We start from the raw sequence: 140223 nt of genomic DNA on the forward strand, positions 1-140223 counted from the left end.
TTGACAGTGGGAACAAGCTGGGTCGAGGCGAGTCCGGTACGCTGTACACCGGGGACCTTGTCTTCGACGACGGCATCAACCAAGAAGTGGCGATAAAAATGTTTCACAACATCATCGACTGCAAGCAAGTTCGTGAGGACCTTAGACAGAAGAAGTACTCCCTTCGGCACAGGAACCTCGTCGCCCTCTTCGGTACCAATCAGCAGTTTACTATAAACAATGGATTGGTTTTTTTTTTCAATTCAGTACACAGGAAATGTTTAGCTCCCAGTCAGCCTGCCTTAAGCAAGCAAAAGACCGTACCAGAAATTGCTTAGTTTTCATACTAAATAAATCACACTTGCAGGATACTGTTTGCACGAGGGGCGGCTGTACCTCGTCTACGACCGGATGCACTGTTACAGCCTCGACTACAAGCTCTTTGATAAGGAGGGCGCCGCCGCTAAGCCCGTGCTGACCTTGGCCCAGTGCTACAGCATCATCGAGGACGTGGCACGGGGCCTCTACCAATTACACAAGTGCCAGGTCTTCCATGGCGCCGTCAAAGCCTCCAACATTATGCTGGAGCCATGTTCAAGCGGCTTCCGAGCCCGCCTCGGTGACTTCAGGTACTCCAAGTTGCTGATCCAGCATGCGAGTGACTTGAAGACGACGTTGGGGTCACTGATGATGCTGCGCCAAGACCCACATGCTCCACAACAAACCCTCCCCAGCCTTGAAACGGACATGCTCCATTTCGGTGGAGTGATTCTGGAGATCGTGTGTGGTCGGCGCCTGTCTGACCGCGACCGTCTCCCGGCGGGATACAGCTCGCTAGTCGAGTGGGTCAGGGCGCTGGTCTACGGAGGACGAAGACTCCACGTGGCGGTCAATGAGGGTTTGAAGAAGGCCGGTGACTTCAACTATGTGCTAGCCGATGGGCTCCTGCGTCTCGGCCTTCACTGCAGTCACTCGGATCCCAACCAGCGGTCAACCATTGGGAACGTCCTTGTGAAGTTGGCTGAGTTGCCAACGGAAGACACGGTTGAACCGATAATAGTGCGCCAGATAAGGAGGAATGTGTCAGGCACCAAAAGGCTTTTCTCAGCCAGCATGTAGCAGCTTATTATTTTTTTTAGAACCTTCAGCAATGATGTAATAACATATAGCTAGATTGTGTGTATCAGCTTTAACAAAAGGCAGGAGCTCATGCAGTTCAATTAGGCGGCCAAGAAGCACCACACCGTCAACCCGCTGGTAAGGGCTCCATTTGTTATTCGTTTGTGCCAGAATGAGGCGAAATGAGGGATTGTGTACTTTGCTGCTGTTGAGAGATGTCTGTTCGTGAAATAATGATAATTGTCCGAGCCTATATAATTATACCTTCTTCATAGTAAAGGTGTCAAGAATTTCTGTTGCCTTCAACATCCTTTGATCCTATTGCTGGATTATTTTGTGCTTTTATCTTGGCTGCATTATGTTGTGCTTCCCTCAAGCCTTAAACTCTTCTGAATGGTGTGTTTCAGAGACTCATCGTACTTATTTCAATCCTATGTTCAGTGTCCCATACATGCAGTACTCTTTTGTTTATTTTCATCGCCTAATTTGGGTTAGGTTCAGTACTTAAGCAAGTTAGATAGGTTTTGCTGGTTACACACTACAGCAGTAGATGATTGGTGAATGGTGATATGTTTCCATGATTGGATTATGAAGCTGATTTTTTTTTTTTTTGAAGAGCAGCTGAAAAGGAGCACCACACTATACAGGCTTGTTTGGATAGGGACGCGTGGATCCAAATCATAACTAATCTAAGAATATCCGGAGTAATCCAAGCACTTGGAACCTGATACTGAGTATTGTTGGGGAAGTTTCCCCCCATTCTCCGTGAGATTACTGTGACACAATATTTCGGTGTTCTCATTATTCTGAATTGCAACTACTCTGAGCACAAAGTATTTGCATGCACTGTGCAGGTGAATGGGGCCTTCAAATACAAGCAAGGTAGGTTCCCAAAGATGACACCATCCTCCAAACCCAAATTACTGCATATGGATTCTATTTGCTTTCAGGTCACATCTGATTTTTTTTCTTGAACACGTAAGAGAGCTGTGTATCATTGTATTGTATTAAGAGAAGAACATAATTCCACAGATATTACAAAGGCCCAAACGCAGAGCAGTGCTCGCACCGGACATCATCAGGTGAGGATCACACTGATGAGAGAATACAACGGCCAAGTGAACAGAGAGCATTAGTCTAAGATCACATCTGATCAGAATAACACTTCCATCATCTGCAGGTAGAGAACAAACATAGACCACAAGCCTTTGCAAAAGCAGAGGCTGATGTTGCTTTTTGAGCTTTTAACCATCTGGCAAAAGGGGAATTATAACTTCGATATCGCTTTCCTTTGATTGCTTGATAGATGACCTTGATGCAATGCAAAGGAAAATAATGGACACGTCGTTGGTCGGAATGAGTAGTTATCCTGTTTTAAAGGTAGATCCAGACTTCCAGTTGGGATGGTTTCCTTCAATGACCGTCTCAAGAGTAAACACACATGGTTAGGAGAAAAAAAGAGGTGGGCGGTGTGTGTGTGTGTGTGGGGGGGGGGGGGGGGGGGGGGGGGGTTGTTACCAGGAGGAGGTGGGTATCACTTTAATAAAAAGAAAAGGGACATGCAGATATTATTCGAAGAGAACTTGAACCTGGATCACACACCTTCCACCAAACTGAGCCATCTGCTCTTAGGTCAACCCAAATCTCTAAAACATGGCTTGATCCAAATCCAAAACCAATCCATAAAACCAGGCTGAGATCCTTTTTTCGCTGTTCAAATCCAACAGTGCCCATGCTTGTTCATGGACAATGACAGATGCCAAGCATGAAAACTACATCTACATTATGACACCATACATTGTTGAAACTCAGTGATCTGATTTGGACAACACTGCTTCTTTCAGCTTCAAGTCTATGTCTATACACGCTTGTGGGAAACACACTGGAGCAGCTGGATTGCTGGAAAACTACCTGCAAACTCCGAACCTTTCTGTGCACATGTTTTGACTAATGCCTGTTTCTTGATTCAGACACAAAGCTCTAAAAAAACATCGGAACAGCCCCCGCGTCGCCCCCGCTTGGGCGACACGGGCGGCGACCACGCCGCCTGCCTCTGCCGGCCCCTCCCTCTCCTCCCCTCCCCTGCCATCGCCGGAGGGGGCTGCCGGAAGCCCGCGCGGGCCCCTAGGATGGCGGCGGCAGGGCATCTTTCTCACCTTGGCTGCACGCGCCAGTACCGGGTGTGGGACCAGTGCGAAGCAGCTCCGCTGGCTGTGGTGACAACGGTGGCAAGGGGCGGCGGATCCGGCACCCTAGTGGCCGGATCCGGCTATCCCGATGCCTAATCTGCGCGGAGAAGGGGGTTGCGGGTCTGCGAAGGTCTTGGGCGAGAGGCACGGCATGCGGTGGCTAGAGGCCGCGCGTTGCGGTGGCTGGCGCGAGGCGGATGAAGCCCCGTGCGGCAGCGGCCGGCGCGGGGCGGGGAGGGCCCGGTGGCCGCGTGCAGGCACATCGCGGCAGTTAAGGACGTCGCACGCGGTGAGCCACGGCCAGCGAGGAGGCGGACCGATGGCCTTGGCGGCGCAGGCGGCTACCACGTGGACGCAATGGCGCATTTGGCCAGGGGTCCACGACGCGGGCTGCGATGCCCCGAGGCGAAGCCCGAGTGACATGCGTGAAGGTGTGGCGGCGCGGTGTTGTGTTGCCCCGAGGAGATGCCCGGCAACGAGCGCGATGGTGAGGCGGTGCGGCAGTGGCCGCGTGCGAGGAGCGGAGGTCGAGTGGTGGCATATCTGGGCGGCGAGCGCCACGGAGGTGGAGGTACGACAGCGTGGCGCGTGGAGACGTGGTGGCACCGCCGCCCCGGATGGACTGTCGTGGCTGTGGTCCGGGAGTACCGAGCCGTGAGCGTGCAGCGAGGGGTTGGGACACTCTGAGCGAAAGTCCTCGTCGACGTTCTTGCTGGTGGACATGACGGCAGCGCCCTAGGGTATCGTTTTTCCCCCATTGGGGCCGTCATGTTGGAGTTACAACCCTGCTGCACAGGGTTCTCTAGGTGAAAACCCTATCCAGATCCTAGACGAGCGACGGTGGCGCCATTGGCATCGAGCTCTCCTTGGAGGCGTCGTCTCTAGAGACCCAACTCGGTTTGTGGTATTGATGATTCATTGGTCATGGGAGGCTGCAGCCGGTGACGGCGATTCCGCCGCGTGGCATGCTGGACAGGTGTTGCCGAGCCCACATGGAGGCGATCGCAGTTATGGTGGCGTCCAGGGGTTGTCGCATGGTTATTGGATTTGGCTTCTTGCAACGGACCGCGGCGGCTGGCGTTGCTTGGCAACGATCAGTGCGGCGTAGGACTGCGTCGGAGGACTGCACTTGCGGCAACGGCATCGTGGGACGACTAGGCTTGCAGCGGACCGCGGTGGGTTGCTCAGCTTGGTTGGGCTATCCGGTACGGTACATGTCGGAAGACAGCGCAAGCGACTTCTCTGGCTTGCTGACACGACGGCGGAGGCTATGTGCGCGGGGGAAACAACAAGGTGAAGTCAACTTGCGGCGGCGATTTGGCTGATCGATGAAGATCTTGGGGAGTGAGGCAACATTGCTCATCAAGAGCGAGGTGGAGTCCAACGGCGGATGTGGCGAGGCCCCCGCGCGTTGTGTTATCGTGGTGGCGACTGCGAGGCAGCCTGCGAGAGGTCCGGATTCGGTGGTATCACTCTGTCACGTGGAGTGTGGTGTTGCAGCGGTACTACAGAGGAGGGTCCCGCATGGCGGTGGCCTTCTCAGTGCGTGCAGTCTGCTTCTTTCGGTTCCCTGTCAACGTAGGGTCACGCCGGGAGGTTTTGGCAACTACATGAGCGTGAATGTTGGTGGGTGCCACGGTAAGGCTTCGGTTCTGCTGCCGTTGTCGGGCAGAGTAAAATCCACTTGAGATATGTTGAGTTCGGCGCGTGTTGATGTCCTAATCCAACCATACGATGTGTTGTTAAGTTGGGTTGAGTGCGATAGCATAGTGCGACATGTGTTAATGACCCAATTCAACCTACTGATTCGTCCAATTTCATGTTCTTTTTAATATAATTGGCAGCTCTCCTGCATGGTTCGTTTCGAAAGATATGTACTGTAACTGACCAGCTCTTAAAATGTGATGAGTTATGAAGTTTCAGAGGTTTGGAAGTGCAGCTGGCTACATGGTGACAGAGGCTGCAAGTCTTCCATCTGATTGGCCAGCTGAAATGAACTTGGCATGGCAACATTTTCGACCTGAACAATTCAGAGATGGGGATGGTACAAAGGAGGTGTCTCCCAACTGGTTGATTCATCGGCTGAAAAGAACCTGGCATGCAGGTTTTCTCGCTGAAATCAATGGGCGAAAGTAAAAGAGGAATCCAAGAAAATTTGGATGGCTCATGAAGATGGTGGAGCAGTTTGCCTCCGTCTTGTCTGACAATTGAACCCTTCTAGTAGTATTACAGGTTTCCAAACAATCATCGCAGTCAACTTTTCTACTCAAACTTTGTCCACTGATTTTTCACGAATATCATATGCTTTGCTTCACCAATGTTTCGAGATCATTGAGCTGGCGAACAAAGAGAAGGTAAGAAGGACATTCTTAGTCAGAATATACATAGTCAAGAGTTTAAACAGTACAGGGTCAAGAAAGACAGTTATTTGGAATTTTGGACACAGAGTTTGTAGATTCTTGAGATGAGGACAGGATGAAATATTTACCGCACACATAAGTTTACCCTTCCAGATAAAAAAAAATGTCATGCACTGCACCTTGTCAGAACCGTAAATTCCATCAGAGCAAGCTCTTATCGAATAGCCAAGTCACATCCTCTGCAGACCAATATAAAAAACCACATGTACATTGATTAGTTTATTCACGAATTTTAAAATTAGTTTTTTATTTGCATGGGACTCATCATGTTCTTTTAGTCCATCCTCATCCAAAGCTCCCCGAATAAGCTTCTGATGCCCTACTCACCAACCCCGCCCTTTTGTGCCGCGTGCCTCGCTCTCCCGTGCAGGCCCCGGAAATCAATCGACGCTCCTGCACACGACAAGCTGAGCCTCTCTCTTGGTTTCTCTTTTCAACACGTCGGATTTCTCTGACGTGGCTCGGCGAATCCACAAGCTAACGTGTATTATTGTACCTGCTCCCAGGCAACAGAAGTTAATGCTCCTTAACGATAGGTTCAGGCGTGCCGGAGCAGGTTGCGCTCAGGGATGTGATCCTGAATTCCTGATCATCATGCACTGCACGAATGGCCGTCCTGTTCCTGTGCCGTCTCATCGTCCTGCTGGGTAAGTGCTGTAGCATGCACGGTAGCTTCAGCAACCTTGGCAATGGACATCAATGAGCGCCCAATAGTTTGGTCAGAACTCAGAAGAGCCCTGAATTTTTGTCTGCTTCTTGGCGAAAACGCTGGTGAGGGTACGGTTTTTATATCAGGGTTTGCAATACGTCTATTACGATGAGAAATTTTAGTATAGCAGTTAATAAGACCTAAAAAGAGTGAAAATAATTGTTCCAAACAATTCCAGACCCACATGAATCCAAACCGAAAGGACCCGAGTTGAGAAAAGCATTCCACGCAAAGACAAAACAAATGTCAAAAAGGAGCCACTTGATACTTACGTCCTTTCTTTCTTTCTGTTCCTTTTGGTTTATCCTAGAAATTAGCTTGGTGTGGATTATATTAGAATAATTAGCAAATCTCATATTCATGCACAAATCATACATGCATCTTTCAACATAAAGAAAATAATTTTGTAAAGATAATATTGTCTTATAGTAGCCCAAACTAAAATAGCATATAAGTGTAAAAAATAATATCAATAAGCAGTGGTGGATTCTGGCGTGCAGCCTAGGGGGCTCATCCATCCTATCCTTCCTTTTCTTCCTCCCCTGCCTACTCTTTGATCTGCTCTGGCTCTAACACAACATTACATCACGATTACGCATATAGGTTACAACTTGTATGGAACTATAAGAGTGGCAAAAATAAATTTGCTGATGCAGACCCTTATGATCTTGCAAGACTGCCCAACAGTTGATTGGGGTCACATTAGCAACTAAATATAGGAAAGTTGGTTATCTCAGAGAGAGAGGAATCCACATCTGCGTTGTGTCATCTAGTTCGCCATCTCCAACCTCCATTCTCCACCTTCCAACCAACCCACATTTTAAATGGAAAACAAAGCATCAATTCATTGACTAATTGCATGTGTACAGTTCATGCTATTTTTCTCAGAAAATCCTTTTTTTCTGAAATATTTCTTCAATACCAAAGGATAATTTAATTAATTCTTTTGAAACTGTTTTATCCGACCCATGCTTGCTTATTATCTTTTATTATTTCTAAGAGGTTTTTGAGTTAAAATGGTAGGTTAAATAACTCAAAAGCGCAGAAGGCCATGTGGCAAATTTGTGCACCTTTTGACCCACAATTGCAATGCATTTCTGCGGGACATAGCTTAGGTAGATGGACCTGAATGTCATCACTATGAAACCCATATATTCTAATTCAAATCATTGTGAACCTAACCATTTATTAAAATAGATTTAGATGCTTGAGATCATTTAGAAACAACTATATCAAAGAGCAGATGCAATGCAAACCAGTTTGGTATTGCGTCACTAGAAGGATTTAAGATCAATAATATCATTGCTTCAACACACGATCAGCATACAATAATTGGAGGCTAAAACATACTCACTCCCTCCAGAAATGATAGGCGTATTTGAACTAGGAAAAAGTCTTTCAAAGTAGATTTTGACTTCTAATTTCTCTTATAATATAATGTCAATCGCTAAAAACTCAATGTCATCTCAAAATAAATTTAAGTACAAATATATAGATGCAAAATTTATATACTAAATATGATTATAATTTAACTAATTGTTGGTCAAAGTTTGTAAAGTTTGACTTTTGATTGATCAAAATACACCTATCATTTCTGGACAGAGGGAGTACAATACGATAAAAGCCGATGTACAAACAAACCAAACTGACACTGCCAATTTTATAAAACAATTAAATTCATTGATGATGTATTCCTTTCTGCGTTCTAAATAAAAGAGTTAAAAATGAATTTATCCTCGAGAAAAATATCAGGGAGTAAGAGACTTTCACAAAAAGAAAATACACTACTACCCTTAACAAAAACTAAAGTTAAAACATTTTGCCATGCCTTCCCAAACAGCCCGATTGATATTAAACACATACTAGCATTATTTCCTATAAGATCGCACCTACATACTGCTTTTAATATGAAACGATACATTGAACCGGAAAATCCAGGTCACCGTATGAGTCAGCACTGTGCACCATGACCAGGACCAAACAGAAGCCAAGACACGAGGCGGCCATACCGAGCCACCGCCCCAGTTGTTTTACAAGAACGAAGACCCATCAGTGGCCAGGTCACACTCATCTGGAGCACATTAAACATCACCCCTGCAGAGATCGACGCATCATGCTAAACCACCTCGGAAAGATTAACATCACAGCACCCATCAAATCCAATGCCGACCTGAGATTAGCACCCCGCATTAGAATTGACCCAACAGACATCCACAATGTCAAACACAAACAGTACTAGCCATTGTTGCAGCTGCAACAGAAAACAGTTGCTGTCAGCACCAATCAGGCAACCATCGCAGCAGAAAATGGCCACAATCCATGAAATGTATGTACAAGGTGATAACTGATAGCATGTAATGAATGAGTTCTGAAGTGATGTTGCATTGTAATCTATGGTACAACAACAATGAAGCATTTTACATAACCATGGTTGAGTAGTGAGTACAAGTGTACAACACAACAGTAGTGCATTTTACATCAGTCATGAATACTTAGTGGTACAACAGTAAATTGTTTTACACCAATCACGAGCCATCAACAGGCCTTGGAAGCATTGATGCAAGCATTAGCCCTCTCTCCCCTTGTACTCCTTCACAAGAAGCAAAGGATGGGAGCTAGTTAATGCTAGCACTACCACACATAAATAATTCACAATCCTCTGAAGAGAATAAGTAACCTTTGGAATGATCAGCAGAAGAGGGATTTGGAAGGAAGATACAAGGAGAGATGGGGAAGAAATACAAGGGGATAATTCTTGCCTAGACAAGCCGGCAATTCGATACAAATTGACTAGGCTCCAATTCCTGAATTTCTTTCACTTGTAGAGAAGAATACTAAATGGTGGTGGAAATCTCAATACCTACACTAACCAACTTCAAAAGAATGTATCACCAGCAATCACTAGCAAGGTATGAGGCTAGTTGATTTCAGTAAGTAGCAGCAACTGGTCAATCACAGCAAAAAAGAATATGGTACCTTTCTTGTTTGATCTGTGTTTGTGTTTGTTCTAGACTACCATCTCATCCAGCTGGAGCTGCTCAAGCCAGCTGCCGATGACACCAGCAGTGTTGTCCTCGCCGCCACCGATACCTTCATGACTTGCTGCCTGACTCAAAGTGCCAATGGACTCCATTGCAGTTGTCCCATTGATGAATGGTTTCTCCGGCGTTGGCTCCTTCACCAGGGTATTGACCCATGAGAGGTCCGGCTCATCACCGTTGGCTCCGCTCCTGAGCTCAAACGACGAGGACCGCTTGAGGCGGCCGAGTTCCTCATCGTCAGCACCCCAATCTGGGGTGCCGGAGGGAATTCCCCATTTGGACCAGCTCGAGGTAACCGGTGAGCCAACAAGGACGGAAGCACCCGAGCCAAGGTCTCTTGAGCTCATGCTTCTCAGCGTCTGCTGCTGCATCTTCTCCCGCTGAGCAAGGGCCGCGAGAAGCCGGGAGCTCATTGGAGACACTGGCTCTGGGATAACCGCAGCCGCCGTTGCCCGGGGTGACAGCAAGCTCTGCTGCTGCTGGAACTGGTTCAGCATGGCGGCCTTGCGCGTCGGCGAGAAAGCAGCGCCGCCCTGGTCGGCGAACCGCGGCGAGTGAGACGCCGCGGCGACCGCCATCTCAGCGGAGAACAGATCATCGAGATTTGACGGCACGAGCGTCTTTCCCCTCGCCGAACGCACCGAGGCTGGCGACCCGACGAGCCCGTCGTAGTCCGCCGAGGCGAGCAGCTCGTCCGCCGCCATGCTGCGCGCGCTCAGCGACGTGCGCAGCCGGCTCAGGTGAAGGTTCCCTGCGCTCCCGGGCAGGCACAACGCCGGCACGTTCGGTTGCGGCCACGCGCCCGCCACGCCGCCGCCGCCGCCGGACGGCGACAGCGGCGGCGTGAACGATGCCCCCGGCGACGGCAGCCCCATCCCCATCGCCGCCGCCATCTCCATCGCGCTGCGCGAACCGGCCGACGACACGTACAGTGGCCGGAGCTCCTCCGGCGTGTGCGCAAAGAAGCAGACACGGCGCGCGCAGCCGACGCCGTCCTTGCACAGCCGCGTCCGGTACTGCGCGGGGTGGAGCCAGCTCTCGAACACCCCGTGCGCGTACTCGCACATGTCCCCCCTCCGGCAGCCGGCGCCCTTCTTGAACTCCGGGCACGGCACGCAGCTGTAGTGGTACTTGCGCGGATCCCGCCGCCGCGCGTTCTCGCCGGGGTGGACGAAGGGGCACTCGGTCCAGTCGTGGGAGTAGGCGCGCGAGCACGCGCGCACCTTGAAGGAGTACATGCGGAAGTCGTCGGAGGCGTAGGCGCCGTTCTTGATGTCTGGGAGGGAGGGGTCTGGCGGCCACTCCTTGCGGGCGCCGAGGAGGGAGAGGAGGTGATTCTTGAGCGGGAGTGAGCTGGGTGGGAGGGTGACGAGGTCGGACGGCCGCCGGTGGAGGTGGTCGAGGAGGGTGGGATCCGCACCGGCGGAGAGGAGGCGGGAGACAGCCGCGGGCGCGGAGGAGGCCCCGCCGGCGGCGGCGAGGTGGAGCGCGGTGGAGAGGGACGCCGGGGAGGCGCGGTTGGGGTCGACGAGGTGGGGCGGCGAGAGAAGGACGTCGACGCAGCCCACGGAGCCGTATGCCGCGGCGACCATGAGCGGGGTCATGGGCTCCGCGCCGCGCGCTGGGGAGTACCACGGCGCGGGCTCGTCGGCGAGGGACGGGTGCGCGGCGAGGAGGTCCCCGAGAGCCTCCGCGTCGTCTTCGGCCGCGAGCTCCAGGAGCCGTGCTGAGATGGCGGCTGCCGCCTCGGAAGCGTCCGCCATGGCCGGCGGCGAGCGATCGGAGAAGGTGTTCGACGAAATGGCGGAGAGGGAAAGGGCAGCAGAGGGAAAGGGAAAGGAAGTTGCTTTTGGGTTTTTGGACAAAACTAGGTTTTTGCTTGGGTTGGGTTTTTGGCAGCTTGGTCTATTGCTATGCTTTATGGGCAGAATAGGGTTTTCATCTCTTTGCTCCTTGGTCAATTGTGAATTTTGGATGCGGTGCTCACACAATGTGTGGTATTGGACAATCAGGTAGGGAAAGGGCTCAACATTTTTTTTATAGGTGACTAAGAAAAAGGATGCAGAGTAGACGAGCTCTTTATCCTAATTGGCGGATTAAAAAAAATAAGAGTGACTTGAAAATGAAATGATCTTCTTATTTCCTTCCCTTGTCTTTCTCACTTGGGCATTGAAATCGTCTTGATGCAAACTTCTACAAAGGCCACCAAAAGCTTTCCACATAAAAATAGTTTTTTTAATAATGAATAGCTAGTTTGTTACTAAGGAAACAAAGTTAATTAGGCATTTTGTTATAAATTTATTTGAAGCTGGTGAGAAGGTTGAATATTAGCTTCATTCTTAAAAAAACACATGCTATTTTTTAATCACTTGTTTTCTTTTCCTCTAGCTCGACAATGCTTTTCGTCACATGTGACTCTTTTTTTATATGCCATCCGCCTTCACAGCTCGCTTCTCCATCCACCCGCTTCCTTCTTTATCTCTCGGCAGCTCCATGTTGCCGGATATGTCGCCGCGCCCCTAGAGTGCTACACTCATTCGACCCTTTTTGTCTCTCCCCACTGATCGAATGTTCTACGGCTCCTTGCAGCACCCTTGCCACCTTGCCACACGAACCCGTATCTGGCACTATCACCATGCTAGCATATTTACACTTATCATGACCTCCTTTAAACCTAGGAAACGAATATATACGGATGGAGCCAATACGCTCTGCACTAGCAGGAGTTGCTCTCTGACCATTGATAAAACACAAAAAAATGAGTCACCTATAATATGCAAGGTGTAAGAAAAAAATCAAAATTCTTTTAAGTGTGTGCTTTGAGATTTTTTTAGCCACTCTTCTTGTATAGCCATCCTGATTTGGTGACCATCGATAGCTAATAAAGAAAAATCCCCGATCTCAATTTTGTCTGTATGTGCAATGGAATTTATTAGTCTGAATGGGTTTACAGTGTGTGATTCCTGTGAAATTGGGTTTTGATTTTGTATAATTTTGCTATTAGTAGTAGTCTAGTAATTTCTTATGAGATGGCACATGAGTCGTCGATGGTGTAGTATTTTCAACCGAGATGATCTAGTTGATGGCTGCTCGAAAGCAACTAGCATTAATATTCAAAAAGAACAAGAAGCGGGTAAGAGCAAGAACGTAAAAAAGTGTCACCGAGTTACTTGATAGTGTCAAAGAGCTAATTAACCACATCTTATTCTCTTGCTTAGTGGTAAGCTTTAAAGTGTCATTAAAATATCTAGGCTCTATGCCTACAAAACCATCTACATAGATCAATGTTTGAAGAAATGTATGCGTTTCAATAAGCGAATGAGGTTGCACTGCTGTAGATAATAAGGCGGCTGTTCTTTCCGCGGCATGACAAAGTAATACCATGTTAAATATAGTAATAATTTCAACATATTTTTATATTATCATGTATCCATAAGCTTCAAGCGTAAATTTATAGTTGATTTGTCTCAATTTCATATATATATCAACTGACAAGAAAAAAGCGTCGAAGTCATTAGGATAGGTGACCTAACTCCTAAATATTGTTTGTTGTCTCTACAAAACCTTATGGTTGTGCCTTACATTTGCCGATCCACGGTTATGGAACCATCACCACCTCCATCTGTATCTAATTTAAGCAGATTTTTCACTAGAGTGGAAAAAGATGACGAAACAATTTGGAGACTAGGGAGAGTCGGTTTCGTTGCAAGACCGCGAGTTTTCGTCGAGTTGTTAGGTCGAGAAGGATTTTGATCCGGAGCAAATTGAAGGACATTTTTAGAGGCAATATTGCCGCTTGTTGTTGCTCCTGCTCTCCACTTTAATTTCACGAATTATTTGGTTTCACTATTTTTCAACTGAGTCTCGGCGGAAGAACCAACTTAGCTGTTGAGACAAACTTTCGATATATAAATGATATATTCAAATAGTTAGTGTGGCAATTTTACACTTTATATGTCTCTATCGGTAATGGCACGCACGTACGAGTCTAAGGACATCCTTCCAGCATTACGTGCACACTCTGATAAAAAGGTTACCCCCTCGCGATCAAACTCTCCCCCGCTGGCCAATCTTGGTTTTTCAGTTTTTTCTCCATTACAGAACTACAGAACCATGCGACGGGACCCACAGCACAGGGGTAAACTCGGAACTGATCCATCCACCCCGCGCCGCGCGTGCGGGTTGGTCCTCCTCCTCCCCCTCTCGCTCCGGCGGTCTCGGTCGCCGCGCCCGCGCAGGCCGTCCAGTCAGTCCGCCAGGCGCCGGGGCCCGCCGTTCAGCCCTTTCCACGTGAAATCCGACCCGCATGACCCACCGCCACGTGGGGTTGGACCTCCAGTAGGCCTGCTTGTCAGTGGGTGTTCGTCTGGTGCGGGTAGGCTATGCGACGGTAGCGGAGATGATTCTCCCCTCGATGCGGCTCGTGCCTGCGGCGTGCTCGAGCGCGGACCCGAGGCGGTGGGGATCAAATCGGGCTCCCGACGCGCCGCGCGGGTTCCGTCCCCGGGCCCGGGCCCGGGCCCCGAGGCTTGTCTGCCTGGGTGCTCTGCCGTGTGGGCCAGGAACGTGAGCAGTTCGACGGGACTCGAGCTCCGCTCGGCACGTGGAACAAACTCTTTTTCCCGAGAGCTCTGTAATCTAATCTCGATTAACAACAAGAATGAACATGATCTTAGAAAAATACTACGGGTCAGTTTGCTAGTCTCATCTTGCCTAGCAAAATTAGCCTTGCCATGAAGGAGAGCTGAACCGGCTTGCTGCAGCAAGCAAGCAAAAGAAAAAAGCTTGCTATCACGGGCACGCTGAGCTGACCCTATTTCCTTCGTTCCAAATTACAAGACATTTGACTTTTTTAAAAAAAATTATAGATTTATCTATGCACTAAGATATGTATTATACCTACATAAATAGTAAAAATTATAATTTTATAGAAATTCAAATGAACTACAATTTAAAATAGAGGAAGTAGTCGGCTAGGAGCTTGTTTCTTTTGTATCCAACTTTTTGCTAGAAAAAGAACAAAATTTGTCAAAAAGTCCAAACATCTTGGTCCAATCTCTAGAGAACGAGATGACTCTTGCTATGTTCAGATATGTGTGTCGGAAATAGCATTGGATTCATGTTGCTGTACCTGCAGTGCCGTGCATGCCGGAATTTTGGCAGCAGATGCCATGCCAACAGACCAACCGTTGGCGGGAACGGACGAACGGTGAGGACCGAGGACGGGCTACAGCCTACAAGCCTACGAGGAGCTTTGCTGCTCGACTCATTTTACATGCATATTAAAACCAAATTTAATACGGCATATCCTTTTTCGCCCTACCTTTCCTTGCTGTCACTTTGCATGCCAAATTACTTAAGCCGAAAATTTAGTTTTTGGACTGGTGAAAAAAAAATCGCGTACGCCTCACGAACAGGATGATCACAAAGCACATGTTAGATGCTCGTTTATTTGATTTTTGGTGTGCACGTACGTGTAGCGTCGCCCACCGGGGCTTCCCGAACATTCTCCACGCTGGGTGCGCCTTTCATCATGTGGGCCCGGCCGCTTACCAAACCGGAAAGAATTGCTTCGCTCACATGACTGCCGACACTTTGACAAAATCTTTTGCCAAACTAGTCGTTCTTTCCCGACCAATGCTAGTATCTGTAAAAAGGTACATTCGATTGCTTCAAGAAATGTGTGTACGTGTATTTATGGCCGTACTATTTGGTAAAAAGAAAAATCATCCGAGCCTTGTCTCGTAGGAAATGTTTTGCTTTTTCTTTTTAACACATGACGTTTAAGATAAACTGATTAATTCAAAAGAGAGTATACTCGTGATAATTTTTAAATAAAATCGCTCTGATCTGTTTTTTTATTAGCTTTTGCAAGTTTCATTGTCCATCCGGGAGGGAGGAAGGAAAAAGAAAAATCACTGGGCCTGAAATCAGAGTCTGGAGGTGGTGAAAGAAAAAAAAAGATGGAAACCGATGCTTTCATGAGATGACTCACAGCTGAGGCCCGGTCTGCACAGAGCTAGACACGCGTCGGCATCATGCAGAGTACACTCAAATGACCAACCGTGGAAATAGAAAAAGGAGGCTGAAGAGCCGAACAATGACTATCATAGCATCACCTTTCTGCGACTTTTTTTCGTTACAAGATTTTTGATATACGTTTCGCCAAAGATTTTGTCCCGGCCCGGCGGGCGATTCACCGCCCTTTTCATCTGAGAGGGGGAAATTGGGCGTCTCTTTCGGTCGGTCTTTTCACTCTTTCCATGTCATCACATTCACCCCCACTCGTAAAAAGGTACCTGAGATAACGAACTTGAGAGATGCTTTCTTGCCATGAGCTTTGCGTCGATCGCCATCTTTGCGAGCACGAGCTCACTTACTCTCTTGAGATGCCAAAATGAGTTGTTTACACTTTATAAGATATTACATTGAAGTGAGGAATACCAATTACCAACTTACCAACTTGCTCTTTGGTAGGGGTGTCATATGACTCAATCTTTTTTTTTAAAAAAAAAAGAGACAAAGAGGATAAGTTTCCTTTTCCTTTTCCTTTTTCCATTTTATCTTTAGTTCCATGAAGAACCATTCGCAATAATGAACAAAAGATAGCTGGAATATTTGGATTAAGAAACATAGGCTGCCGTTTTCGGTTGAGGAGAGGCAAAGACATAGAGTGCTTTGGCCTTTGTTGGGGGTTACGATGCCTCCCATGACGGAAGTGCCTGTCATTTTCTTGGGCGCTTCCTACACTGCTTTGCATGACGACCGTACGTCGTTAACTGAATCGCGCCATCTGTCCAAAGGTGATAAGTCGTCCTGCCATTTCACACTTTTCAGAGGGTCGAAACAAAATGCCCAGTGACCATTTCGTGGCCACCAAACAGTGTACTGCGTTCCTTGACAACGCAGGTAATGTTCAGTTCAGAGCGTACTTTCAGACAACAAAAAACAGTGTCATGTCAAGCAGCTTCCTAGGATTTTGGGGGTCGTCAATAGGAAGCGCACTAGCGAGCTATGAACAGAACCAATGTAACATCAGAATCTTAAGAAAGAAACAGCCTGATGTTCATCACCAGGTGAACCGTATGTGACAATCACAACGAGCATCATCTCGCAACAATCCTCATGATCCTCGCAACAAAGCCAATCGTAAGCGCCATAGCATATGTTGTTGCAGTACCCAGTATGCACCAAGATTGAGCGAGCAGTCCAAGGCTACCAGATGCACCAATGTAGCATAGACAGAGCGCATCGCAACAGAATCCGAACATGAAAAGGGAACCGGCGCAAGAAAGGCCATCATCATAGGCAGATATCGAGAGAATAATCTCTCCCAGATCCAACGAGGCTTTCAGCAAAACTCGATATAATCAACTTTGCCAGTAGAACTGCACCCAGGCATCGCAATTAGCCGCAGGAAGGTTCGAAACAGATGTACCGGTACCAACTAAAAGAATGTGTTGCAATCATGTCGACGACAAATCTTGTGGACAGCGAATTCGGGAACAGTTTTCCTTCTCCCCATCTACCAAAACAACAGAAAACGAACGAACCTCGAAGTTTTACAGCGCCACTCACCACAGACCGATCATCTTCCACCAGAAGCCTCCCACTCCCAGCCAGATGATGATGTTCACAACGGAGATAACAAACCCGTAGCCCCACCACTGAGCCAACGGAACGTACCCGGCGCCGTAGAATACAGGAGCAGAACCAATCCCGTAGTGGGTGATGCCGCCCATGAGGTTCGAGAGGAATGAGAGAACCATGGCGGCAAAGAGTGAGGGGGTGCCCAGGGCCTTCGCCACTGACAGGAATGCAGCAAACATTGCTCCAATGTGTGCAGCACCACTGGCGAAGAAATAGTGGGAGTAGAAGTACAGCAGCACCAAGACGCTGAACGAAAGTTGCCAGGACAAACCAAGGCCTCCAACAAACTGCGAGAAACAGAAAGACATGGTCAATATAGGAGAAATTAGTAAACAGGAAAAACGCATTCCTTTCCATGACGTTGATGTCAGAACTGGGTTAACCAAAGAATAAACACATTGGAATATCAGGCCCATAAATGCCATTGAACTTCTAGGGAAAAAAAGCTGGGCATTGAACTGCATGCCTAGATTATTTTTATTATTGTCATGCTGATGGATATATGAGCCTGCCATTCATACTCAAATGTTAGAAAGAATCAAGATAATTATTTCTACTTCTGGTCTAACAAACGAAAAAAATCTTTATATCTTAACTACCTACCATCTAGCTATCCTTCATTGTGGACAGTGCTCCATTTCAAGGGTGAGCAGATAAATGGCACAATAAATAGCTCCTAGATCAGGGTCAAGATATGCATGGTTAATGTCATTATGTATCAGAATTGAATACAATGTGCAACTTGGTGGAACCTGCAAACATGACAAACAATGCCAGCAAATGCAATGTTTGGTGGCATCAAAGTTCAGCACCATGCCATATTGAAATGGAGAATATCCACCATGCTCAATATCAATTACAGTTGGACAACACTGTAGTAATTTGTATGCTGTTCGAACTTCTGAATTGTGGTGTGAGGAGAAAGTTACGGGAGGAAGAGTCAGTGTACCTTCACAACAGTCTCACTGAACCAAGCAATCAGCCCATATTTGTTGAGGTAGCCAGCCATTGCGATAAGTGCGGCAAACCATGTAAGGGTATCCCATGCCACAGACTCCGCCAAACACTCTTTCCATGTGACAACACCTGTGATTAGGAGCACACCTAGGCCAAGAATTGCTGCAGACACTGCATCCACACTTATCATTCCCCCAAAGATCCAAAGACCGACCTGGTGACATGCAGAGCACAATGATCAGCGAAGAATAGTCCAGTTTCTATTCAAGTCGGATGTAGACAGCGCAATGACAAAAATGTTACCAACATTAGGTTCAACAACAACAACAAAACCTGTTAGTTTCATGCAAAACAACAACATAAGCTAGTAACCAAAATCAGGCTAAGCTAAGAAATGTTCAGTGAAGAAATGTGCACATCCACACCCAGGTTAAGGTTGAACTCTATGTTTTTTGTGGAATCACTGAGAAATACCACCAGACAGCACTTTCTGGAAATGTAAGAAAACTTCACAGAGAAATAAAATAAGGCTATTGCATGGGGATTATTCAGTAACACCTACTAATCTACTATCACTAATAATGAATATTTCCGAGCTCCAAGACAGAATCACAGGCCAGAGATCAATTCCATCAACTCATACTTAGTATCAATCACTTAAGAAAAACATGAATACAGGAAGCAAACACTGCACGCATGTTCCCCATTGCCAAACAGCTCTACTCAAGTTCTGAATCTTAACACACTACACACAACAAATGGAGTATGCAAGACAGCAGATGATTGTAACTATCAGGATTCAGAAGCATAAAAAACAACAATAGCACTAGACAAACTCAGGCCATGATTAAAATAACATCGACAAGCAAAATGAAAAAGGGGTAAACAGTGCATTATACCGTGAGCAGCAGCGTGCCTGCCATGATCTTCTCCTCCTTGCTCATGGGCCCCATCTTGGCGAGGCGCTCCTTGGCCAGGCGCGGTGCATCCGGGCTGGACTTCACCTCCGGTGGGTAGATCACGTACAGAATGAGCGGCACGAGCACGAGCGACAGCATCCCAGGCACAATGGCGGCCTTGGCCCACAGCGTCCACCCGATCCCCTCCCCGATTGTGGCCGCCGTCAGGTTGGCCGACAGCGGGTTGGCCGCCATCGCGGTGAGGAACATGGCGGAGGAGACGACGGATGTCTGGAAGCAGGTGAGCATGAGCCATGCCCCCAGGCGGCGCTCGGTGCCGTCGCCGGCGCGCGAGCCGCAGGCCTCGCAGAGCGCCTTGACAAGCGGGAGGAAGATGCCGCCGGCGCGGGCGGAGACGGAGGGGATGGCGGGGGCGAGGAGCGCCTCCGCGAACACGAGCGAGTAGCCTAGGCCGAGGGAGGAGCTCCCGAACGCGGCGACGAAGGCGTAGGCGACGCGGGAGCCGAGCCCGGTCTTGATGAACCCGCGCGCGAAGAAGAAGGCGAGCGCGATGAGCCAGGGGATGGGGTCGCCGAAGGCGGAGAAGGCCGCGGCGAAGGTGAGGGTGCGGGTGAGCACGGCGGCGCCGAGGCCGAGCAGGGCGACGGCACCGAGGGGCAGCGGCTGGGTGATGATGCCGACGATGGTGGAGAGGAAGATGGCGAGGAGCTGCCACGCGTTGCGGGGCACACCGGAGGGGGCCGGGACGAGCCAGATGAGGACCCCCGTCGCGACGGTGGCGAGGAGCGGCGTGATGGCCGCGCCCTGCAGCGCGGGCTTCGGCGGCGGGGCGGCGGGGGCCGCCCTCGCGGAGGCGGAGGCGGAGACCGGGGGGAGGACGCCGCTGCGGGAGGTGGAGGCGGCGGCGGCGGTGGGGGGTGGGGTGAAGAGGGGCTTGGAGGGGGGGAGGGAGTGGGAGAGGGAGATGGGCTTGGAGGAGCGGCGGCGGAGGGAGAAGGAGAGGGAGGGGAGGCGGGAGCGGGGAACGGCGCTGGAGCCGAGGTGGTGGCAGGTGAGCGGCGAGGCCGCGGTGGAGGACGCCATGGCGGCGGCGGCGGCGGGGGAAGTGGTGGTGGAAATGGAGGTGGTGGGGTGAGGGGTGGGGTTTAAGTGGATGGACGGCGAGGATGCCGTTGCGCGACGGGAGCATCGGGGGTATCGTATCGGATCCGAGTGGAGGGGACCCTGCCTGCGCTGCGCGTGGACTCGGTGTTGGTGCACCGGCCAACACAGAGGCACTAGCAGGGGTGCTGTGCTGACAAGTCCGAGGACACTTTTGCTTGCACAGCAGGGGTGCTCAGGCATGGTGTTAATCAGTTGTTGTAAAAACAAAACCCGTTGCACTTTGCATTGGTCACTTGCTTCTAAATTCTAAGGACTTGTTTAGTTCACCCCCAACTCCTAACTTTGGCACTATGCAAAAAGAAAATTTCTCATCACATCAAATTTGCAGTACATGTATGGAATACTAAATGTAGACGAAATTAAAAACTAATTGCACAGTTTTGTTGTACTTTGCGAGACGAATCTTTTGAGTCTAATTAGTCAATGTTTGGACAATAATTCACAAATGCAAATGAAACGCTACAGTGTGCTACAGTGCTGTAACAGTAATTTGGCATCTCCAAACTTTGGCAAGTAAACAAGGCCTAACAATGAAGAAGTATTTTTATTTGCTTTCGATTTTTTTTAACGCAAATGTAAGAACTCTGACGGCTGATGAAGTTATTGTAATCCTATTGTTCTTTGCATCAGGTTAGGCTTTCGCATGCAAAGTTTGTAACTAGTGACGACTGATGAAGCGAATTAAGAGAAGTAAACATCGGTTGTGTTACAATATTAAGCAAAGTCCCACTTGATTAGTCTTAAAGCCGATTAGGACAAAAAAGGAACAACCTGTGCTTGCAATATAGTAGAAGTTGTATTAACCTGGCACAAAGGTCTCTAGGAATCCAACATGTTCTGCCAAATGAGATGCTTAAATTACTTGGTTACTTCTTCCCATTTTGGAATTGGCACAGGTAGCTCATTTTTTAAACCTTTCGCGATTTTAGCATGGCAGACAGATGTTAGCATGCCAGGTAGAGTTGAAAACAACCTTAAATGGAAGACGTCTTTTTCTGCACATTCTTTTTTAGTGCTACCTCCACATAGAAAGAATAATATGATTTTGTCTGGTTTTTCGACTCACACAATGTTGGAAGACTCCAGGGTACACCTATCACTCTCACGTCCATATGCTATTCTGTTCCTTATTAGAATCATAACATGCTCTCTTCTCCCCTTATTAGAGGAAAAAAATGCACTGTTCTCCCTTATTAGAGGAAAAAAGTGCATTGTTACGATGGATCGCTGCGTAAAAAATTGAAGAAAAATAGCAGCACCTAGGGATTCATGAAGTTATAACGGTCAAGTGGGAACACCAAAGTACCGATGCGCATCATCAGATGGTTTCAACGAGAGAATCCAACCTGGCCCAATGGGTGTGAACGAGAACAACAAACCTCAGGCGTCCAATTAGACAGGCAAAGACAGAAGGAAGAAAAAGAAAAGAGAAAACAGCAAGCCAATATTTTTTCTTTTTGAAATAAGGAAACAGCAAAGCCAATGGACCGTGTCCACCCAGGAGCTCAAGAAGGAGCAAGAAGCGCCCCCACACGGCCTTGGCAGGATCCGCCGCCGCGCGCGTCCCTTCCTTTGTGGACCTCGTGACCGCGATCTCGCCGTCGGGGAGCGAGCGGAGCGGATTGGCCGCGCCGCGCCCTGGCCTCCCGTTCCTTGCCTGGTCCGGTGCTCTTCGCCTCGCATCCGAGTCGGCCGTCCGGGAAGAGTCCGCCGGAGCTGATGGCATGGAATTGACCACCGCCGCTCGCCGCCGCCACAGAAAAACAACGCCAGGACAAGATGCGCTCGTGTGGCCTCGTGGATCTGGATCTCTCGGCGTTGGAAAAGCCAGGTACAATGTCACACGAGATTCCGCATCATGGTCAACTGATGGAGGTAGAAATTGCAAGGCAAAAGTTACTCCTCGACGCCGCCGTATTCTTCTTCACAAAACAAGCGTACACTATCTAGCTTCACTTTTAAACAATGGGAACACGGCGAAAAAGGATCTTTTTCCTTGGTAACATGCCACACGCAAAACTGGCCTGTCGCCTGACGGGCATGTTTGACATCGACATGCTCTCTTTCCAGGTCCAAGAAGGATGCTGGCGCCAGCACGAATGAGAAGGCCGTTGTTACTGAGCATAACAGAGCTTTGATGTCCAATTGTCCATCATCCACCAAAGTGCAGGGGCCTGGAAATGCCAATTTTCCTAGCACCTGCAAGAAATGCGGGGTATGACTATGCAACAAGTGCAGAGTATGACTAAGCAAGAATACATAATATATTATTTTTGTACAAGTAGGGTATGACTAAGCATGAAACACATAGTATGACTATGCAACAAATGCAGGGTATTTTTTGCTTTTGTCCTTCAAAATGCTGTCTTCCTCTGCCATTTCTCCATTATTTCAAAACATGCCATTTAATGATGAAAAACTGAAGAATACCACCACTAGTAGAGAATTGGGCTTTAGTCCCGGTTTGTAGGGTGCAAATATCCCGAAAATCCATCCGGGATAAACCAACCGGGACAAAAGGTGGGGTCTTTTATCCCGGGTCATTCAACCGGGACAAAAGATCCCCTTTTATCCCGGTTGGTAATACCAACCGGAATAAAACGGGTCACCACGGCCGGCGCTGCAAAAAAAAAAATCCTGAGCTCCCAGGAGTCACAAGTCACGCGATTTTTCACGCGAAATATGCACGTGCGCGCTGCGTGGGATTCGAACCCACAACCTCCAGCCTCGCGCGTAGCTTCCTTGCCATCCCACCTACACACCACATCTAACTGTGTAGGAGATGCTATCCTTTTGTATTAACTCGTGGGGGACCCTTTTATCCCAGTTTGTCACACCAACCGGGATAAAAGACCCCCTTTTATCCCGGTTGGTATTACAAACCGGGATAAAAGGGTTCGAGGGATTTAGTCCTGTTCCAGTGACCTCGTTGGGGACCCTTTTATCCCGGTTTGAAACATCAACCGGGATAAATGACCCCCTTTTATCCCGGTTGGTATTACAAACCGGGTCATTTATCCCGGTTGGTGTTTCAAACCGGGATAAAAGGCTCTCGACCCTTTTATCCCGGTTGGTGTTACCAACAGGGATAAAAGGGGTTTCAAACCGGGATAAAATGCCTCTCAGGATCTTTTTTTCACACTAACCTTTGCAACCGGGATAAAAGGTCCCGGTTGGTGAGCCCCCCACCAGTGACAGAGCTTTAGTCCCGGTTGGTAAACCTTTTATCCTGGGCCAACTTTAAACCGGGACAAAAGGGGGCGCATCGAAAGCCAATTCTCTACTAGTGCACCTCAAGTCGAACAGAAATTTCCATCTATTTCAAGATTATTACTTGAAACATGCATGCTGTAGAATGTCGAAAGAAATGTGCATATTAAACACGCAAAGCATGCACAACAGGCACATACAAGAGCTGAGAAATAAATTAAGGGTACAACCATGTAAACACGGAAGAAGCTTTGTACAACGGACATACGTCAGTCCCAGGTAAAATAAGAAGAGATCTTGCTAGTCCATCAATACATAGCTAATCATACCTGCACAAATGCCAATGAACGTTAAACCTCTGAAGATGAGATCTCCATGCGTGTTTTCTAACTAGTAATTCATCACTCGTCAGCCAGGTGTGGCTAATGATAACCACGTTTCCTCTAATTCTTACATGGTAATCAGAGCATCCTCTTTCATAAACATCCAAAATCTTCACCACATTGTCCATGGCGTCAACTTCATCTGCGCCGGCTCAGCTAGGGGTTGTTTCTGAGAAACTAACTCAAGACAACTACCCTGCAATTCGAGGTACTCAACTCATGGTAATCCTAGATGGATCTATCCCTGAGCCGCCCAAAACCTTGGAGGTGGCCAAGGCGGACAAGACGAAGGAGATTGTCCACAATCTCGATTATGACTCGTGGATTGCAAAAGATCAACAAGTTCTAAGCTATCTGCTGAACTCTCTTACAAAGGAGGCGCTAGCACCGGTGCAACGGTGACTACCTCGGCAGCATGGGAGGCACTTGAAGCTATGTTCTCGACGCACAACAAGGCAAGGATTTCAAATCTACGCATGCTGCTTGCTACAACCAAGAAGGACAACATGACCTTGTCGCAATACTACACCAAGATGTGCACCTTCAAGGATGAGCTGGCTGCGGTTGGTAAGGTGATAGATGACGATGAGATGGCTCACTTTATTTTAAATGGTTTTGACTTTGATTACAACCGTTTGTATCATCTATGCTTGGTCGTGTTGGATCTGTCTCTTTGAGTGAGTTATACTCTCAGTTACTAGCCTATGATATGCTCCTAGAGATGTACCATGAAGGAGGACAGTTCCAGTCATCTGCTAATATGGCTGGAAGAGGGCACGGTCATGGTCGTGGCAATAGTCGTGGTCGAGGCAGAAGTGATGGTGGCCATGGTGGTGGTGGCCAGATCCGTGGCAATTCTGGTCCAAGTAACACATCCAAGCAAGGGGGTCGTAACACCAAGACCATATGTCAGATTTGCAAGAAGGTAGGACATGAAGCATCAAGATGTTGGTATAGATATGATGAGGATGAAGAGTAGAAGCACAATTACAAGACAGCAGGGGTAGCTACCACTGGTTATGGCTACGACACAAATTGGTACGTAGACAGTGGAGCTTCTGATCATGTCACTGGTGCACTTGAGAAGATGACGGTCCATGACAAGTACAATGGACGAGATCAAATCCATGCTACAAACAGCTCAGGTATGAGAATTAGTAATATTGGTCATACAACTTTATATACCCCTAGCAAAAATTTACATTTTAGAAACATTCTTCATGTTCCTAGCACTAGCAAAAATCTCGTCTCTGTTCACAAACTTGCCAAAGACAATGATGCCTTTCTAGAATTTCATCCAAATTTCTTTTTTAATCAAGGATCAGGGAACGAAGAGAATTCTGCATCAAGGTAGATGCCGGGGCGGCCTATATTCCTTAGAGCCACGGTTATTCATTGAAGGTCCCAACGAGCAAGCTTTTGGAGTTAGTAAGCCGTCAATATCTAGATGGCATAGTAGGCTTGGTCATCCAACTTTCACTATTATAGAGAGAATTCTTAGTTTGAATAATCTTCCTTACGATAGCAATAAAAATTCAGTCTATCTGTAATTCCTATCAAATAGCCAAGAGCCACAGTACCTCTGAATTTCCTCTTGAGTTAATTTTTTTAGATGTCCAGGGACCAGCGCCAATGTCAGCAGGACGGCATACATATTATGTTAGCTTCATCGATGATTTTAGTAAATATACCTGGATATACAATCTGATGTTTTTCAAGTCTTTCGGGACTTCCAACAACTTGTTGAGAGAAAATTTAGTAGAAAAATTAAAGCAATGCAATCAGATTGGGGTGAAGAATATGAAAATTTGAATTCTTTTTTCCAATGCATTGGTATTGCTCACCAAGTCTCCTAGCTCCATGCTCATAAATAGAACGGTGTTGGTGAAAGGAAGCATCGTCACATCATTGAAGTTGGACTTGCCCTTCTTGTTAATGCATCTATGCTCTTGAAATATTGGGATTATGCTTTCTTAATAGCTACTTATCTTATAAATCTCCTGCCAAGCAAAGTTATCAAGTTCAAAACCCCTCATGAGTGTCTTCTTCAGGAGAAGCCCGTTTACATGTGCCTAAGAACCTTTGGCTGCGCATGCTAGCCCAATCTACGACCATACAATACCCACAAAATAGCCTTCCGCTCCACATGGTGTGACTTTCTAGGGTATAGCTTCATGCACAAGGGGTTTAAGTGCCTCGACATATCTACTGGTCGTATCTACATATCTAGGGATGTGGTCTTTGATGAAGATGTCTTTCCTTTCGCCCAGCTTCATCCAAATGCCAGAGCTCAGCTTTGCAAAGAGATTGTGCTCCTTCCAAGCTATCTTCTCAATCTAAGCGGTATAGGTCTAATGCTACTAATGCCTCTGGTGATATATCTATTCATGCGTAGGACATGGATGAAGAAAATTTGGTGCAAAACAGTGTAGAATCGGTTCATCTTGACCCACCAGCAGTTCCAGGTGCTGAATTCGATGAAGATCCGACGACGCCAGGCGTATCCGGCCCAAACCCTCGCGCTGATCTTCCTGCGACCTCGGGAGCTGCTGGGACCAGCGATGGCTTGACGCGGGGGGGGGGGAGCAATAGACTTTCCCGCCCCTGCGCACTCCAGTTCGACACGGACTCCGCCCGCGCCCAGCTCGTCGAGTCCCGCTGCGCCACATGACCCTGCAGTCCCCGTGTCTTCCTCGTGGCCAGCCAAAGCTGAGGGTACAGGTAGATCTTCCGTGACTCCAGCTGGATCAGATGCAATTCAAGATAAGGCCTCTCCTCCACAACGGTGTACACAATCGCAACATAGTATTGTCAAGCCTAAGAAATTCACTGATGGAACCATTCGATGGTTGAATTTTTGTGCTACTAGTGAACCAGAAAATTTGCATGAGGCTCTAGCATATCCCAAGTGGAAAAAGGCGATGCATGAGGAATACACGACATTGATGAGAAATCAAACCTGACATCTTGTTGAAGCAAAGCAAGGAAGCAACCTAAATGGGTTTACAAGATTAAAAGGAAGACAGATGGGACAATTGATAGATATAAAGCATGCCTGGTAGCAAAAGGTTTCAAACAACGTTATGGTATTGATTATAAAGATACATTTAGCTAGCTCGGTTGTCAAGATTGCTACAGTGTGGCTAGTCTTGTCCATTGCTATTTCTAGATATTGGTGTTTGAGACAATTGGATGTTCAGAATGTGTTCTTACATGGCATTCTGGAAGAGGAGGTTTACATGAAGCAGCCTTCAGGCTTTGAGAGTGCTCATGGTCCGCACATGGTGTGTAGACTTGATAAAGCTATATATGGCCTGAAATAAGCTCCAAGGGTCTGGTATGCAAGATTAAGTTCTAAACTTATTAATCTTGGTTCTAGAGCATCAAAATCAAATACTTCTCTGTTTATCTATCAAAAATCAGAAGTTGTTATTTATATGCTTATATATGTGGATGACATTATTGTTACTAGCTCATCTAGTGAAGCTGTGACGGCTTTGCTACTTGATATGAATAAAGATTTTGCTTTGAAAGATCTTGGTGACTTGCATTACTTCTTGGGAATAGAAGTTAAACGAGATAGTCAAGGCTTGTGGCTGTCTCAAGGAAAGTATGCTCAAGAAATCTAGACATGAGTTGGCATGACAAATTATAAGGTATCTCCTACACCGTTATCCACATCAGAAAAACTTTCAAGTCATGAAGGAAAGCTACTAAGTTTTGAAGATGGTACATGGTATAGAAGTATAGTTGGGGCATTGCAGTATCTCAAGCTTACTAGGCCTGACTTAGCCTTCCCCGTGAATAAGGTGTGTTAGTTCTTGCATGCGCCAACTAGTGATCACTGGACAGTTGTCAAGAGAATTCTCAGATATGTTCGATATACCATGGACGTTGGTTCTAGCTCAATGGTGTTAAGTGACTTTTCTGATGCAGATTGGGCCGGTAGCGTTGATGATAGAAGATCTATTGGTGACTTTGCAATATTTTTAGGACCGAATCTTGTATCTTGGAGTGTTAGGAAGTAAGCTACAGTTTCAAGGTCAAGTATGGAGGTGAAATACAAATCTATGGCAAATCTTACAGCTGAAGTAATTTGGCTGGAGTCCTTGCTAGACTAACTTGGAATCAAATTGAGACAACCACCTATTCTATGGGGACAATTTGGGAGCTACCTACTTGTCTACAAATCCAGTGTTCCATGCTAGAGCAAAGCATATATAAATCGATTTTCATTTTGTGAGAGAATGAGTAATGAAGAAACAACTGCAATTCAGGTTTATTTCTACCAAAGATGAGGTTGCCGATGGTTTTACCAAAGCATTGCCATTTTGAAAATTTGAAGAGTTTAAAAGCAATCTAAATCTTAAGTGTAAGAGGAGTTTAGATTGAGGGAGGATGTTAGAATATTTAGGTCTCATTCTTCTGTAATTGGTTCAAACTCTGCTTGTCATCATTAGGCGGTTCGGTTGCTTAGAGATAGATAGAGTTAGCTTTTGTAAAACGTCCGAATCGCATACGATGACAGCGTCATGTGTATCTCTAGGCTATTGCCTCGTATATAAATATGCTCTCGTGGTAGCTTAAGAAAAGCAACCACATTTCCTCTTATTCTTACCTAGAGAAAATCTAATACTCTCATTATTCGTGTCAAAACATCAATTAGATTACTTTTTATTACTAGTAGTTACTAAGTTCTTCGTGAACCAAACAGCTGTTGGCCGTCGAGCTCGATGCCGAACTCAAAGCAGAGCACCTCGAACTCTACGCTGCATCAGCGGGGAGTTGAGGTACGGGGGAGAGCAGGGGAAGCGTCGCTAACGGAAGGTCTGGCGGCGGCGGAGAAGAGCCGGTCGCTGATCGTCGGCGGTGGAGAAGAGCCGGTCGCTGACCGTCGGCATTGCGGTGTGCGCGGTGGAGACGGGCGGGCGGCTAGGCGGCGGGGCTCCGTGTTGGCTGCCGCTGTGGCGGCGGAGGAAGGAAAACGATGTAAAATAGGGGAGCGTGAGCGACAGGCAAACGGGTTGGGCTGTGCTGGTCTCTGGGGGTTTTGGGCCGGAGTTTGCAAAACTCATCCAACCATCCCAAAGAAAAAGGCCCCAGCGTCTACTTGGGCCTAAAGTTTCCCTTTTCCTTCCTACAAAAAGGAGAAGGCTTTCTTTTTCTTTATTTTGAAAGCAACATGCTCCTCGTCCTCGAGTTGAGCTGCTACATGCAGCAGAGCATGCCGCATATTTCTTGTCTCCGGCACTAATGTTTGCCTGTTTGGTATGCGGCGTAATTATAAAACTAGGCCTTATGCTAGCATGCCATCCATTGCTCCATACTGAAACATGAAGCAGTATAGGAAAGTATGGAAGCATCTAGATCCCAATTTGAGGTTTGGGAATTAATGATTACACTTTTGACTAATAATTTCATTGAAAATATGAGCATAGTTCAGTCTGATGAATTGGGCTTCAATGCGGTGGCGGACCCAGGCATCGGATGGAGCCTGGGCAAAGCTCAAGCAGAGGTGCTCTCTCTTCCCAGATTTTGACGACGAGAGGGATGGTTTGAATGGGCTGAAGAATATGGTCTCCTTTGTGAATTCTTGAGAGCCCGGGCATGTGCCCAGGTGACCGGCCCTAGGTCCGCCCCTGCTTCAATGGATGCTACGATAATAGCTTGAATGAATTTACAGCGAAAAACTTAAGGCAAAGGTATATGGTAGGACTTTTCTATTTTACCAGTCAAGAGGCGCATATAGGATGATAAATTGACCGTATCAATTGGCTAGATACCCATCCTATCAAGAGGGGTCAATATTGATTAGCTTGACGGTTCTATAGTGCCACTTTGTTCAAATAATTGCATTGCATGTATATGGGTTAGTCTCGTTTGAAAAGGTGGAAAGAGCGACACAAACTGTATTTTGAAAATGGCTAATGAGCAGCATATTGTGGACAGTCCACCATTGTATGGGCGGACAGTTCTTTAACTTTGCAAATTTTAACTATGCAAATTTTGAGTAATGTGTTCAGCGGATAGTCTAGCCAAAAAGGACGGATAGTCCGCCAGCTATTTTTCTGTTTCAGAAAGAACCATCCGTGTTGAGCGAAAATGTGAAGTGTGGATGGTTCGGACCCCATAAACGGTCTGCCGACTTATGCTAAAATTTACGTAGAACCTTCCCCAGTTCTGTGTGTGGGCGAGAAATGACCATCAGACGGTTCTATTATAAGCTGGAGTAAACAAGAGCCTTAAGTCAATGCATGAAACTAACTGTTTTCCATTCTTCATCGATCCAAGTTTGTGGATAAGTCAACGTTTGATCTTCTCTGTTCACGAAAATGTTGTTTTGGACATCTGCAAAAGATACTATTTTTTTAAAAAAAATGAACAAGGTATGAGAGTTGCCAATTATATTAAAAAGAAGATAAAATCTCAGATTGTGTCATCAAGATACTATATTTTAAAACGAACTAGGTAGGAGAGATACCGATTATATTAAAAAGAAGATAAAATTCCAGACTAGTTCAACGACCAAAGAGAGAAAAAACCTAAAAAACAACACTGGTCAAACATCGCATCGCACCACGTCATCATTCCACTCAACCCAAATAAAAACAAAAAACAAACAAATGATACTGGTCGGTTGGATTGGAACTTCAATACACATTAGCCTCAACTCATCTCATCAATATAAACTTCAACCGATCGAATTGGAACTTCAACATGTAATGTTTTTTGACCGAAGTCAGCGGGGAAGCCCCTACCTATTTTTTTTATAATTTCTTATTCCAGACCCGTTTAATTCTCTCCCTCGAACCCGAATCTACTAGGTACTACTCAGATGCTCTAACCAGACCCTTTCACGACTTCAACATGCAATGTTTGTGCTCCTTGCTGCTAAAGAAATGACCTCCTCGAGCCTAAACTCGATCCGGTTGCCTAAACTACCTATTTTGGTAGGTAGTCGACACCTCGCCTACGAAGCTACTAAATGGAGCCAAGACACTAATTTGACCATTATTTACAAGTATAAATGTGTGCAAAATATAGCAACTTATCATATTTTGAAATTACCTTTGAAGACACACCATTTTTAAAAGTTTAATAAAAATAGTTGAAGAGATATTGATAGCCCAATACATGTGTAGATTGCGCACAACCAGAATTTATTTACGACTATAGATAGGCAATAAATTATAATGTCTAAAGTTATCTTTTAAAGTTTAATTAAATATTCCATTTCCATAAAGTTCAATTAAAATTAAACCTGTCGACTGCAATCTAAAAAATGCATCTCACAGAAAACAAAACCTGTAAAGGCTAAAGTTCATCTCCCATCCGTGCATGTGACTCAGCAAAAAACAAGAATACTAGTTCCTTTGGAGGAACCACGTGCTTGGAAATCCCTTTGATAGCTCGAGCCCCTTTTCAATGATCTAAACAATTACCACCATGTACACATGTATAGCCATAACAAAATTACCAAACTTCCAAACCTACTTAAAACGCAAAAAGGCAGTGTCACATCCAAGGCGTAGCTACACTGACAGATACTGTTGTCAGTGGGATCACGACACGCCTTAGCCTAGAAGGTTAGCTTGACAGGTGACATTTAGCCCACTGATTGGTAGGCCCCATTTTGCTGCACGCACTGCATGTGTATTCCCACTCACACGAAACAAGTGGGCGAAATCTTGAGAAGATCACAACCAGCATGTATGGTTGATGTGTATACGACACGACCAACTCGTAAAGTTGCAAGATAGCTCTGGTACTGTACTATATCCATGAACTCGCTTTTTTCTTTTGCCATCTCAATTCCTAGAGAGAGATGGGAGTTTACATGGACGGATTATTTGCCTAGGTGTGCAGGCTTACTTTCCCTGAAAACAAGAGCCAATTGGCTCGTCTCTTGGCCATATTGATCATTTAATTTATGACTAACAGGGAGTAAGACATAAAATCTTAAAAATATCTAGCCATTCCATTTTTAAAAGTTTATTAATAAAATACTCGAAGAGACATATATTGATGGTTAAATCAAACTTGTTACCTTGGCGGCCAAACGGCCAACTTGGCAGTAAAAAAATCGTGTTTCCTTGTCTCTCTACTCTTGGCGGAGTTTGCTTGGCGGTTGTCCGCCAAGAACAATTACCTTGACGATTTTTTTATATAACTTTGCGGTTTTGGACTCCAAAATAATTTTGGATTCTGGTAGTGTGCATACAACCCAAAACCATTTTTTTAACTAGAGTGTATAATTAAACATAGAAAAATTCTTTAACAATTAAGTATAGAAAAGATGCGTGACACAGAAGACAAAAGCCTTTAAAGGCTATGGTCCTCGTTCCCTAGCTGTAGTCCTACTCCATCATGCATGTGACTCAGCGAAAAACAAGAATACTAATATTCTTTTGGAGGAACCACGTGTTTGAAATCCCTGTGCTAATAACTACTAACTAGAGCCTCCTTTCAATAATCAACATATAGTTACCGTGTACGCGTGTAGCATCATAACGAAATTACCAAACCTCTTCACAAAAACACGTGTAGTTACCATGTTACATAGCCAGGAGCCCAGGCGTTGTCAGTACTCATAGTAGTAGGGATCACGACACGCCGTAGCCTAGAAGGCTAGCTTGCTAGCCAGCTTGACAGGTGACAGATAACCCACTGACTGGTAGGACCCGCTTGGCTGCACGTACTGTGCTCCCACTCGTACATAACAAGTGGACAAAATCTTGAGAAGATCACAACCAGCATGTATGATGTATATACTACACGACCAACTTGTGTAAAGTTGCAAGCTAACCCTCGTACAGTACTATATCCACGGATCAACTTTTGTTCCCTGTTTTTTTTTTTTGCTGTCTCGGTTTCTATTTTTAGGTTTCTTTTTCTCTTTGCGATGAGAGAGAGAGAGAGAGAGAGAGAGATGAATGGGTCAGCTCCCTTGCAGAGGAAGAGGAAGCAGAGGGGGGCCAGGTAGCCAGACGTACACTCCATGCAAAGGCTTCCACGCATGCATGTTTTGCAGCTTACTACAACAGCCAGGCCAGGCACCATCGACATCGATCGATCTGTTATTGCATGCACATATTATAGCGACTATTCAGATATGCCCCTCGACATCCCTGCTTTATGTGATGATGCGATTTGGAAGCGAGAGAGAGAGAGAGAGAGAGAGAGAGAGAGAGAGAGAGAGAGAGAGAGAGAGAGAGATTATGTGAAGTCGAAGCAATTATGTGCCTTAGCGAGGCATGGTATGCTTCATTGCAAAACAACCCCACAGGGGCATAGATGTACATATCTTTGTCCCCTCAACTGATCTCGCTGCCTTCAGGTGGCCATGATAGCCTTCTGGCTCAAGGGAAGTGACAAGGGGAAAAAAAGACAACGAGAGCTGGAGTCAAAGACAAGAAGACTAGAGCTCCCCTCTCCCTGAGTGTTCTCTCTCCCTCTCTCTCTCTTTCTCTCATGAGTCATGAGCCATGAAAATGCTTGGTTCACCCGTACCACATACACGAGGGCTGCCACAATATATTTGACACACCACATATAGTAGAATGTGTTGTGAAACATTTTAATTAGTGATCAATTAGTATTAGAGATAATTGGACATGACCTTTCGTGAAAGGGCGTGGACCTTTCATGAAGAGGCCAACTTCCAAGGGACATGATACCGTTTCAGCATATCCTTTTCCCCTTATAAATATGTAACCAAACCATTTATTCAATCAATGAAGAGAATCATCAGATTTATCCTTTCAGTCTTTCTTTCTACTTTAACAGAATGTATTACAGCAGTGTCCGCGTGTAACACTCCATGAGTCATTATAGTTCTACAAATAGCATACAAAATGGCATATTCATTGTTGTATATTTAACTGTTACTCCTTGATGCGATGAACACTTATTAAGTAAAATTCATGAATACACGCATATCCTGCATACATTATTGCTGTAATATAAGTAAACTGTCTACCTAGCTAGTGAAAGAAAAGGAGAAAATGTGGTTGCCTATCTTGGCTCACCACGGTTACACGTTTATATGTGGTGAAAACACCAAAGAGATTTACATCAATACGATTGTGATCATCTAGAACTCGTATTCCTGAATTACATCCGGACTCAATCTATCTCAAAGCAAACTTAGGCTCTAAGCAATCTTGAGCCGCACCCTATATCACAAACCGAAACAGACTCAATTACAATCGTATCTTTTAACATCCTCCCTCAATCTAAACTTCTCTTCCTCTTGAGATTTAGATTGCTCTTGAACTCTTCTAGCTTACCAACTGGCAAAGCTTTAGTAAACTCATCTGCAATTTGATCATGGGTTGATATCAACCGAATTTGCAACTGTTTCTTGGTTACTCTCTCTCAAACAAAATGAAAATCAATTTCAATATGTTTAGTCCGCGCATGGAAAACTGGATTTGCTGAAAGATAAGTAGCTCCTAAATTTTCACACCACAAAAACAAGAGGCTGTGCCAACCGAACTCCCAATTCCAGCAGTAATGATTCCAACCAAATCAATTCTGCAGTAGCATTGGCCATAGCTTTATACTCTGCTTTAGTACTAGATCTTGAGACAGTAGCCTGCTTTCTAGCACTCCAAGATATAAGATTAGGACCAAGAAAAATTGCAAATCCTCCAGTAGATTTTCTGTCATCAACACTTCCAGCCCAATCAGCATCAGAGAAAGCACTCAAGGTTATAGAACTTGCCCTCTTGATATGTAACCCAACATTCAATGTAAATTGAACATACCGAAGAATTCTTTTAACTGCAGTCCAATGAACCGATGTTGGTGCATGCAAAAACTGACATACCTTGTTTACATAAAATGCTAAATCTGGCCGAGTGAGAGTCAAGTATTGCAATGCCCCAACGATACTTCTATAACGAGTGCTATCTTCTGGACCAAGCGGATCACCTTCAAAGCTTGACAATTTTTCCGAGCTAACCAATGGAGTCGGCGACCCTTTGCATGTGACCATGCCAACACGCATTAAAATCTCTTGCGCATACTTGAGAGAGTAACAATCCATCCTTGCTTCTTTGAACTTCGATACCCAAAATTAATTTAAGTCACCAAGATCCTTTAGAGCAAACTCCTTGCGAAGATCCAACAATAGAGCCAAAATTGCTTCACTAGAAAAGCTAGTAACAATGATATCATCGACATATATAAGCATATAGATGCTAACCACTGATTTTTGATAGATGAACAAAGAGGTATCTGATTTTGAAGCAACAAAGCCAAGATCAATTAACTTGGAACTCAATCTCGCATACCAAGCACGTGGAGCTTGCTTAAGGCCATATATTATTTTATCAAGTATGCACACTAGGTGTGAAGCATCTTCCTTCTCAAAACCTGGAGGCTGTTTCATATAAACCTCCTCTTCCAGAACACCATGCAAAAACGCATTCTAAATATCCAACTGTCGTAAGCACCAACCTCCAGAGATAGCTAAAGACAAAACAAGCCTCACAGTAGCAATCTTGACAACCGGACTAAATGTATCCTCATAATCAATTCCATATCTCTGTCGAAACCCTTTAGCTACCAGTCGCGCCTTGACCGATCAATGGTCCCATCAGCTTTCTTCTTGACTTTAAACACCCATTTGCAATCAATCAAGTTGCAGCCATCCTTGGGCTTAACCAAATGCCAAGTATTATTTATGAGCAACACCGTATACTCTTCTTGCATAGCCTGTTTCCATCGCAAATCACCAAGAGCTTCTTGTAAATTCTCCGGTTCACCAGTAGCACAAAAATTCCCATACCGAATGGTACCATCCGTAAACTCCTTAGGCTTGACAATACTGTGCTGGAGATGCGTACGTTGCTGAACTAGTGGTGTAGCTGAAACTGGTGCATTTGATCCATCCGACGGAGCAGAAAATCCAGCAGGCGCAACAGGTGCATCACGCACCAACGACGAAGCAGCAGGCGAGCTGTTGGGCGAGCCACGCGGTTGTAACTGAACGGCTTGTGAGCTAGGCGAGCCACGCGGTAGCCGCGGATCGCTCGCGTGCGGCGCGTCAGGTCCGGAACGCGGCAGCCGTGGATCGCTCGCGTGCAGCGCATCAGGTCCGGCCCCCCATGCATGCCTGAGGCGCGACCTGGTTCCGCAAGCGAAGCCGTACAGGGTGCGGCGCCTGGATCCTCTATGGCAAGAGCTCCTGCAGTAGCGAGACCTTGATCGCACACACCGTTTGCTCCGGTATTTTGCTCCAGATTAGTTGCTACAACTGAGTCCTGCACAATAGTACCATCTTCTCCAGGATCATTAGTAACATTAGGTGCATAACTTACATCCCCATAGCTTAACAAATGTGGAGGAAGAAGATTAACTTCTTGGCAGATTTGAGCGCCAGCATTGGGATGGAAGTGTGCAAAGGGAAAAACGCCTTCATCAAAGACGACATCTCTAGAAATATATATGCGACTAGTGGAAATATCAAGGCACTTGAAGCCTTTATGCATGGCACTATAACCAAGGAAGGCGCAGCGAATAGAGCGGAAAGCAAGCTTGCGAGAACTATATGGTCGCAAATTTGGACAACAGGCACAACCAAAGACTCGAAGAGATGAATAATCTGAAGTTTCTTGCCAGAGGCGCATAACTGGGACATCATACTTTATGACTTTGCTAGGAAGGAGATTGATGAGATAAGTGGCTGTAAGAAAGGCATGATCCCAATATTTCAAAGGCATGGATGCATTGGCGAGGAGAGCGAGGCCTACCTCTTTCTATATGGCGATGCTTCCTTTCAGCCGCACTGTTTTGTTGATATGCATGGGGACACGACAGTCAGTGAGTAATTCCTATTCGTTGAAAGAAGGAGTTTAATTTCTCATATTCTCCTCCCCAATCAGACTGATTGGATTTGATCTTGCAGCCAAATTTTCTTTCTACAAGCTGCTGAAAGTCTTGAAAGACTTGAAACACATCAGATTTTTTCTTAAGCAGATAGGTCCAAGTATATTTGCTAAAATCATCAATAAAGCTAACATAGCAGCTGTGGCGCCCAATGGATAGAGGTGACGGCCCCCACACATTCGAAAAAACAAGATCAAGTGGAGCTGTAGATGCACTATTTGATATAGGATATGGAAGCTGATGACTCTTGGCCATCTGACATGAATTACAAATAGACTCTGAATTATTGTCACTAACACAAGGAAGTTTATTTGAACTAAGAACTCTTTCTACTATAGGAAAAGCTGGATGACCAAGTCTACTATGCCATCGAGTGGTAGAAGGCTTATTGACTGCAAAAGTTTGTTTTCTGGACATCTCTTGGGATAGATGCGACCCCACAGAATAGAGACCACCTTGAGATCTACCTTAATGGATGACTCTCTTCATTTCCTGATCCTTTATACAAAAGAAATTTGGATGAAATTCTAACAAGGCATCATTGTCTCGAGCTAATTTATGAACTGAAACTAGATTTTTGCTAGCTCTAAGAACACAAAGAATACTTTTAAGAACAATGTTTTTGCTAGGGGTATGTAAAGTTGTATGACCAATGTTACTAATTTTCATACCTGTTCCATTAGCTGCATGTACTTGATCTCGTCTAGTGTACTTATCATGAATTGTCATCTTCTCAAGTGCACTAGTGACATGATCAGAAGCTCCATTATCTACATACCAATTTATGTCATAACCATAATTGGTTGTAGCCGCCCCTACCATCCTTTGATTTTTATGATCTTCGTCTTTGTCGTATCTATACCAACAACGATCCGCTTCATGTCCAACTTTCTTGCAAATCTGATAGATTATTTTGCTGTTGCGTGAGCCTTGCTTAGATGCATTGCGATTGCTAGATGTAGAACCAGCCTCGCGGTACTGTTGACTGCCTTGATACTGTTGGCCACCACCTTGACCGCGGCCAGCTCCACCACGGCCACGTCCACGGCCACCACGTCCACGGCCACCATAGCCGCGTCCTCTACCAATCATGTTGGTACATCTCCATGCGCTGATCATATGTAAGTAGCTAGGAATACAACTCACTCAAAGAGAGAAAACCAACACGCCAAGCATCAAAGATGCAAAGGGATTGTAATCAAAATCAAGACCGTTTATGATGAAGTGAACCATCTCATCATTATCTATAACTTTTCCAACCGTGGCTAACTCATCTTTGAAAGAACACATCTTGGTAAAATAAGCTGAAGTGGACATGTTACCCTTTGTTGTGGAGAGTAAGACGCATAGATTTGCTATCCGCGCCTTGGAGTGCGCCGAAAACATTCTTTCCAGTGCCTCCCAAGCTTCCACTGCTGTAGTTACCGTTGCTACTGGCGCCAAAGCATCCTTGGTGAGAGAATTTAGCAGGTAGCTCAACACGCTCAACACTTGCTGATCCCTCGCAATCCAGGAGTCGTACTCAACATTGTGGACGATCTCCTTCTTGCCGTCTTCCTTTACCACCTCCAAGGTCTTGGACGGTGCCAACGTAGATCCATCTAGAATTCCCATGAGTTGAGCTCCTCGTATAGTAGGAAGGAATTGAGCCTTCCATAAAAGGTAATTGTCTCGGGTTAATTTCTCCGAGACTACTCCTAGCACCGGCATGGTAGAAGTTGATGTCGACGCCATGGAAGAAAGTTGCTGGCGTAGGAATTTCTGTTTTTGTCGCAGAAAATTGAGCTGGTGCAGGAGCTTCTGGTGATGCACAAAAGTTTCTGTTTCTGGTGCAGGAATTGATTCTGGCGCAGGGGCTTCTGGTGGCGCAGGAGGTTGGGGTGTTGGGATGTTTAGGAAGAGGATGCTCTGATTACCATGAAAGAAAAGGAGGAAACGTGGTTGCCTATCTTGACTCGCCACGATTATACGTTTATATGTGGTGAAAACACCAAAGAGATTTACATCAATACGGTTGTGATTATCTAGGACTCGTATTCTTGAATTACATCCGGACTCAATCCATCTCTAAGCAAACTTAGGCTCTAAGCAACCTTGAGCCGCACCCTAGATGACAAACCGAAACAGACTCAATTACAACCATATATTTTAACAGCTAGTTCCCAAATAAGTTGTGATTTATGGTCGCAAATGAATTTCTCTTTACATGCTAAAAGTGGAGTTTGTTTAATTTCTCAATTTTTTTACCGAACTAATTAATCTGCTCGCAAGGCATACCTGTAAACCCAAATCCGCACGGATCGAAACGAAGCGAATAACACCTTGGCAAAACTTGGACGTCTTTCGGGGTCGGCCAAACTCCTAGAAGGGCACCGTGTGAGCCTAGCAAATTTGCTGTTTGTCGATCTCCCCAAGTCCCCCTGCAGCTTCCCATTGTCCAGTTTCTAAGCAAAGCACACACACCCCATCACCATCACCATCATATGTCATCTCTTTCCTCCCTCTCCTCCACTCCTCTCTTCCTTCTTCCATTCCCCATCCTCACTACTCCATACACACACACACTCTCTCACACACACCATCATATATATATACAACACACACTCAGGTCCATTTCCTCCTTATCTTCCACACCTACACACTGCTTGGAGATCATCATCTACCGATCGACCTCATGCACATTCCCTAGCACTACACTACTAGCTCACCGCCGCAGCTACGTGCACCGGCGGCACGCCGCACGTGCGAGATCAAGCCAAGATCAGAACCAGCTGGGTCAATAGGACGGCAATGAGGAAGCCGGAGGGCCCAGCGGCGAGCGGCGGCTGCAATGGCGGTGCGGCAGCGGCGGCGAAGCTGCGGAAGGGGCTGTGGTCGCCGGAGGAGGACGAGAAGCTGGTGGCGTACATGCTGCGGAGCGGGCAGGGGTCGTGGAGCGACGTGGCCCGGAACGCCGGCCTGCAACGCTGCGGCAAGAGCTGCCGCCTCCGGTGGATCAACTACCTCCGGCCGGACCTCAAGCGCGGCGCCTTCTCGCCGCAGGAGGAGGACCTCATCGTCAGCCTCCACGCCATCCTCGGCAACAGGTGCGGTATGGTGTGATTGCTCGTGTGTTTGTTGGTGTGCACGTCAAGGCTCCAAGTCAACTGACCATGGGTGCTGATTTGATTATGCCGTTCATTCGGGGTGCACTTTTTTCTCTTTTGCAATCTTTTTGTTTATAAAAATAATAATTTTGTTAGTTGATCTAGAGAACACTTTGCTATTTTGAATAATGAAAGACGATGTACTCATAGAAAGAGGATCATAGATATGTGCTGCTGAACAAAGTAATGCGCTATGAGTTTTTGATATGTGTGGAGTTTCTCTTTTAGTTTCTGATTTATTTACACTTCAAGTTTATGCTTACTTATGTAGGTGCATTGCGCATATGTTTAGCGTTTCGTATTCCAAGAGATATTTGAAATTCTAGGTGATTTTGTTCACATATGTTTGCAGTTTCATGTTTTGTGTATATCCCTCATTTCCAAGCTTGCATGCATATATTTACCTTTTTAGATAATTTCAATCGTGTGAGACCGAATATCTTTATTAATGTCGTATGTCACTAATGTCTCGCCAATACACGGTCCTTGGCCCCTAACTATCAACCTAACAATGAGTGAGTTATCATGGATGTATCCTTTTTTTAGGTACAAAATTGTGTTAAGCACAAATATCATCAACTGGTTTTTGTTCTAGCTATCTCATATATGTTGTACCTAGGTAGATCCAACATTTTACAGCATTAGCATGAATGTTTACATAAAACCTATTCATACATAGGCGACATATATAGCTAACATCGTGTAATAATTAATGCAGTAGTACATGTCATTTTACAATATTCCTTTTCTTTTTGCGAGGACATAATATTCCACATTTGCATGTCTCCACACTAGATTTTTCCCCTTTGATGTCATTTTGCATGAAATGAACATATTGACAAAAAATGATATATCTAACGTAGTAGAAGCTAAAAGTTTCTCAAAAAGGACACTGAAAGGGATATTGTTACCTGTTCTTGTACTGAACATGCAATTTTCTGTCGGAGCCACACTAATCTCCGTCTTAAAGGAGATTGAGACATCATTTATTTTCTTTAACCACTAGATATTTTTCTTTTAAGCTAGCCATGCATCACGCATATCAGAATTAGCTAGCTGCGTGAAGTTGACACGTACAAATATGTGTAAATGGACGCATGACTTTTTCTCTGACAGAAACTTCTCGACCGTTTGCTTACTGTGAAATCAACCCTACGTTACGACATTCCAGGTGGTCTCAGATCGCTGCCCGGCTGCCGGGGCGCACCGACAACGAGATCAAGAACTTCTGGAACTCCACCATCAAGAAGCGGCTCAAGAACAGCTCCTCGGCCTCGTCGCCGGCGGCCACCGACTGTGCGTCGCCGACGGAGCCTAGCAGCAAGGTCGCCGGCATCGACATCAGCGGCGCCACCAGCTGCCCGGACCTCGCCAGCCTGGACCATCATCATCAGGACGGCGGCCACCACCACGCGATGATGACGACGGGCTTGTGGATGGTGGACTCGTCCTCCTCCACTTCCTCATCGACCTCGCCGATGCAGAGCCGGCCGCCGCCGTCGGCCATTGCAGCGGCGGTGGCCCGGAGCTACGGCGGCCTCCTCCCCCTCCCCGACCAGCTCCGCGGCGGCACGGCGGCCGACACGTCGCCGGCAGGGTTCTTCCACGGCCACGCGGCGCCGTTCAAGCAGCAAGCAGCAGTTGCCTCATTGCATGGCGGTTACTATGGAATGAGCAGTCCTCATCACCATGGGATGATGGCAATGGAGGGAGGAGGAGGGTGCTTCATGAGAGGAGAAGGCCTCTTTGGTGTGGCCCCTCTGCTGGATGCCATGTCAGCACAAGACCAAGACCAGGCAGGCCAGGCCCTAATAGCATCAAGTGGTGGTAACAACAACCCTAAAAACAACAGCAGCAACAACACTACTGAGACTACAACAACAGTGAGTAACAATGAGAGCAACATCACAGACAACAACACCACCAACACCAAGGACAACAACATCAACGCCATGAGCCTAGTGAACAGCGGCAGCAGCAATGTGGCTGCTGTCTACTGGGAGGGGGCCCACCAGCAGTACATGAGCAGGAATGTCATGCATGGGGAGTGGGACCTGGAGGAGCTGATGAAAGATGTGTCATCCTTGCCTTTCCTTGATTTCCAAGTCGAATGATTGGGAGGGCCCATCTCCAGCTGGCTGCCAATGAAAGGAGTAGTACATATATGCATATATACATATATACACAACTATACATAAATACATACGTATACGTTAAGATTAGTATTTCCCCCCATCCTTGACATTATTGTTCCCTCCAATGTAAAAGATTTTTCTCTTCTCACCAAACCTATTTCACCTCACTTTTGGTCCTACAAATCTTGGATTATTCATCCTCCTGTATACAGGCATTTTCATGCCATGCAATGCAAATAAACAAAATCAAATCTTGAGCTACACTATGTGCATGGTAGTAGTCATCATCTCTCATCTCAACAGACATAATTTCTCAGTAATATCTCTAATGTCAGCACATAATTAAAATGCATGTATTAATAATGCATGCTTCACCTTTATCCATTTTTTTCCTTGGTGGTAAAGCTATCTCCCTTTTGGTTTTGTGTCTGCTCCTTTGCTTCCCCTTTGCTTTCCTTTCATGTACCAACTGCTTCCCTTGCACATGAAGTCACATTGATGAGCTTGTGTGAATATAGATCCTGGGGCCTGCTGGCCCGGACGGGAAAGGTGCAGTACTGTGCCTGAGACAGAACATGATTGTTCACGACCCTGCTGATGCATCCGTCGATCGTGCATGTGCTTCCATGCATGGTGTTGGAGGAACAGTCACTATCGGTACTGGGTCAAGCGTATGTTGGTTGCAGACGCAATCAGTTAAAGACGCAATCAGAGGCACAGCAGGGGTCGTTAGCAGAGAGGTGCAATTAGAGCACAGAAGAATGGAGAGGGGAGACACAGAAGGAAAGTGGATGTGTATGTGTCGCTTTGCCATGACAAATTAATAGAAACACTAAAAAAAATTTGTAGGTGCGCCTCTGGAAATAACTTTACAGGAGCGGACATCCGCTACTGCAAACAGTTATATGTAGTTGCGAAAAGTAGGAGCGGGTAACACATTCACCACCGCAAATGCTATTGTACCCGCCCTGGAAACTTTTTATATAGTAGTGAAACACCTCTCTCACACACACACTAAACCACAGAACAAACTCTATTCGTGCTGTGGTGTAGTGTTTCTCTCCTCGTCTCAACTAACCGTCATCTAGCTAGCGCGTCAGGACATGAAATGAAATGGGATCACTATCAGAGAACCCAAATAACTGACGGCTCATATCACTGTCGGCAGCAGTCGTAAATTACTAACTGCTTGGAGCACCAAAACTTGATGGTGCTGGGAGCACCAAAACACGGAAGCATGCTAATAGGCAATGCAAACGGCTCACAAGAATGATGAGCTTACAGCTGGTAAATGAGAATAGCATTTCCAAATGAACATTAGGGATATGCATGCACTATCGATAATCATGCAAGATCAGAGTTGTTGCGAGTTGCCTCAATTGAGATTGTTACAACTTTCAAAATACTAAAATCAACCAAGCCATGTTAAAAAATTCACTGTTAAAAAATTCACTGTAATGCCATGTTATACATGTGTGAATCACTACGCCAAATTTGATTTGTGCTGGCACAAGCAAATTAGCGTGCTGGAGGGCGTGATCGGCGGGAGAGCACCCACCAGCACAGATGCACCCCATCTGTGCTGGCGGTTGACTTATGTCGCCCGCTAGCACAGACCTCGCCCATTTATGGCCGCGGGCATCTTCTTCCCCAGGCAACCTTCCATTTGGAGCTTGCCCGAGAGGAGCTCGGGAAAAGCTCCAAAAACACTAAATCTAAGGGGGAAGGTTTTGCTCTTGATTTCTTTGGAGGAGGTGGCTATATAAGGTGAGTTTGTGCTATTCCAATCTTCTTTTTCAACTTCTATCCATTATTTCTAGCTTCATTAGCTTGTCATCTAGATCTAGATCTAGAACTAGGAGAGAGAGGAGGGAAGAGAGAGAAAATAACTAGAAATGGATTATTTTTGTAAATAAAATTCTATGATCATATTATAACCATTACAATGCTATGTTTGTCATTTAATGTAATATAGAATTGAGTTTGATTATGTTTTTCCTACTTATTAATTATTACATCCAAGGTTTAATTGAGTTTCATTTAGGGTAATATAGAATTATTTTTTATTAAATTTCTTCCTACTTATTAGTTACTACATCCATAATTTAATTTAGTTTATAGAATAGCTCATTAAATTAGTTAATATAACATAGAATTCTTGTCATAGGTTGTTAAAGATGGATCATAGAGTATGGATGTATGACATACGTAGACATTCACATAGAGCATGGATGTATGGCATACAGAGACATTCACATACTTTCATGTCAGACGTATCAAAGTTTGTGGAGGTTGCGAAGAAGCATGCTCGCATTTGCAAGACAAAACGAATACGTTGTCTGTGTTTTGATTGTAGCAACAATATTGTATGAGAGGATACTAATGTCATCAAGAGGCATTTGATAAAGCAAGATTTTGTAGATGGATACACAATTTGGTCCCACCATGGTGAGGCAGGAGGTACTTCCAACAATATAGACATGGACTGGTTGTGATGAAGTGGGTGGTGATGATGCAAACGACAATAATCATGTTATGATGGATGATGATTATGACCGTGGAGATCAAAATGGTGATCAAACAGATGTGTGTGTGGAACCAATGGTGGATGAGGAACGTGATATTGATATGGAGGACATGTTGCGCCACATTGAACCAGAAGTGCTGCTAGGAAGTACTAAAGGGTTAGAGAATTTCGAGACACTCAAGAAGGCAGCAAAGGACCGTATGCATGTGGGATGTGGGAACGAGTGGACAGTGTTGCGTTTCGTCCTTCATCTTCTAATCCTGAAGGCTAAATTCGGCTGATCAGACAATAGTTTCAATGATCTCCTTACTCTGCTAGGCAATTTGCTCCCGAAGCCTTACTTTGTGCCAAAAACACATATGAGGCAAAGAAGATTATCAATCCATTGAAGATGAGTGTGCAAAGAATACACGCGTGTAGGAACCACGGCATATTGTATCGTGGTGAGTACGCGGTATTGGAAAAGTGTCCAAATTGAGATGCTAGCCATTACAAAAGTAATGCTGATTTGGATCGTGTTGGTTCCTCCATTGGGAATAAGAGGAAAAAGGTTGCAAAGAAAAGTGTTGGTGCTCAAGTGGAAGACGAGTCCTGTATAGGTACTGACACGATGACTCAGCGTAGAATCCCTGCTTTGGTGATGTGGTATTTGCCGGTGGTGGACCGTTTGAAGCGTTTGTTCTCAAACCCAAAGACCGCTGAAATGATGACTTGGCATGCTGATCGCCCAATAAAGGATGATGGAAAGCTTCGACATCCTTCCAATGTTCGCTAATGGAAGACCTTCGATGCCAATCATCCAAAGTTTTCAGATGAAAAAAGGAATGTACAGTTTGCATTGAGTACAGACAGCATGAATCCGTTTGGTGAAAGAAGCAGCACGCACAACACATGGCCAGTACTGATGACCATATACAACCTTCCCCGAGAGAAAGTTCCTTTTGCTAACCATTCTCATACAAGGTCCGAAGCAGCCTGGCATCGGCATAGATGTTTTCCTTGAGCTATTAATGGAAGATATGTAGAAGCTTTGGAAACATGGGGTTTGGATATGGGATGAGTACAGACATGAGCACTTCGCACTAAGGGCCATTATCTTTGTTACCATCAAAGATTACCCCACCCTATTTGTCCTGACAAGTCAGGTAAAAGGTAAGACAGCATGTGTAGTTTTCCTGAATGGAACATTATATGTGTACCTTAAGGGATCTATGAAGACAGTGTTCACGCGGCATAGGCGCTTTTTATTGAAGACGCACAAATACCGCAGGATGAATGACTTTTTCGATGGTACCAATGAGAATGACTTTGCTCCAAAACCGGCTACTGGTAAAATAGTATTTGAAATGTGCGAGAAGGTCAAGTTCAAACTCGGTAAGAAGTCATTAGGTGGTGCTGATAATTCAAAAAGGGGAAGGAAGCAGGCTGAAACTATAGACGTCGCAGACGTGCCATTTAAGAAGATGTCTATCTTCTTTAAGTATTTGCCATACTGGTGAGAGCTGGCGGTGCGCCATGCCATTGATGGGATGCATCTTTAGAAGAATGTGTTCGATAGAACCATCGGATTCTTGGGCTTATCAGGCAAGGCAAAGGACGAACTAAAATCACGTAAGGATCTGGTTGACCTTCAAATCAGGCCAGAGCTCCACTTGCAAGAACTACCTAATGGTAAGCATTACCTTCCCCCGGCTAGCTACAATTTAATACCAGATGAGAGATTGGCTATGTGCAAGTGCTTGCGCGAGTTGAAAGTGCCGACCGGATTCTCATCAAACATCCGGTCACTAGTCTCATTGAAGGACATAATGCTTGCCGGCTATAACTCTCATGATTGTCGTATGATGATCATAGTTTTTCTCGCTATTGCGATCCGGGCTATCAAACCAGTATTCGTAAAGATGGTTATCATATGGATGTGTTACTTCTTCAACGTGATTTCGCAGAAAGAGATTGATTGTGTCGAGTTGGCTAGGCTTAAACTGTCGAACAATCATGATATTTGGCATGTAACCACTTTAGCAGTGAACCAACATGGATAAAAAATATTAACACAATTTTTAGATAGTGTAACAGTACGTCTTTCCCAAATGGATATCCAAGTCATAATCACCCTATAACTCATAAGGTGTTTCAACCTATATTGACAAGTGAACTAACTAGTCATTCTCATTTGTGTTATGTATGAAATTATATTTTTTACATTCACAAAATAATATTTATGTTCATGTGTAAAAGTTTCAAACAATTTTAAAATTATTTATCAACTATTTAAATTGGTTGAAAATTTCTTGAAACTATTGTATCAAGTATCTAAATAGCACAGAGTCTCAGCACTGGCGGGCGCCCGCTAGCGTAGAGCGTGACCATATAACCCCCAACCAGGCTCAAAATTTTCCAAGTCCTAGCGCGAAACTTGCCGTCAGGCTGCCAAAATTTCACGCCAAAACCGCCGCCCTTCTCAACGCCGCTGTCAGTCACCCGAGCACTGCCTCGCCTCCCGGAGCACCGCCGCAGTCCCCTCCCCGATGCCCCCGCCGCACTCCCAGAGTGCCACCGCTCGCAGCGCCCCCCTCCCGGAGTGCCGCCGCCTTGCCTCCCGAGCGCTGCCTCGACTCCCCTCAACGCCGCCGCCCTCCCGTAGCGCCGCCACTGCCCTTGCCCCCCTCTCCACCCGCCGGTCCTCCCCCGACCACCCCCTTCCCCGATGCCCCTCGACGCCGCCACCCTCCTGAAGCACTACCACCGGCCGCCCCCCTCTCCACCCACCGACCCTCCGCCAACCTCGGCTCCTCCCCGACCCGACGCCCAATGCCGCCGCGCCTCCCTCCTCCCCGCCGCGACGTGATGCCGCGCCGCCGCTTCTCCCCGAGCCATGCCTCCTCCCCGACCGTTGGCACGCCGCTCCTACCTAAGGCCGCCATGCCGCCGCCGGCCTCCCCAATGCCGCTGCGCCACCGCCAACCCTCCCTGAGCCCGCCAAGCCGCCGGTCCTCGCCCACGCCGAAGGACCTCGGTTGGTTTTTTTTCATGCAAATAAAATTAATTGATAAATGAGAACAATGCCGAAGAAAATGTAATAATAAATGTTGTGTTTAATTGATAAATATGTTTGAATTGACAAATATTCATTGATATGCATAAATTCATGAATAATTTTTAATTGCAAGTAATACAATTTTGCTTATTAAGAGCGATGGACAACAATGAGAACAATGTTGAATCCGCCGAGGGGGATTCTGATTTCGATGATGATTGTTGATCGTATTCTACTCCACCTGAGTACGAACCAAGCCCACCTAGGACTCGCAGGCGTCTAGATGAAGATGACCCTGAATACGATCCAACCGCGGATCATTAGGTACCTGCATGCACATTCATATACTAGCTAGTGATGCATTTGTTGTTCACATGAAAATGATAAACTCCAACTATTGTTTTCTCTATAGAACGATGACCAATCTCTGGCTCATTCGCCGCCACGACGTCGTAGAACATCTACTTTGCATGAAGGCGAGGTAGCTGCCTCTGCACCACAGCCTTCGGCTACAACTGCTTCCACTAGTAATCCAAAAAGGCAACATGGGAAAAGAAGCTGAAACTAGATCCCTGAAAAAGGTATTCTCGTAATAGAATTGCTTGGCTCCAAAGGTGAGCCCATATTACCTGAGGGGATAGCTGCTAGATTTTGGAACATATGTGGAGCTATTGTCAAGGATAAATTGCAGACCTGGATCACGACTAGTAATTGGAAGAATGTGGCTACCAGTACAAATGATGTATTGTGGACTTCATTGAAAGAAAAGTTCACTTTTCCTGAAGGTCAAGAGGAATCCGCAAGAAAATTTGCTGAGGGCCTCATTGGGAGATGTTTCAGGAATTGGTGGTCCACTCTTAATACAACATATGTATAGAAAGGCATGAATACTAGGGATGACTTTGGTAGGATTCCTCCAGGAATGTGGGAAGAGTTCATATAATAAAAAAAACATGCCAGAAGCAAAAGCCTTGAGCGAAGAAAATACCAAGAAGGCTAGGAAAGCCGTCGAGAAGCCCCATCACTTGGGTGCGGGATGGTACGCAGCCAAGTACGCTAAATGGAGGAGAGAGGAAGAAGAACGGACGATAGCTGGTTTACCGGATTTGTTTGTAGGCTTGGATGAGCGCAGCAGGAATTGGGTACTAGCTCGAATTCCGACAATCACACCCGATGGCAAGGTTAAATTCAAACACCCAACAACAGAAGAAATTTACACGAGGTTGGAATAGCTCGTCGAGCTGCAAAAGATGGGTCTTTTCAAGTCGGATAGGGAGAGAGATCAGCTAACCGCCGCAATCGGAACCGCGAAGCACTCTGGGTGTGATCGAGGGATGTCATCAACATTGCCCTGGGGTAAAGCATTCCACAATGACCAAGCATGCTACAGGAAGCGGGACCATTATAAGAAAGACCTTGAGGAGAAGATGAGAGAAATCGCGAAGCAAGAGTTCATGGAGTTCTTGGCCAACCAGCAACTATAAACAAGGGCTGACTCGATAGTATCTGATGGTCAACGACAGGCAGAACCAACCATGCAGCTTGCCCACACAGGAGTTGTTGCTCCGGGTAGTGCTAGCTCCATGGCAAACGTGAGGTATCCCATTGACGACATACAAGTGGATACACCATGCGGGTTGCTGATACCTTATGGAAGGAAACAAAATAAGTTTTGAGAGGTTGCAACCGGCATGGTAGTAATGGGTCATGTGTTCCCAAAGGAACCTCTGCCAGAATACGCCTGGGTGCAAGTTGTTACGATGTTGGATGAGTCATGCAAGATTGACATCCCTATTGATGAGGGGATTGAGGTTCTCAGTGACGCGACGAACCAATACATACTGTGGCATTGCCAAGATATCATTCTGAATAATGCATCGCCAGAAACCTCACGGCCGAGCCAAGATGTACCCCTGCTACATTCAAATGTTGACACGAAGCAGCCGATGCAATCACATGTGCAGGGAGCTACCAATGAGGGTGAGCAGCCAATGCTATCACCATTCTAGAAGGTCTCACTGAGGATGAGTGGACATCACTACTCCAAGGCGATGAACAGGTAGATGATTTACCAGTTATTGATCCAACATCACCGTCGCCGACATCTCCACCTCCCCAGAGGCCAGCGGTACCTCGTATGATTAGCATATGATCAAAAGGCTCCATCAACAGAAGTCAACAAGTTCTTAAACGTATTGAAGAAGAAGGCTTCATCTTCCAGTGAGAAATTTGTAGCTTGTGGTGCCTCTCGGCAAAACAAAAAGGATGAAAACCTCAATTTCTTTGCGTCAGATGAAGTCCCAAAGAATTATGAGCATTGCAAACCATTCTTGTATCAGTGGGATCTACTGGAGGGCCCATGGGAACTGAATAAGCTGCATGGATGGATCATGAAAGCAATGAAGCAAGGTATTTAAGCAATCACCATGCGTGTCCCAAAAAAAGTTTTCCTTGGCATTCTCGATTACGAGATTGTGATCGATTTCGAGGATTTGCACAGACTTTACCATCAACAACACCTCGACGTGAATCTCATTACCGTATGGTGCTTGTAAGTCCACATGTATGGTATGCACGAGTTTTAAATACATATGTATATATTTTATATGTCAAGTACATGAGCGACTACCTATTCTGTAGGATGCAATGGAGGGAGGAAGAATTGACGAACGAGAGGTTCAAGGTAGTGTACCTTGACCCAGTACGAATTAGCGAGCCAGAGCACAAGTTCAAAATGATGGAAACGGTCAAAGAACAAATGGAAGCAGCATAGACATAAGAGGAGAAAAAAGCTATAAAAGCAAAAGCCCATAGAGATGAAATGCATAAAGTGTCCGTATACATTGCAAGAGTAATGAGGAAAAAGGCTCACAAGGATTATATCATGGCGGCTTACAATTTTCAGTAAGCTAGCTAGTTTTAATTACTATATATATATACTTAGTGCTATTTAATGCCGTCTATAATATAAATTATTCTAATATAATATAGAGATCACTGGATTTGCATCATTATTTTACCTAAGCCTGGAGAAGCAGTGGTCCTCGACTCAGCCAGATTTAGCAGAGATAGTTACAAGGAAATCATAAGCACTATACAAAAGTAAGATATTCCTTGCCACTACTTAAATGCATGTTGAGATTCTATGCACCTAAGTTGTATTACTAACTCTTGTCTTTATATCCTCAAAGTGCGTACAACCTTTACATAATAAAAGGCGCGGAGTGCCGTGAAAATAGGAAGAAAGCTATGAAAATAATATATTATAGATTCGTAAGAACATTAAAACTTGGTTTTTTTCATATAATGTAGACTTGTCATTAATAACAACTCATCATTTTTCTATTTGATTGCAGTGCCACAAGCAATCTCCCGGCTCTGTGCTATGCAGATATTACGTGTGCGAGTTCCTCAGAAACAATGGGATGTACCGGACGAACCCCAAAGACGTAAGTCTCCTATACACTGCCATGTGCTAACTTCTTAATGGTAATACATCCTAATCTTCATTTACTGTATACCTGCAGATGCCTAGGATCGACACTCGTGATGCGGCACTCGAAGACAAAGGCATCGACAACATTTGTAGGGACATGGCGAGGTTCATCCAACGTGAGGTTTGTCATGAGGATGGAGCATTCTTTGATAAAGATGGCGTGTTGATGGTGGACGAATGCAAAGGTCTTCATAGATAGACGTAGTAGTTTTAATATTAGCGTGGCAAAGAATAGCTCTATTCCAAATGTTGAATTATGTGAATTATTTATTATTCAAGTTTCAATTATCTATTGTGTACGATGCGGTTTTCAATAATGTGAATTATTTATTATTTAAGTTTGTTGTAATTTGGTTGGAGATACATATTTAAATTTGGCAGCTAAAAACTGGCTGGAAATAGAAATAATAAATAATTCATGGGAAATAATATATTTAATGAAAAAATACATATTCCTGACGGGTGGCATAAGCCAGCACAGAAATCTCCTATGCTGGCGGGTGGCTAACGTTGCCCGCCAACACAGACCGCTCTGTGCTGGCAGGCGAGCACCCGTCAGCACAGACACTATTTGTGCTTGTTCAAGGTTGCTGGTGGGTGCTCGGCCCGCCAGCACAGACCACTTTTACATGCCAGCATAGATATTTTGTAGCCTAGTGAATGCATATCTTTTTCTCTCTTTTTTCTCATTAACGAACAGGCGGGGGATCTATTATAGCAGAGAATTAATTTACTGCCGAGAGATGAATTTCACGAGGTAAAACTCTGCATTCACAATGATAGATGATTATATCTCATCATGTATGTCCCAAGTACAACTTCTTCCAAGTAGAGGTAGCTTGCTTTGTACCACAAAGTCCCTTTTCAAAGATCCAAAGGGAAGCACGAGAACGTCGTTTGATGGAAGAGGGCCCTTGTTTGCTTCTTTCAAGGAGGTGCTAGACAGTTGAAGTATGAAAATCTTGCCCCCAAGGATTTGTCCATCCCCACTTTGGTTGTTAGAAACAAAGCAAGATCTCATAATAGAGGTTTATGAGCATTATTGTACTCCTCAGTCCTCACATCATTAACACAAGGAACACAACCACCAAGTGAAGTACAGATGTAGTAGCCAAAGGTTTGGAATATATGAGTGCATCCATGTGAGGGCATTATTGTTGCTGTATACCTGCTAGGGCGCCCGGGATCCAGGATAAGTAGAGGACACATTTGTTATCATCTCATACAAATTCATGTGAAAGATACATCATTGCGCAATAGGTGTATTTTTCTTGAAAAAAAATATCACAATAGGCGATCTCACTATACCCTTACTTAAATAACAAACCTTTTTGAAAAAAAAATATGAAGGCCTATCTAACTAACCCATGCCCGATTTGGTAGCTAACTTCTAAATTCTCCAACCTCTTTGCTTCATATTTTGTATGCCTTTTTGCTTTTAGCAAAAAGATATGCTCAAATTGAGAGCCTTCAAAGTCTAACCTAGCTCCTTTCGCTTTCTCTCGATGAATCGACGCGCTGGTGAATTAAAATTAAAAGCTAATGAGCCCCATCTATTTCTCGCATCCAATCGGTGACATGTCGTGACCTTTACAGAATCCATGATTCGTTGCATCTGTAGAAGAAGAAAGATTCCCTTTGCATGAGTTATGACCTGGCTCATTGATCTATATACTACTTCCTTCGTTTCAAATTGTAGATCGTTTTAATTTTTCTAGATTAGATATAATGTATGTCTAGCTTAAAAAGCCAAAACGACCTACAATTTGGAACGAAGGGAGTACTAATTAGTCACCACAAGTTTCTTTCAAAACCTAAAACTTTGATGGTAACCACGTACGTACATCATTTGTTCATTGAACTAAAAACCATTTATTAAACAAGATAAATATGTATTTCTTTTGGAAGCCAACACAAATTAAACAACTATGGTTCCCCTAGTGAGATCTGTCGCGTGCTCGGTACTCATTCATTAGTTGGAAAGCTTATTACTGACATCCGGGGCTTTCTTTGGTCAATTTCGTAGGTATTTTCTTTCATAAAAAAGTTGGTTACATATCGGAGAATCTCCTTTATCTTTTCTTCCAATGAAAATAATACAGTTATTACTGCCAGACACCAAAAGAGATCATCAAAGATCTTCTGTATGCCTTGATCAATTGTGTTGTTGTTGCAAAAATATGGAGTCTAATGGAATCATGTTGTTCATCTAGGATATAGAATGTAAAAGGATAGACATATTATAAATATACGTATAAATTTATATATGAGGCTCTAATAAGAAAAATAAATAGATGGACCATGTCTACCGTACCTGCAAAAAAATCTCTCAGATTCACTTCGTCTACAAGAGAGGAATTATATGGAGGAAATGGGTTGAAGAAAGTTTTTTAAAAAAAGGGGGTTAAAGTACGAAAACTTCCACTCCAAGCTAAGGTAAAAATAAGAGCATGACTGATGAGAGGCCTAGAATAAAAATTGATTTCCAAGCACCAATTGACTAGAGCACAATAAGTCTTTAATAAGCTTGTGCAATCACAGTCGAGCAAGCCTCGATTTGTCACATTTTCTTTTCAGTTACTCAACGAATTTCTTGCTATAGCTACCTAGCTTCTCCATTTCATCTACTGTAGTACCGTGGCAGCTTGTCGATGTCTGCTTGCGAGTTGTGGGACTCAAAAACAGTTGAAATGATCGATGGAGAGACAACACGAGTGCGTGTGCTATTCAAGTAGCTAGGAGTACTGTTCGAGCAACAGGTTTTGGCAATATGGTCGGCAACTCGGCATTAGACATGGAACATATGTCCGCGTTGCGCGATCAATATATTTTCTCGATTCTGCCTGATTCGTTTAAAAAAAATATTTTTCTCGAGGAATTTAGCGTTTAATGGCGTTGATTCTTTTTCTTACCATCTATAGCCGATCAGTTAGTCTAGGTGACACTTCCTATTATGAGATGCATTACGACTTATAGCACTGCGAAAGTGCTGCTATAACAAAAAAAAATTGGTGTTCACTTGTTACAATATTTGCTTGGCTCGGCAATGCTCATGCAAAAAAATTTACTACCTCTGTTTTTGTTATTTGACGCCGGCAGATGGAAACGTAGGCCATTTAACACCAGAGCAGCTGTAGCAAACGACATATAAACAAAAGTGGAGGTAGTATATACTTCCAATTAACCACTAGAATATGTGAAATCTTCATGCCTCAAACTTTTTTTTTTTTTGGCGACAGACCTCAAACTTCAGTTCAAGTTTAGACTTTAGATCGATTCCTCCTTGGCGCACGTTTATTTGCATATTTTTCGCATACCACCCTATAGAAAGACGAAAATTTGCGTGTGCCTTCGTTGCCTCAGGCAGCCACAGAGACACAGATCAGTAGATCACAGAAACAACTTTCCTGTTTAGCCCCCCACACTTTCTCGTAATCCGGGGAACAGGGTCAAGAAGACAGGAGGCGCGGCCAGTGCGGCGGCGGCGTCGGCCATGGCGATGCCCCTCGTGCTCGTCGTGCTCCCGCTCGGCCTCCTCTTCCTCCTCTCCGGCCTCATCGTCAATGCTGTCCAGGTGATTTCACGCTCCCCGGGCCCAGCCATCTCTTCTTCAGTAATTATTTTTACTGGTGATTTCGGGGGTTAGTGCGGTGATCTGAATCAGTTCGGTCGCAGAGATTTGTTTTATAATTAGTGAATTTCTACGAGATTTGGCTCCTGCAAACTCTTTCCGCTTATTTGCTGGGGGTGAGTTCCGTTTGATTTTATCGAATCGTGTTTGTTTCTTCTATTTTTTATGTTGTTGCCTTGTTTTTCCCTCAAGTCTGATCTGCTGCAATGCGCTTTCAGTTCAGCTGTTTCATCCGGAAATATGTCCTTCGTTTGGCTAAATTTGGACTTGTAATGATCTAGCTAAATGCTTTCCGATCCATTAATTGCATACTAGAATCACCATATGTTACAATACATTGCAGGCTGTCCTGTTTGTGTCTATAAGGCCCTTGTCGAAGAGCTTGTATCGGCGGATCAACAGATTCTTGGCCGAGCTGCTATGGCTTCAGTTAATCTGGCTTGTGGATTGGTGGGCTGGTGTTAAGGTAATCAGAAACATAAAGTTGAGCAATCCAAAGTCAGTTTCTTTTCTTCTGGATGGAGCTGCGATGCATCTCAATTGTCTGAAGGAGAAAAAACAGCAACTTGTTTCCTCGTGTGGGCTATATGGCCCCTCATGCTAGCTTATTGATAGCAAAAATAAGACGAATACATTGGTATATTGCCTACTAATTACTTGCATGAAGCATGGTAGTATGCCATCGAATGGTCCACTCGGGAATCTGGTATGACAATGGCACATTGAATAATTTGCAGTTCCTTTCGGATAAAAGGGAGTGTTGAGTGTTGGGGGTTTGGATGGGCTGTTTGCCATCAAGACAAGAATGGCCAACACTATACATGATTAAAGTCAACATTCTTTTTGAAAGTGGCCAAGTCTACAATTAAAGTGACTACTATCTGCTTATCCAGTTGGATTAAGTGAAATTTGGGTGCCACATGAGATTGCTCTGTCTTCTTCAGTTATATTGTTCTTCTTAAACTTTATTGAGATAGCATAGTGAGGGGGGGAGGGAGGAGGGAGGTATTTCCATCACAAACGTTATTTAGGCAACATGTAGATGTTTGACCAAAGGGTGGCATGCAATGGAGCTGTTGCTGCTAAGGGTACACAATTTTCCTCAGTATGGTCAGTTGCCCACTCACAGAAACAATTCAAATGCTTGTGTGATTTGCAATGCAAAGTGTCTCTTGTTCCCAACTTTTTTAAAAAGGAAATAAGGTCACACAGGAAAAGGTTGTATTCCCAGAGTAGTCAGGAAAAACTCCTATGTTCGGGCCTGAGACACAGTGCTTGATAGCAAAGCTTAATTTGTTTGGATTTTTCTGAAATAATTGGTTTCACATTCTTAGTTTGTTCGCTGATTTCAACAGTTTAATTCAAATTTTCCAGGTACAATTGCATGCAGATCAAGAAACTTATCAGCTAATGGGTAAGGAGTTAAGTTCCAATATTTTCACATGGGCATTGACGTTATAGCTTAGTTCACTAGTAAATTTTTTTTTAAAAGAAGATGGAATTTGATTATAGCCTTATCTGAAGAATTCTATAGGCAAAGAGCATGCCCTTATAATATCAAATCACCGGAGCGACATTGACTGGCTTATTGGATGGATTTTAGCACAGGTGATTATTATTTTTTTCTCATTAACTATTTTGCTTAGAACTAGCTGTTTTACTGCTCATACATTGTGATGAGATGAGATTGAGCATGATTCGGTGGCCAGCGTTCAGGATGCCTTGGAAGCACACTAGCTATTATGAAGAAATCGTCAAAGTTCCTTCCTGTAAGTTAGCTCATACATTTTTGCAATGGTATGCTGTCTCATGTTTTTGTTCTGTATTACTACTAGTGCCGCTCATTCCAATGTATTTCTGAAAACCTGTTTCAAGTAATGTAAGCAAGGGAAACAAACCGAATAAGATTTGGGATACATATAGACTTGTGCTAAAATTATCATGCATAGTTCTTCATGATACATGGTATTTCCCTTTGACCATCAGTTTTGTGACCTGATGGTTATGCGAAGGAATGATTTTCCATAAAAACCTATGAGATCATCCCTGGTGTCAAAGTCTCAAGAGTCCCAAGCAACAAAGTAGTAGTGAATAAGTAGATGATCATCCATATTGCTAGGGTCCTTACCAGCAAAGTATTTTAAGAATAGATATCAAAATTGAAGTCATACTAAAAATATTCTTACTGAACTTACGAACACCCCAAAACAGGCAGAGGTGACAGGCCAATTCATTTCTGAGCTAGAGCTGGCTGGTGGCCTGATAGTTGATTTGTCAGACATACAAATTGGTTTTAACTATACAGGTTTAATCATGCTTGAATGATAGCAACCTAAACTATGCATAATCTCTACTTTTTCACACATATTATCTTAGCATAAGGGGCTGCATGTACTGTGTCTCTACTCGTACTCTGATAAACTATTGCAGGTTATTGGCTGGTCCATGTGGTTTGCAGAATACCTCTTTTTGGAGAGAAGTTGGGCAAAGGATGAAAAGACACTTAAAGTAATTTCAACCTTACCTAACAATTACAATTGACACCTTACCGTTCACAGTAATTTAATGATCTTAATGCTCATGAATCCAGTGGGGTCTCAAAAGGTTGAAGGACTTCCCCAGATCATTCTGGCTTGCCCTTTTTGTTGAGGGTACACGGTTTACGCCAGCAAAACTTCTAGCAGCTCAAGAATATGCAGCCTCACAGGGTTTGCCAGCCCCTAGAAATGTGTTGATTCCACGGACAAAGGTATCCGTTTATGCTGTTTCCTGACTGAAATTTAATATGTTACCATGAATGTTTCCACTGTTATAGTGAAATGTTAAAGACTTCTCCCAAACATTGACGGATTACCTTCTCCCATTTGATACAACTTTATGTAAAACTGTTATATATTTGAGTTCCACTCTAACTTTAGTTGATTTGCTGTGCCTATCTTTTCTGCTAATTGCTTATTGAGGTCAGAACTCAGAAGGCAGACCTTCTTGCAAGGACAGTTGGTCAACGTAATATTTAGTAGTTTTTACTGTGATGTATTATACATTTTCTGCAAATTTCGGTCTCTCCCTTGTTTTTTTTTACTTTTCTTTCTGAAAGTCTTAATGTGCTGACAGCTCTTTTCTTTGTGTAAATATCAGGGATTTGTATCAGCAGTAAGTATTATGCGTGATTTTGTCCCAGCTATCTATGATACAACAGTGATAATCCCTAAAGATTCACCTGCACCAACAATGCTGCGTATTCTCAAGGGACAGTCGTCAGTAGTAAGTGTTTCAACTTTCAACTCCTGTGGACCAGAATTGCTGAGATGCCATCAATTTTTATCTTGAAATTTCAATTGGCTACCATTCTGATGTCAATTATAGTTACAGATCCAATTTTTATTGTAGGTTCATGTCCGCATAAAACGTCATGCAATGAGTGATATGCCTAAATCTGATGAAGATGTTTCAAAATGGTGTAAGGACATATTTGTGGCGAAGGTATTTGACTACTTTGTGAAATTATGAGCATAAAAGGTATCACATTGGAAAGGCTCCACAAATTGGCTGATTTGTTAATTACTATTTCCATGGCAGGATGCATTATTGGACAAGCATATAGCAACTGGTACTTTTGATGAGGAAATTAGACCGATTGGTCGTCCAATAAAATCTTTGCTGGTAAATACCTAACTAAGTGCTTAAGGCATCATGTTATGGATTAGCATTGGTCATCAGTTGTTAAGAAATCAAAATAGTGAATCAACGATGCCTTTGTAGGACGGTAGCTCCACTAGCAGTCTAGCACCTTGAAATTTCAGACTAGCATCTTCTGACAGAAAAAGTGGCAAGATGGTCATCATGATAATGACCACACATCTTTGCTCAGTGTAACTAGCACCTCATTTCATGTCAAAATATTTTGCTATTCCTACCATAACAAGCTCAATTCTCTTAATGCATGAAGCATGCTTGATAAAAGATCACAGTGCACTAAGTAGTTGGGCACATTTGGTTCTTAGCTATTTTGCTACGAGATTATCTTTAATCCATAGCTTTTTCACACTTTTCGCTTGCAGCTGCTCACTTGTATTCCTGTTGTTGGAGCAGGTGGTTCTGTCTTGGTCATGCCTCCTCCTATATGGTGCCTGTAGATTCTTACAGTGGACTCAGCTCCTGTCGACATGGAAAGGCGTTATCCTCTTTGTTGCTGGATTGACTCTGGTGACCGGCATTATGCATGTCTTTGTTTTGTTCTCCCAATCAGAACGCTCGAGCTCTGCCAGAGCAGCGAGGAATCGAGTGAAGAAAGATTGAGGGACTCCCAACTCGTTACTTGACCAATTATGTAGGCACAGGTGTGATGGAAAAAAAAAATTCTCAGTGCTTGTGCTCTATAGGAACTGAAATTTTTTGTGTGGCAAGAACTGTCATCTCCCAACCTCTTCTTGTACTTGTATGACACAATTGTAGATTTGTTTTTGGTACAGCAGAAACTAGTACATGAACTTATTGAACTTGTAGACTGAATCTGCAAAAAGTGACAAACAAAGAAAAAGGTGTTGTATTGTTTTATTTAGATTACAAAAGGCAACATTTTAAATTACATTTCCACTGTGTCTTAAGCTAAATTACCTGGTGGGTGTATGGGTGACAGCTTACAGGATTGGATGGTCAATTACAGCAGACAGATTGTTATTAGTGATGGTAAAAAATAAAAACAAGGCTGTGGGAAGATAAGTGGACAGGTGAGCAATCTCTTGCAAAGATTTGTCGCGACAGGGAGGAATCTTTCAGTCACACATGGGCTTTCAAAGCAAAACCAAGAAATTGGTGGTGAGATCGGATGACATGGCACATACTCTGGATGCAGCTATGCATGGGAGGAAGCTTCCAGCCAACGGCTCAGATGGTGTGGGAATCAAATCCAACAGTCAACGATCTCCGCGCATCTCATTTGTATATGCCACCCAGCGCGCCACCGGCAGCAGCTTTGCTTTGATTTTTTTTTAAAAGGAAAAAAGGAGGTCTCAGCGAGAGCTGCCATTGCAAGCTAGAGGGAGACGCGGCCATGGAGATCGCAGCGTTGCTCACTGTGCTTCCGATCGGCCTTCTCTTCCTCCTCTCCGGCCTCGCCATCAACGCCGTCCAGGTGACCGACGACCAGCCTTTTTGCTTCTCTGCTTATCAATTGATCTCTTGCAAGTTGCAACACATGTCTAGAACACTTTTTGGTGATGCAGGCAGTCGTGTTCCTGTCGATTCGGCCATTGTCGAGGAGCTTGCACCGGCGGATCAACAGGTCCTTGGCCGAGCTGCTGTGGCTTCAGCCAGTCTGGCTTCTGGATTGGTGGGCTGGTGTTAAGGTACTCCATATGCATAAGAATTACATTTTTAAACATTGATTCATGTTCCTTGGTTTCAACAACGCTGTTCAAATTCAGGTACAACTGCATGCAGATCCTGAAACGCATCAGCTAATGGGTAAGGAGTTTAAGTTACAATACTGGAACTCAATGTGATTGCATTGCTCACAAATAACAATTTAAGGAAGGAGAAGTTTTGACTAGATCTTTATCGGAAGAATTGTATAGGCAAGGAACATGCCCTTGTCATATCAAATCATAGGGGTGACATTGATTGGCTTATTGGATGGATTTTAGCACAGGTAATTATTAAATTTTTTATGTTAAGAGCTAGTAGATTTTACCACTAAGATATTGTTGATGAGAGAGGTGCCCATGATTTGGTGGCCAGCGATTAGGATGCCTTGGAAGCGCATTACCTACCATGAAGAAATCCTCAAAGTTCCTTCCAGTAAGTAAATTTATACATTTTAACCATGGTCTGCCATCTTATATTAGCTGCACATTACTCAAAGGGGTTTTAAAAATCTTTTCATCGGACTATCAAGATCTCTGCTATCAACAATAGTGTTAGCAAATTACTGACTATCTTACTATGTTGCATAGTGTATATGACTGTATGAAGTAGTTTGTCTTATACAATTTTTCTGATAAACTATTTCAGGTTATTGGCTGGTCCATGTGGTTTTCAGAGTACATCTTTTTGGAGGGAAGCTGGGCGGAGGATCAAAATACAATTAATGTATTTACTGTCTTATCGAAATACTAAGATGTCTCTCTGTTCGTTGTAATTTAATGATATTTGTACTCTTAAAATGCAGTGGGGTCTCCAAAGGTTGAAGAACTTCCCGAGATTATTCTGGCTTGCCCTTTGTCTGAGGGTGCAAGGATTAATCCAGCAAAACTCCTAGCAGCTCAAGAATATGCAGCCTCACAGGGCTTGCCATCCCCTAGAAATGTATTGATTCCACGTACAAAGGTATTCATTTTACCCCTTCCTAATGACATATTTCACTTTAAAAAAAACACAAAGAAACAACTATTGTCTCAAAGAAGTTAGAGTAGGCAACTGAAATGTTGACTCTCCTAAGAAACCTGGTGTTGTGTGCAATGTAAAATACCTGTCCCAAACATACACTACTTGTTTTCTCTCATGTGGTAGTTGTTTTTTATTTTTTGTTGTAAAAGTTATAACTTTCCTGTAGATTTAATTCTCCTTTTACCTTTGGTTGACCGGCCTGGCCTATCTTTTCTGCTAACTGTACAGCTGCATGTGCAGTTATTCGTAATGGTATTTTGTACTTTTACACTGTGATGCATAATACATCTTCAGCCAAATTTTTATCTTCTTGTTTTGCTTTTGTTTTCTGAAAGGTACATTGATGTGCTGGCAGCTCTTTTCATGTGTAAATATCAGGGATTTGTATTAGCAGTAAACATTGTGCGTGATTTTGTCCCAGCTATCTATGATATGACAGTGATAACCCCGAAAGATTCACCTGCACCAACATTGTTGCGTATTCTCAAAGGACAGTCATCAGTAGTAAGTATTTTTAACTTCTGCATCATGTTGAAATTTACTTAAACCATTGAGATCCGTGAGAATTTTTGTAACAAAAGTATAAACTTTATAGACCCCAATCACTGAGAAGCCATCAGTTTGTAGCTCAGACAACTTTGATAGTCGATTTTAGTTTTGGCTGCACTGTTTTTCTTGTAGATTCATGTTTCGAGATGGTGCAAAGACATCTTTATGGCTAAGGTATGAACTAATTACTTTATGAAACTATAGTCATAGAAGGTATTAAAATTGGTATACTACAAATTGCATTGGCTGATTATCAATTGATCATTAGTTCTCTTCAATGGCAGGACGCGTTATTGGACAAGCATATGGCAACCGGTACTTTTGGCGATGAAATTAGACCCCTTGGCCGTCCAATGAAATCTTTACTGGTAAATCACTGATTAACACACTATATCGTGCGTTAGCATTATTATACAGCACCCGTTAAGAAATCAAAATAGCAAAGGATAGGTTCCATTCCAATTGTAAGCGGTTTTGGCTTTACAATTTGGAATGGATGGAGTACCATGGTAGGCCCACTAGCACATTGAAATTTTCCGAATGGAGTCTTCTCCTAAAGGAAAAAAAACAAATGATCTCCAAACGATAGGATAGATTCTGCAGTAGCTTATGAGTAAGCAGAAGCTAAGAATGAACTGAGAAGCAGAAACTTCCTCCAAGTAGTTGTTCCCACAAGCTGGATTCTGCACTAGCAGAAACTATGACAGGTAGTTTTCAAAAAAAAAACGAAACTATGACAGGTTGACCATTCTCTTGCCGCTCTACTGACACTGCTTCTTTCTTTGCTGCTGGAGCAGGTGGTTCTGTCTTGGCCATGCCTCCTCCTGCATGGCGCCTACAGATTCTTCCAGTGGACTCAGCTCTTGTCGACATGGAAAGGCGCTCTCCTCCCAACCGCTGTATTAGCGCTGGTGGCTGCCACTATGCATTTCTTCATCACTGTCTCCCAGTCAGAGCGCCCCAGCTCTACCACAGCAGCGAGCCAGCGAGGAATCAGGTGAAGGACACGAGCAGAAACCCGCTTCTAGCGTAGCAGGAACGGGGAATGCATTTGTTGCATTTTTCTTTCTAGGAGCGTGAACTTGCATGCCCATCTATATTTCTGAAGTTCCGTTCAAAAAAAATTCGTTCAAATCTATATTTCTGAAGAAAAATCAGTCAGTCATCGTGTCCAAGGTTTAACTTCCGGTAAGAGAAAAAACCGGAGGTCACCGAGAAATGCGTTTATCGGATTTCTTGAAAATTTCTCTGAACAAAATTTAGAAAAATCCCCTCAGTTTGTACACAAAATAACCTAGATTATTTCCGAACAACCTAACATGAAAAATAAGACATAACAATGCATAGAAGTGGGATAAGGTTTAGGGTTACGAGGAGCCGGGAGGCAGGGTTTTTGGGCCGGGCTTCTTTGGTTTAGGGGCGAATTTAAAAGGGCTGAAAATATTGAGCAGTAAAAAAAAAGCTCAATCGAGAAACACGTTTATCGGATTTCTCCGTTTTTTTTTCGCCGAGAAATATTCCCCCGATCGTGTCTCCTTTTAGACTTTTTCCTGAGGTAGTAGCCGTTGCTTTACTAGCCGGCCTTCTATTATTTTCTTTTTGCTGTTACTGATGGTGTTTTTCACTTTTTCTTAAAGAAACATTGTTGCTTAGCTCAACACATTGTCAAATGTAGTGATGATTGGTCTGTCCTTGGAGCTACTGACCCGGTCCATAGCAGACTGACAGTGAGGGCCCGGTTTTTAGTGATGTTTGGCTGAACCTCGTCAGCAAACATTGTACCTCCGACCGATGACGTGTATCATTTGTGACATTGGCATGTTTGTCTCGGTTCATCCGATTACTATTGATGATTCTTCTTGCCTGCGTATGTGCTGACGACCTGAAGCACCCAAGACTCAACCGCCCACCGCGACCGTCCCCGCCACCGCCAGGATCGATAATCTTGATCCATCCATTTCAGAGCTCGCCTCGCCACTGCACCGGGCCAGCCGGCAGCCATGTCCACGGCGGAGGAAGCCGCCGGTGCCTTCGACCGACTGAGCGAGCTCAAGGCGTTCGACGACACCAAGGCCGGCGTCAAGGGCCTCGTCGACGCCGGCATCACCGCCGTCCCCGCCATCTTCCGCCACCACCACCAGGGCCCCCTCGTATCCTCTGTCAGCAGCAGCGGCGGCGGCGGCGGCGGCGCCATCAGCATCCCGGTCATCGACCTCTCGGCGTCTTCGTCATCGGACGCCCGCGCCCGCGCGGAGGTGGTGGCCCAGGTTAAGGCCGCGGCGGAGACGGCCGGGCTCTTCCACCTTGTCAACCACGGCGTCCCCGGCGAGCTCTTGTCTGATATGCTCGCCTCCGTGCGGCGGTTCCACGAGGCGCCACCGGAGGCGAAGCGGCCGTACTACACCCGCGACCCCGGGCGCCGCCTCCGCTTCAACTCCAACTTCGACCTCTTCAGCTCGCCGGCGGCCAACTGGCGCGACACCCTCTTCTGCGCCGCGGCGCCGGATCCCCCACCCCCGGAGGAGCTCCCGCCCGCCGTCCGCCACGTGATGCCCGAGTACGCCGCCGCCGCGCGCGGGGTGGCGGCGCGGGTGTTGGCGCTCCTGTCGGAGGCGCTGGGGCTCGCCGCCGGCCGCCTCGCCGGGATGGGGTGCGCGGAGGGGCTCAGCCTGGTGTGCAACTACTACCCGCCGTGCCCGGAGCCGGAGCTCACCCTGGGGTGCGGCGCGCACTCGGACCCCAGCTTCCTCACCGTGCTGCTGCGGGACGCGCACGACGAGGGGGGCCTGCAGGCGCGCCTCGGCTGCGGCGGCGGAAGGTGGGTGGACGTGCCCCCCGTCGCCCCCGGCGCCCTCCTGGTGAACGTCGGTGACCTCCTCCAGCTCGTCAGCAACGGGCGGTTCAGGAGCGCGGAGCACCGGGTGGTGGCCAGACGGAGCACGGACAAGGCGAGGGTGTCGGTGGCATGCTTCTTCAACGCCGACGTCGCCAGGTCCACGAGGCTCTACGGGCCCATCGCCGAGCTCACGTCAGGCGGAAACGGCGACGACGACGACGGCGCGCTGTACAGGAGCGTGACGGTGCCGGAGTTCCTGGCGCACTACGACAAGAAAGGCCTCGACGGCCGCCCGGCGCTCGACCACTTCCGGCTGCGATAGTGCAGCACGGCTACTAATGGTCCACCACTCCACCGTGTGCAGAAGCTTCAAGAGGCTTCAATGGTTGAAGCTTAATTTGACTCTTTTTCGCATGCACCGTAGATATATGTCTTTATATCTTCATAGTTTCCGCAAAAAAGTCGTACCGATTGACTGAGATAAATCACTGTCAATCAAAATATTATATATTGATTGAAAGAGAAAAGACATCGGCTTTTTTTAAGTGACATATAAAAAAAATGTCTGATCATTTAGCAGAATATATAAGAGCTATTTCACTTTCAACCATTTCATGCTTAACGTATCCCCAACAAAGATTTAGGGTTTAGCTCGAATAATGCTACGTACAAAAGACATGTTAAAATTGTTGGTTCTCCTTAATTCCCATTGTATTTCGGTACCAACGTGATGACCCAATGTTTTTTCAAACTAAAAAGAAGTAGCGTGCCTTTACTGAATTCGTCAAACAAATTCATGGGTTGCCCTTCTTATAACCTCCCAAAATAACATGATAAAATTTAGCAGGGGTGCCATGTAGGCTTGGGGCTTTATCGTGTTCCATTTGGCACACAGCAACCTCTTTTTCAGTAAACTAGTTGCCAACCCATGCAGCTGTAAGCGCTCTAGTCTTGTGGTAGAGATGAAAGATGGCCTGAAATGGCATGGTACTTCGATGGTGGTGGTAAAAGTATACACGGCTTCACCTGGTGCATGTCAACACTAGATAATTACGGGACATGCTAGCGTTGATACTTGGTAGTTGGTACAACTCGAAAGGTTCAGCGGCACAACCACAACCGATGAACACACAAAGGCTGCTCCCCTTATTCGCAAAATTGTCACAGAACAGGGTAGAATCATCAACACTAGCAACGCACTACCTTAGAAACACACATTCGCGGAAAAATAAACTGAAAAAGAGAAGGCTCAGATTGACGCATTTACAACGAACGACGCGATCCTGATCCCCGAGTAGGCGTCATTCCATAAGGCAAACTCAGTTTTCCCGGAACTTCGACAACAAAAAGTGTTGGAACTTGGAAAATCCATCCATCGCATCCTGGGGAAGAGGTAGCGTGAAGGGAGGAAGAACGGTCTGTCCACCCTTCAGATCCTTCGTGCCGGTGAGCGGTGGGAGCGCCAGCGCAGGCTGCTGCTTGTTTAGCTTCTCTATGATGTATGAGAAAGTTCCGAAGGTCAGGCAGCTCTGGATCAGAGTTTGTGGTGCACCTGGACCCCAAAAAGAGATATAATGAGATTCATTTGCCACAACATCAACAAAACAGGGCTATCATACCAAGACAATGAAAACAAGCGAGCATAACAAATTAACTCGGTAGAATGCAAATAGTTCACATATGCCATGGACAGCTACATAAGACGAGAGTAATTAGCAGCTAAACATTGGTACTCTATAGTGAGTAATTAGCAGCTAACCATTGGTACTCTATAGTGCATGGGGATAAATCGCAGTTGACTGTGGGGTCATTTGAAGGCTTCAAAATGCACAACTGTTAACTATGATAAGCATCAAAATTGCAACTCCTGATAGATACTAAGGGCATCACATAAGGCTGCATGTTTCCTCAAAACCATCAATATACAGAAACTACCATGCCATGAACTATCACAAGTTTACAAACCAGCTACACTGTGTTGCATAGCATGGGAAGGTTTCTACTATGGCACCAAAAATCAATTAGATCTGGTTGCAGGCAAAGGCACAGCCCATGAACCACACAAACTAGAAGCATCATTAAAAAAATATATATTAAACATTATGTTTTCACTTTTCATCAAAGACAAAGTCAGAGTTGCAAAGAGCAAGTACATTACAAAATACTGCAGAGAGCAGTGCCTCCTAGATAACTCAGCATAAACAATATCATAAAATCCTAGTCCTTGCCAGGATATCCAGGAAAAGCTTGTAACCATTAACCATTAATTGCCACAATTGTATATTAAAGCAGTTCAAAGCTTAATAATTGCACTAATTCCTGTAATTTTACCTGGAAAGCTCAGAGCAAGGCCAGTGCAACAGCCTGCAACTCCTGCATTGATACCTGGAAATAAAACAAAATTAATAAGTTCATGATCATCCTTTAGCATTTATTAATCCGAAGCAATAGAAAAGGAAAAAAGGCAGAACATAGACAAAAACGAACCATCATCTTTTCCACGTAGTTTTCTCAAAGAGCAGGCTACCAAACTTTGAACACCAGCAAGAACAGCAAATATCTGAGCAAGAAGACAAAAATTTCAACATGAGATGCTGGTAAACAATAGGCTAACAATGGTACCCACGTGACAATGCATAATTGCATATCCTTATACCTTAGCAGATGATGCAGCATCAGGAAATGATCCTTTAAAACCCTTCATCATAACCAAACCTTTACCTGAAGAGTTACCGGAAACAGCAAAGTGGAGCTATCAGATTTTCCATGTAGACTTAGCAGCAAAAGATCAAAAAAGAAAACAACAAAAACACAATCTGGTGCTAGACAGCCCAGCAAGCACTTTTTAGAACACTGGGTCAGTTGAAATATAAGGTCTAGTCTGGCATTCCTGTGCTGACTAATCCAGTAAGTCATAAAGGTAATCTCTACCTATTCTATATTTTTTAATGTCTCTATGAAAGAGCATAAAATATGTTGATATATCTAACAGCAGTAAAACAGATTTTTTCCTGCATAGCACCCACAGGACCTAACAGCTAAAGGCAGAGAATATATGGTTTAGACAGAGGAATACTGATCCACTACCAGTACTAAAACAAATAAAAGCAAAACCATTTTGTGGACGGAGATTTATGGTGAAAGTTTCATGCAATGTGGTGATGACCATAACATCAGTTAAAGGATTTAGATCTTTATATCTCAATCTCGTGTTTTTTTTCATTTTCAAATCAAGGTAGCACTTATTTGGCAGAGTCACTCTCTGCCTGGCAGTCCCAGGAATAATCTTTTCCTTTCACATGTGATGATTCAGATCAGGCCTCCACGGCTCAGGTTGAACCATATATGCATTTGACAGGCTAGCAGGTTACAGCCTTACAGGGAACTGTTCCACGGACTAAAGACTAGCTCCAATTACATAGTGACTGAACAAGTAACCATGGTAATTTATGGATTATTCAAGTTAATTTATAGCTTCAGTAATGCCAGTAACTTATGAATTATTCAAGTTAATTATTGCTTTAGTAATGTCAGTAGATTTTGATACAAGCATCGTCTGTGGTTTCCTATTCTGGACTTCCACTACAAAACAGCTATCTTTGGATTTCTACTTGTAAGTGGTGACTCAAGCAATACAAGCTCAAGGATGTCCAAACTGGTTTGGACAAGAGAATACTAGTCAGGGTTTTGTTAGGTTAACTGTGTGTGGTGATGCAGGATGAACTAAGAACACAAGATGTCGTATGGCTGGCATGATGGATGCTGTAAAAAGGAGACATGATTGAAATCTAATCTGCATTAATCTACTTATGAAACCTTAAATTCACTTTTAGGGCTCATCTTTATCTAATCGATCGCTATTGCAGATTCTCAATTGCATAGAACTGTAAGAAGGCCCATCTTCACATACCCAACTAATCCTCATACATGCAAGGCAGGTATAATAACAGAGCAGCAGATGTGAAACGCCTCAAACACACCTCCAGACCTTCTTCCGTTCAAAAAGAGATCCGGTATAAGACAAATATGCCAGAAGCATCCACCATACCAACTAACAATTTAACTATGCACATACATCAAAGTTGAAAACAGAGAATACAGATAGGGTGCGATTTGGGATTCTGTAAACTCTTTCAGATAACACAAATAACCATGCAATTGAACCCTTTTTTCAGGCTCAGAGTCTCAGCCCACAACAGCAGATTGATAGTCAAGTAATATCTGTCTGTGTGAAGCAAGGTAATCATCTACAGTTTGCTTTTACATTTCCTCTTAGTCTTTGTTTCATGAATACAACCAACACTAAACCTCTGCACAGTTAAATGGTCAGGACTCAGGACCTAAATGAAGTGAATAAAGCAGAGGAGAATTTTTCACCCAGCATTTCCATGTAGATCTACACATTTATTGAAACCAAGTAGTTCCATTCTCATTGTTATCACGAGTTCATGACGAGTTCAAAAGGTGCATGTAACTTAAATAGAGTCAAATCGTCTCTACAATCTCTAGAAACTCATACTGACATAACACTAAACTAACAAGAGAAAATTCCAAAAGGCGAAACTATACAATGTGAATAATTCCTCGGAGAAGGATACACAAGAGCACAACCAAATGAAACGAGTGTAAATCACACTAATACCCGCCTATCCGCAGGTGAACAATGCCCATCGCTAAACAACACTAACCACACACCAATTGGTCGGCTAGAATCGGGGAAAGAAAACATAATCCGCGCGGGGTCCAAACCCCATCGTCGCAAGTCCGTAGGTGAGGCCTCGAAATGGCGCGACGACCACACGTCGCCTCGCCGCCGCTGAGCCCTAAACCCTAACCCGAGGTTCATCCCGTTCGAACAGGGAGAGGCAGGTGAGGAGGAGCGGGGACGACGGGAGGCGTGGGCTTACCGTATCCGACGACGGCGCCGACGAGGGACCCCGCGGCGGACTCCCAGGCGAAGCGGAGGAGGCAGACCCCGGGGGCCGCGGTGGCCGCGGCGAGCGGGCTCGGGTTCCGCGACACCGCGAGGCGCGTCAGGATCGGGTTGGTGGTGGCGCCGGGCCGGCGCGCCCCCATTCGCCGCGGATGGGACTCGTCGGCGGAGTCGGAGTCGCTGGTGCCGCCGTCGGAGAAGGGGTCGTCGTCCTCCGGCCTCGGGTCGCCGCCGCCGCTCGCCATGGCCGCCGCAGTGCCGTGCTGGTGTTCGTGTTCGCGCGCGTGTACGCCTAGCGTGCGGCTCGTCACGGGGGCCGGGGGGGTGCACCGTGCACCGCAACTGAACCGCGCAGCCTGCGGTGGGTCCACACTCGAGTAGGATTGTCTGTGGCCGCCGAATCCACAGTGGGGAACTGGTTATGGCCTTATGGGGTTGTTTTGCATTTGTGAATTGTGACTTTCTTGTGTTCTATCTACTCCGGTGATCAGTTCCTTGTTGGTCAAAGACCAGAATATACCATGTATTTTATATCTAAAAAGATTATTTAAAAGGGTTTCTTCTTCTTAAATTCGTTTACTACTTAGTTCATTGAAATTACAACGTACATTTTGTTTCATTAGCATAAGTCTTGACCAAGAATTACTCTATCAATACATAATTTTTGTTTTACAAAGTTGATGTCATTAAATTCATAGTCAATACTAAAAATATTAATAGAATAATTGCTTGTCAAAGCTCCATCCAAATTAATTGAAAATGCAAGGTTTCATTAGTAAGTTAGTTGTTACTTTGGTAAATTCTCTTTCACCGTTCTTTTCTTTTCTTTTCGTAGGAATTAACTACACCTGACATTTTCTATTCCATGTCGGGCTCCGAAAAGCAATGTTATAATTCGTGACCATGACCGTTCCATGGGCATTACCAGGTCGAGTTTTCAGACCAGCCGCCCAGGCCCGACTTCCCGTTCCTTTTTCGATGAGGTCGGGCTAGCTTAATTTTTTGGGTGGGCTTTCGCTCGCTCGGGTGAGCAACTCCAAAAGATCCTTAAAGTTACCACAAAAATTTATTTAGGGGAAAAAACTTATCTCTAACAATTTCTCATTCTTCCCGTAAAAATACGTGGACACGAAAAATACCTCCGTCGTCCCGCATACATGCGGGAGATCAATCCTTCCCCAATCCCCCAAACTGCTCCCCGCTGGACCTGCCCGAGTTCCTCTCCCGGCCCTGGAGCGCGTCCGGGCGCGCGTTGGCGCCCCAGCCGCCGACGCTCATCCTTGGATAGATCCGTTCCTTCGCTGATCAGCCTCTGCTCAGAGCCTCAGGCTAGCTGTTTCTTCACCGTTCCATATCCATGGCCGCGAGAGCGCTCGCCGCCGTCGTCACCGCCCGCCGGGCGGCCGAGCAGAGTGGGCTCGTAGTCGTTCTCTCGTCGTGCAGGTAACATATAACAAGCAGACCATCTGAGCTCGTTTCGGAGTTGACGATGGGTGCATTTCGATCTGCAAGCTCTTCCCTTTCCTCGGATCTTGCGTCTTCGCAAGCTTTACGATCCTGATGTGCATCACCATTCATGTCTGCCTTGGTCTTTTGCAGGAGCGGAGGAGTTCGGGGTCTGTCGCACAGCAGCGCCCAACAGCGCCGGGAGGACCAGAGCGCCGGCGACCGTCACGACGCGGCAGCGGCGGCGGCAGTCACCGCGGCGCAGGTGGAGGCGTCGCTGAACCGCAAGAACATGGAGGTGGTGCAGGGGGACCGGTCCACGACGCTGCTCCCCGACGAGGCGGCCGACGTCTGGGTGCCCGACCAGGAGATGGGGGTCTTCGTCCCCGCCGAGGAGGCCGCAGGCAACGGCAACGGTGGCCCGCACGAGCAGCCTGCTGGGCCGTCGGTGCTGGACCAGGCGGTGTTCGTGCACGTGGACATGGAGGACGTCGAGAGGCCCCCCGTCAACATGGCCAGCGCCCACGGCGGCGCCAAGTGAACAACCCCACCATGCGCACCGCCGGCGACGACCGTGTAGGCTTACTTGTTAGTCTCATGCTCTCACCCCGGACGATAGTTGTACATCCGTTCTGAAATATTGGGGTGAAATATTGGTGGGCGAGTTATTAGCGATCTGCTCCGAGTTGATATATTTTTAGAGAATTTTTTTTGGAATTTGAAAGAGCCCCAATACATAGTTTTGGAGAAGAACTCTAATTACACCTAATAGCTAATAACTTTTTTATTCATATTTTATTTTATTCTAATTACCCTGCAGGGTTATAATCTATTGTAATAGCTGCGCTCCCGGTCAAAGAGCACGCTCTTGTACTTCGACTTTAACGTAGAGTTACGTGAAGAGCTTATGGAAGATTGAGCTCATGACTACATGGCCACTTTACTACTTATGCAATTGTATTGGTGCTTGATATAGAAAGTAGACACCATGTCTTTTGCTTATTCACGCTCGCATTTTTATGGTCTAATGTTTAAATTCAACAAGCTCGTGCGTCCACCAAACGTATAGTATTATGGTTAAGTCCTGCAAGCACGCAATGTACTTATGGTGTGTTTTGCAGGTTTCTTGTTGTGAGTAATAACCGCATTCATCCTGTCGGAGCCAGCAAGGTGGATGAATGGTGGAAGTCGCTCTAAGCTTGTGCAGATCGTGTCTTATGGGTAAGGACATCATTGTTGCACCTTATTACTTTATATCTTCCCACTGTGTTTTAACTCTCAATCTAAGAAAAGCATGATAGGATAGCCGCCTAGACCTAAATAAAATCTAAGTTTGTTAAGAACCTCACTTTAATTGATGAGAATTCTTATGTTCTAGTTCATGTATGTTGTAAAAATTTTGAAAATTTTGTAAGATGATCAAGACTTGTGAATCAAAGTTTAAAATTTGTTCTCATATGTTTCCTTGTGATGGTTGCCATAATATAAAAACGGTATGCGAGTTGTTCCTAGACGATGCTCGAGGCGCATACCGGGAACTACCGGGATTATTTTGATGAAGTCGGGTTGATCAATGGATGATAACCTGGTTTAGTTGAAATAATTTGGGTGGTTCCACAGTTTCAGTGGCCCATTAGTTTAAAACATTGCACTGGGAATATCGTATAAATAATTAACTGTGTTGTGAGTTGCATTTGTGCATTGTCCAAAAAACTACCAATGAAAATGTGTGTGCTTTAGAAATATTTATTATTGCCTGATACTACTGGCCTTATCCAACAAATGACATTGAATGGTCATAAGGTAGCCTTTGAAGCACATCTAGATATTATTATCTTGTAGACGTGTAGCCCGCTAAACTCAACTTGATGGATTAGTGATGAAATGGGTAATTCTTGTAACATGATCTTAAGGAAGCATTAAACATGAAGTAAATTTTTTTATTATATATTTTTTATTTGTTCCATGAGAAAGAAATATTTTAATGTGCTTCTTCCATTTACCTATCATATTAGATTATGGGGTGTTGGTTTGTATATTCTTTATGCTATAAAGCATAAGTTTTTGGAAAATGTTTTAGGTGTGTTTATTTTGTATGCTATAAAGCATTTTTTTCTTTTAAACACCAGCATGCACACGTGTTTAATTTTTCCAATTAATAGGTTTTTAACGCCTCCAAGTTTTTAACAAATCAGACATCTTTGCTCTAGATATAAAATTTTATTTATTTGATTTTCTATCAATATAAAAATATTTATAATATTTTAAAATTATGTGCGTGCGACTGCACCCTACTAACAACACTTAAAAACCAAAAGTAATATTCCGCAGAAAGAACCAGTACATTTTCCAAACTAGTATATACTAAATGCATTAATCCGTTCATTGAAATTTTTTAAAATAATATGTTACATTTACCCTTATTTAAACTGAAATACACTTTTCTTCATCATTTTGAAAGTAAGAAAAAGAAAAGAAAAGTGAAAAGAAAACGAAGGTGGAAGTGGAAGTGGGCGTTCCCCAGCTGTGTGAAGAAGCATAGGGCCTCGCGCTGCCATCTGCCTCCCAGACCCGGAGTGCCCCACTCGCTCGCTCGGCCCGGGCACGGGCACCACCGCACAAGGCTTTTACCAGCTCCCCACGCGTCGCCGCCGACCGCAACGCCGCCGGCGAGGCGGCTCCTCTCCCTCTCTGACGCCGCCGGATCCTCCACCCACCGCGCACCTCTCTGGTTCCCTTGGGGGGCAGAGATCCGTTCGCGCGAGGAGTGGTCCCTTCTTGGGTTGGTAAGCAACCTAAGCTCACTTTCTCGGAGGATTCCTTCCAATCAAACCCGGATTCCTCTCTCTGCCCATTCGGTGTTGGCTCGGGGTTTTCCTTCTGCGTGGTGCGCTGCTAACCCGATCCGTCCATCCATGTCTTGATTAGGGTCTCCTCCTCCAGCGCGCGAGATCGACGCTGGTTGGCACTGACTAGAGTACTTCGTGGCGCCTGATTTCGGGGGTGCGGTTTATCCTCCAGGAAATTTTTGGGGGGTTTGGTTCGGCTGAACCCCCATGGCCCAGGCGAAGTCTGCTCCCGGAAAGAAGGAGGTGGGCCGGGGACGGTCGCCGGAGCCGCTCGATTTCTTCATCTGGACTGTCGAGGTGCTCATCTGTGTTCCCCCTCCTTTGCTTTGACTACTAGGAATGCTAGTTTTCTCGCAAATTAATGGTTTTAATTTTGTGCGTTGCTGCTATGTAGGCTTTAGTTTGGGTGAATTAGCTAGGAGATTTGGGAATGTGGAATCTGTCATTCTGTATTCTCCCTCTGATGATCCTTGGCTCTAGATTTTGCTTCTGCCCTTCCCTGGAGGACTGGAATATAGAGTTATGCATATCTATATTTTACCCGTTGATTTTGAAAAGGGGATGTGATGATATTGGTTATGCACCTAGCTTTTTAAGTTATCACTCTGGTTAGGTATTTGAGAAATCTATGGCGTGAATTCTTAAGAAAAGTCTTAGCGCCTTGGTATTTGTATGCGGTTGTCTCTTCCATGTATGAACTGCTACTGAGTATTGACGTTGCAGTTACTGAATTGCTATTTTCTTGCCCTGCAGCTGTTATTTGTTACATTTGTGAATTTTGTTTGCATCTTCCATAATCCTGGGTTCTTTTGTGTCTGTGGCTTTGGATCTTCGCCATTAGAGTATCTCTGGTTTAATCTTGTAAGTCGATGGGGGTGCTTATTGTGAAATCTGTACCTAGCACCAGTTTGATGATGTTGCTACATGAAGTTCAGTTAACTGACACACCCTTGTTTCCTATGCTGATGTGCTTATCAATTTTTTTTACTAATCTGGGTTAGAATGCAATCTTGATTTTTGTCATGATGTGGTGCAAACTCTGTTTTTGCAGCTATGCATTGTTGATGTTTGTTAAAAGTTTGCCTTTCTGTTGATCATTTCTTCTGTGCCTTTAAGGCACTTAGTCTATGTCATGATCTCTTTCTGGTGTAACTTTCCTAAGAATGATCTGAACCTTGAAATTCCTTGCTTGTTTGGTTATTATTACTGAAGTATCATACGCACGAGTACAGAAAGGAAAATCTCCACATCTTTAGCTAGGTCATGTCCAAAACATAAGTGTCATTTATTTTCCTATTTAATTATCTGGTGTCCTTATCAATAAAAAAAAATCTGGTGTCCATATTTCTCTGTTTCTTTTTGGGTCTCTTTTTGGTCATTGGTATGCTTCTTGTTTTTAGTTCTGCATTTCTGGTTGCAATTTAGTTCAATCTGACAATCTCGTCCTTCAATTTTGTGCATGTTTGCTCTAGAATCATGTCTTATGTTAGGCTTTATGCGGATGCAATGATAGCGTAATGATAGAGCATCCAGCTAAGATGCCACCTGCCCGGGCTCCAATCTAGGGTGCCGCAGGTCGTGTGCCCGTCTCGCTGTGTAAATTGGTTACAGTGAAGGCAGTTCCAGCTTGTTTCCTGGCTGCTCTTGGCCAAGTTCAGTGGGCCCCTCCTGAAGAGCTATGTCAGGGGAAACATCTCTCCCCCTGATCAACTTTTCTTCTTCTTATGTTAGGCTCTATAATTTAGAACCATATTTGGGCTGGCATAGTACTTTTAGTTTTTTATTTATGACTACAACAGGTAGGGTCCAAATGCAAGAGTTCAAGGCTATCTTGTCACCTCAAGATGCTTGGCTATTCACCTAATAAGGTTATTATTTTTATTCAGGATGTTGGATTATGGCTGGAAGAAATAAATCTTGGTGGCTACAGACAAGTATTTGAAGAAAATGGTGTCAATGGAGAATATCTGGAAAGCTTGTCTATGTTTACTACTGAGCAGATTCTGCGGTTTATCAGGCGGTGCCATATGAAATGGGGAGACTTTATCACACTGTGCAAAGAGTTGAGGCGCATTAAAGGTTTGTGTAATTCTGTTTCTTTTTACTTAGCCATTCATATCAAGGAGTCTATTACAGCATGTTTCTTCTATCTTATAACAGTTACAGTGCTCCATTTATACACATATGCACTCTCAGTTCCACTTGACTTATAACAACGTGTAAATCAGCCATTAGAATGAACTTCTGGTCTGCTCTCACTGATGCTATCTTTTTGGGATTTGCCTAAGCGACCAAAAAACATAGTCTTTGAAGTAGTAAACATTCAATGCTTGATATTGGTTCTCTATGTATGTAGATTGGCTTAGCTAAGTCTGTTGCTGAAGTTTGGTGCATAAAATCGTTGCCAACTTAACGGCAGCAGTTTGAGTTAATCATGACCAAAATATGCAGCACTATCTCTGGTCTAGAATAGATATCCTAACTTGTTACCATCAAACATTCAAAACTTTGGCCATTATTATACATAAAACCACATAGACTTATCATGTGGAATGGCGAAAAGGATATTAAGATATTTGCCACTAAAAGTACTGTAGTTAGAAAAAAATTATCTAACATGCACATTTGAGGCTGTATGGCTGTACTAACACCTTAAAACAAGGAAGTCAGGCAGGGAGGAATATTGTTCAAAGGTTAGATGACTTAGATCTCAGTATCACTCACATCAAGGGATACAGTGCGCCTACCTTGTTATGGACTGATCTCTTAAGAACGTTGACTCATTAAGTCATTGATTGCGTTGATGCCCCAGCACTATGAGAATAATAAGGGTAAGCTGCAAGGAAATAGGGTGCAAGATTGAAGCTACTACGTACTTTGGGTCTTTCTGTTTTGGATATACTGTCACTGTGACTCCAATGTTGTTTAGCATAGTGACTAGTGAGATGTAAGATTATATCGTATTCTAAATATACTGCTGAATATGAGATATGTTTGCCATGAACTCTAGGCACTCTTAGTGAATTGTTTGCTGTTTTATTTATATTTTTAAGATGGCATGCGGTGTATATTATATGTAATCTCTGAAACACCGTGTAAATCAACATCCAGTCGCCTGCCTGAAGGGAGAGCAAGAAGTTCGGCGGCCATGGTGGGCGCCAGCATGTCTCTCCGTGGTGTTTGTGAGGGCGGCCAAGCAGAACAGGAAGTCTCGGGTCGTCTCCTTGAAGCTGGAACCCTGATGCTTGTAAAGCGCCTTGAGTCCCTGCCTGCACTCTTTTCCTCCAGCTCCATGGGAGGTAGCCTGCGCACACACCATCGTGCGCTAGTTATAAGTGGTCTGAGAGCTGTTTTGCTATGAGAGTAGTATGCTCCTACTATGTACAACTAGTCTCTTATCCTTTACTAGATCTGTTGTTTTACTTCATATGTAGGTTTGGAATAGTAATCTGATGTAGACAAAGAAAGAAACATATGTTGTGTAGATGGTCCTGGTAAGGTCTGCTTCTGGCAAATCGTCCTGAGTTGTTATGCATTTTCATTGCTAAGAATTGGCCTGGATCTTCACTATCTGTTCTGTTATTTCCGAGGTTTTTACTATGCTATTCAGAAAATCGTTATCATAGCCATTGTATGAGATGAGACAATTTAGTGATGGGAACAAGTTCTTGTACAGTTCTATAAGGAAATTCAGATGACAAGTGTTCCCACAAACCAATATGGAAGGCCGTTGGTTATGGATCACGTATAATTGGTGATTTGGCGCACCTTATCCGTCACGGATGATCTACGCAGCCTTGTCCATTAGATTCTACTCACTCCGTTTCAATCAATTGTACGTTGTTTTAGCTTTTCTATATTTCTATATTTGCATTATTATGTATCTAAACATAAACTATATCTAGGACTATATCTAGGTACATAGTAAAAAATATACACCTAGAAATATTAAAACGATCTACCATTTGAAACGGAGGGAGCACTTATGTTTATCCACTTCACTCGGTAACTTCGATATCCTGACACTAATCGCCACCGAAAACTAAAGCCCTACTTGTTTGCCTCCTAAATTATATAAACTAGATTATGATCAAGGGTAACAGGGTAAATAACTATCTTGGACCACTTGGGACTATAAATAATTTGAAATAAGCTACCCAAGAGTAGCTTATTTGAAAATATTTGTGGTCCCATAATGGTCCACAAGTGTTCTTTTACTATAGTACACGTGGGACCTCAGCTGACTGCAGCTGCGCTGCGACTGTGGCTGCAACAAAAAGTCAACAGCAGCTGCAGCCAGCATGCGGGTGAGAATTGCTGTGCAATTTTTTTATACCTCAAGATAAGGTTGCGTAGTTATTTTTTAGCTGGAAGTGCATGAGCTGCAAGCTACAGCCGAGCAGTTGCGCCATGCAGCTGTAGTAGCAGCAGAAGCAGAAGCGAGCGCGCTCATAACCCATAATCTAGATTATTATATAATCTATATGGATTATAATATGAAACAAACGAGGCCTAACAAAGAAATGCCAATACCAATCAGCCTTCGCCCGTACGGCGTAACACCGCTAAGCTCGATGGGATCTTTGGGGCCAAAACGCCAAAAACATCAAGCGTATATGTCTAATAAGGGGGTCAATACATTACCTAAAATCATATTAACCAAATGCATTTATATTTTTTTATTAGAGTATATGTCTAACGAGGGGCCAATAGGTTACTTTTAATCGTCTTAAGCAATGCATTTACATTCTTTTTTGTGTCAAAAGATACCAGGGAGGATCGGTTATGTATGATTTTTCATGACCTCACGGCGATAGAAAATGTTTGCACATTCATGAAGCAAGTTTAATGACATTTCCCTTTTGATTGATGATTTGTATGATTATATTGGAAGTAACACTTGGAGCTACACTAGGAAATTAGATTTGCCGGGCTCACGATCTTTTATTAAGACTGCTACTTCATGCTTTGAGAAAACAAAGCTGTACATGAAGGCGAAGATCCATGAATACGTGCCCATGTTGCGAAGGAGGAGATTCATTCGGTACCATGTCACAGGTCAGGAAGTTCGAAGTTCGAACCGCCCAGTATCCTCTGTAATGGTTTTCTTTGTTAGCGTCATTTTCTTTTATTGAAACACAGTACCCTCGTATTCACGCTCACGCACTCCCTAAACGTGAATCTGTTGCACCTTACCTATCTTTTTCCTCTGTGTTTTTTGGGGAAAAAAAAAAGTTGCAACGTGCACCTGAGCCTACGTGGCCTCTCCAGCGCCGAGAACCTTCTTCAACCTGCGTGTGAAAAAACCGACCTACCACAGTATCATAGCTCAATGACAGATGGGGTAACATGTCGCATGGACCCACATGTCATCGAAGGAAACCTCCCCCTTCTGGAGCCTTCTGAACCGGCGACCCGGAGCAGCAGCAACACTAATCCTACTGACTTGTGGGCCACATCCCGTTCCAGGCCTCCATGAGGCCCACACGTCATGAAGCTGTGCTCGCAGCATTTGCCCAACCCTCCGCCATCCAGAACCTTCCACCGTTAACCGCTAAACCCCACCAGCCAACCCCACGCATACCACCACACACTCACTGACACTCCAACCCCGCTACTGGGCCCACCACGTCAGTGACCTACCTCCTCTCTTCTTCTTGCCCTGCAAGGCGCACGCCATTTATACGCCTTCCCTCTTCTGGTCTTCAATCCCCCCCACCTCCCAAAACCCTACCCCTCCTAAACCCTCGCGGCGTCGTCTCCACCGCTCCGTCTCGGCCACCCCGCCTCGCCCGCGTACGACCTCGCGGCCTCCCTCGCCCTTGGCGCGTGCTTGGTAGGGGAAGCTGAAGATGCTCGGGGCCTCCAGGCGATCCCTCTGCGCCGCCGCCGCCGCCCGCAGCCGCGCGGCCGCCGGCGCCGCATCCGCTGTTTCCACCGACGCCGCCGCCTCGGTCCCGCCCCGCCCGGTACTTGTGGCATTCTGTTTTCCCCTGTTTGTTTGGCCCTCAAGCCATGTAGTGGCTCGCTATTAGTTGGAATAGGTCCGTACTCATTCGTTCGTCCGAATTGGCGAATCGAGCTATTTGCTTTGGATGAATCTGATGGGCATACTTGAATTGACGCTTAGGTTCAAAGGTCGATTTATTCATTATGCTATTTACCATTAGTTTGCAGTGATTGCCTTTTGCCAAATTGGTCACCTACTGTGGAAATTTTACTGTTCAATAGAGGGGAAAAGATATTCTCTAATTCTAGTGTCCAAATTGAGTCGATCCAACTACCTGTTTGGTTATATGTGTTATGTCCTGTGATCTCAGGCGAACAATGGGGCGCCAGGAGCTCCTCAGCAACAGAAGAGGTTGCTCTCGGTGCTTGCGGCACCCAAGCTTAGTGGAACCAGTAATATGGCATCCCTCAAGCTGATGGATGGTGCCCTTATCGGGAGGCGCTATGATTCGAGTGCGGCTGCAGTTGACTCCACAGACATGCCGCCGGCTGAGAAGCATGAGTACCAGGCTGAGGTACTTATGGTGGATTTGTGCAACTTCGTGCTAACTTCTGCTGATGTTTGGTTATAATTGACTCCATGGTGTTTCTGCAATGTGCTTCACAGGTAAATAGGCTCATGGATTTGATTGTTCACAGCTTGTATAGTAACAAGGAAGTCTTCCTTCGAGAATTGGTCAGGTGGGTGGGTTACATTTTTGAACATAAGTAGTTTCAGATAGCTATTTATCTTAAATGTTCCCTCAAGTATAGCCTCTTGTTCCTTGTCATGGTATTTGGTTGAAACTTGGGGTTGCGGCCTGTTGTTAATTGTTATGTAACGACTGCGTTATGGATTTCAATCCCTCTACTTAGTTTGTTGTTTCATTTTCTTTTATTTGTGCTTGCAGCAATGCTAGTGATGCACTTGATAAGTTGCGTTATCTGAGTGTCACTGATCCTGAGCTTCTGAAGGATGGTCCTGAACTTGACATTCGCATCCAAACAGACAAGGATAATGGAATAGTAACAATTACGTAAGTATTAGTTACTTGTAGCTGATCATAGAGTGGTTTCTTTGTCGGAAGTGATTTTCATTCTGTCCTGTGCTCTTTATCTTCAGTGATTCTGGGATTGGCATGACGAAGCAAGAACTTGTGGATTCGCTTGGGACTATTGCGAACAGTGGAACTGCTAAGTTCCTGAAGGCACTGAAGGTTTTATCTTGCTGAAGATGGTGTTCTTTTTGTAATTTGTCCAAGCCCAAAATTCTTCAATATTTATGGTTTACTGTCTGCTGTACAACAGGAGAGTCAAGAAGCCGGCATGGACAGCAACTTGATTGGTCAATTTGGTGTTGGATTCTATTCTGCATTTCTTGTTGCGGATAAGGTATACTGTTATCATGATTTATCTGTATAATTTGTTATTAGTCAACTTCCTCTGGTCATGTGCTCTTGCTTATTAATTTGACTTTCCTTTCCTGCTGCCCTTGTACCCTATAATTTGTAAGTTAATTGGTATTTTCTCTTCTACACAATAGGTTGTTGTGTCAACAAAGAGCCCAAAATCTGACAAGCAATATGTTTGGGAAGGAGAAGCAGATTCCAGTTCTTACACCGTTAGAGAGGAAAAGGACCCAGAGAAGCTCATTCCTAGGGGAACTCGCCTTACTCTCTACCTCAAAGTCTGTGCGCTTATCCCAATGTGATTTAACTTCTTTCTATTTTCCCTATTTTAACTGTCATGCTTTCTACTTTCAGCGTGACGATAAGGGTTTTGCTCACCCTGAAAGGATTCAAAAACTTGTAAAGAACTACTCTCAGTTTGTTTCCTTCCCCATTTACACGTGGCAAGAAAAGGGCTTCACAAAAGAGGTGAATATTCTTTTCAGTCTCTTTGCTATTTCGATCCAAGATACTACTTACATCTGACATGTACTGATCATCTAGGTTGAGGTTGACGAGGATCCAGCAGAAACCAAAAAAGAAGGCGATGCTGAAGCCCAAACAGAGGTAAGTATATAGGCAGATTGAACTCTTGATTTTGCACTGCTTTACTGCGAACAAAATTGTGTTGTGCTTTATTACTGGTTGAGAATTAATATCTCTATGTTCACAGAAAAAGAAAAAGACCAAGACAGTTTTGGAGAAGTATTGGGATTGGGAGCTTACAAATGAAACACAACCTATCTGGGTAAGACTTATTTATATTATCTTTGTTGATACAATCATGATTTTATATGTGCATATTCGAAAATGTAAATGTGTGAACCTTGTGGGTACCTTTTTGTGCTGTTGGCAGCTTCGGAACCCTAAAGAGGTTTCAACTGAGGAGTACAATGAATTTTTCAAGAAAACCTTCAATGAGTACTTGGATCCGTTGGCCTCCTCTCACTTCACTACAGAGGTGGGTTGTGTTTATATTGGTTGCTTGCCATTTCTTTGTTTTGATGAGTTAACAGTTATGACTATCATGGCTGCTTTAGATCTCATAGTATACACGGCTATATGCTGATTTGCATAATGTGTCCTATGTGCTTTGCCTTTGCTGCTAAATTGTATTGTTTGAGTTTATCTGAGTCATTTTTTTTCTTGTTGCTTCATACTCTGTTGCTTTAATCACAGTTTATTTTTGTGTGTCCAAGGCAAAAATGTCATACAATAAAATATAATCAAACACTGCAGATTTGCGTAGCATGACAAGTGTATTAGATGTATTTATTGTTGAAGATGAAATTGCCATTGTAGTTATGGCAGCTCTAATCTTCTTTTGTCAGTTTGATCTCCCTTTTAAACACCTACAACCTTGTGGACAGTTGGTTCTGTAACATTTGCATTGAATAGGTGACAATCTTCACTATCACTAGTTCATGATCTTTCAATAGCTCTAACTTGTATGATCTACTTAGGTAGCCACTATGCTAAACTCGACTTTTATGATTGCATCATCGTCACATATAAGTGGGTCCTTGATCTAATTGGTGCAGGGTGAGGTAGAATTCAGATCGATTCTTTTTGTTCCGGCTACAAAGAAGGAAGACATAACTGACAGGAAGACCAAGAATATCAGGCTTTATGTTAAGCGTGTATTCATATCAGATGACTTTGATGGAGAATTGGTATGTTCAATACCTAGCACCAATTCTTCATTGTTTGTATAAAAATTTACTACAAAGTGGATCTGATGTTGACAACTGTGTTTGGCCAGTTCCCAAGATATTTGAGCTTTGTAAAGGGTGTTGTTGACTCAAATGACCTTCCATTGAATGTTTCTCGTGAGATCCTTCAAGAAAGTCGAATTGTAAGTTGCTTGATGTGGTTTTCTTTTCATGTCTTTGTCACTTCAACACTTAATACTGATCTCACTGTCATTTTTGATAGGTGCGGATAATGAGAAAGAGGCTTGTGCGGAAGGCCTTTGATATGATACTTGGCATTTCTTGCAGTGAAAACAGAGATGTAAGTTTTCTCCTTTCCTCATGGGACATGGTGCCAAGTATCTGCCTTTTCTTTCAGCTTTCTCATCCGAATTTTTCTGTAGGATTATGAAAGGTTCTGGGAGAATTATGGCAAATTTTTAAAGCTGGGTGCCATGGAAGACAAGGAAAACCACAAGAGAATTGCTCCTTTGTTGCGATTCTTCTCTTCTCAAAGCAATGATGAATTAATTAGCTTGGATGAATATGTGGAGAACATGAAACCTGAGCAGAAGGACATTTTCTTTGTTGCTGCTGACAGTCTGAGCAGTGCCAAAAATGCTCCTTTCTTAGAGAAGCTCACTGAAAAGGAGTACGAGGTAAGAACTGATGGTATCTTACTGTTATTGCAAACAGATTATTGATTCTATAGTATTTTCTTGTTTAGGTGGTTATTTTTGGTTTTACTGTATTTTGTATGGAGCCCATCATTCATCACAGCTGCCAAATTGTTCGTTGAATAATGGTTGGAGTAGATTATGGAACCAACCCACTTATTCTGTTAATTTACACGAGTCTCTACGCCTTGTTTCGACCTGGGCAAGTGTGTGTGGAAAGAAGCCAGTAGAAAGGATGAGAACAGGTGGTGGTCATTGGTCAGCTTGGAGCAATGGAGGGGCTTTATGTGGATACATAAGTTGAAATTATTTGCCTTAGCCTTGAATTAGACTAAGAATATGAGAATGTGGCTTAAAGAGATATGGTAGTGACCAATCTAACCATTGAAATTGGGGCACATAAGGAATAAGCAGTTGCCATGCAGAGCTAAAGTGCTTTGTGGCCATTCTGGAAATGCTGCTGCTGTGGCTGCACCACGTCGCGTGGGGTAATGGGACACTATTCACTCAGCTATTAGAACAAGTGGGCTTTGTACTATTTCTGAGGCATTTTTGGGTTCTGCTTTGTCCATGTTTTATTTAGGCTGTATCATTCAAATAACCCTATAATATGAACAAAAATAACCCTATGATCATTCAGGCAAATGAGTTTGTAGAATGTGAATTACTCCAGAAATGAGATTAATTTGGATGATGTTAGTTCTAACTTCAAATGTGATGTTACTTCTTTTTTTGTAGGTTCTACTTTTGGTCGACCCTATGGATGAAGTGGCTATCCAGAATCTGGCTTCCTACAAGGATAAGAAATTTGTGGACATTAGCAAGGAAGATTTGGATTTAGGTATGCACATAGAAGTGTTGTCAATCTCCCATTACCTACTGGCTAACCTGCCTTATTGTGGCAAGATTGTTTCTTTTTGTTTCCATCCGGATTAATCACCATGTTATTGGTACATTAATAGTGATCCACGATAGGTTTAATTTTAAACTTCTGTCCTGTACACTTATCTCTTTGTAATTTAAATTATTTCTTCAGAAGTGAGACAGCTAATCGTTATTTTAGTGATTTATTTTTCTTGTTTCTGATTGTGATATGCAAATGTACCTTAGGTGATAAGAACGAAGAAAGAGAAAAGGAGATAAAGCAGGAGTTCAGCCAAACCTGTGACTGGATCAAGAAACGCTTAGGCGACAAGGTCGCACGTGTTGACATATCTAATCGTCTCAGTTCATCACCATGTGTTCTTGTTGCAGCCAAGTTTGGCTGGTCTGCCAATATGGAGAGGTTAGTGTGTATTTTTACATCTGTAATGATTCCTGACTTTATAACTATAACTGAACAAATCTAATAATTCCTCGCTGTTTGTTAACAGGTTGATGAGGGCACAGTCTATGGGTGACACATCTTCTTTGGATTTCATGCGTTCGAGGAAAGTATTCGAGATAAACCCAGAGCACGAAATAATTAAGGGCTTGAATGTAAGTTCTCAACCTGCTGTTGGCTATCTCACCTCCAAGCATTCAGGCTATAACAGGACTGCAGCTGATGAACTGCAGCAAATTTGGCAGCACTAGAAGTTACTTCATATCTTGATGATTTGATTTTGTTTTACTCAATTGTGATAAATCTGTTATTTTAGACCTGAAGTACCTATTGGGTGTTCCATTCTGATAACTTGCAAAATGCAGGTTGCATGCAGAAGCAACCCTGATGACCCTGAAGCTCTAAAGGTTCTCGATGTCCTCTTTGAAACTGCTATGATTTCTAGTGGTTTTACGGTGAGTACACTATTGTTTTCAATCTCATTAACACCATTGAAAAAAATATTATGTACTAGAATCCTTGCTTTCGTTTGGCTGTGTGAACCTCTGTTTTTTGTACCTGTAAACATGGGCATGGTGAGACCATATGTCATTTCCATTTTACAAATGAAACGAAAATCAGTGTAAGCACTATTTACAAGCATCAGACAGTACGAGGCAAACACAATGTGCTCGGCACCTGAAATTGCCATATCCCAACCTTAAAACTTGAAATACGATTGAGTTAAAGTTTCTTGTCCCAAATTCAATTGCATTGGTAATGCCACTCTGAAGTCTGAACTGTTCGTCTGTAGTCCTTCGTGTAATGTAAGGACACGAGCAACTCAGTATGATCTTCACTTTATTTTGACTACCTGGGCCAAATTTTCCTACTTATCGGTTTTGCTATTTCCTCACCTACTCTATCAGCTTTGCCTTAACTTCAGTTGCAATTCCGTATCAACTCATGCCTGTATGTATGATGTTGCAGCCTGACAATCCGGCCGAGCTCAGTGGGAAGATCTACGACATGATGAGCTCTGCCATCGCCGGCAAATGGTCCTCACAGTCACAGGCACCGTTCGCCAGTGCGTTCCCAGAGCACGATGCCCCGCACGTCGAGCCCTCGTTCTCACAGCACGCTGCTGCCCCGCATGTCGAGCCTGATACAGTTGAAGCCGAGGTGGTTGAGCCTGAGCCCGTTGAGTCTGGCCAGCAGAAATGAGAAAGAGGCGAGGAAACCCCCAGCCGTCCGCTCGCGCGGAACTTTGTAGCGTATCTAGTGTCACGAACATCGGATGTCAACGCCGAGAATTTTTGAGATTTTGTTCCAGCGGCCTGTACAACGAGCTGTGTGATGGCTAATGTAGACGTGTTGGATAGGATTTAGAAGAGACCGGAATAAGTGGTGTTTAGAGAACTTGAACATCAACTTATATTTTTATATGGATTTGGTCACTATGGAGATTGTAGTTGGACATTGGAAGCCCACAACTTGTATCTTTGATGGGTTTGGTAACTATGGAGATTGTATCCGGAAATTGGAAGCCAACTTCTTTATCATATATGCGGAATCGCCTAGGCAGGTTGTGTGTTATCTGAGATCAGGTCTGCAGGCTGCAGCACTGGATTTGGCTGGATACCCGACAGCCAAGGCAGTTTGATTGATGATTGATACAAAGCCACGAACTCACGAGGCGATTTGCAGTTTCCTCTGCGCGAGCACGAGCGCGCGTACGCCGGTCAACTCTTATCGACCGGCCAACCCCACCATGCCACCACCGTGGGGGGCGGGGCCCACACGCCAACCCGCGTCGCCCACCGGTCAAACCGGTCGCCCTCCCCACTCCGCACCGCCCGCAGCCGGTCTTCCAAATCCCCACCCACGCTGGGTGGGTTCGTCTCGGTTGGACTCCCACTCCCATTCCTCCAGTTTTTATTTTGAAAAAGAAAACAAGGCACCGCAGCTCCGCGGAGAGGAAACTTGCTGGGGACCTCGCCGCCCGCGTCGGTCAAAGGCGGCGGCGATCCTGGGACGGCCTCAGCCCGCGCCGTCGATCCGGTCCGCTCGCCTCCAGGTGAGCAGCTACCTTAATCCTCCGGTTGGGCCCCATGCCGCCGGTTCACCCGTACGTTAGCTAGGCTGTGCGCGCGCGGATGCGGAGGCCGGGCCTGGGATGCTCGATTCGGTGGCGTCGGCGGCGGGTTCCGGTCTGCGCAGACTCGCTCGGGGTCGGCTCCTCGCCCTCGGCTTCCTGTTGAGCTGCGAGGTTCGAACTTCCTTTAGGTGGAGGCCATGGGGCTGGCGCTGGGTTGGTTCGTTGGCTGTGCTTGGATGGTTAGGTCCCGATTGGCGAATTCCGGTACGGATTTCTGCTCTAGGCGCTCCTTCGCTGAGGAATCGAGCTGTAAGTATTAGGGGGAGAACAGAGTATCGAACCGACTTGTACTAGCTGTTGCGTAGGAGGAAATTCATTCGTGCACTAGCTGCTGCGCGGCTTAGATCCGGTGGTTTCCTTCTTAGTTCGGATACATGCAATTTTGTGTATTTGTCCCGTGATGGTTTAATCAGAAACTTGTTGGGTCTTATATGGTCAATTAATTATTATCCTTGTAATGAGATCGAACGTGTTGCTCATTGCAGGTTGCAGCTTAAGGTCTGGAAGATGGGGACCTCATCCGGTGCTAATTTCCACCAGCAGCCGCCACCAGCCCAGGGGATGCTGCCTCCGAGACATGGCCCGCGCCCCTCCGGGCTGCAGACCTCGCTCTCGTTGGCCTCGTCGGAGCAGGTGGGCTCGCCGGACATGCAGGAGCCTGGCTCGAACTCTGACCCGGGCCACGACTCCGCCACCGAGAGCGCCAGTTCCAGGGACACATGGCCTGCAGAGCCAAACCAGAGCAACGGCGGCACTGCTGCCACTGGTATTGTGAGTAAGGCTGTGGAGAAGGAGAAGGAGGTTGCGAACGGTGTGGCCAAGCTGCAGGTTATCCGCGGACCCTCGTGCCGCGTGGGTGGGATGCTTCTGCAGGAGGTTGCGAGGGAGAGGGTTGATTTGGTTGCTGAGAAAATGAAGGTGATGCCGGAGGAGCACTTGGAGGAGATCAAGAACGAGCTCAGGTCGATTCTGGAGGGCACTGGGGGTTCTCAACACATCGAGGAGTTCTTGTACCTGCAGAAGCTTGTCCAGGACAGGACTGATCTGACACCATCCATGCTTTCAGTGGCGCACCATGTGCAGCTGGAGATCCTTGTTGCGATCAAGACTGGGATACAGGCGTTTCTGCACCCCAGTGTTACCATCCCACAGGGTCGCCTAGTGGAGGTCTTCTTGTACAAGAGGTGCCGGAACATTGCTTGCCAGAGTGCTCTCCCTGCTGAGGACTGCAGGTGCAACGTGTGTGCTAGCAGGAACGGCTTTTGCAACCTCTGCATGTGTGTCATTTGCAACAAGTTTGATTTCGAGGTCAACACATGCCGCTGGATAGGATGTGATTTCTGCTCTCATTGGACGCATACGGATTGTGCAATTCATAATGGTCAGATTGGAATGGGGCAATCAGTGAAAAGCAGCATTGGCCATGCTGAGATGCTTTTCAGGTGCCGGGCTTGTCAGAGGACCTCAGAGCTGCTGGGCTGGGTTAAGGACGTCTTCCAACAGTGCGCTCCTGGTTGGGACAGGGATGCACTGTTACGGGAGCTTGAGTTTGTTTGTAAGATATTCCGTTTGAGTGAGGACCCAAAAGGTAGGGTGTTGTTCAGGAAATGTTTGGATCTGATTGAAAGGTTGAGGAACGCTCCTGCTGATTCCATCAATCCTAGGGTGATACTACAGGCGCTCCAAGGTCCGTCTATTTTTCCTTCACTAAAAGATATGTTTGCGTCTGACTTGTTACTTCTTACCTTCTGCTCTGTTCATGTTCATTTTCTGGATGCTCATTTCTATGTCTATGTTGTTCCATGTACTGTTCTCTCATGGCTCTGTCTGTGAAGTATTGTTGGTTCTATTACCACCACGTATTCATATGAACTCTTATGTATTTCGATTATATTGGTGGACAATAAAAATTCTTTATTTCATATAATGACATATGTCAGTCATGTAGTTTTTCCTGCTTTTGGAATGGAAATGGGGCAGAGCCGAGAGCCAGTTTGAAAAAGAAAACTATTGCTTTCCCTCATGAGAACAATTAATGTAATGTTGTTTGTTTTCTTTTTGTATTTGTTTCTTATGTGCTTTGTACATCCACTGAATTAGGGCAAACTGACGATTTGCCACTATCGGGAGTGGGTATCAAGAAATGCCACCAACTTTCTATAACTAAGGAAATATCACTCATGCCACTAATTTTTTCACCCACTTGAATTGACTTAATGACCTATTGCAACACAGAGCCTTTGTTCCTGACCCTCACTGCTCTCGCCAACACCACCCTCCAGTCCTGCAAGCCTACCACCCCCTAATCATTCCACCCTCTAGCATTTCTACCTTTATCCTAATCTCAGGCACAGCTGTCATAGGCAGCCCTGACATTCATCATGCACCAATGCCATGGTCTTTGCCGCCTTCATCTCATCATCGTTGCACTGATGAACCCTATGCTTGTCACATGCAACCATTGACCCTTGTCCATCCTAGCTGCCGAGATCCAGCCAATTGTCTCCATTGACCTGGGCAGTGGAATGGTCACGCTCATCAATTGTTTTTTTTATTTCCGTCCCCGTAATTGTAGTTCATTTTACCTGCTTAAGTTATACTGTAAAATTATTGATTCTTGGTAGTTTGGGGAGATATTCAGTGAAAATGAATTTGTACGGTTGATCTAAGACAAGGATTTGGAACATGTTATTTTTTGGTTTGACGGACAAAAAGAACTCATGTTGACGCAGTCAGAACTCTTCCAGTTTATTGTATTCAATACCTTCATCTTATGGGTAGGCCACTAGATTCTATAAAAAAAAATTTACTGTGAAGGTTTTAAAAAAAACGATCAATTGTATCCAACATTCTTGCAATTATTCTTCTTAACTATAAGCATTTCTTGCTAGATTTTGTTCACAAGACTTGGGAGTTCCTTTGGTTGACATGCTATGTTACCAGACTCACTTCCACCACAGTTGTGAATACCACCTGGCTTTCTAAATTCCCTTGTTTTGCACCCTTGGTTTTGGTAACTCACTAAGAACTGATGGATTGATGCAATTTCTTCGCATTCATATATATTTTACGCAGAGCTTGAGATGGATTCCCCAAAGATCTCTGAAAATGAGGATTCAGGACGCCTGATCACTCCCCAGGAGGCCTGCAACCGCATAGCAGAGGTAGTTCAAGAGGCCGTGAGGAAGATGGAGCTCGTCGCGGAAGAAAAGATGCGACTCTACAAGAAGGCCCGCCTGGCGGTGGAGGCCTGTGACCGTGAGCTGGAAGAGAAGGTCCGGGAGGCGCAGGAGCTGAAGGCAGAGCGGCTTCGCAAGAAGCAGCAGGTGGAGGAGCTGGAGAGCATCGTGCGGCTGAAGCAGGCGGAGGCGGAGATGTTCCAGCTGAAGGCGAGCGAGGCCCGGCAGGAGGCGGAGCGGCTGCAGAGCATCGCGCTGGCCAAGTCGAAGACGGCGGAGCAGGACTACGCGAGCATGTACCTGAAGCGGCGCCTGGAGGAGGCGGAGGCGGAGAAGCAGTTCCTGTTCGAGAAGATCAAGCTGCAGGAGAACCAGAAGCCACCCCCGCCGCACCAGGCGAGCAGCAGCGGCGCCGGAGGGGACCCCGCGCAGGCGATGATGCTGTCCAAGATCCAGGACCTGCTCAAGAACGTCCGCAGCATGCCGGCCAAGTCGGAGGGGCACTGAGCGCCGGAAACAAGAGATCGGTAACCGTATGTGTGATGCTGTGCTGATGCATGCTGATTCCTTTTCATCAGTGTAAAGTGTTAGCAGAGGAGTTTGCTGTGGGGGGAGTTGTCGTGATGCCATTAGGTGTGTTGGTTGGTGCTTATGATGTGCCGTTGTAGTTTACATATATTAACTCGGTCGTTGTTCGAAAAACTGTTAAAATTAAGTGGGGCAGGTACGAAACTGATGGAGCAAACGCTGATGGTTCTCTCTATATATACTGTCCCTGACCAAACATGTGTATACTTTGTGAGTAAATATAATCTTGCTTGCTGCTAATAGGTTGAGTGGAAGAATGTAACCACTGGTGAGTGGTGACAGAGTCGCACAGGGCAAACGCAAACGTAGTAGTATACTGGAGGCCTAGTGGTGTGGTTTAATTACGAGCTTTTTTATGTTCGAAAAGGATTAGATTAAAAATATTTGACGGTAATTTCATCTGTGATATGGATAAGTATACATGAGTAGTGTAAAGGTATTATGATAAAAAAATACAAATGGCATCATTATAATAGTTTTCTGACACTAGCGTAAAATTTAAAAGACTATGCCATTTGAAATATCATATTTTATAATGTAATAATTACTAAATTATCTATAATAATAAATAGTTAGATCTTATATAATAAATAGTTAGATCTTATATAATTGTGTACCATAAAATCTCGTTACCGTGTCGGCAGGTGTGAACGTCGCCTGATTGCCACGAAACTACTACACGGCTGCATGATTGGGAGAACATACGGTACAGGCTACAGGGTGCGCAGGTCTGAGTGAAGGTGGTCTTTGGCATGGTTGGGCCGGTGCAGGGGCACTACGTACGTACCGGTGTTGTACTACAGATTTGTATGGCTCGTGCCGCTCCTGCGAATGTGAAAACCGTGAAGGCCGGCCGTTGTTGCTCCACTTTTTGTCCGAGAATGAATCAACGAACGGGGGGAGTCGGGGACGATGCCCCACATGCAGCGCCGCCTTTTCGTTGGAAATGTGAAAGGAACCGCAACGTGTCTCGCAGTCGCGTTGGGCATGTCTGAAATTAAGAGCGGGAAAATGCTATATGAAATTTTTAACAAGTATATAATTTACATTTTCGTACCGACTCGTAAAGATTTATTTATTTGCTAAATCCATTCGACAGGCATTCCCCGCTGCGAGGCCCTAACACTGCGTCATTTCCTCTGCTCCCTTTCTGTCTCTGGTAATAAATAATCGGTCGGTTCGGCTGGACTTATAAACTGGCTAAAAAAATTGAAATGACTGATTTGTTATAAAGGAAAAATATTGTTTGGTAGCTGACAAGCCAGCTGATAAGCTGAAGCAAAGGTTGGACTTATAAGTCAGCTAAAATAGCTGATTTGTTATGAAAGAAAAAGTAGCTGATAGGCTGAAGCGAACAATCCCACCCCACTGCCGCATGTCGCCGGTCGCGCCACCACTGCAGGTGCCGGATGCTTTCGTCCCGTCTCACGGTGCCCCGCCGCCACGTCACGTACGCATCACCGTGACGACGCAGGGACGCACCACCGATGGATCGGGTATCCTCTTCCAGCACGTACGGTGGCGTCGGGCCGGTGCGAGAGCGAGGCGTGTGTCCAAGGCGAGGCGACACGCACCGCCTTGTCCCGGAACCGAACGGCGCTCCCTTCTGATTGCCACATGCTGCCGTCGTCGTCGTCGATCGTGCCGTCTCTTCATCAGATTGGAAGCTTGGAAAACGATGAGACGGGACGGGACGGCCGGGGCCGCGCGCGTTTTAGTCGTTTAGTAAGAGGCCAGTGGTGGATCTCTGGCATGTCGTGCGACGTGTGGTCTCGGATGCTGCTAATGGATGCTCTCTGTTCCTGCCTGATGCTCGCCAAGATCTGACGATCGAGACCGAACGCACGGCACCCGGCTGGGCTGGTCCACTAATGTTTCTGTACGGTAATAAAACCAGGAGAAAGTAAAAAAAAATGTTGGAGAGAAAATGTCAAAAAAAGAAAGTAGTAAAACCAGCAGCAGCAACGACGAGAAGCTGCTGCCGATGATGTGTGAAACCGTTCTCGCCGGAGTAGGCCCTGGCGTGCACATGTCTCCAACGCTATCCGCTTTTAATATCCTGGGAATGAGCTCCCGTGATGATGGCCGCCATGATTACCGGACGAGACACGGAAGCTACTGCCGCCACGCACAGACGACATAGGAGGGAGGATCTTCCCCACACTCGCACTCGCACAAGCTTTACTATTTTCTTTTCCGCTATAAGAATGGCCACCCATCACTCCCGCGAACCTCCACTCAGTCTCTCACTAGATCTCTCTCTCTCTCTCTAACCTCTGATTGAGCATCTCTCTGGTTGCTCTGCACGGCCGGCCACCGCCATGGCGGGTGCCGTAGCGGAGCGGAAGGTGAAGGTGGCGGAGGTGTCTCTGCGTGCGGTCCTCTGCTTGCTGTCCGCGCTGGCGGCGGCGCTGGTGGCCACCGACAGCCAGACCCGGACCTTCTTCTCCTTCCAGAAGAGGGCCACCTTCAGGGACATGAAGGCTATGGTGCTCCTCGTGGCCGTCGCCGCCGCGGCCGCGGGGTACAGCCTGCTGCAGGTCGCGCGGTGCTGCGTAACCGCAGCCCAGCGCGCCGGCGGCGGCGGCACGCTGACGAGCCGAGCCCTGGCCTGGTGTGTCTTCTCGTGCGACCAGGCGCTGGCGTACGCGGTGCTGGCGGCGGTCGCGGCGGCGCTACAGGCCTCCGTCATCGCCAAGAGGGGACAGCCCGAGCTGCAGTGGATGGGGATCTGCAGCATGTACGGCGCCTTCTGCAGGCAGGCCGGAGGGGGCATCGCCAGCGCCGTCGCGGCCGCCGTCGCCGCCGTCCTGCTCGCGTTCCTGTCCGCCTTCAACCTCTTCAGGCTCTACGGCCATAATAAGACAGCCGGCGGCGGGGCCGCCCGGAACGGCGGCGGCGGCGGCGGTGGCGCGACGTGGTAGAGCTTCGTGTTAGCGGGTCGGCTTTCACTGCTCCGTTCGACACGGTGGCGCGTGCTTCCCTTGCAATGCAAACATTGTAGGGACAGCCGTGCACTCGAGCTCTGCTAGCTTCTCTCCACAAGAGTACTACCACTGCAAGATATAGCTGTACGCAGCTAATCAAGAAACAGCTTTAAAATACTGTCCATGAATCTTTTGGATGTGATATATCTTTCGTGTTGCAACGAATTTTCCCGTTCCTGATCAGATGGATTAACTGATTCATGAGCAGATACTTGTTCCTGGTATACCGGGCCATTCTTTTTTTTTTTGGTGGTGTTCGTGCCGATGACGACGCAAGATGGGAAGAATGGATGGTCGAATTAAGTCACGGTGGCACGTCGAATTGCATTTCAAAGTCTTCACGGCTTTTCAATCTCCCAAAGCTATTACTAATGCTTATGGTCCATTTTTTTTTGCAAAGTCTAGATAACTTAGGTGCCATTTCGTCAACCTCAAGATTTCTTAAGATTTGCAATCTAGTGCCTTAAGGCTGTTAATAAAGATACAATTATGTACGTGTATTTGTAGGGATGAACCTGCCTGCATATATATATAAGCATATCCATTTGTACTGAGTATTGTAAAAAAGAAATGTATGATTCAAATTGATTGTCAATTGTAATCTTATGTGAGTTTAGAATGCATGAAATTTTTCGATAAAGTATTTGGATGTAACACATGAAAAACAAAGAATTCAAGGAGCAATGGACACAAAAGTTAAGCCTCCAAAATGCTAGACCATATCATTCTCACGAAACTTAGTATGGACGTCCACGCTCACACTACACGACATGTTCCTCATGCGGCTCATTTTGAGAGAGACAACAGACTATTTTGAGATTGATGGAATATTTTGAGATTGATGGAGTCACTACATCCATCTCATTATCGAATGGTGCGTATCCACAACTAAAATTAATAATTAGCCAACAATACAAGCACTCATATCAAAGAATTTGATGTGAATAGACAAGTTCTACGACAAAATAACCAAACCGATTGAACTACGCTTAGTTTGGCGAAGTACGTACCTTTATGTTAGGGTTTGTACAAAACCTACTCCAAATTTTATAAAATCTCACGAGTGGACCATAAGATCCAAATTTTATAAATTTCTTCACCGACATTTGGCCCTCTTTATTTCAAAATTCACATCATGAAAACGCCCGTGCAGGCGAACTGAGTGTAGTTCAGCTGGTAAAGTTTCATGTGGTGGAACCTACCTACCAGGATTCGAGTTCTCGACTTGGCACTGGTGCTCGCATTTTTCTAGATTTATTCTAGGATTTAATCGGCGCTATTCTTTCAGTGATAGGCAACGTGTCCATCGATAGCGATACGCCAGTGGTGACTTCACCACGTGCGTGTATTCGTAGAGTCGAGTATACGTGCATGTATGTAGTCTGACCATGTGACTCAGGAAATTGGAAACGCCCGTATAGGTTGACCGACGAAGAAAGGGTCCCGTGGCGTCGGCACGACGAGGCTAGCACGTAACCTGAGTGCCGAATCGCGGCCGGCGAGGCAGCTGCGCAAAATGGCCGCGCGTCGTGGGGTTCCTCCTTGGCGTGCGGTGCGGTGCGGCCCACTTCCCGGTGTGTTAAGCAACGCACGCGTGCAGCAACTCCACTACGGACATCACCATATTGGTGGTGGGAAAATAAACAAACAAAAGTGCGCCTTCTGGTTCCTCGCATCATTTTGTGCAATCACACACTTTTCTCTCTCTTTTTTTCTTTTGACGTTTATAGAGATACGCGTATTAAGTAATTAATAAAAAAATATTCAAATGATGATCCTGTTGCCTTTCATTCTATTATCAGTTGTGTCATCTGATTTGTAAAAGTGATAACATTTACTCTCCTCGTCCTAAATTTTAGGTCATTTTGGTATTTATAGATTCATAGGTTTTGCTATGCATCTAGATATATACTATGTCTAGATAATTAGATACATAACAAAAGCTAAAATAATTTACAATTTGGGACAGCGGGAGTATTTATCAGCAAGCCAAGAAATGAAGAAAATAGGGAAAAAATACTTTTTTTTGAAAACTTGGGGAAAAACGTACAAGAAAGAAATAAAGTTGAGAATGCTAAAACATGTATTTGGAACCTCTGTGTCAACATGGGCCTTTGCCCAAAGCCCATTCCACTTCAAATGATGCCCACACGGGCCTGGAACGTGCTTCCCCGTCGAAAAGCCCAGCGTGCGCCGCACTAATCTCAAGACGAAACAAACGGTGCCCGCTTCCCAGGTCCACGCGTCAGGTCCGCCCAATGCACTCCCGCCACGTCAGCCCGACCACGTCCCAAACCGGCCAGGCAGTTATAACTGGGAACCTTGCATAAAACCCCTCGCGTCGCGCCCCAAATCACGCACCTCCCCCGCTCGGTCGCTCCCTGTTCCTCTCCTCCCGCCGCGCCTCGCGCTGTCGACGTCCGCGCCCGTCCCCGGCGAGATCACCCGCGGCGGCACGCGAAGATGGTAAGCGCGGAGAAACCCTTAACTGAATGCCTTGTTCTCGAATCGTGAGGCTCTGTGGTGGCGTAGGATTGGGTGCTTCTGATCTGATGATCCCGTTGGCCGGGCCTGTAGGATTAGCGCGGAATTTTAATTCCTATTTTTTACCCCCCGTGCGATCTGGTGTGTGGATGCACGCGTTCCGTCTGTTGTTGTTCGATTTGGTCCGGCGGATTACTGGTTCGATTTGTGTCTCGCGTCGGGGATTCGCGCGGGTCCGGTGGGTGCCGCCTGCGTGATTTCTCCGGCTGCGGGTACGGCGGGATGCGGTATCGGGGGTAATGTGTCTGGGGGTAGGCCTTGGCTGATAAATTGGGTGGAAATTATCGGTTCAATTCGTCGGGGCAACAATCCGGGAGTGGATTGTGTTGACGCCCTTCCAGTCCACTGTTTGTTTGGGGGAGATCTAGAAAATGGAGAAGGTAATCTAAAAGGAAATGAGGATCGTTTCGTTGCGCAAGCCAAGGCCAAGCTTCTGGCTGTGGTGTGCTCGATTCCTGTGCGGGGCTGTGAAGTGCGTCTGGGTCGGATGGTGATAATCGTAGAAATTTTGGATTGACAAATATCACTTTTCGTTGTATATATTTCACCCCTAGTACTGGCCTCTTTTGATTTGAAATAGATATGGATGTTTGGATCATGGATTATGCAATGCTGAAGAGAATTCGTGCTGTCTAACTTGAATGTCCGAAGTTTGGATATAGTTTCTCTTACATTGGACTTCAAACTGTCAACTGTATAAATGATATGATCTTGATTTTTTTAACTTCTCAGAAGCATATAGTGAACCGTGTTATGCAGTTGAGGCTCGTGGTCATGTATTGAATTAGGAACATGAAGAGCTTATCTGTATAGACAACTAAACTCAAGGGTAGCTATGGCTTGCGTTTGGGGTATTTTAAATGTGTAACTTGCATTATTTTCACTTGTATGAGCACACCTAACTATTTGAGCTTTGATATGGATGTCATTTAGTGTTTGGTATCAGATAATCTTAAACCAATTATGAATGAAGTTAATTTTCTGTTTCAAGACTATGTTATTTGTTTTAATACTCTATTAGGTTGGTTCTAGAAAAGCCATCAGTGTTGGTAGACGGTTGCCTGATTTGTAGTAATCTTGGCAACTTTAGATGTGACATAAATGTAAGCATTGTTTTTGGTGATCCTTGTTTGTGATCTCAACGGGATGCTCTGTGGCTTGTGTGTCTTCACTTGTAATGCTTACCGATCTGGCACTGTCTACATTTCTGATGTGTCACTACTCACTGTGATCTATGGAAATCAGTATCCTCCGTATTGTGTTTGTTGGACCAACCACCATCATTGTTTAGACTGATTTGTGATATGAACAGTTTTAGGTATTCAATAGGTGAAATGTGCCTTGAGCAGTTAGGTTAGGAGGAATTAGCAAGATTTATTTTGCATTGTTGGTCCTTGTTTCTTCAGTAGATGTATGCTAGTATGCTACTATACAAATAAGTGAAATCATTACCAATCCTGAATCAAAGAGAGACCTGACATGATCCTGCTGTGGCACTTTCCCAACTGATCAATTCTTAACTTGATCTGAATATTGCTATTCTTTTTATTTTTAAAAAGAAGTTTTTATTGATATGAAAGAATAAAAGAGGTGTCCTGTTCATATGATGTGGATACACATACGTTACATTTTATTCCATTTAGAAACTGTTATCTTTGATTCTGTATGCCAAACTAATTTTGTTTGAATTCACCCAGACTACTTCAAGGCGTCTTGCTGACAGGAAGAGTGCCAAGTTCCAGAAGAACATCACAAAGAGGGGCTCCGTGCCTGAGACCACCGTGAAGAAGGGGAATGACTACCCTGTTGGACCAATTGTGCTTGGATTCTTCATTTTTGTGGTCATTGGATCATGTAAGCATCGCACCAAAGTCTTCCTTTCTTTTTGATACACTTAGATATCCCTTGTATTTTGGAGCTGTTTTTAATATTTTATAAACTCATGGTTCTTTAAGTGGCAACACATCATAATGTAGCTCTGCAGCACTGTAGGATCATGTGATGAGCTTATTTTGCATTCATGAACTGCATGTATAAATGTAAGCTAGTTTGACTCATTCTTGCATTTATTAATTTAGTGATTCTCCTTTTTGCTGTTTATATCAGTCCTCTGTGACATCTTGTTAGTCATCACTACTCGTGCTTGAAATAGTTTGACACATCTACCTAGCATTGATGTTGGATAGAGCAAGCTGAATTGCTGATTTTCGTTACATTATCCACTGCATGTTTTGATGTGCCGTACGTGTACTGGACTTCCATGAATTTCTTGATGACCATTTATCACCCAAACTAAAATGGATACTGCAACCAGCTTTGTTGGCATGCTACCTTTTTCTAGTCATCAAGGATATAAGTTTTTTTTTGGCTCAGATGTAACTATCGTTCACTTCATTGTAATTTGTAACAGTCAACGTAATCGTATCAAGTTGGTATAATGGATTATGCACATTTACCTGTCTAATGCATTGCATGCTTCAAATTTAATTGCCAACCAAACATGCTGTAACTTGAGTTTTTTAATTTTGCCTCGCATTTTCTGTATATCACTGTTTCCTTTAAATGTCCTGCCCTGAAAGAAAGGCAGTGATCTAAGCAAAAAGAAATCTGACCGCTTTGTTTGGTCTCCATGCAGCCTTATTTCAGATAATCAGGACGGCGACTAGCGGCGGGATGGCTTGAGCTGAGCTAAATTCAGAAGCGTGCCCATCCATGTGTTCGGGAGCTGGGAGGCAGTACCTGTATTCTGTAGCAAACTTGTTCCTGGATGATGTCATGTAGTGTGCGAATCTCTGCGTTTCTTTTCTTTTGTTTGGGGTATCAAAGAGTTTAAACTTGAACTGATGTAAGTTTAAAGATATGAGAAAACTTTAAATATGTAGAAGAGTAGCTATAATTCCTCCGTCGGATGATTTCTCTATCTGCATGGATATGGCTTTGGTGCCTGTTTGAATCGGTCCTTGCCCAATGCGTCTGCATGGCCATGTGCCTGGATGACGGTTTCCATGGATCTCAAGCCCATCACGAGCTGGTGATTCAATCTGCAGTTGGTCGCATTGTGCTGAGAGCCTGAGACCGGAAATTATCAATTTCTCACAGAGCAACCGTTGACATTGACCATCATGTTTAAGAATGTTAACACTAGTCAGGCATATTCCCATTAGCCGAAAGAACCTAATCACTTCAATTCGCATTTTGATGCGCACTAAGAAATTTTAGTATCTACAGCAAAAGATCTTCATGGCCAAAATAAAAATAAAAATGAAAATGTCATAAAGCAGTGGTCGGTTAGTGAGGATTCAAACCATATCGTCATTAAGGTGGGATATGGTTGCTTGGCCAACCACCTTGACGAAAGACTTTTCACCACAAAAGTTAGTACAATCAATGACGATACTGGAACAAATATCAATTCATTTGTTTTTGGTATCACCTTAATCATTTTTTTTACAGTAACCCTTGCTACCACTCTATGACACGTCATTTTCTCACAATATGATTCCGCCTGCTGTTGAAGTTGCATTAATTGATTATATTATAAATATCAGTGATGATTCTTCTCCTGATAGTGACAACAAAGATGACCATGACACTCTACAACACTACTGCAATAATTATGAAAGATCCGCAAAGACAGATGTGTGAAGCCGATGACGAACAATTTCGAAAAGTATAGAGCTTTTTTTTTTAGAGTGAGTAGTATTGCATTGCATGGGAAGAGATAAAACAAAAGGACAAAAGTGTGTTCATGGTCATCGAAGTTGCTTGAAAGGATTATGTGTTGCTGCACATATATTGTTTGGTGAGAAGTGTATCCCAACAGGCTCGGTGATCGCTGGGTTGCCGCCGAACCCCTTGCTCAGCTCGCTGCTCCTGTTTGGTGAGAGAAGATCGCCGTGTCCTGTCTCCTGGTCCTAGAGAAGGCGTTGTTGCTCTGCTTGCCGAATTCCATCCCCGAGACCCTGACCTGCAGAGGCACAAAGAACAGGACAGTTCTGCTCTTCATTAGTGGCTAGTTCACTTTACTATTTTCAAGACTGCGATATTATCCAAAGTGGAATACAACTGTAATATCACTCAAAATTGAGTGGTATTAATTATGACCATTTTTGCAAAAAATTTAAAACTTTTTGTTTGAATGCGTGCATCATCTAAATACATGGTTAAACTTAATGTCAACCCTCATTTCTTTCCCCTAAATTCAAAAGCTAGTAATTAAAATTGTGCATTCAAATTTAAAACATACTTGCACGAGTCATTTGGATTTTATTTGGTTTAATTTGGATTTCAAAGGTGAGTTTGTATTTTTGGATCTAATCCAAAATATAAACTAAATCTAGTATGTAAATAACATAATAAAAATTTAATGTGACTAACTCTAACTTTGCACACGAGCTAGCCACAAACCCAACCAGCTCTCTCTTTCTTTTCTTCTTGGACCAGTAGTTATCCTGGACTGCCAGCTTTGTTAATCACGTTTAGCAGAATTTTTTTATTTTTATATATTTTTTGATTTTGCAAAAATATATAGTCGAATAAAAAATTAGTATGGGCTTATACCGCCGGCTGAAACAGCTGTATGGGCCTTACTGCCGTTTCAACTGGAGGTAGGGGCCTTACCGCCGTAAGGCGATACCACTCACGAGTCACCCACTGGATTAACTCCGCGCGGCACCAGAGGCACCCACTGGATTAACTCCGCGCGGCACCTGAGGAAGCTCCGCCGTTTGAACTGGCGGTAAGGGCCTTACCACCAGTTCAAACGGTGGGGCTCGCCCACTATAAAATGCGGCCGCGCCCCTCCCCCTCCCCCCGTACCAGACCTGCGCCAGAGAAAGAAAGAGGAAAGGAAAGAAGGGAAGAAAAAAAAGGAGAGGAGAGGAGGAGGAGGGAAGAAAGGAGGAGGAGGAGGGAAGAAGGGGGGAAGGAAATTCTTCCGTCGTTCTCAGGTAAATTTTTTTAATCTCGTAGTTTAGATAGTATAGTGTAGTGACTAGATCTAGATTTAGAAATATTAGTGGATCTAAGATTTAGAAATAGATTCATTAGATAGTATAGTGTAGTGACTAGATCTAGATTTAGAAATATTAGTGGATCTAAGATTTAGAAATAGCTAGTGAATCTGAGACTTAGAAACATTTAGCTGAATTTAGATATAGCAAAATGTAGCTTAGTTAGTACAATAGATTTAGCTTAGACAGTAAAATAGATTTAGCTTCGGTGGTATAGTAGATTTATCTTAGGTGGTATAGTAGATTTAGCTTAGATCATAGTAAATTTAAGAAATCTTAGTGGATCTGAGATTTAGAAATATCTAGTGGATCTGAGATTTATTTGTCGTGTATATTAGTTCTGATACATGCCTATGATAAATTTAGTTAGTAAGCTTGGTTTAGTGTTACATAGTTGTTTTTTTATGAATTGAAGTCGTCATTATAGTTAACTGATATATATTGCTGAGATTAATTTGGACTGCCTGTTTCATGTATGTTGGCAGGCATGTCGGATAGTTTAAATTTTCAAGTGTTCTACGGGCCGGGGGAGGTTAGATATGGTTCAGAAGGGGTAGATTTGAGTGGATTTCCCTATTTCACCAAGTGTGTTCGAAGAGCAAGAGAGAGAACTTGAGGGGGCATTTGCAGGTGACTTTGTAGGGATTTTGGTGTTGATAGAGATTAAGTGGATGTGTCTGTGAGGGTTGTAGTCAAAAGACGGCCGGACATAAATTTTTGGGAGTTGCTTCCGCTTGAAGGAACTCCAAGCTACCGGGCTTATATAAATGGTTGCACGAGAAAAGATTTACCAATCATATGGTATGTTCAACTGTTCATGAAGGGTGGATCTAGCAGTCATATTGAAGAAGAAGTAGGAGGTGATGAAGTTGAAGCGGAAGAAGATGTGCAGAGTACTGAGGGTGGAAACAAAAAACTTGATTACGATGAACAAGAAGGGGGAGATGCAGAGAATGATGTTGCATCCCGCGCACCAAATGGGGAGGCTGATGAGGGGGAAGAAATTCCTAAGTTAGTAGAGCAGCTGGAGATGGAAGGAGAGGAGGCTAATGGTGCCGTGGATGATGACTGGTCCGAAGAGGAAGATGCTTATCCTGTACCGTGAAATTGGTCAAATTATGACCATTCCGCCCTACAGGTCAATATTGGGGAAAATATTCCTTGGGAGTACAGGGAGAATGAGGTATGCGTGGGAGCTATGTACCAAAGTGGGGATGAAGTGAAGGTGGCTATTAAGAGGTGGTTCACTTTGTCTTTGCAGCGTCAGTTCAGGGTGGAAAAGAATAGCCCGAAGGTGTATGATGTACGCTGTGTGCGAAATAATTGCCCATTCAGGGTGCATGCATACAAGGGGAAATGGAAGGATTACTGGGAGGTGACTAGAGTGGTTGAGCACGAATGCTTGCTGGCTGAATTGGAAGGAACACACCGCAACCTCATTGTTGATTTTGTTGCTCAATACATGTATCCTTAGATAGTGCAGAATCCTAGCTTCGAGCCCAAGTCCATTGTTTGTGCCATAGAGGAGAAGTTCAAGTACAAGATCAGCTACAACAAAGCTTACCAGGCGAAGCAGAAGGCACTGAAGATGAAGTGGGGTACGTTCGAAGTATCTTTGGACAACCTCCCTGTCCTGTTGCACACCATTTGCCAGAGAAATCCTGGAAGCTTCTACGACTTGAAAACCTATCCATGTGTTCAGTTTCCAGGCAAACAGGTCCTGCAGCGGTCATTCCTCGTATTGGGTCCTTGCATTCAGGCTTTCCGGCTATGTCGACCAGTCATTTGCATTGATGGCACATTTCTAACTGGAAGGTACAAAGGAACAATATTGACAGCTATTGGGTTCGATGGCAACAATCAGGTGTTGCCGCTTGGGATCGTATTTGTGGAGAAGGAGTCTGGAGATAGCTGGTATTGGTTCCTCGAGAGGGTGAAGAACATGATTGTGATGGACGTCGAGGGGGTTTGTCTCATTCATGATCAGTACAAAGGCATTTTGCAAGCAATCGAAGACCTACAGAATGGAAGTCAGGAGCGTTTCAGGGCGTCGATATGGCCGGACTTGAAGAGTAGGTGGTGCATGAGGCATATGGGTGTGAACTTTCATAGGCAATTCAAGAATAAGACCCTTATGAAATTGTTCAAGCGCCTGTGCAGCCAGAATCAGGAGAAGAAGTTCAACCTGTTGTGGAAGAAACTATAGCAGAGGCTGCATCCAAATCAAATGTCTTGCATGGTTTTGCTGCCGGCATCAACCAACAGCTGATGAAGATCAAAGATGGGATTGATTTGTCTTTCACTTGATTTGCATGTACAACGGTTTTCCCCAGTACATGAGGATGCCGTGCAGGTGCGAGTCGCCGAGGCCGGTGCTGGCGTGGTTGACGGAATGGAGCATGGAAATGATGGGGCTGAGGGATTGGACACCCAATGGTGCGTTCTCAGCTTCCAACTCGGTGATCTTTGGCTTGATCTACACCTCCCGGCCGCATGCTGCACCTGCTCCAAGCAGTAGAGTCCCTAGCCACGCATCAAGCTAGAAGGTCGAAGGTGCCGCCGCCGTAGCTCACCATTGCCAACAAACGCACGAGGACAGGGGTAGCTAGATCTGTTGTTGATGAACGCATGGAGCCGATTCAGTTTTTGTTTATGCTAACTTTAGTGCGGCTCGATGAAGGAGGTCAGCTCGATCTTCTCGCAGAGAACACACCAGCTTGGCTTAGTTTGGCTAACATAATGGATTGTTATTGGGGACACGCGTTAGCCATCTAGGCGATGTCGCACCAGGCGCGTGGTGAGGTACTCTCGCATGAGTTTTGGGTGAGTGTGATTTCTTGACGTGTTTTGGTAAGAGCAAGCCGCGGTCGGTATAGCGACAGTGCCTAACTTGGGGAGAGGTTCTGGACTCTACGTGTTCCCCGTACCTGTGACAGGTACTTTGTTTTAAACTTAGGAGCAGGTGATGTACTTGTACATTGCAGGTGCTTCGATATGTTCCTTGTGGAGTTGAGTGCTTGCTCTCGGCCTGTAAGGATCGAGTTAGTTTATCACCGGTCACAATATCTATATATATACATACTATTCGCTCATGTTATGAGCGGGGTTCGGTCCGAAACTAGTGGTGGATAGCACTTAGCCTGTAAGTGAATTAGCTGAACAGTTAAGGAGTTCGAGGCGATGATCGTCTCTGACCAGACTGTACCCCAGTAGGACCATGGGTAGGTTTCACATCTTCGAGATCTACAACTGGCGACGATGTGCCCTGCAGTTCAAGATACTTCCAGACTCAAGGAAATAGGAGAGTGCTAGCCACCTACTAGGGCTTCGGCCATTAGGTGGGGTTTGGACGGTCGTACACCGTTTAGGATCCAACCGAGACAACCTCTATAGAGTTATAAACTATAACTATAGCCGTGTGCACGGTATTGGATAGTGCTGTTGACTACTGCTACTTTCAACTAGACTTATACTATTCTTCTACCTCCCCCTTTTGAGATAGGCTGACGTTTGCCGTTGAGATGTGAGGGAAGGGAGCTCTCACATTGCCTAGTCCGTTTGGGTGCTGAATTCTTGGACGAAGGATTTGGTGGTTTGTGACAACTTACTTGATATAAGGTGTTGACCTCGGTGATGGTATTGCTTTAATGCATCCTTGATTGCTGCTACTGCTGCTGCATAAACCTCTACAGCTATATATAGGATTATCCATGCATATAGTATTATTCCCCTGTTTCCTTGGTTTGATGCTATTCGGAGTTGACATGGCCTACCCGCTTCTCAGGTAGACTTTGGCTTTTCAGGATCTGAATCCCACTATGACTTCGGCGACGGATTTGAAGATTAGGGATGGCCCTTCGCTTAAGTCGCCTATGGAGTTGGCGTTCACCATGCTACATGTTTCCGCTGCGTAGATATTTTACCTTGCATGATTCAGTCTTGATGGATTTGTACCGGCATGTGCCAAGCTGATATACCAGATATTTATGTTATCATTATTAAGTTGCTACTCTATTTCTGTGTCGTTATGAATTTGTACTATCTGAGATAGGGATTCACACATGATAGGCTTCCTGAGACTATCACGGAGGTGCGTAGGCTTGGATTCTCAGAAGTGGGAATTCGGGTCATTTCAAAAAACTATGGACGAAACAACTCGTAAAATGCAAAATATCGTTTTGTGATTCCAGTCACAACATTTAATTCATACATGATGTAAAAACATTTAAGTATACACGGGATGGAATGAAATGATCTCTAGCCTCAATAGATTTGTGGAAGAGTACTTTACTGTGTTAGAGGCAATGTGAACCGAGTATATCACCATGTTTGGTCACGCAACGTATTATTCACGAAGAATGAAACTCTCACCGAGAGTGATCATATAAAACCAACAAGTCCATGCCGCGCCAGTATAAGATACGAAAGGCAACATACACAAAATAACTTATTTATACAATTATCTCTTTCAATGAGTCAACCTTTCTGCTTCTTTCTATCTCTCTCCTCTCCAATTATTGTCTGATTGTCATCCCGTGTAGGTTCTTGATAACACATGTCTTCTTTTTTCTCTGTCTACTCCATACGTGCGCAATTTTCTCCTGTTTGTCAGCTCCATATGTAAGTAGGTTATAACATAGATTCTGTGACGAACCCCATGGCACATGAGAAATATTACTATTCTTCTTCTTCTCCTCCTCCTAGCTGCTGCTATTTATTTTTCCCTTCTACTACGACAAAAATCCATCATTGTGACAATAATCGATCATCGTATCGGATGCGTTCAATTGGATGTAGACTCGTAAGTCATCCGCGCAGATCGCGCGAGTTTCCAACAACCCGGTTGTCACCAAAAATCTTCCGCTCACGTACGTAATCCGTCAAGTCGCTTTCTGGTTATTAGTGAGCCGTAACCGTGCCAGACTAGTAACAAGCCCACCGCACCCACTGCTGCACTGACCACAGAGTATAGATGTATGGATCAGTAGAGGACATATTATTGGGGACGGGCTTATTTAGCTGGGAGCAAGTGTACCTCTCACAAACCTGCCAAATTAAGAGTCGATGTGTGTTCATCTGCAGACAACTCGTCGTTGTCTTGCGTAAATGCTGCTGCGACGACAACTGATATTTTTTGCCTGACAAATGAAATACGGCACACGTGCTGCTAGCTCGTACAGGCGGATTGGCCGCGCGCTACATCACGATAGCCCCGATGGTGTTGTAGGAGAACCCAAGAGCACGGATGATGGACATAACGGTAATAGACACACTGCCATTCATTTCGTGACGACTGCTGCACTACTACGAGCCCGGTAAACGGGGTGGTCAGCTCCGAGGTAATGTTGCCGTTGGGTACCCTTACCCGTTCCCCAAATCCACACCCGGTGAAACGGGTAGGTATAAGGAGTTCCCATTGACAAAATGTTAGGATACGGATAAACGCGTCACGCCCACCACCACGTATAGCTCGGCAGCTCAAACGCCACATCCAAACCCACCACCATGTCCACGTCACTCCACACGACTTGAAGAAAATTCTCTGCGGTAGTGCTGCACCGCATCCCTGGTGTGGCACTGCCCAGGATGTCGACACGTGGCAATCGGCCGAAATCAGGAGCAGGCTTATCCGCAGGAGCTGCGCGCCGTTCTGAGCCGAGCTGAGCAGACGTCGTAAGAAGGCCCATCTGCTGCACGAGCGGCGTTCCACCATCGAGCTGACTCGCGCAACTCGCGCCAGCCGTTTTGTGACCGAGCTGGTTCCGTAGCATCCATCGAAGGCGGCTCCGTCCAAAATCAGATCGAGCCTGCCCTCCTTCTCGCCCAGGTCGTTCTTCACTCGCGAAGGAGGAGGCTTCTCTGTTTGAATCGACGGAGCAGCGGGAAACAAGTAAGGATGAGAGGCGACCAGCGGCGGCGGCGGGTCGTCGAGCTGTGCGGCGCGAGCGGTGGCCGGTGGGTCATCGAGCAGTCGTTGGAACTGCAAGTGTGAAGCAGACCAGCAAGCTTGATGGCCTCCATCAAGCCGGCTATCTTGTACGGGCGAACAGGAAAAAAAGTATGCCTACTGTATTTATGTATTCAAATGTCCGTCTATTTTGGATGAGCAAGCAAGTGGCTTAGTGAAAAGAACAAATCAATGGCTAAAGCAGTTTCTGCTTCTAAGAAATAATTGTGTATCAATGACAATGTTTGTCGTGTTTGGCCAATGAGATATAACTTTGTCTTTTGAATTCATCAGAAAACAAGATGTGCATCTAGTGCTCTCAACTTCCAATGGACGAGATGAAAAGTGCAATCTGGAGGGGTGGTCAGACATCAGCTCTCAAGTTTCAGTTTACATGCAAGATGAAACAGCAAGCAGAAAGAAAACTGAAAGTTTTGGTGAAGCTAAAAATTACAGTGGTCTTGATAAATAGGGTGTTAATTGTTACTGAATTGTTTTGTTTGTATAAAATAAGACTGGGCATTTGCCCTTTTCTTCTACTGTATGGAATTGTCTGATTCCTTCCTTCTGTTGGCCGTATGGAATTGTAAATGGATCCTATTTCTGCTATCCCAAATAGAAATGTCCTGATATTATTGAAGAGAATGGATCACAAATGAAAGAGCAGTAGCTGTATGGTGTCCAGAATAGTTCAGAATCACTGAAACAGGATGATCTCGATGGTGAACCACAAGCAACTGCAATCTCGGCAGCCGCTGCTGCCTCAACGTTGAGGGTAGATGGCAGAAGGGTACGAACCATGTTGCCATCACCAGAAATCGAATGCCCGGCGGCAGACTTTTCCAATGAGGACAGCCACGAATATAATGGAAAATTAGGGCATCTGATTGCCTGGCGGCAGCAGAATTCTCCACGCGACGAGGAAAGAGGCGGCCCTGATCCCATTTTGACTGGGCTTTCTTCAATCAGGAGAACGGGGAGGACCGTCGGCTTGATTGCCCATGGGCAACCTATACCTTTTCCTCCTTTTCATTTAAGAAGTTTCTAGTAACTTATCATGAATTTAGCTAAAACTATTGGCATACCAAATTCTTGGTAACGAATCAAGTGATAGCCAAAACTTTCTAGGCATGATTTGAATTTGGTTGGGCAAATATTGGAACCCAACCAATCAGGATGTCAGTTCTCCTCGTGCATGGTCTGCTCGGCTTGGCTAGGCTCAGAATGGCGCACAACTCCCGCGGATAGGCCTGCTCCTGATTCGGCCGATTGCCACCCGTTGATATCATGGGCGGTGTCGCACCAGTTTGGTGGAGCTCCCACCAGTTCCGGTTCCTCTACTGACGCGCTACTACGCGCTACTAGCGCGTCAGAGGAGCAGGGGCGAAGCCAAGTAGTGTTTGCCTGGTGCACATGCACCAGGGTAAAATGCTATTTTTCCTTGTTAATAGCCCATAATCACCTCATGTGCACTCCCCTTTGGTCAAACTGGTGCACCAGGCAGAGAGTCCTCTTCCCCTTGCCGCTGGGCCTGGACAAAGCAAGGCGTGCAGCATGCCAACCAACTCCGTTGCCGTGGCCAAATTATCTATAAATTGCTATATCCATCGATGGGGTACACACGTGTTTGTTCAGAACTTTAAGCCTGCATAAATGCATAATGTTTGCACTATTTGAAGATTAATTATATGTGCCTTCACGGTTCTAATAACTGCTCAAGCGTCTAATCTTGATTTAGTATTTAGAAATAGAGGAATCACACATTCATAAAAATATATCTTCTCACAGGTCGCAGCATCAGGTGGCCTCGTGAGACAGCAAACCAAGATTGCTCAGCATCGATAATTCTTCCTTGTTTACTCAAGTGCATTCTAGTTCAATAAATTGCTTTAAGAGATATAGACATAAGCGATTACATCATTTTCTTTTTACAAAGCACATACACATCCGTACGCACCCCTGCTAACTGCCAAATGCATGTACACATACTCTACCCCTTTGAATGCCTATGAGATGGGGAGAGAATCAAAATTCCGTCATGATTGAAATCACTATTCATCCGAAATATCGCTGTCTTCACTAAAAGATCTACCTTCTAAACTTAAATTTCGTCCGAAATTTCAAGAATTTTGATCATTTCAATGGGATCTAAAAATACCGAAAATAAAATTTAAAACCCAAATTGGGACTACAAATCTTGAGACTTACCATTCATTCCTTGAAAATTTGAAAGTATAATTAGTCGTAAATGCATCCAATCGTGCTTAACTGGATGTTCGAATCTGGTTGGATATGTTCCACCACAAGAAACCTAAGCAAGTCTTTATTTTCTTATCTTTGATTCATGTTTACCAAGAAAAATGCTTTAATAATTATTATATGCTCTATGGATGTAAATAGAAAAACAATGACCAAATCCGCCCACATTTGACAATTATCTTTCAACAAAACTATGAAATAGAAGAGTGTGGTCGGAGTAGTTGGAAATGTATGCATGTCAAGACGATGCACCAAGGTTTTCCGAGCTCTAGCTTCGCCCCTGCAGAGGAGCCGGAGCTGGAGAAGCCACAAAAACTAGTTCCACCGGCTCCTCGATCTATGGGAGGCAGGGAGAAGGGGGATAAAAATAGCTCGTATGAACAGTATTGCTACAGTGCGTGAATAGTAAAATGGTAGAAGAAGCCAGAGCTGTTTAGAGTCGCACCGGAAGTAGCCGGAGCTGTTTAGAACCGCACCAAACTAGCCCTAAGCTGCAGTCATGGTTACGAGTGCGCCGGATCCTTGTCCGTCCGCGACAGCCTCCTCACTCCTGTCCCCGTGTAATTAATAAGCTCTGCCAGCGACCAGTACGTAGTCTTCGACAGACGACAGGCCGTCGGGGACACGCTGCGGACTGAGCCAGCGAGCGACATGGTCAGCTCACGAGACGCCGAGGCGCCACTGCTCGCCGAGCCCGACGACGCCGCCGCTCCGGCGCCGGCGCCGGGGAAGCGCAACAAGTACCCCTTCTTCTGCGCCGTGCTCGCCTCCATGACCTCCGTCCTCACGGGCTACAGTACGTTCATATAAGCATCTTTTGCATATATACATATATGTACGTATCATCACAGACGCCGTGCCACGGCATGCTTGATCGGTGGCAGACGTGGCGGTGATGAGCGGCGCGCAGATCTTCATGGCGGAGGACCTGGGCATCAGCGACGCGCAGATCGAGGTGCTCTCGGGGATCATCAACCTCTACTCGCTCGCCGGCGCGCTGCTGGCCGGGTGGACCTCCGACCGCCTCGGCCGCCGCCTCACCATCGTGCTCGCCAACGTCCTCTTCCTCCTCGGCCCGCTGTGCATGACGCTCGCCGAAGGGTACAACGCGCTCATGGTGGGGCGGTTCATCGCCGGCATCGCCGTCGGCTACGACTTCGTCATCGCCCCCATCTACGCCGCCGAGATCGCGCCGGCGTCCTCCCGCGGCCTCCTCACCTCAGTCCCCGAGGTATCCTACCATAGCTGTGCGTCAAGAACAATTATCGACATATTTGATTTGATTATTTTGTGCATTCTTTTGCCTTGAAGATTTTTAACAACACTGGAGTGATGCTGAGCTACGTGTCGAACCTCGCCTTCTCCGGGCTGCCGGCGCACCTGTCGTGGCGTGTGATGTTCGCGGCCGGGGTGGTGCCGCCGGTGTTCCTGGCGGTAGGCACGCTCACCATGCCGGAGTCGCCGCGGTGGCTGGTGATGAAGGGCCGGGTCGCTGAGGCCAAGGTCGTGCTGGACAGGACGTCGGACACGGCAGCGGAGGCCGAGCAGCGGCTGCTCGAGATTGTGGGAGTCGTCTCCGGCGACAGCGGCGGAGGGAAAGGGAGGAGCAGCGGCGCGTGGAAGGAGGCCGCGGCGAAGCCCGGAGTCCGGCGCGTGTTGGCCATGGTGCTGACGCTGCAGTTCTTCCAGCAGGCGTCGGGCATCGACTCGGTGGTGCTGTACGGCCCGCGGATCCTCGCCACGGCTGGCGTCACCAGCACCTCGGTCCTCAGCCTCAACGTCCTCTTCGGCGTCGCTAAGGCCGGGTCCATCCTCATCGCCATGGCGCTGGTCGACCGCGCCGGCCGCCGGCCGCTGCTCCTCGTGAGCACGGGCGGCATGACGGCGTCGCTGCTGCTGGTGGGCTCCCTGTTCGCGGCGTCCGCGGGCGCCGCCAAGCAGGACGCGGTGGCGTCGACGGCGAGCGTGGCGGCGGTGGTGTCGTACGTGGTGTTCTTCTCCATGGGGCTGGGGCCCATGGCGTGGGTGTACAGCTCGGAGATCCTGCCGCTGCGGCTGCGGGCGCAGGGCGCCGGGCTCGGCACGGCGATGAACCGCGTCATGTGCGCGGTGGTCATCATGACCTTCATCACGCTCTACAAGGCCATCACCATGGCGGGAGCGTTCTACCTCTACGCAGCCATCGCGGCCGCCGCGTTTGTGTTCGTCTACACGTGCCTGCCGGAGACCAGGGGACGGAGCCTCGAGGACATGGAGGAGCTCTTCCACACAAAGTGACAAGTGTGATCTGATCCAACAATCATTCAGACAAATGTACGAGTTTTGGACTTTGGCCAAAATAAATTTCCATATAGATCCTAAGAGACTTATACATGGTATGGTGGGGCCGCGGGAGACAACGTTAGAGAGACTTATTCCCACTTTGCTACTCAAGCTGGAAAAAGATTAGCTTCAGCTAGCCTTAATCCCGTACATTCGCACTTGCTAGTTCATATATGGTACTTCTTGTTAGAAGTGCCGTATCATATACTGATACAGGGAATGATACGAATAACATTCGAGGTTCTTTTTTAAGCAACCCCACACTCCAGCTACACAAATTGTAGGAATGATATTCGGGGTTCTTTTTTAGGAGCAATCCCTATACTCCAGCTACACAAATTGTAGGAATAGGTTGAATAGTCTCTTGCTCTTGGTTGGGTTGGTGTTTTTTTAGAGAGCTACGGTATCCAACTATTACAGTGCCACCAGTGGTGAACACTTTGGACAAATTCACTCAAAATGGGACGTGTGATATATGGTTAACATATCTCATTAGGTCGTGACCATAGAAAAATGAGTTTGGATATTTAAATAGGAGGTCAAAGATTGAACTTTACTTTGTTTCAGCATTTCCTGGGTTTACTGACGGACGAGTCTAAAGGTTCATAAGCAACTCGTGATTTTGCCTAGATTTTAGCGATTCGTATCTTTAAATCCATTGATCTTTGGAGCAAAAGTTCTATTATTTATTACTAGTAGCTGTTTGTACCAGCTCCAACTTTGGTCGAAGGTCCAGGACGAGTTGGTGTTTGGTTAGGATGAGTTTCATCGAAAAAGGGACTGCATTTGTGTGCACTTTTAAGCTGCAACTGCAGCTGCTGCGTTCTTCTTTTCTTCTGCCCGCAAGAACAAAGCTCCGCCATCGCCAATCGATTCGAGAGCTCAGCTCCTCCACCGGCAGATTCCTTCTGTCCAGGGATTCTCCACAACACCATAAGCCTCTCCACTCCATCAATCAACAATCAAATCAACAGCCGCGCCAAGCTCATTCATCCCACCTTGTTTGCGCATAGTGAAGTCGAGTGATCCTGCTAAACACATTGGAATTAAGTCTCATGTTTTTTGTGACCCTGGATCTCGATTTGTGCTGCTGTGTACTTGTATTTCAGAGGCAAGATGAGTAAAATGAAGTGTATTTTTGTGGCCCTACCTCTGCACGTTGCTGATTTGTTCATTGAAAAGCTTCCTGCTGCTTGTGTTGCGATAAAAAAAAAGCACTTATCCCTCTTCCCAACTCCTCTCTTCAAATCCTATGGTTGCGCATATATGACAATACGATGCTCTAAATGATTTTTCTGTGATGGAAATGATGATGGATTCGTATTATTCATGGTTGATGGCCACCATTATTCTAAGCATACGTGTCCATGTCAATGATGCCTGTGATATTAATCTGAGCACACTTGTCCATGTCAATGATGCCTACGATATTAATCTGAGCACACTTGTCCATGTCAATAATGCCTATGATATTAATCTGAGCACACTTGTCCATGTCAATGATATGTGTTATATTAATCTGAGCATACTTGTCCATGTCAATGATGTCTTGTTAACTCTGCCACTTGTGCATTTTTGTGCAAACACTAAAGGCTATGTTACTTGTTATTTATATAGATGGCTCTTGAAGACAAGAGACGCATGCTTATTGTTTATGCATCTGCTCTAGTCATTGCCATGTATGCATTCTTCCTAAATAGGATTAGAATGGGTCAATGCTCACGACCTCAGATTACTTATGCCCCAATGAGTGCTATGGATGAGGAATGACAAAAGAACTTGGATAAAATTTATAACTACAATGATGTAGAGTGTGTAAACATGCTTCGCATGAGAAGAGCCCCTTTCTTTCAGCTATGCAATTTGCTTAAAGATAGAAACCTGCTTAGAGACACCATACATAGCAGTGTAGAAGAGCAAGTTACAATGTTTCTTCATGTTGTTGGGCATAACCAAAGAATTCGAGTTATACACCAAAATTGGAGGAGGTCTGTAGAGATAGTGAGTAGACATTTCTGTGGCGGAACTTGTTGGAGGTATGCCCTAGAGGCAATCATAGAGATGATGATATTCCATTTGTATCCATGATTTGTATATTGTGTTCATTGAATATCCATTAAAGGCTACTTGAATTGATTTGCAATTATGTGAATTGTATGTGAAACTCTTTACTTGTATGGTTATTCTAAAGTTGTCCCTAGTCGGAGTTCATGTGAGGACACACATGAATATTAGACTAGCACATGTATTAGTTGATGACTATGTTTCACAAGTCATGGACATGGAGATGTTGAACTAATAATGTGGACACATGTGGAGACATGTGCTAGGACTGACCCAACACGAGAAGTAGTTCTCTCTTTAAACAACATATACGCTTTGTCCTTAGACCTGAGATTGTCGCATGTATTCTAGATGTGGATCGACCTACTTAGGGGCTATCAAACGCTACGCCGTAACAGGGTAGTTATAAAGGTAGCTTTCGGGTTTGTCAAGAAGCATGCTATGAGACATGGTCAATCAAGATGGGATTTGCCCCTCTCTGATTGAGAGTGATATCTCTGGGCCCCTCGAGTGATCGGATCCGAAAATGCATGGCCATGCTACGTACGGTTAAGAGTTAACCTACAAAGGGATTCCGAATCACAGGATCGAGAAAGAGCGGTCGGCTTGAAGCTAGACCAAATATCGTGAGGCGAAGGGAATAGCATGTATATTATGTTGTGATGGTTCGTCTGATATGATCTTCGTGTGCGTATAGGAGTTGGCACGTCTTGCTAGAGGCCGCTACCGACTATTGGGCCGAGTAGGAGTACTCGGGCCATGTCTATACGTATCCGAACCCATAGGGTCACACACTTAAGGGGCTGGAAGCCCAATTCGGATCTGATCCGAGTTGGATTAGGTTTAGAAGTACTAATGGGCCTCGGACCCAGAGGCCCGTCAGGAACCTCTATAAATAGAGGGGTGGGGGCACCCTAGGGTTTACACCTTTTTGGCGAAACACACCTGCCGCGCCTCCCACGCCCTCGCCTGTTGCAACTCGCGGATCTAGCAGTCCGGCTTGCGACGCTTCCTCCCTACACGTGTGGATACCTTGGAGGTGTTGCGCCTGCAGCACTTGGACGAGCCGCCGACGAGCCACGACGAGCCGACGACGAGCCGCGGCACCGGAGGCGATCTTGTTGCACGTGGACGAGCTGCTGAGAAGCTGCTGGACGTGATCGACTATGTACGACTACGTTGATCGACTACGTACGACTACGTGATCGTCTTCACTGCATCGACGCATCTCTACATCTTCCGCACCAGTAGTGCGTCGAGTGGTAATCCCGTGATCCTTATACGGCAGTTATTCCTGGTTTTACGCGGTAGAAATTTTGATTTGCGCTAGTGTAGCCTACCTCGTATCCCAACAGTGGTATCAAGAGCCGTAGCTGCTTAGTTTTGGATTCGGGATGTGTGCATATGGAGATATGCGAGTTTTCAGTTTGATCTATGTCCTGGTTTCGTGCCCTTGCTGCAATGGTAGTGTAACGACATACTCCTACCGGTCGGTTTCCGCCATCGGAGTTAAGTGATACACGTAAATCCAGTTGCAGTGAGCGAAGATCAATATGATTGGTCGAATCGAAATCCAGGGTCATACGCCAGGCGCATTAGATGTGCAATAGTAGATGAGATCTACTGCCGGGGTCGAGATTTTTGCCGTATGCGTATGCTTCGGTAAATCAGCCGTAACTTTTCGGTACGATCCCGGAATGGGGTGAATTTTATATGAAAATTGATCTACAGAAAAAATTACACATGAAATTCAACGCTTTGCCGTTTTCGGCGAAATTAGATTTCCCAAATTCGGCTTGGAAGATGGAGTTTCGGGCATCCAAAGTTTGGAATGTTAGGACGCATAACTCTGTTTTGCAGGATGTATGTTTGTATCTTGTGATCAGTATGGCCCCCTTGTGTATGTGATGCATGTGTGTAACTCATTCGTGACCTGCGTGTCGCGCGTACGGCAACACGGCAGGAGCCATATGTGTTGTCACTTTATTGTATTTAATGGTCTGCGTACCAATCTGTGATGATCCAAGCCACTATGTAATCTTCATTACTAGCTTCTTTACTGGCTATTAGGCGTAATAGCATGTTCTAGTTCTTGGAGGACTCATCACCAGAAGGATGGCGCACATGGAACATGGAGATGGAGATCACCATGGTGAACAGGTTCTATGGAGATGGAGATCACCATATGAAAACGGGCCATACTGTGTCACAGCTGTGTGAATGCTATTCTGTTTATGTTTTACTTTCTGCATGCTGTGATGTTAGAAGTAGAACGATCCCTCACAAAGTTTAAGTTAGTATGCCCTCCCAACTAAAACTTGCACCGTCCCATGTCTTGTACAATTAGTGGTGGGTCTATGAAATTAGGGTGCCACTAGTTTTCCTTGACTAGACGGGTTTGTGTCGGACACTTACACGCATAAGGGTTGGTTTGCCTAACGAGGTCATCTTAACGGTTAAGGACCTTGGGACATAAAGGTTGGGCGCCGAGACATAGAGATGTCACCCAACAACAGGAGTCATATGTGATATGATTAGCAAAAGTTGCTTACCGATCTACCTCGTTTGCTAGCGGTGATGCTAAAGCTCACTAGTAGACTTGTTAGTTGTGGATCCTGAATCACTAAGTTTCAATAGAGGGATATTGATTTTAGTGGGAGTAGATTCTGTTAAAATAGTTTTATGTAATTTGCTCTATCATGGATACGTTTGTCTTAGTATATTTTGCATTACTTTTGTTGTAGATTAAATGGCACCTAGCAACACCACCACATCGTTTGCTTTGCGTTCGGTCCTTGAGAAGGAAAAGTTGAATGGAACAAACTACTCGGATTGGATCCGTAACCTGAGAATTGTTCTCAGGGCCGATAAAAAGGAAGATGTTCTAGACACCCCACTACCACCAGTACCTGCTGATGATGCATCTACTGCCGTTAAGGCTGCTTACAAGAAGGCATTTGATGCTAATCTTGAGGTAAGCTGCCTTATGCTTGCTTGCATGGAACCCGAGCTGCAGATGCAGTTCGAAACAAATCATGAGGCACACGATATGATCGTGGCGCTCAAGGACATGTTCCAGACACAGGCTAGGACCGAAAGGTTCAATGTGTCCAAAGCCTTTCTGGAGTGCAAGTTAGCAGAAGGTGCAGCAGTGAGACCACATGTAATCAAGATGGTTGGTTACACTCAGCGATTGGAGAAGCTGGGCTTCCCAATGGGCAAAGAGTTGGCCACTGACTTCATTCTTTCATCTCTTCCGCCTAGCTATGGGAACTTCATCTCGAACTACCATATGCATGGGACGGAGAAGGGTTTGAATGAACTGTGTGGTATGCTCAAGACAGCAGAGGTAGACATCAAGAAAAGCGCTAGTACCAGCCATGTGATGGCTATACAGAACAAGCCTAGCTTTAAGAAGAAGGGCAATTCTTGGAAGAAGAAGGGCAAGGCTGGAACGTCCAAGCCAAACCCAGCGCTCAAGGTTAAAGCTGGACCTGGACCTGCTCCAGACAAAGAGTGCTTTTACTGTCATGAACTTGGTCACTGGAAGAGAAACTGCAAGCAGTACCTAGCTTCCTTAAAGAATGGCGGAAGTAAGAGTACTTCTACCTCAGGTACGCTTGTTGTTAATGTTATAGACAACATATTTCTCGCTGATACAATTATTAATTCTTGGGTATTTGATACTGGATCGGTTGCTCATATTTGCAATTCGATGCAGGGAATGATAAGAAGTAGAAGCGTGGAAAGAGGAGAAGTTGATTTCCGCGTGGGCAATAATGTAAGAGTTGCTGCGTTGACCGTCGGGACGATGCAACTCCACCTCCCGTCAGGATTTATTATGGAGTTGAATAATTGTTATTTTGTTCCTAGTTTAAGTCGAAACATTTTATCTCCTTCATGCTTGATGAAGGATGGTTATTCATTTGCGAGTGAAAACAATGGTTGTGTGATCTCTAAGAATAATATGTTTATGGCTTTTGCACCCATTGTGAATGGATTATTTGTTTTAAATCTTGATGGTTCACCTGTCTGTAATGTAAGTGCTAAAAGGCCTCGGCCTAATGATTTGAGTCCTACCTACTTGTGGCATTGTCGTTTGGGTCATATAAGTGAAAAGCGCATGAAGAATCTCCATTTTGATGGACTTCTAACTTCGTTTGATTTTGAATCATACGAGACATGTGAGGCTTGCTTGCTAGGCAAGATGACCAAGACGCCTTTCACAGGATTTCCTGAGAGAGCAGTAGACTTGTTGGAACTCGTACATAGTGATGTATGCGGACCAATGAGCACGACGGCTAGAGGAGGATTCCAATACTTCATAACTTTCACTGATGATTTCAGTAGATATGGCTATGTCTACTTGATGAGGCACAAGTCTGAAACCTTTGAAAAGTTCAAGGAATTTCAGAATGAAGTTGAAAATCAGCGTGGCAAGAAAATTAAGGCCTTACGATCTGATCGTGGAGGCGAGTATTTGAGCCACGAGTTTAGCAATCATCTAAAAGAGTTGCGGAATTGTTCCACAACTTACGCCGCCTAGAACACCTCAGAGAAACGGTGTGTCCGAGCGACGTAATCGAACTTTGTTAGACATGGTTCGATCAATGATGAGCCAGTCGGACCTACCGTTGTCATTTTGGGGATACGCTCTAGAAACAACAGCTTTCACACTTAATAGGGTACCATCTAAATCCGTAGTTAAGACACCATATGAGATATGGACCGGAAAGGTTCCTAGTTTGTCTTTTCTAAAGATTTGGGGATGTGAAGTCTTCGTCAAACGACTTCAGTCGGACAAGATCACACCCAAGTCGGATAAGTGCATTTTCGTGGGATATCCAAAGGAAACTTTGGGATATTATTTCTACAACCGATCAGAAGGCAAAGTGTTTGTCGCTCGGAACGGGGTTTTCCTAGAGAAAGAGTTTCTCAAAGGAGAAAAGAGTGGAAAGACAGTGCATCTTGAAGAAGTTCAAGATGAGCCGATCGGGCAAGAATCAATGAGTGATGCTAACGTAGCAGAATAAGTTGAGATACCCATGGCAAGAGAAGCACCGCCACAACCACGAAGGTCGGCAAGGCTCCGCGAAATGCGGGAAATATTATTGTTGGACAATGATGAGCCTGCGACATATGCAGAAGCAATGATGGACCCAGACTCCGAAAAATGGCAGAGTGCCATGCAATCCGAAATAGAGTCCATGGGAGACAATCAAGTTTGGAACTTGGTTGACCCGCCTGATGGTGTTAAAGCCATAGAGTGCAAGTGGATCTATAAGAAGAAAAAGGACATGGATGGAAATGTTCACATCTATAAAGCACGACTTGTCGCAAAAGGTTTTCGACAAGTTCAAGGAGTTGACTACGACGAGACCTTCTCGCCCGTAGTGATGCTTAAGTCCATTCGGATTATTCTAGCTATAGTTGCATATTTCGATTATGAGATATGGCAGATGGATGTCAAGATAGCTTTCCTGAATGGAAACCTAGCTGAGGACGTGTATATGATACAGCCCGAGGGTTTTGTCGATCTGAAAAATGCTGGAAAGGTATGCAAGCTTCAGAGATCCATTTATGGATTGAAGCAAGCATCTAGGAGTTGGAACATTCGTTTTGATGAAGTGGTCAAAGGGTTTGACTTCACCAAGAACGAAGAAGAGTCTTGTGTTTACAAGAAGGTTAGTGGGAGCTCTGTAGTATTTTTAATCTTATATGTGGATGACATATTACTGATTGGAAATAACATTCCTATGCTTGAGTCCGTAAAGACTTCACTGAAAAATAGTTTTTCGATGAAGGACTTAGGGGAAGCGACATATATTCTAGGCATTAAGATCTATAGAGATAGATCGAGAAGGCTTATAGGTTTAAGCCAAGATACTTACATTGACAAAGTGTTGAAGCGGTTCAGCATGGAAGAGGCAAAGAAAGGGTTCTTGCCTATGTCACATGGCATACATCTCAGCAAGACTCAGTGTCCTTCGACTGCTGATGAGCGGGATCGCATGAGTAGAGTGTCATATGCCTCGGCTATTGGATCTATCATGTATGCAATGATAAGTACTCGCCCAGATGTTTCATATGCGCTAAGTATGACAAGCAGACACCAATCTGATCCAGGTGAGAGTCACTGGACAGCGGTGAAAAACATTCTTAAGTACTTGAGAAGGACTAAAGATATGTTCCTCGTCTATGGAGGTGAGAAGGAGCTCGTTGTAACAGGTTACACCGATGCTAGTTTCCAAACCGACAGAGATGATTCAAAGTCACAATCAGGATTTGTGTTCACACTGAATGGTGGTGCTGTTAGTTGGAAGAGTTCCAAGCAGGAGATGGTGGCCGATTCTACGACAGAAACCGAGTACATCGCGGCTTCGGAAGCCGCGAAGGAAGGTGTTTGGATAAGGAATTTCCTCATTGAGCTTGGTGTGTTCCCGAATGCGTCCAGCCCTTTGAATCTCTACTGTGATAATAATGGGGCAATTGCGCAAGCAAAGGAGCCAAGGAACCACCAGAAGAACAAACACGTAATGCGGCGATTTCATCTCATTCGAGACTTCGTTAACCGGGGTGAGATCAAGATATGCAAAATACACACGGATCTGAACATTTCTGATCCGTTGACAAAACCACTCCCGCAGGCTAAGCATGATGCGCATGTAAGAGCTATGGGTATTAGGTACCTTCTAGATTGACTCTAGTGCAAGTGGGAGACTGTTGGAGGTATGCCCTAGAGGCAATCATAGAGATGATGATATTCCATTTGTATCCATGATTTGTATATTGTGTTCATTGAATATCCATTAAAGGCTACTTGAATTGATTTGCAATTATGTGAATTGTATGTGAAACTCTTTACTTGTATGGTTATTCTAAAGTTGTCCCTAGTCGGAGTTCATGTGAGGACACACATGAATATTAGACTAGCACATGTATTAGTTGATGACTATGTTTCACAAGTCATGGACATGGAGATGTTGAACTAATAATGTGGACACATGTGGAGACATGTGCTAGGACTGACCCAACACGAGAAGTAGTTCTCTCTTTAAACAACATATACGCTTTGTCCTTAGACCTGAGATTGTCGCATGTATTCTAGATGTGGATCGACCTACTTAGGGGCTATCAAACGCTACGCCGTAACAGGGTAGTTATAAAGGTAGCTTTCGGGTTTGTCAAGAAGCATGCTATGAGACATGGTCAATCAAGATGGGATTTGCCCCTCTCTGATTGAGAGTGATATCTCTGGGCCCCTCGAGTGATCGGATCCGAAAATGCATGGCCATGCTACGTACGGTTAAGAGTTAACCTACAAAGGGATTCCGAATCACAGGATCGAGAAAGAGCGGTCGGCTTGAAGCTAGACCAAATATCGTGAGGCGAAGGGAATAGCATGTATATTATGTTGTGATGGTTCGTCTGATATGATCTTCGTGTGCGTATAGGAGTTGGCACGTCTTGCTAGAGGCCGCTACCGACTATTGGGCCGAGTAGGAGTACTCGGGCCATGTCTATACGTATCCGAACCCATAGGGTCACACACTTAAGGGGCTGGAAGCCCAATTCGGATCTGATCCGAGTTGGATTAGGTTTAGAAGTACTAATGGGCCTCGGACCCAGAGGCCCGTCAGGAACCTCTATAAATAGAGGGGTGGGGGCACCCTAGGGTTTACACCTTTTTGGCGAAACACACCTGCCGCGCCTCCCACGCCCTCGCCTGTTGCAACTCGCGGATCTAGCAGTCCGGCTTGCGACGCTTCCTCCCTACACGTGTGGATACCTTGGAGGTGTTGCGCCTGCAGCACTTGGACGAGCCGCCGACGAGCCACGACGAGCCGACGACGAGCCGCGGCACCGGAGGCGATCTTGTTGCACGTGGACGAGCTGCTGAGAAGCCGCTGGACGTGATCGACTACGTACGACTACATTGATCGACTACGTACGACTACGTGATCGTCTTCACTGCATCGACACATATCTACATCTTCCGCACCAGTAGTGCGTCGAGTGGTAATCCCGTGATCCTTATAAGGCAGTTATTCCTGGTTTTACGCGGTAGAAATTTTGATTTGCGCTAGTGTAGCCTACCTCGTATCCCAACAGAACCACCCAAATAGTAAAATATGACATACTAGGTTGTAGATATTTAAGTTCTTTTCATGTTGTTATTTGTTCATTATATATCCTTTATGGTCATAATACTGAGTGCTTTGCAGTTTCTCTTGTCATGGAAGCACATCAATACCTACCTGCTTTATGTACTCGACATTGAGCGAAAGAAACTTATTGTGATTGACCCTAAACCCATTCCAAATTATGCCACAGATGTGTCATATAAACATTATGCAATACAGATTGTAGGGTTTCGCCTAAAATTTCAGGCTACATTTAGACAGCTTAAACCTGATTCATGGAAGGATGTTAACAAATAGGAATTTGAACGTGTCAAAGGGATTGCAGAAGACACTAATGGGTAATTAAAAGCATCTAGGCCCATAATTTGAGTTTTGGTAATAAATGACAACCCCTTGACGACTACTGTTTTTCAATGAGCAATATTGAGTGTAGGTTAGTCCCGTGGATGAGTTGTGGCCATGATTCTTAGTATGATGACATTCAAATTTGATTTGATGATGGAAGGCTCAAGGCAAAGGTATAAAATAGGGTTTTTCCTTTTTGCCGGTCAAACATGCGCTTAGTGGATGAACAATATGACCGGTTTTAATAGGATAGATGGCCGTACTATTAAGAGGGGTCAATTCTCCTATTGCTTGAGGGTTCTATAGTACCTCTTTGCTCAAAAGAATGCATTGCATATCAAAGTTTTGATCTAAGATGAGCATATGGTTTCTTTTATATTGAAAAGATCTCTTTTGAAAGAGTTTCTGTGCCAATGGTGGACGGTCCGCAATTCATTTAGCGGACGGTCCGCTAAGGTCCTCCAGAAACTATTTCTGCCAAGTGTTTGAACCGCGGACGGTCCGCAGTTCATTTAGCGGATAGTCCGCTAAGGGTCTCCAGAAACTATTCCTGCCGGGTGTTTGAACTACGGATGGTCCGCGGTTCATTTGGTGGACGGTCCACTGGACGCGGACGGTCTGCGACTTGTACCGCGGATGATCCGCGACCCCGTAATGGTTTTTCTCTGACACGCATTAAATGCCAATAGAGCCGTTGGACTTTGTACTGCGGACGGTCCGCGGTTTCCCAGTTTTGCATGAAATTTTACTGTAACGGCTAGTTTTGGTGGTGGGGGTTATAAATACCCCCCCACCGGTTGTTGGAGCTCTCTCTTAGTTCTTTGGACTACATTTATGATCTTTTGAGTCTCTCTCCACCTCTCACTCACTTGCATTGAATTGAGATTGCTTTCTAGTGAGTTTGAGAGGCTTCTAGTGCATTGCATTGATTTCTTGAGCTTTGGGGCACTAGGGAGTCTTTAAGCAAGCGTCAATTGGCTTATTACTCTTGGAGGTTGCCGCTTCCTAGACGGCTTGGAGCTTGTGGAGCCGTTGAGAACTTCAAGGAGATTGTGAAGTTGCTCCGGCTATTTTTGTGAGAGGTTTTGTGCTCACCTCATCGGAGTGATGAAGAGTAACTCTAGTGGAAACGAGGTTTGGAGAGGTTCTTTGATTTAATTCAGCTTAAAACATCAAGCGGTGTCTTGATAGAGAAACAATTGAGTCATTGAATCCACCTCAACATGGATTAGGGGTGACCGGCAAGTCATCGACACCACGGGAAAACATCGGTCTCTCTCTCGGTTGTCTTCTTGCTCTCTACCTTCGTAGTAGTACTTACTTCAAGTGAATGCTTTCATCTATCTTATTTTATTACTTGTCATCCTAGCTCATCTTGACATACCTAGTAGTAGATTTACTAGTTGTTGCTTATCTTGTGGGTTTCTAATTAAAGTTTATTAAGTATTGTGTTTTAGCTTAAAACCGCCTATTCACCCCCCCTCTAGTCGGTATCCTAAATCCTACAAGTGGTACCAGAGCCAAGGACTCCGTATTTCAAGGGTTTAACCATCCCGGAGTAGGATAAATGGCTAGTGAGAACAATGTTCATGTGGGGAAGCCATCTTTCTTTGATGGGAATAACTATGATTATTGGAAGACTAGAATTATGGTGCATCTTAAGGCTATGGGCAAGAAAGTTTGGAAGATTGTTAATGAAGGTTTTGTGATTCTTGATGATAAAAATATGAGTGAAGCTGATGGAGCAAATGAATTATTAAATGATCAAGCAATGAATGTGCTATATGGGGCCCTTGATGTGAATGAGTTCAATCGGGTTAAGAATCTCTCAACCGCTTATGAAGTGTGGAACAAGTTAATGGAAATTCATGAAGGGACTTCTACCGTGAAGGAAGCTAAACTTTATGTGGTCAAAGGAAAGTTTAATGAATTCTCTATGAAGAAGGATGAAGATGTCTCATCCATGTTCAACCGGTTGAATGAGATTGTGAATGAACTCAAGGGTCTTGGATTCAATGTTCCGGATGAGGATTTCTCTCACAAATTTCTTGGGTGTCTCCCAGAGAAATATGATACAATTATGACATTGATAGTGAGATCAAATTTGAAGACTATGACTCCTACACAAGTGCTAGGTGAAGTACTCACTCATGATATCTTCAAGCAATCACAAAATGAAGCACATGGTGTAGTGAAAGAAGAGGAGAAGAAAAGCATTGCTCTAACGGCTAAGTCCTCAAAGGAGAACAAAAATATTAAGAGTGATGATGATGATGATGATGATGATGATGATGATGATGATGAAGAAGAAATGGCATTGTTTGTAAGATGGCTAAGAAGAATCATGAAGAACAAAAGCTTCAACAAAGGTCAATCATCAAATAAGAATCCTTTTGAAGATAAAAAGTGCTTTGAGTGCGGAGAAATTGGTCATATTGCCGCAAATTGTCCCAACAAGAAGAAGAACAAGGGCAAGAAATTTGATGACAAGAAGAAGAGGAAATTCTATAAGAAGAAGAAGAATGGGCAAGCCTATTATGTTGAATGGGATTCCAATGCAAGCTCCGACTTGGAAGATGATGAGGATGATAAGTCTCCAAAGGGGGTCGCCGGAATTGCCATCAAGGAAGCTCCATCTCTCTTCTTCTCACCTTTTTGTCTAATGGCAAAAGGAAAAACAAAGGTATCATTCGATGAACTTGATCATGATGACGATAATGAGCTTACCTATGATGATCTTGTTAACATGCTTAATGAATCCGATGACTACATGCGTAAAGAAAAGAAGAAGTTTAAGGAATTGAAGTTGAAATTCCAAACACTTCAAGAAACCTATGAGGAGCTAAAGACTTCTCATAAGAATCGAAAAGAATCTCATGAGAAGCTTGAGGAAGCTCACAATTCTCTTCTTGCGCATGAAGCTAAGGAGAAACTAAGCATGGGCATAAAGTGTGCTATGAAAAATGATATTTCTTGCATGCCTAGTTCTTCAAATGCTTGTTATAGTGATATGTCATTCATAAGTAATACCTCTATGAGTGACTTAGATATCATGATGGAGAATGAGAAATTAAAGAAGGAAGTGGAATGCTTAAAAAATGATTTGATGAAGTGCTATGATAGTAGAGTTCAATTCAAACATATTTGGTCAAGCCAAAAATTCACGTTGAATCGTGAAGGGCTAGGATATATTCCTAAGAAAGGAAAGAAAGCTTTCACTCACAAAATGATCACATTTGTCAAAAATGAAGGCAAGTATTGCAAAAGGTGCAAGAATATTGGACATATCATGAATGAGTGTACAAAGAAGCAAGCCGTATCCTTTGATGCTAGTTATATCCTTAAGAAAAATCAAAATGGAAACATTATTGCTAAATATGTTGGGTTACCCACATTTGGTGCTAAAAAGAATGCCATTTGGGTACCGAAGGTCTTGGTTTCTAACATCCAAGGACCCAAACAAGTTTGGGTACCTAAAAGAGCTTAATTCTTTTTGTAGGTAAACTACAAGTCCAGAGGAAGATATTGGGTAATTGATAGTGGATGCTCTCAACATATGACCGGTGAAGTAAAAATGTTCTCTTCTCTTGATGATGAAGCATCCGGATATGATAATATTACCTTTGGAGACAATGGCAAGGGTGAGGTAAAAGGATTGGGTAAAATCACTATCTCAAATGATCACGCCCTTTCAAATGTGCCATTGGTTGATTCTCTAAAATTCAATTTATTTTCGGTTGCTCAACTTTGTGATCTTGGTTATAAGTGCACTTTCACTAGTGATGGTTTTGAGGTCACTAGCATGGATGGGAAAATGTGCATCTTCAAGGGTTTTAAGCATTAAAGCTTACACCTTGTGGATTTTTCTTCGAGTTATGCCAAGCTAACAACTTGTCTTTTCTCAAAATCCTCTATGGGTTGGCTATGGCATAGAATATTAGCTCATGTTGGAATGAAACAATTGAATTGTTTGTTGAAACATGATCTAGTAGTTGGCTTGAAAGATGTGAAGTTTGAGAAGGACAAATTATGTAGTGCTTGTCAAGCCAGGAAGCAAGTGGGTAACTCTCATCTATCCAAGAGCATAATGTCAATCTCAAGGCCATTGGAACTATTGCATATGGATTTGTTTGGTCCAACCACATATAGAAGCATTGGGGGAAATTGCTATTGTCTCATGATTGTTGATGATTATTCAAGATACACATGGGGTTTCTTTCTTCATGACAAGACGGATACTTGTGACATTTTCAAGAGATTTGTGACAAGGGCTAAAAATGAATTTGACCTTAAGTTGAAGAAAGTTAGAAGTGATAATGGTAGTGAATTAAACAACACAAGAGTAGAAGATTTTTGTGAAGAAAAAGGAGTCAAGCATGAATTCTCAACCAAGTACACACCGGAACAAAATGGCTTAGTTGAGAGGAAGAATAGAACCTTGATCGATATGACAAGATCAATGCTTTCAGAATATAATGTATCGGACTCTTTTTGGGCCGAAGCGATTAACACCGCATGCCATGCATCAAATAGGCTCTATTGTCATAGATTCTTCAACAAGACACCATATGAGCTACTTGTTGGAAGGAAACCCAATATATCATATTTTCGGTTTTTTGGATGCAACTGCTATATCCTAAGGAAGGGTACTCGGTTGTCAAAATTCCAAAGCAAATGTAATGAGGGATTTCTTCTTAGATATTCATCTTCTATCAAGGCATATAGGGTGTACAACAAATCAAAGGGTTTTGTTGAGGAAGCATATGATGTGGAATTTGATGAAACCAATGGGTCTCATGAAGAAAGAGAGAATTTAGATGATGTGAGAAATGAGGGCTTGAGTAATGCAATTAAAACAATGACTATTGGAGATATCAAGCCTAGAGAAGAAAATGAGGAGGAGGATGATCCATCCATCTCTATAAGAGTGAATCCTCCAACTTCTATCACTAATATTCAAGAAGAACACAACGATCAAGAAGTTGATGATGGGATTCCTCATGATTATGGTCAAGATGACTCTTACATATCTCCATCTACATCAACTCAAGAACCTATTGCTCAACCAATAATAAGCCATCACATTGCAAAAGACCATCCAATTGATCAAATTGTGGGCGACATTAGTAAGGGCGTTCAAACTCGTTCTCGTGTTGCCTCTTTTTGTGAATTTTATTCTTTTGTGTCCTCTATTGAGCCTAATCATGTAGATGAAGCACTCCAAGATCCCGATTGGGTGAATGCTATGCATGAGGAACTAAATAATTTCACCCGAAATAAAGTTTGGGAATTAGTTGAGAGATCCAAGGGTTACAATGTTATAGGTACAAAGTGGGTCTTTTGCAACAAGTAAAATGAAGATGGGGTTGTTGTAAGAAACAAAGCAAGACTTGTTGCTCAAGGCTATACTCAAGTTGAAGGATTGGACTTCGGTGAAACCTTTGTGCCCGTTGCAAGATTAGAGGCTATAAGAATCTTGCTAGCATATGCATGTCATCATAATATAAAGTTATATCAAATGGATGTCAAAAGTGCTTTCTTGAATGGCAAGATTAGCGAACTAGTGTATGTCGACCAACCTCCCGGTTTTGAAGATGTCAAAAAGCCGGACTATGTATACAAACTCTCAAAGGCTCTTTATGGTCTAAAACAAGGCCCCCGTGCTTGGTATGAGAGGCTAAGAAATTTTCTCATCTCTAAGGGATTTAAAATTGGGAAAGTTGACACTACACTTTTCACTAAAAGGATTGGCAAGGATATCTTGATTTGCCAAATATATGTTGATGATATCATCTTCGGATCCACTAATGAAAGCTATTGTGAAGAAGTGAAATGATGTCTAGGGAGTTCGAAATGTCTATGATTGGTGAATTAAGCTTCTTCCTTGGTCTTCAAATTAAGCAATTGAAGGAAGGCACATTTGTGTGCCAATCAAAATATGTGAAAGACCTATTGAAGAAGTTTGGGATAGAAGATGCAAAACCAATCAAGACCCCTATGGCCACTAATGGGCATCTTGATCTTGATGAGGGAGGTAAACCGGTAGATTTAAAGCTTTATAGATCCATGATTGGTAGTTTACTTTACCTTACCGCATCTGGGCCCGACATCATGTTTAGTGTATGCATGTGTGCAAGGTTTCAAGCCGCTCCTAAAGAATGTCATCTGACGGCCGTGAAGCAAATCTTGAGATATCTAAAGTATTCACCGAATATTGGTCTTTGGTATCCAGAGGGTGCTCAATTTGAATTGGTTGGTTTTTTGGATTCCGATTATGCTGGTTGCAAGGTTGATAGAAAGAGCACCTCCGGAGGTTGTCAACTTCTTGGTCGATCTCTTGTATCTTGGTCATCAAAGAAACAAAACTTCGTAGCACTTTCTACCGCCGAAGCGGAATATATCTCGACGGGAAGTTGTTGTGCTCAACTATTGTGGATGAAGCAAACTCTTCTTGATTTCAGCTTGGATTTCAAGGAAATTCCACTCTTATGTGATAATGAAAGTGCTGTGAAGATTGCTAACAATCCGGTTCAACATTCTAGAACCAAGCACATCGACATTAGACATCACTTTCTTAGAGATCATGTAAGCAAAGGGGATATCAAAATTGATGGAATTAGTACAAATGACCAATTGGCGAATATCTTCACAAAGTCATTGGATAAACAGAGGTTTTGCAAATTACGGAGTGAGCTTAATGTCATTGACTTCTCAAATGTGGCTTAAAACCAAACACAATTTCTTTTTATGCATCATGCAATTCTTTCTTGTCTAACTCTATATTTGTGTTGTTGCATTTTTTTATCTCATAAAGGACAATTTTCCGATGAGCCACGAACCCTTGATGTTATCCCCAATCTTTATCACAAAAGAAGATTGCAGAAAAAGGGAAGAAAAGTTTCTGTCTGAAGTGGCGGACCGTCCGCTGTCCGCGGACCATCCAGGATAGCGACCGCGGACCGTTCGATAAAGGAAACTGAAACTTTTCAGCTGACAGTTCAGTTTTTCCTCAATCGGCGGACCGTCCACGCTATTCCCTGTGGACCATCCGCGACGGGGACGCCACAGTGGACCCACGCCTCGCGTGCCTTATCTGGACGGGTCTTGACCCTTTCTCCTCCAACCGGTCAAAACATGTTGTCTTTCATCCCCTTTCTCCTCCACTTCTAGAGGAAGATCCTCTCCTAGGGTTAAGCTTTGAAGACTTTCCCGGACCGTCCGAAGAAGGATTCCGAAACGTCCGTAGGATCCTTACCATGACTGGACGGTATTCCTTCAATCTCTTTTGGTTTTCTTGGTTGTTCAATGAAGAAGAAGGACGGTTAGGGTTTCATGTGGATTTGTTGATTTGTCCATGGATAAGGGTTTGCATGTTGGGGATTCATCTCTATCTTCTTCTGTGAACTCTCTCAATCATCAGTACCATTGGAAATCAAGAGATTTGGGGGAAGGATTTTCATGTTGTTCTAGATCTCGGGGTCAGCCCGATGAACGGCAGACCATCCGGCATTACCCGGCGGACCGTCCGCGGTTCCTCGACGGCTGCCTGAGAGCCCTAGAATCTTAGAGATAACAGCAAGTGTCATTCTCTTTGTATCATTGCATAAACTAATAACAATTCTCTATATCATTGATAGTGGCCGTGTTGGCGTATCACAATGGCCTTGACTCAAAAGCTGAAAAAGGGAAGTTCATTTAAGCGGCCTTGGTTTGAGGATGATGGGATTCTGGAGAAGAGGATTCTAGAGATGATGATTATGCTCCCAGTGATGCTGAAGTGGAATCCTCAGCGGCGTTCTCAATGCATGTTGATGAAGTGATTGATGTGACCATACACACAACACCCAAGCGAAAATGGAACATGGAGACCTACACCAGAGAGAGGATACCTTATCAATTCAGTCTTCCCCGTACGACATCCAACCTGTTCTTTCATACATTTAGACAGCTTAAACCTGATTCATGGAAGCATGTTCACAAATAGGAATTTGAACGTGTCAGGATTGCAGAAGACACTAATGGGTAATTGAAAGCATCTAGGCCCATAATTTGAGTTTTGGTAATAAATGACAACCCCTTGAGGACTAATGTTTTTCAATGAGCAATATTGAGTGTAGGTTAGTCCCGTGGATGAGTTGTGGCCATGATTCTTAGTATGATGACATTCAAATTTGATTTGATGATGGAAGGCTCAAGGCAAAGGTATAAAATAGGGTTTTTCCTTTTTGCCGGTCAAACAGGCACTTAGTGGATGAACAATATGACCGGTTTTAATAGGATAGATGGTCGTACTATTAAGAGGGGTCAATTCTCCTATTGCTTGAGGGTTCTATAGTGCCTCTTTGCTCAAAAGAATGCATTGCATATCAAAGTTTTGATCTAAGATGAGCATATGGTTTCTTTTATATTGAAAAGATCTCTTTTGAAAGAGTTTCTGTGCCAATGGTGGACAGTCCGCAATTCATTTAGCGGACGGTCCGCTAAGGTCCTCCAGAAACTATTTCTGCCAAGTGTTTGAACCGCGGACGGTCCGCAGTTCATTTAGCGGATAGTCCGCTAAGGGTCTCCAGAAACTATTCCTGTCGGGTGTTTGAACTACGGATGGTCCGCAGTTCATTTGGCGGACGGTACACTAGACGCGGACGGTCCCGACTTGTACCGCGGATGATCCGCGACCCCGTAACGGTTTTTCTCTGACACGCATTAAATGCCAATAGAGCCGTTGGACTTTGTACTGCGGACGGTCCGCGGTTTCCCAGTTTTGCATGAAATTTTACTGTAATGGCTAGTTTTGGTGGTGGGGGTTATAAATACCCCCCACCGGTTGTTGGAGCTCTCTCTTGGTTCTTTGGACTACATTTATGATCTTTTGAGTCTCTCTCCACCTCTCACTCACTTGCATTGAATTGAGATTGCTTTCTAATGAGTTTGAGAGGCTTCTAGTACATTGCATTGATTTCTTGAGCTTTGGGGCACTAGGGAGTCTTTAAGCAAGCGTCAATTGGCTTATTACTCTTGGAGGTTGCCGCCTCCTAGACGGCTTGGAGCTTGTGGAGCCGTTGAGCACTTCAAGGAGATTGTGAAGTTGCTCCGGCTATTTTTGTGAGAGGTTTTGTGCTCACCTCATCGGAGTGATGAAGAGTAACTCTAGTGGAAACGAGGTTTGGAGAGGTTCTTTAATTTAATTCAGCTTAAACATCAAGCGGTGTCTTGATAGAGAAGCGATTGAATCATTGAATCCACCTCAATGTGGATTAGGGGTGACCGGCAAGTCATCGACACCACGGGAAAACATCGGTCTCTCTCTCGGTTGTCTTCTTGCTCTCTACCTTCGTAGTAGTACTTACTTCAAGTGAATGCTTTCATCTATCTTGTTTTATTACTTGTCATCCTAGCTCATCTTGACATACCTAGTAGTAGATTTACTAGTTGTTGCTTATCTTATGGGTTTCTAATTAAAGTTTATTAAGTATTGTGTTTTAGCTTAAAACCTCCTATTCACTCCCCCTCTAGTCGGTATCCTAGATCCTACAGTAATCAGCTCTGACACATCGGCATTTTAGAGTGTCAATATCCTTTATTTCTTAAAATATATGTTTGTATATTTATATAGCTAACGATTCATCGTACCACAGATTTTCAGATGGATGGTTTATTCTACAGTACATAGCATGGTGGGATAGTCCTCGAAACGTACATATCTATACAGTGAGTAAATATACTTTGTTGTACATTCCTTTGTGATTTTACAATATACGATAAATCCCATCACATGAGAGCTAAACTTGAAGTAAGCACTCGTCTTACGTATAGGATGCTATTACGGTGCGGTGCAACTTCTTCATCGATCTTTTGGTGCACGAAGCGAATGCCTGGAGGACAAGACTACCGGGCATTGTGAAACATTATCTTTAGCGCATCACAGGCAAAGAAATAGGATAGATGGGGGTGGTCTTTGGATAACCTATATTCGTACTTGTTCCACATGATTGTTGTCCTACTGAATCCAATGTTGAAGGTTGTTCAAGTCGCCGTTAGAGCTTGCTAGAAGCGAATACGATGTAAAGGTGATTAACTGCCATATATTGTTTGGGAATTGGTCACATGATTATTCTTTTGCAAGTTGAGATAAAGAACATCCAAGCGTACTTTTACTTATGTTATTACTCATTGCAAAGTCATTTTTTATTTCACATTGGAGGCATTTCGCATGTATTTAAGTTTGTAGAAGTAAATATTTCACATGATAATGTTTGATGCTTATAGACGAATTTTGTTTTGCCCTAGCAACCCACGGGCACGATCCTAGTGTTGGAAAAAAAAATTGGAGTGGTCAAAAAGACCGAGGGTAAGGGAACACGAAAAAGGATAGCCTACGTCTCGGTCATCTTCGCGCCTTGATCGGAGACGCAACCAACTCATGGTTGCGGTCCTAGATCGCCCAGCGCAAGAACAAAAGGGGGAGGGGGGCTCCGGCTTGTTTCAAGGTCGACGAACTCACCAAAAAGGCTCTTGTACCCCAGCACCGCCAAACCAATCCTTGGTGGCGTTAGAGTCATTTGAAGGCAGTGGCGAAGGGAGGGGGGGCACGGGGGGCCTGGCACCCCCTGACCCTTTGCAGCATCCGCCCCTACCCCTGGTGGCCTGGGCCTCTCCTGGCAGGCTAGCACCCCCTGGTGGCCTGTGTGCCTATCGGCCTGGCACCGGTCACCCCTAGCGAGCGGCCTGCCCGGCTGGCCCAATAAAAAATTAGAAGCCCCTCTGAAGAGTCCTGGCCCTGGAATAGTCTGCCCCTGGTAGCAGATTAGCAAATAGGCACATCAGGTCAAATCGTATTCCGCCCCTGGTAGCAGTTTTTTGTTCCTAGCTCGCGCCGCCAGTCGAATCGTATTCCGCCACCGCCAGTCAAAAAAGCAAATAGGCACATCAGGTCATCCGTCATCAGGACATGAGCACGGAGCACCAGAGTACGAGGATAAGGATGAATGGATGATGCCAATTGCCATGATGGATCCAAGCCATGCACAGCAGGCCAGCAACGTCTCAGGATTTGTGGTTCGTTTTTCTAGACTACAGATCTTAGGGATTTTTTTATGTGTTTGATGCATTTATTTATGTGTTTCATGCCTCATGGTGCATGTACAGATGATTTTCTTTCCAATTCAAGAATGTCTCAAAAGCGGATGGATTCTTGCACAAAACAGATGACCGGAATTTTGTGCACAAAGCAGGCTGCTTTTTTGCATCTGACTGATCACTAACGTGACTCGCTGTTGTTTTCTTCGCCAGCGTTAGATTGCTGCTGTCCCCAGGTAATCCATAATCATAAATCATCCAGTGATATTCTCTTATCTAATTAACAGTCAAGTCATTAGTGATTCTAAATTTCCCTCTCTAATTTAAGTACTAGTGATATTATTACAGCGTACAATCTTGCTGCTAGTCGAAGAGCTAAATTTAAGTTGATAGATATTTAATTTTATTTTGATTAAGACTTGTGAAACATGCTATTATTATATCATTATATGTGACTAAAATCAGCTCACATGACTATCAATTCTACGTTGCTTTGTCCATTGCTCCCCTTAACTCAAATCCTGGCTCCGCCCCTGTCTGAAGGCTGCTGCCGTCTCGACCTCGTCGTTCCTGGACAAACAAAGAGGAGGCCAGAAGGATGTCGTGTACATCTACGGCCTGCACCGACACCGGCAACCCCTTCACCAACCTCTGCACCAACTAAGATGGCTGGATCGGTGTCTACTGTCGCTGCCAGTTGATTCCTCAACCTTCTCTTAATTGTGCTCATGTTATTAGGTGTTAAAGATCCTAAGTTTAAGTAATGTGGTTTCCTACAAAAGATGCACAAGAATTGTTGTGCTGATCCTACCACTCGTTGTGCCATGTTGCAACAGATTTGCTTATGTGTGGAACTCCTACCTATCGGCAACATTGTCTTTTTTTTGCTACACTGATCAATATCCAAGCCAATACCGATGCATTAATGACGCACACATGCAAATCCCTTAATTTTCCTCCCTGCGACTTAATATGATCATTGGAATGAGAACACGACTAAGAAATCGGCAAAAGTGAAAAATCATGATACGTTAAGAAATAGGCCTGGAGGGCTCTATCCTTCATGCCCCCAATGACTATAGCCTAAGGGAAGGGGAACTATAGTTATGTCATATGTTTTCATTACTATACTTGCTGCAGTTAAAGTGTACTGAAATTTGAAAGAAGATAGGGATTACAGAATTAGATTTTTATCATTACTCACTGTCACACCTACAAAAAAGCATCTTATATGTCTAAAATATAGTTTACTAAATAAACAACTCGCAAACAATTCATTTTTGGTGAAGATATCGAGATTGGTATTGGCAGTGACGCACCTTGGCTTGTTTGTTCAGGGTGCGTTTACGTCTCTTAAGATACACCTATGGTCGGCACCCGATATATAGACATGTAGCGCTGCAAGAAGATCAAAGCCCGAGGCTTCTCTAAGCTTTCAACTGAAGAACAGAACTGGCACAGTCATGCAGCTTACATTGAGTGAGAAGACATGATAACAACTCAGCTAGCTGGGCATCTAGAATGTAGCACACATGGGGCCATATTCTCTTATCTGTTCCTACAGAGATTAGTAGAGTAGTTGGGGTAGAGAGGTCTTAGAGGCAACATAATTATGAAATGCAATTAAAAGGATTTAACAAAATAAAATGCTAACATCCTCCTCCCATAGGCACGTACTGGCGTTGTAGTGATATAGTTAACAAATCAACATCAAAAGTGTTGATCAAGCATGTATGTGACTGTTGATCATGCAAATTGGTGCTTATGTTCAAATTACGATCACGGAGAGGAAACTCATGATACCTTTAACACTGCCGCACGTCGCAACAGAAAATGAGCGTCCATGCACCAGAACCAACAAAATCCCTTCGTGCTTCAATCCTGATCATGAAAATATAATCAAAGGCTTCGGTGAAGGTATAGTTAGTATATGGAATATAATAGGCATGAAAAACAAAGGTGGCAGAAGGAAAGAAAGTCCCCGGAGGCCGCTTGAAGAAAGAAGACTATCAAACCTGACTGTAGGAGGAAAACCCTATAGATGTGGAAGCTCCTAGCAGGGTTAAGTCCAAAGTGCTCTTCTGGATGAGTTAATTGGATCTACCGAATCATAGACACCAGCACCCACAACCTCCAACGTCCAGGGCATTATGGATTTTCTCACTAGTGATGGCCCAAAATTTTGCATGACAGAAAATGTAGTCCTCTGGGTGGATATATACCATCCACATGAATATCAAGTACCTAAAATATAATGTTTTTAAAAAGAACAATCATAGAAAAGGTTCCTACGTCGAGTTCAAGATCCTTCAACATATACTTTTCGCATTTGATCTGGATTTCAAGCAGGCATATACTTACACGGATTTTAGTTTACCCTTAAAACATATCATTCAAATAGTATGCTTTAAAGTATAAACATGGTCATGCCTGCGTGGCTGTGTATCATGGATAGATCAAAACTACTACAGGTCCCGTTTGGTTCACCCTGCTTATTTTAGCACTCGTTACATCGAATATTTAGATACTAATTAGAAGTATTAAATGTAGACTATTTACCAAACACATTACATAAGTGGAGGCTAAATGACGAGACGAATCTATTAAGCCTAATTAGTCCATGATTTGACAATGTGTTGCTACAGTAAACATTTGCTAATGATGGATTAATTAGGCTTAATAGATTCGTCTCATCGTTTAGCCTCCATCTATGTAATAGGTTTTGTAAATAGTCTACGTTTAATACTCCTAATTAGTATCTAAACATTCGATGTGACACGTGCTAAAAATAAGCAAAGGAAACCAACCGCCCCCTTAATCAAACCATGTCGTCCATAATTCCACACCGCCAATTAAGACGGCCATGCATGAGACGTTATTAGCCATTTGCTTATAATAACCAGTACTACTGAGAATAAACTAGCAGGTGAGCGCCAACGTGGAATCGCCTCTTTTGATAATCTGAACGCTACTGGAACGCAACGTGGAATCGCCCACTGGATGCAAAGATTTACCTTGCCAAACAGGTACTGATTGATATTACTAGTACCTTCATCTTCTCCTCACAGACGAGGAGGTTCATCATACAACGGGAGGAGCGATGGGATCCGGGTTGCGACGCGGCTTGCAGTTGCAGCACCCGGTAGAGGAAGATTGGAATTGGATCGCCATGTGGACGATACAAGCTCAGGCGCGAGGAGATCCGATCGGCAGGCCAGTGGTCGAGTGGCATACGAAGAGGTGGCGGCGCGGAGAGGGATGTGGAGAAGATCCAATCGGCAGGGAGGCGATATATTTGTGTGCCAACGGATGTTGAGGGGCGACCACGGTCTGGCGTGATTTGTGGGAAGAAAATGACGGGGTCCCTGCATGGATAATCAAAGCATTTTGTTGCCGTTTTCTTCAAATTGCTCTGGTGAAGCTTTTTGGTGATCACCTGAATATTCGGTGGTGTTTGCAAAATAGTGATGGTGAAATCTTCTTGTGGACATCGGAATTTCCGTAGTAATTTTCATTGCACTCGCTGGAATATCTGGTTTGCAGTGACTACATTTTCGACACAGTTTCGTGGTTCATAATTTGTCGATAGTCTTTTGCTTCGGATTCTGATTTTTGATGGTTTTGGGCTCTAGGAAAACCTTTTGAAGAGCTCAAGCCCATTTGATCTAAAAAAATTGATGGAACATGTTCAATTCATTGCTCTTCTGACTGCGCTGAGGCGACTTCTATTTCTTCATGTCTTTCTTCTTTCCATTTTTTGATGTTTTTAACATATCCTTTTGGGGTGTTTGCTCATCCATGATATTCTTTGTATCCATGAAACTACAACAATGTATACGAGCTAACCATTGTAATTCCAATAAATATGTTATCATTAATCATTAAAATCGTACTAATCTTATGCTATTTATCCACGAAAGAGAGGCTCCACATCCTTATAGCCCTTGCACTTGTGGCCCATCTTGCACACCTGGCCCAAATATGTTCAGAGCTGTTCATATTCATCCATGGATGCATGACCTGGAGGGGGAGTAGAGAATTGGAGAACAGCAAGAGATCGAGCGAGACGAATTCGTCGGCAGATTAATGCTCGCAGAGAAAGAAGAAGATTCAGTTTACAAGATTACTTCAATGATGGTCTCTTCCCTTATCAAAAAAAATAAAAAAAATGATGCTCTGTTCCTCACAGAGTCAATATCCCGTGTCCAAATCACATTGGGCCGAACCCATTCTGGGCCGGAACTAACACACTGGACTTAGTGGCCCGTTCATGGTCCTGCAGTGCGTTTCCCTTCAGCAGCCGGCAGCTCACCATCTCCAGGAACAAACAGAGGTGCTGACAAGGACAGGGATGCCATCACCATGAGACGTCGATTAACGATCACATGTCAACATCTCGTGTCCAAATCACCGTCTATCAAAGGCAACATGACACACTTTCTTCAGCGATTACATAAATTGTTACCTGGATTAGTCAACTTGATGGCAGACTGGTCACTGGATTCTCCCAATAGAACATGTCAACATCATGAACGCCACTATTTGTACGCTATCTGTTTAGCTGGGCGCCTGGCTGGCCTTCGCACGAACATTCTTCAACTTCCAAAAATTCAAGGTCCTGTCATCCGTTCAACAAATATCCCGTCTGGACAGTGGAGTGGTGGTCCGGCCACTGTTGCGCGTCCAATTATATTACACTCAGAAAAAACACAAGAGAGACTCTTATGGTTCTCCTGTGAGGTTCGCAATGTACTGTCTTGCTCGAAAATATCCAAGATATGCTTCAACGACAAACTTATCATTGGCTGGTGCATGCACAACAAAAGGGTCAGTCTATACAGCACTCAGGGTGATTCAGGAGCCCTGATCACTCTGTTTTTGGTTGCTAAAACACACGATTCCGAATAACAGAAAAATCATGTGCTACAGGAGCAGCTGGCACACGAATTCAGGACCCTTAGATTCAAATCTGACGGTTCAGAATAAAAGGGAAGAATAAGGCCAATAATTGTACTAGAAAATTGTATTGATCAAATGTTTTGGCTTTCTGAATGAAACTGATACCAAATTGATACAAATGTTTTGGCTTTGATGAACTAGCTGGCATCCAGCTTAACAAACAGATACAAATTGAATGAAACAAAAACAAATTATATTAGACAAAAGGTTGCTAATAAAAACCTTCAGAGCTCAAATGAGCCACTGAACCCAAGGATGCCGGTGAACATCATCATCAAAGGCTAACATGCTAACATTTTTCACAAAGTCGCAGAAGATCTGTTCTTCACCAATCATGACATACCAAGTACACGGATTGAGTCATCATCAGGTCATCAAGGCAATGGATGAAACCATGGTCGAGCTGAGGATCAATTGCAACTCGAAAGAGTGGAACATCTTCAGGTCCAAAATCCTCTCCAGAGCACAGATAGAAATAGTATTAAAGAAAAAGCAGAGCTTTGCTAAAGAAAATATGAAACTATAAGTAATCAGACTAGCCAATATTTTATATGACAAAAAAAATAAAGCATTTGGACAGTTACTTGGATACCCTAACAAAAGCCTTTCCACGAAGGTGACGAAGCTACATTTCAAACAGAGGTAATAATTATAAGAAAAATTAAGCTACAGCAGATCCAAAAAAGGACATATTGGATAACATATATATAGATGCAGACAAGAGAAATAAAATTAACATGCAAAAGGCAAAATTAACAGCTCAACAAAATTTTTCTATAGTTAGTCAGATAATAAAATTATTTCTAGCTGTTAGAAACCCCTCAAATGCAAAAATACCCTTCAGATTTCAAAATTAAAAATTCTAACTCATTTACATGACATATTTAAATATTGACAGGCACTAAAGCACTGTAAATTAATGAAATTTAAATTGTAAATGCTATAGCACACTAAATTAGACTCAGTATTATGTCTTTTGATATCTATCTGATGCAGATAAACAAATGAACAAATTGGATAACAGATATATTGATGCAGATAATAGACACAAATGAACATGCAAATGGCAAATTTAACAGCTTAATGAATTTTTTCTATAGTTATAACAAATTTATTTCCCAAAGTGAGTAACCCCTCATATGCAAACACAACTATCAGATTTCTAAAAATGGAAAAATTCAATCTCATTTACATGATATAATAATACAAATTATAGTAACTGAACAACTGTGAATAAAAATAGCTTAAACTATAAAATTTTTAAGCAAGCATAGTTAGGCCCAGTACATATGAAACTGATATGTAACTGATTAAGATGAAGGAAACATACAAAATTAAAGTCAGCTTTTGAGTTTCTATAAGCAGTGAACTAACAAATATATTCGTGTATAGTTAGTAATCCCTCAAATTTTATCCGAAACTCAAAATCACAAGTACTAAAAATCACCTCCTTCTTCAATGCCAAGATAAGTACAGTTGTCACGAGTGATAAGAACCATGTCTCTAACAAAACCTTTTGATGAAAGTGAACCCATCTGCAAACATGAAAGTGAACAGACTCATACAGAGATAACTTAGCTCGAAAAACAATGCAAAAATTTCCAAAATAAATAGATACACATATTTTTTCTATAATTAGTAAAATAAAAAATAGTTTGGGCAAGTGTGCAACCCCTCAAATGCAAATCCAACCAACAGATTTTTTTTATAGTTGGTAAAAATAGCAAATATTCTTGGGCAAGTGTGCAACCCCTCAAATGAAAACCCATATTTACATAACAAAGTTATACATTTTACAGTAATTAAAACACTGTAAACGAATGAGTTATGTACTGTAAATAATATAGCACACATATTATAAATGATATTGTATGTGCTATTATTCCTTAAATAAAATGGGTTATCATTCAAAATAGGAACGATTT

The 140223-nt window shown here is 44.5% G+C and overlaps 13 protein-coding genes, 2 long non-coding RNA genes, 2 other non-coding genes and 1 pseudogene across 19 annotated transcripts in view; 13 read left to right on the plus strand and 5 right to left on the minus strand.

Moving 5' to 3' along the window:
• Positions 1–8241: 8241 nt before the first annotated feature.
• Positions 8242–11407, minus strand: LOC117846831 (zinc finger CCCH domain-containing protein 67). Of its 3 annotated transcripts, none has more exons than XM_034727928.2 (2): positions 9393–11407; positions 8242–8667 (listed from the first exon to the last, which is right to left on the minus strand). In XM_034727928.2, the coding sequence occupies exon 1, from the start codon at positions 11218–11220 to the stop codon at positions 9424–9426; it is 1797 nt and encodes a 598-aa protein (XP_034583819.1). In that variant the 5' UTR covers positions 11221–11407; the 3' UTR covers positions 8242–8667; positions 9393–9423. The 3 variants fall into 3 exon arrangements, with proteins under 3 accessions (XP_034583819.1, XP_034583817.1, XP_034583818.1); XM_034727926.2 differs by having other exon boundaries at positions 8242–8586; positions 9393–11404; XM_034727927.2 differs by lacking the exon at positions 8242–8667 and adding an exon at positions 8748–9006.
• A 5417-nt stretch (positions 11408–16824) lies between these two features.
• LOC117849537 (dicarboxylate transporter 1, chloroplastic) lies at positions 16825–20112 on the minus strand. Its single transcript, XM_034731112.2, has 3 exons — positions 18964–20112; positions 18057–18278; positions 16825–17394 (listed from the first exon to the last, which is right to left on the minus strand). The coding sequence occupies exons 1-3, from the start codon at positions 20065–20067 to the stop codon at positions 17032–17034; spliced, it is 1689 nt and encodes a 562-aa protein (XP_034587003.1). The 5' UTR covers positions 20068–20112; the 3' UTR covers positions 16825–17031.
• Positions 20113–24313: 4201 nt separating this feature from the next.
• Positions 24314–24448, plus strand: LOC117851072 (small nucleolar RNA Z247). Its single transcript, XR_004639439.1, has one exon. It is a non-coding gene; the product is annotated as a small nucleolar RNA Z247 (small nucleolar RNA).
• Positions 24449–37748: 13300 nt separating this feature from the next.
• Positions 37749–37886, minus strand: LOC117851073 (small nucleolar RNA Z247). Its single transcript, XR_004639440.1, has one exon. It is a non-coding gene; the product is annotated as a small nucleolar RNA Z247 (small nucleolar RNA).
• A 1207-nt stretch (positions 37887–39093) lies between these two features.
• LOC117847531 (uncharacterized) lies at positions 39094–42177 on the plus strand. The gene is made up of 2 exons (XM_034728744.2): positions 39094–39721; positions 40953–42177. Exons 1-2 carry the CDS (start codon positions 39426–39428, stop codon positions 41893–41895), a joined length of 1239 nt encoding a protein of 412 aa, XP_034584635.1. The 5' UTR covers positions 39094–39425; the 3' UTR covers positions 41896–42177.
• A 12194-nt stretch (positions 42178–54371) lies between these two features.
• On the plus strand, positions 54372–59168 carry LOC117848569 (1-acyl-sn-glycerol-3-phosphate acyltransferase PLS1). Its single transcript, XM_034730024.2, has 11 exons — positions 54372–54550; positions 54951–55073; positions 55982–56021; positions 56142–56215; positions 56317–56376; positions 57038–57115; positions 57198–57356; positions 57746–57871; positions 57998–58090; positions 58187–58270; positions 58700–59168. The coding sequence occupies exons 1-11, from the start codon at positions 54470–54472 to the stop codon at positions 58904–58906; spliced, it is 1125 nt and encodes a 374-aa protein (XP_034585915.1). The 5' UTR covers positions 54372–54469; the 3' UTR covers positions 58907–59168.
• Positions 59169–59333: 165 nt separating this feature from the next.
• LOC117848571 (1-acyl-sn-glycerol-3-phosphate acyltransferase PLS1-like) lies at positions 59334–62681 on the plus strand (annotated as a pseudogene).
• LOC117848568 (DIBOA-glucoside dioxygenase BX6) lies at positions 62620–64961 on the plus strand. The gene has a single exon (XM_034730022.2). The coding sequence runs from the start codon at positions 63544–63546 to the stop codon at positions 64699–64701; it is 1158 nt and encodes a 385-aa protein (XP_034585913.1). The 5' UTR covers positions 62620–63543; the 3' UTR covers positions 64702–64961.
• A 541-nt stretch (positions 64962–65502) lies between these two features.
• Positions 65503–69635, minus strand: LOC117848570 (chloroplastic import inner membrane translocase subunit TIM22-2). The gene is made up of 5 exons (XM_034730025.2): positions 69287–69635; positions 67036–67100; positions 66867–66939; positions 66711–66764; positions 65503–65931 (listed from the first exon to the last, which is right to left on the minus strand). Exons 1-5 carry the CDS (start codon positions 69555–69557, stop codon positions 65699–65701), a joined length of 696 nt encoding a protein of 231 aa, XP_034585916.1. The 5' UTR covers positions 69558–69635; the 3' UTR covers positions 65503–65698.
• An 830-nt stretch (positions 69636–70465) lies between these two features.
• Positions 70466–71708, plus strand: LOC117848892 (uncharacterized). Its single transcript, XM_034730471.2, has 2 exons — positions 70466–70755; positions 70912–71708. Exons 1-2 carry the CDS (start codon positions 70670–70672, stop codon positions 71297–71299), a joined length of 474 nt encoding a protein of 157 aa, XP_034586362.1. The 5' UTR covers positions 70466–70669; the 3' UTR covers positions 71300–71708.
• A 1604-nt stretch (positions 71709–73312) lies between these two features.
• On the plus strand, positions 73313–77177 carry LOC117848893 (uncharacterized). The gene is made up of 4 exons (XM_034730473.2): positions 73313–73544; positions 73687–73904; positions 75494–75686; positions 76719–77177. Exons 2-4 carry the CDS (start codon positions 73815–73817, stop codon positions 76847–76849), a joined length of 414 nt encoding a protein of 137 aa, XP_034586364.1. The 5' UTR covers positions 73313–73544; positions 73687–73814; the 3' UTR covers positions 76850–77177.
• Positions 77178–79305: 2128 nt separating this feature from the next.
• Positions 79306–86310, plus strand: LOC117848890 (heat shock protein 90-6, mitochondrial). Its single transcript, XM_034730468.2, has 20 exons — positions 79306–79576; positions 79928–80131; positions 80224–80297; positions 80507–80632; positions 80719–80812; positions 80904–80987; positions 81139–81282; positions 81359–81472; positions 81548–81610; positions 81717–81791; positions 81900–82004; positions 82585–82716; positions 82806–82898; positions 82979–83056; positions 83139–83393; positions 84150–84252; positions 84522–84696; positions 84785–84890; positions 85101–85190; positions 85705–86310. The coding sequence occupies exons 1-20, from the start codon at positions 79460–79462 to the stop codon at positions 85936–85938; spliced, it is 2466 nt and encodes an 821-aa protein (XP_034586359.1). The 5' UTR covers positions 79306–79459; the 3' UTR covers positions 85939–86310.
• A 312-nt stretch (positions 86311–86622) lies between these two features.
• On the plus strand, positions 86623–90879 carry LOC117848891 (OBERON-like protein). The gene is made up of 3 exons (XM_034730470.2): positions 86623–86791; positions 87358–88559; positions 89948–90879. The coding sequence occupies exons 2-3, from the start codon at positions 87380–87382 to the stop codon at positions 90556–90558; spliced, it is 1791 nt and encodes a 596-aa protein (XP_034586361.1). The 5' UTR covers positions 86623–86791; positions 87358–87379; the 3' UTR covers positions 90559–90879.
• Positions 90880–92648: 1769 nt separating this feature from the next.
• Positions 92649–93833, plus strand: LOC117849333 (CASP-like protein 2U1). Its single transcript, XM_034730882.2, has one exon. The coding sequence runs from the start codon at positions 92961–92963 to the stop codon at positions 93561–93563; it is 603 nt and encodes a 200-aa protein (XP_034586773.2). The 5' UTR covers positions 92649–92960; the 3' UTR covers positions 93564–93833.
• Positions 93834–95932: 2099 nt separating this feature from the next.
• On the plus strand, positions 95933–99072 carry LOC140222396 (uncharacterized). The gene is made up of 3 exons (XM_072292878.1): positions 95933–96092; positions 97868–98024; positions 98806–99072. Exons 1-3 carry the CDS (start codon positions 96090–96092, stop codon positions 98850–98852), a joined length of 207 nt encoding a protein of 68 aa, XP_072148979.1. The 5' UTR covers positions 95933–96089; the 3' UTR covers positions 98853–99072.
• A 7562-nt stretch (positions 99073–106634) lies between these two features.
• Positions 106635–107738, plus strand: LOC117850183 (uncharacterized). The gene is made up of 2 exons (XR_004639199.2): positions 106635–107240; positions 107424–107738. It is a non-coding gene; the product is annotated as an uncharacterized lncRNA (long non-coding RNA).
• Positions 107739–109819: 2081 nt separating this feature from the next.
• Positions 109820–111749, plus strand: LOC117847452 (polyol transporter 5). Its single transcript, XM_034728671.2, has 3 exons — positions 109820–110184; positions 110273–110619; positions 110700–111749. Exons 1-3 carry the CDS (start codon positions 110040–110042, stop codon positions 111663–111665), a joined length of 1458 nt encoding a protein of 485 aa, XP_034584562.1. The 5' UTR covers positions 109820–110039; the 3' UTR covers positions 111666–111749.
• Positions 111750–138335: 26586 nt separating this feature from the next.
• LOC117849543 (uncharacterized) overlaps positions 138336–140223 on the minus strand; it is a 5041-nt gene continuing 3153 nt past the window's right edge. Inside the window, exon 2 of the long non-coding RNA XR_004639049.2 lies at positions 138336–140223. This exon is cut by the window's right edge and continues 2151 nt beyond it. This is a non-coding gene — a long non-coding RNA (uncharacterized lncRNA).

Source organism: Setaria viridis, chromosome 3 (genome assembly GCF_005286985.2).
Source record: "Setaria viridis chromosome 3, Setaria_viridis_v4.0, whole genome shotgun sequence".
Classification (NCBI taxonomy): domain Eukaryota; kingdom Viridiplantae; phylum Streptophyta; class Magnoliopsida; order Poales; family Poaceae; genus Setaria; species Setaria viridis.

Excerpts from the sequence above, each read along its gene's own strand:
- LOC117847452 (XM_034728671.2), top strand. The coding sequence starts at position 110,040 with ATGGTCAGCTCACGAGACGCCGAGGCGCCACTGCTCGCCGAGCCCGAC. Across the intron at positions 110,185-110,272 it reads CTCCGTCCTCACGGGCTACA|ACGTGGCGGTGATGAGCGGC; the intron begins GTACGTTCATAT and ends GATCGGTGGCAG. Across the intron at positions 110,620-110,699 it reads TCCTCACCTCAGTCCCCGAG|ATTTTTAACAACACTGGAGT; the intron begins GTATCCTACCAT and ends TTTGCCTTGAAG.
- LOC117846831 (XM_034727928.2), bottom strand. The coding sequence starts at position 11,220 with ATGGCGGACGCTTCCGAGGCGGCAGCCGCCATCTCAGCACGGCTCCTG.
- LOC117848568 (XM_034730022.2), top strand. The coding sequence starts at position 63,544 with ATGTCCACGGCGGAGGAAGCCGCCGGTGCCTTCGACCGACTGAGCGAG.
- LOC117847531 (XM_034728744.2), top strand. The coding sequence starts at position 39,426 with ATGAGGAAGCCGGAGGGCCCAGCGGCGAGCGGCGGCTGCAATGGCGGT. Across the intron at positions 39,722-40,952 it reads CACGCCATCCTCGGCAACAG|GTGGTCTCAGATCGCTGCCC; the intron begins GTGCGGTATGGT and ends ACGACATTCCAG.
- LOC117848893 (XM_034730473.2), top strand. The coding sequence starts at position 73,815 with ATGGCCCAGGCGAAGTCTGCTCCCGGAAAGAAGGAGGTGGGCCGGGGA. Across the intron at positions 73,905-75,493 it reads TCTTCATCTGGACTGTCGAG|GATGTTGGATTATGGCTGGA; the intron begins GTGCTCATCTGT and ends ATTTTTATTCAG. Across the intron at positions 75,687-76,718 it reads AGAGTTGAGGCGCATTAAAG|TCGCCTGCCTGAAGGGAGAG; the intron begins GTTTGTGTAATT and ends ATCAACATCCAG.
- LOC140222396 (XM_072292878.1), top strand. Across the intron at positions 98,025-98,805 it reads TTTTGTGGTCATTGGATCAT|CCTTATTTCAGATAATCAGG; the intron begins GTAAGCATCGCA and ends GTCTCCATGCAG.
- LOC117848890 (XM_034730468.2), top strand. The coding sequence starts at position 79,460 with ATGCTCGGGGCCTCCAGGCGATCCCTCTGCGCCGCCGCCGCCGCCCGC. Across the intron at positions 83,394-84,149 it reads TCACTGAAAAGGAGTACGAG|GTTCTACTTTTGGTCGACCC; the intron begins GTAAGAACTGAT and ends CTTTTTTTGTAG. Across the intron at positions 85,191-85,704 it reads TGATTTCTAGTGGTTTTACG|CCTGACAATCCGGCCGAGCT; the intron begins GTGAGTACACTA and ends ATGATGTTGCAG.
- LOC117848569 (XM_034730024.2), top strand. The coding sequence starts at position 54,470 with ATGGCGATGCCCCTCGTGCTCGTCGTGCTCCCGCTCGGCCTCCTCTTC. Across the intron at positions 54,551-54,950 it reads TCATCGTCAATGCTGTCCAG|GCTGTCCTGTTTGTGTCTAT; the intron begins GTGATTTCACGC and ends AATACATTGCAG. Across the intron at positions 56,216-56,316 it reads TTGGATGGATTTTAGCACAG|CGTTCAGGATGCCTTGGAAG; the intron begins GTGATTATTATT and ends TTCGGTGGCCAG.
- LOC117848892 (XM_034730471.2), top strand. The coding sequence starts at position 70,670 with ATGGCCGCGAGAGCGCTCGCCGCCGTCGTCACCGCCCGCCGGGCGGCC. Across the intron at positions 70,756-70,911 it reads GTCGTTCTCTCGTCGTGCAG|GAGCGGAGGAGTTCGGGGTC; the intron begins GTAACATATAAC and ends GGTCTTTTGCAG.
- LOC117848570 (XM_034730025.2), bottom strand. The coding sequence starts at position 69,557 with ATGGCGAGCGGCGGCGGCGACCCGAGGCCGGAGGACGACGACCCCTTC. Across the intron at positions 67,101-69,286 it reads CGGCGCCGTCGTCGGATACG|GTAAAGGTTTGGTTATGATG; the intron begins GTAAGCCCACGC and ends GTAACTCTTCAG. Across the intron at positions 65,932-66,710 it reads CCTTGCTCTGAGCTTTCCAG|GTGCACCACAAACTCTGATC; the intron begins GTAAAATTACAG and ends TTTGGGGTCCAG.
- LOC117849333 (XM_034730882.2), top strand. The coding sequence starts at position 92,961 with ATGGCGGGTGCCGTAGCGGAGCGGAAGGTGAAGGTGGCGGAGGTGTCT.
- LOC117849537 (XM_034731112.2), bottom strand. The coding sequence starts at position 20,067 with ATGGCGTCCTCCACCGCGGCCTCGCCGCTCACCTGCCACCACCTCGGC. Across the intron at positions 18,279-18,963 it reads CAGGCACGCTGCTGCTCACG|GTCGGTCTTTGGATCTTTGG; the intron begins GTATAATGCACT and ends GCATGTCACCAG. Across the intron at positions 17,395-18,056 it reads TCAGTGAGACTGTTGTGAAG|TTTGTTGGAGGCCTTGGTTT; the intron begins GTACACTGACTC and ends TGTTTCTCGCAG.
- LOC117848891 (XM_034730470.2), top strand. The coding sequence starts at position 87,380 with ATGGGGACCTCATCCGGTGCTAATTTCCACCAGCAGCCGCCACCAGCC. Across the intron at positions 88,560-89,947 it reads GATACTACAGGCGCTCCAAG|AGCTTGAGATGGATTCCCCA; the intron begins GTCCGTCTATTT and ends TATTTTACGCAG.